Consider the following 144,179-nt stretch of genomic DNA (forward strand, 5'->3'; position numbering starts at 1 on the left):
GTGAGGCAGATTTCTCAGACACAGCCGTCAAGAGAGGGCAGCTTAGTTGCTCAATGAAACACGAAAAGTCATAAATAGAAGCAACGCATGTCCGTTTAAATCAGTTGTTGCTCTTATCCCATACGAGTAACAACGTCTCCCGGCGATGCTATAAGCGCTATCGATTTTCGGTAACGTTGATATTTGCACACACTCGCACCTAAGTGACTAAACCATATACGGTTAGTTTATAAATAGAGGTGATGCGTACCCGTTTGAATCAGTTTTTGTTCTTATGTCGAACGGGTAAGATTATGGTTGCAGCGTCTGGGCACTACAATAAGCGGTAGACGCTATGCATTTTCGGCAGCGGTGGCCGTGTGCGGATTTTTCGGGTACCAGCACGGTGTCACAGAATGATTTTGAAAGTGGGTGGGCGGGGTGGTTTGGATTTAATTCAATACGGTGTGTGCTGTTTAAGAGTGTTGCGTTTGAAAAAAATATATTTATTTTTATGCATGCGTGTGCGTTGTAACTTGTTAATCCATGTTTACGGCGCTTTGTAGCTGCGTAGGGTAAAGAGCCTATTGGTTTTCATGTTTCATATTTCGGTTATATGTTTTTTATCAGTAAGGCATCTGACAACGTGCTTCTGTAGTTATTGCACTGTTCAGCAGCGTAGTATTTTATATAGGAGAGTACACTCAGGTTTTTTTTTACGCGGATTTTGAAATTTACGCGGTTTTCATTTACACGGCCTGTATCCCCTGCGTGAAAAATCTGAGTGTAATTGCATCGGAAACAATCACATTTCCAGCAGAACTTTTTGTTTTATAATTTCAAACACTTTTGTTTCGTACTGCACACAACGGAAAATTTCTTTTTCGATTCAAATTCAAGCCATGTCTTAAGCGTTACTGGACTTAAAATTGTTTTCCCAGTTTATCCAGTCAGAATATCTGTCCTACCCTATGTATTTAAAACACAGTTCTAATTTCGTTTTAAAGTATACAACAAATAGAACGGTTGGGTATACTAATTTAAATTTTAAAATAAATCTGTTTTAAATTATGAAACAAACCGCTGTACTGAAGATATAATTATGTCAGTCCTATTACCACATAAAACACCTATATAACATAAAACGCTGCAGAATTGGTTTAATAATACAATGTTTACACTACAGAGTTATAACACGTTTTAATAATTGGCAACAAGAAAAATGTCACCAAGATAGCATAAAAACCCGTTTTAACTGGTAGTGCGAACGTTGTATAACAATGTAATTTATCAAATAATTTCATTTGTTCAACCACTAATCGATCAAGAAATACTTAACCTTAAGATTGTTTACTTAAGTTCATTAGTACATTATTGAAAATTTAAATGGAAAATGAGATTTCATATTTCATGGAGAATCTGTATATTTCCGTTGGCGGGCGTGGGCTTCCTTATCACAGCTCTCAATATGGAACTTTTCTTTTGAATATATTTTCTGGACAGACCAGCCTATTTTTACTATATGGATCAGCCAAATAATGCCAATCACCTAGTGAGCTACATTTTTAATGTCACCGTGGTCGTGTCCTGTACACAACCCTTTAATTTTTTCGCGGGTTTTTATTTCTCTATTTAGTGTGTAAGTCTATGTGGTGAATCGAAAACTGTGCGCATTACCTAAGTCAAGCAACTGATGCGGTATAAAACTGAGGCATCCCCTCGCAAGCAAACTTGTTATCTATTTGTATATCCGGTTTCTCGAACAAAGAGATTGATTCCTTTTTTTAAGCATGAGCAGTTCTTTGTATCTGTTCGTTAAATAACTCTTGCGCGCAAACTTGTGATCTTTTCATCTGTCCGGTTTACTTAAACATTCCTTCTTTCGAGCTTTCTTTAAATTTGTATTAAAATCGACATGAATGCAAAATTTGACAAAGGGTTTGGTGGGTCCTTGAGTATTGATCCTTCTTTTGTATTGGAAATATTTTTTATGTAAACTTGCGATTCGCCCGATTGCTACTTTCAAAAGTATTTTCATACCTTATGCAAAATGGTACTTATACTACACTTTTTATGTCAAATGTTCAACTACTATATAATGTTTTATGATAAACGATATTAGTCCAGAAGGCTTTATGTCAAACGGAGTAGTCTTGTTAAAAAATTGGGACAATTTTTAGTGTTGCTACTGATTATTTTTCATATCGATACATTTTATAAGTTTTCCTTCTTTTAAGCATGAGTTTGTTTTAACACACTTATGGAGTTAAGCAATGTTTATTTAGAGATCTTTACGACAGTGACTAGGATCAAAGATTCTTATTTTATGCGTTTAATTGGTAGTATTCATATAACGACTATAAACGAAAACATTCCTGGTTGACGGACCTGGTAACAATGAAAATGCCATCTTTTGTTTCGCAACTCGCGCTAGTGCACTGAGTGCACACCACTCTGAAAATCTAGCGAAATCGTTTTAGGACACTAGCGGCTGCTCGCTCGGTGAGCCATTTACGCGACCTTTGGAAGGTTAAACCACAGGTACAGAAAGCTTGTCAAGCCAGACATTTTATACAGATCTCTACGTCATTTACAGTTTGTTCGTGACATCTCGGAGGGAACGGTTGGTGTTCCGCTTGGAACCGTTACCCACCCTTTTTGTCGTGGTTGTGGCTTCCGGCTTTCGACTTCCCTGAAATCCAGATCTTTTGGCTATGAATAAACATTCCTGAAACACTTACAAAATGAGGGGTGCTCAGCTTTTCTAAATAAAAGAAAATCAAGTTTTATTCAATCAAATTTTGATCGTAAGACTCTTTATGATACACAAATACTTCATGTAGTTGTCTCAAACGTTTTCTATTCTTTTTCATTATTTTACACATAACGTCACTCAAAAGAACGCTTACCCGTAGAAATATTCAGTCATAGACAAAATCTTTCCGAATAGTAGATTGATAATTAGTGAAAACAATAACCGCATTTGTATTATATATACACATTACCATGCACTTAGTATAACTGATATAAATTTTTAGACAAGAGAACAATTATTCTCAACTTTAACTCAATAGAAGTAATGATAATTCAATTATTTATCTGTTGGTGCTCTGTATTTAAATATCACGAAAAGTGCCTTCCCAAGTGTATTGTGATCATAACAAGCATTTGATGAATATAATTTCAATGAAAATATTGTTACGAACATAGCTGAAAAAAATTTACGGTAAAATAATTATTCTGAGTTTTGGTACTTTCTGGCAAAAAGTTTTCTGGGTTTTGGTTGGCTCTGGGCAAAATTTTTCTGTGATTTGGTACTTTCTGAAAATTAGTTTTCAGGGATTTGGTACTTTCTGGAAAATGTTTCTGGGGGAGCTTTGGCATTTTGTGTTCTGGGGAATGGTTTTCGATGAAATCTTATAGAATCTTATAATTCTATTCTTTAACCGACAAAGACTGTTTTCAACTTGCTTTAAATGTGAAGTTGTCTGTTGAGAGAATGTTTTATGTTCAAAATTAATTTATTTCACTATTTTGCAGGTAGAACACAACATTGGACCGCTGCGTACGATTTAAACGTCAAGGTAAGCATGTTATTTATTGCCATCTTTGCAAAATGGAAAATTGAGTATAATTTCGAAGTTATTCCACTTTAACATTGAAATAACAGTCAATTCCATGATGAAAACAAATATATATTTAGAACATTGATGTACCGCTCCAGGCTGAATGTTCACATGTTGTTAGTTCTAATCTGAGTTAACTCAAAAAAATTGGAAGATGTTATGAATCATTGGACATAAATGCTCATCAAATTTTTTTCTTTGCTTTTTTTTCTTGACAGCTTTCTTCGTCGAAAGTGCTCCAACAAACTTATGGCACCCAAAAGTAAGTGCATTATTTTCAATTTGGAATAGTTTTTTCAGAAGCAATTTAAGCTGTAGCATGCATTAATGACGTACATTCGGGTCTCGGTCATTTAGCATAACGGACATTTGACATAGTATTACTTGGCATAATAGTCATTTGGATTTGAATTAAACGGAATTCGAAAGAACAGTTCATGAAATGAAGAAGGACAATAAGGATGATATTAATTATTGAAACGCTGCATAGAAATCTCTCTTCTAGTGCGCTGCACCAACAAATTTTTAAAATTTACGCTATACTACAACGTAAGTCATGGACAAACAATCCATAATTGCGAAAATGAATAAACGCAAAAATTTCCGAAATTAAACTCAAAAAACTGCTCATTTAAAATAAGTTGTAAAATATAGGTATTCACTCGAAATATAATCAATACCAGGTAATGGAAAACAACACATTATTATTGCTTAGTGCAACTTTAACCTTATGGGTCATCATGGGTCGCTGATAAACTATACATTCGTCTGTTATGCCAAATGACCTTCAGTGAGAATCCTTAGCAAAATCATGCCAAATGTCCGGTATGCCAAATATCTGTTATGCCAAATAACCGTTTTCCAAAAGTTAAAAATAATTATGCCAAATGTTCGTTCTACCAAATAAACTGCAGAATGATTACTGCAGTAAGTCGGGGGAACAATTGAAAATAAGTCGTCATCATTGCATCCACCAGCTAAGCATTGTTCATATGATGAATTTAGATTATTTCAGTTATCCCTGTCTTAGGAAACAATGCTGATAGAAATCATACTGAATCACTTTCTAAAATATGTCTCTTGCTGCTTTAGAGAGAATTCAGTTCTGATTTATTTTTTTTCTTTTATCAGGATGAGCGAATAGCTCTGGACCGCCGATGCAGCAATGTACTCTTCGGATAAGGTTAGTATTAGTGATTATATTTTAAAATGTAGTGCTACTACAATATCTAATATTCGGACGTCCTGTTCTAGTCAGTCGCCAAACGCTTGTTTCTTTTGTTTAGTTTGGCGATCTCCGTTATGGACAAAATTATAATGCTAACAAACCTATCCTGATGTGCGCAAAATTCCGGTGCTCATCATCAATTTTGTAGCAACATTTTGATAAAAGTTAAACTTTTCTTTAGACTAATGATGATTCCATAATTTCAGATGTTATCGAAAACGGCACACGACCTTCAAGAATTAAGCTGGAAATAAATATTCAACCCGCGGTTCATTTCAACCGGTTTCAAACAGGACAGCTTCCGGTGAGTTAGTTGTTACTAGATTACCATAACACAGACGTCCTGACTAGAGCCGCTTATCTGCACAACCAAGATAGGTGGTCTCGAGATGGACTAAAGAAAAATGTAGACCCTTGACATTCCTGTTGGATGAACTTGATTGTTTTACTGGTTATTTCATCTTGGATGCATTCGTCACAGTTTCCTCATTATTACCACACTAAGATATAATAATATTTAAATTTCATTATTTACAGTTACAAGCTGTCCGCCTGCTTTATCTGCTGGATTATACCACATCTGAAAGGTAATTTTTTATTATTTATGTACCTATGTGCAACCTTTTTTTTGATGATTAAATTATTATAACCTTACCTACATTACTTGAGAATTCATGAAACATATTTACTACTGATTTCAGTTGTTAATTAAACTTTTTTGAATTCTGATTATTGCTCTTATTCATGCGTTTATATTTTTTCAGTTTCCAGTCAAACATTCATGAAAATGGTAGTCAGCATCAGTTGATGTTAGGTGAGTAATGTTTTTCCTCGAATGAATTTCAGAATTAAAATGATGATACGTTTATAATCCTTACCTACATTAGTTGATGTATAATGAAACGAATTTTAATGCTGAATTTACATGTTTTGCAACGGAAATATTCATGGTATAATTATTGTTTTTCCTTTAATTCTTATTACAGCTAACGGTCTACAATTTCCTGTTCAATATTGCGTTCATTATCAGTACTTTCGAGTGAATTTGGCCTAGATGAACTATGACGCACAAGGTCAGATTCAGATAATTCAATTATTTATCTGTCAGATCTTTTAACTTTTTTAATGATGATACGTTTATAATCCTTACCTACATTAGTTGATGTATAATGAAACGAATTTTAATGCTGAATTTACATGTTTTGCAACAAAACTATAATCGGAAATATTCATGGTATAATTATTGTTTTTCCTTTAATTCTTATTACAGCTAACGGTCTACAATTTCCTGTTCAATATTGCGTTCATTATCAGTACTTTCGAGTGAATTTGGCCTAGATGAACTATGACGCACAAGGTCAGATTCAGATAATTCAATTATTTATCTGTCAGATCTTTTAACACTTGAATTTAATTTTTTTTGAATAAATATAACGTACATCATACTGATTTTATTATTTTTAATTATATACCGAAAGCTCCGTGGAAAGAATTGCTTATCAACCTTATGCACCCATCAAATCACATAATTAGATATACTTATTCCTTGACGAGTACTACACCATCATACGGGTAATTGGCGGTGAATTACTCGGGCAATTTCTTCGGGATGTTTCATTAAGTATCAGGTCGTGTCGCTGATCATCACATGGATGATGGGCATGTTCTTCATGTCGTTCGAAGATTTGTGCCTTGTCGTACAATGTATTTTCATCATTTTTCTGTTGGGACAAGATTGGGGAACAGGAGTAATTCGGGATAGGGATAGTAATAGCAAAAACAAAGATGAAAGCTTCCATCACAGAGGCATGAAAAGTATTCCCTATTAACGCAGAAGGGAAATATCAACACCCCCGAGAGGTCATTAAAATGTACAATCCAAAATAAACCACCTCATCCCTAGAGGGATATTGTAGTTTACAAACAGTTTAAACCTACATTAGTAATACATTTCATTGACCGCCATGCTGATTTATTTTAGAAGAAACATTAAACGGTTGTCGATACTCCAAAAACACAGCGGTATTTTTACGATTGACGGCTTTGTGCGCAAATGGTAGGTTCTTACACTAATTACAATTCAGGATAGAAAATATTTTAGCTTTTATCGAATTACTCGCCAGGTTGAAGTCAAAAACCGTCGCCACGCTGTTAAAAATACGTCCGGTAACAGCATTCTGGCGACTATAGTTGGTTCTCCTCAACGATAATCACAGAAGGGGGTTATTGTAGGAATGTAGGGCAAGCCACCCTGACAGACAGAAGTCAGGGCACGAGAGCAGTCCCTCCGGATGCCTAAAGTGTTGAGCGGTATTAACTGACAACGGTTTTCGTAGCCTCGATTCCGTCAACGCCGTTCTAGTAGTGATTTGAAACAGTATACCTACGTCCCGAAAATTTTTCGCTATTCGGTAGATGAACCCAAGCTGTCTTGATGCCTTATCTACGATGTATACCTCATATGTGATTAGAGTGTTAGTGTCGAATCCATGATGACTCCAAAACCCTTGAAGTGGCTTTTCCGCATGAACGTAACGATTGGGCATTTACTCGGGTTTGGAACCATTCTGTTTATATCACACTGATTGTATGTCGTTTCCCGGAATACCATTTCCCGGAATGCATTATTTCACGGAATGTCATTTCCCGGAATACTATTTTCCGGAATGTACCATTTCCCGGAACGTACTTTTTCTCGGCAATTTGTTATACTATTGAAATCTGAAGTACTTTAAGAACATTTGCATTTAGAACTATGTTGCTACTCAAATATTTGTTTGGTTCCCTTCACAGCTTGTCTTTGCTCGCTGATCATGTTAATGAATTTGAAAAACTAATTCTCACGCATATGTAATTTTAATTGAAATCATTATCAATCAATCGAAGGTCCAGAAAATAGCTTATCCTAAAAAGAAGGCGATATCAAAGAAGGTCGTAATTTAATTTAAAATTAATAGCATTTCAATAATATGCTACGAACATTTTAAAGAAGGCAAATCGATATCATTGTAGTTATTGTATTTGAATCAATGAAGTTCTCAAATTATTTCCATTGATTTATTATTGTTCCAAAGAAAGCTAATTCACATAAAAAATTTTAATACGAAGTGAAATTTAAAATAACTGAAGGCGTTTGCAATGCACTGTTACTGTGAACAAATATTAGTGAGAATAAAAATCAATGAAAGTCCAAGAGTATTTTCAGTGAAGCTTCATAAGGATTAAAATAACATTCTACACAAAATCCCAAAGAAAAATGCATATTTATAAGAAGGTGGCATCTCAGACAAATACATTTACAATCTATAAAATTTCAAAGGTTCCAGGAATATTTATGACTAAATTTTAGGGAATGTTTTTATTTTTTCATTACCTTTTACCTAATCTTCGTGAAAATCAATCAACGTATTCAGGGCATTTTTAGAGTACTGTGATTGGTTATCATAAAAATGTTGCCAACGGTGTGGAAAACATTGACTTTTCAATTTCAAAGATGGCCGCATTTCGAGGCGTTCTTAGGCAATCCATGAGACGTTTCTGATCAGCTGATTATTTCTTGTTTACTTATTCTGATGTTACTCCGAGGGGTGCGACGTCCGACAATATCGTTGATTCGATCCAACATCAAACGAATCGGACTAACAAAGTTGTTTGTCGAACGAGTTTTTCTGTTCGCAGGAGTAGACTTGTTGACAGAACCCACCGCTGAATTGTCAAACAAACGTCTAATGGATTGCCTAATTGATCGTTACGAATTTACACTATCTCCTATAATGTTTGACCTAGTGTCAAAAACTAAAGTTTTTTCGATTCCTTAGCACGATAGCAAATGACTTAGGGGAGCCCGGGGCTAGTTGGCGGAACCCCCTTTTCTCCGTTTCTATTAGACATAACGCGCTGTCACTCGTTGAGTATCTCAAGTAATGTGAAACGCGTTATCCAACGTGTTTTTGTTGCGAAACATTATGTTTTGTAGAAGCTTTGCGCGATATTGTGTTTTTGACCATACTTTGTAAATTTTCTTAATTTTAAACATTTTGTGTTATTTAAGGTGGTTTTCTATCTATTCCCCGAACGATTATACTTTTCGATAGTGCGTGAAAAGAGCTTTCAGCATCCGTATAGATGTTATACAAATTCATACCCAAAAGTAATTTTTTAAATCCTTTTTTATAAAATATGCGGTTGGGGTAAGTTGTCGGTAATGCACACGGGGCAAGTTGGCGGTACTATTTATAGTGCAAAAATAGTCATCATATATTTTTATTTCTGGAATTCACTCCAAAGTAAGAGAAACTTTTTCTTGTGTCCCTTGTCAACGCAGGGGACAATTATTTCAGCCAATCGCCTGAAGAATTTCGAAAATTTGCTTTTGAATATGGAGTACGCGTCGAAGTCAAAATGGCGCGGTATTGAGATTGAAATATAATGAAAAGTGTCGAATACTATACAGTTTTATTGAAAAGATAATCGGCACATTTCCTATGGACCACTTATGTAATTGTATTTCCATTGGATTGCTTATTTTCTGGCACTCCGCCAACTTACTTCACACATACCGCCAACTTACCCCGAGGCTGGGGTAAGTTGGCAGCTTTTCCGCGTCACATATTTTTGTCTCTAGAAATGAAGACAACGTATCAAACATTTTAATAAAATTCAGAGATGTTTCCAACAGTCTACCCTTTCATGCAACGTGTTCTATTTTACAAGATCTACCAAAATCAAAACGGTAAAAAAAAACTGAAAACACCGCCAATTAGGCCCGGTCTCCCCTACGTAGGATTTTTTCGCTATTTTAATTTTACGCGAAACGCTGAAAATATCATTAAAATCAGCACCTCATCATTTATAGAATATCTACCCGTCTTTCAATTTCATTGCTTTCGTTTCTCTTAGTCTTAAATTTGCTGAAAATGGCCAAGAAAATCGATACAGACATCATTTATTAACTAAAATCCTTCGTACGACGCTGGAGAAAATAATTTAGAATATGCTGTGAATATTTCAAAGCTCGTTGTTTGAACTGGATTTGAAAAAAAAACGCGTTTGAAGTTTTTAGTACGCTTGGAGTTTAGTTAAAAACGATAGGACAGAATTAATAATATATACAATTAGGTATTCTGTTCGCCTTCCATTTTCTATTATATCATTTTATTTCAATAACGAAATTTCCAAATCTTAAAAATTCTACAGTAATGTATTATGCTTTTCACCGAAGATTACCACGCAAAGGAATAGATTCGAAATAGTAAAAGAATTGAAAATATCCCATTTTAACTGAATCCGCAAAATTTGGAACAAATATGAGGCAACATATAGGGCCTGTTAGTCAGGAATTAGACGGTCATGAATTTATGAAATTTATTCACCCCTTCACTACCTGCGGTGGGAAAATTGGAAAGTATTTGTTTCTATTTTGGTACCCATTTAATTCATTGATATCCCATCCATTTGGATGCTTTTTATTCCCCATTCAATTTTTTTAAATCCTTCCAAGTTTCTTTCTGGTTCAAAATCAAAAGTCGTTCGGAAGCTGTTCCTATAATGATCAATTTAAATAAATGTTCCTAACATCGCGGAATCGAAAAGATTAAATCTTTAGAATGACAATTTTGCAATCTTATCGCTATCTTGTTTTTTTACCACAATAACCACTCAAGATAAAAAAAATTGAAAATATTTTCAAACAACTTTTCGGGCCCTATTCTGCGCGGCGCGTGACGTGAGACGACTAATATCACCTCATTCTACGTGACTTTTCTCACCCAATTCTGAAGAGTGACTTCGAGTGATGTGAGACGCGCATTTAACTGCAATGGAGAATCTCACCTCACCCGAGTCGACTCTCAGAATCGGGCGAAAAAAGTCACGTAAAGTGAGGTGAGTTTAGTCACCTCACGTCACACGCCGCGCAAAAAAAGGTCGTTCATGTTCTGAAGTAGGTAAAATCTCCTACAACACAATTAGCTGCATTGCAGGTCTTCTAAAAATAAGTTTGGTCGGTGAGGTACGAGTTTTTTTTTTATTTTCCGGGAAATGGTATCCCGCGAAATGGGTTTTCCGGGAAATAATACATTCCGGGAAATAGTTTTCCGGGAAATGGTACATTCCGGGAAACGATATTCCGGGATATGGTACATTCCGGGAAATAGTTTTCCGGGAAGTGGTATTCCGGGGAATGGTATACCGGGAAATGAGGTACAACCATATCACACCATCCAGTTCATTTTGAAGAAACTCGGCATCGGTTTTATCCCGTATTTGTCGAAAACTGTTTGTCGTCGGCAAAAGAAAGACGACCTTAATTTCATTATGCACCTACCTTGTGATGTCCTGTCCTGATAAAAAAAAATCACATCGACATAGTGAGAGAGAGAAAACTGCAGCAAACTGCCAGTTAGGTACGTCGAGATATGGAGATATCGAAGTAGAGAAAATATCAAAACCTAGAGAAAATATCAAAATCTCGACCAATCTGAAGGGAAAAGAGACTTACGAAATAATCGAAAAGGTGTGCTTTGGTTGAACAGCACTGGAAATTTCGAATTTTATTTGCCAAAGAAAATTGGAAAATAGTGCAACAGTTGTTTTATAAATTTTATTGATTTAGTTGTTCAATTACATTGTTTAGCCACCTGCGCTTCGAAAGATTAGTTAACCTTCGTAGTACTACAATTTGTTTAGTTTGCTTGAATTCTGCTATTACTTACTATTTACTATCGCATCATTTGATTTAGTCAAACATGTCACCAAAGTAAAGGACTAGGAAAAAGTCTCAATAGAAAATGGAGTTGAGTTGCATTTTTCTCCCTATACAGATAGGGCAATTTATTGATTATCCTTTTTACGTGATTCGTACAATTCAGTTTGGGCAGGCTTGGCTAGAAAATTCGCTCTCACGCTCTGACTCTTTATCTAAACTTGAGGAAATAAAACGAAGATATCATTCTTGCTATACCTATTTTGAAGCGAGTATGAGAGTATGTAGCAGAATTACTAGCATTCTCTTTGTACTTTATAGTTGTAAAAAACTGAACCATTGAAAGTTTATTAAAACTAAACCGCAGCGGGCTTTTCAGCTTGGTCTTATTGGCTATGTACTACTACAAAGTATGTATGTAACTTCTGGTCTACAATCAAATCTATTGGTTTGATCAAATAAACACTTGGGAAGTTTGCAAAATACAAACTAGGAATTTGTTGAAACTTGCATTTATCTACAAATAATAATACTACAATCGTGCTAAATTGTGAAAACTATTATTTAGTGTCATTTAAGTCACCCTCGTTCAACAGTTCTTCGATTTTTTTTTGTTAAAGCATTGCGTTCTGAAAATTCTCATTCATTAAGCGCTCTCGATGTGACATTCTTTCCTTCCTATTATAACATATTTGTTATGCTCTGTTGAATATGGATTTAAGTTTGTTACAATTAGTCCTACAGTTCCGGGTCAGTATTTAAGGTTTCTTTAATTAATTTCACAGCTGTTCTACTACTAGCAGGTTGTGTTGTTTGGTTATCCTAAATGAGTGAGTTCAACATTACTCAATCAATCAGATTGATTCCTATTGTTACTCTCAATCTAATTTCATAGTCGGGTCGTTCTATTGTAGCAGCTAAAGGAAGAAAAGAAAACCAATGAAACAAGAAAAAAGAACAAGAAAATTTTTGGTTTACTAACTAGTTTAACTGTTTTTTGCTGGTTTTTTGGACTCAAAGTGGTACTGGTTTTTTCTGTTCTTTTGACGTACAGATATCTAAGAAAATTAGAGGACAGAGTTGCATAGCAGGGTTGTGTTGCATGCTGCGGATTGGCGTTCAAATCCCTCATATACCACTTATTTGGAGTTTCTTAGAAAAGATGCTGAGTTCCTATACATCGACAGAAATTGGGAAATCATTGTTGTTAATAAAGAATGAGGAATAGTTTTTGAAATACTAACTAGGTATCTACCACACAAGAACACAACTATAGGAAGGCTAGCCTATATTGATAGATATATGTAATTATCCGTTTGAGATGGGTTTGTCAGAGAAAACAGTCACTACGATAGTTACAAACGATGCTAGTTTAATCATGCAATGTAATGTTATAACGATGGCGTAAACGAATGTTCAGTCAAAATTCGGCAGGTTGAAATGTTATGCCAACACATGTTCAACAATATTATATGTCTCAAAACTTTTTAACATTTAATCCGATCGGAAGCTGAGCTAGACGAGGCACTGACATACACGCAACAACATTTACGATAATGGAAACAAACACATTTTATGTGGAATATAATCCAAGTAAAAACAGCCGGCAAATGAGGCGGTATTCTGGTTTAAACCAGCCGGAATTCCGACTGGTTTTTGGGATTTGTTTATTACATTATTATAATTTCAAGCAATTTTGTTTAATTAAAAAAAACTACAGGAACAAGAATCAATAATCTTTTGGTAGGAAAACTAATTTGTTTTATTGAGTTCAATCCATAACATTTTTCGGCGTGTATGGTAAATACGGTATGCGCTATAAAAAATGCGAAAATCTTCGTTTATAAGCAAAAGTGAATCTTTTATAAGTGTTAATAATATCAACAATGTTAGGGGCCGTTCATATACCACGAGGACAAAAAGATGAGTAGGTAATGTTAGAGACAACCGAAGTGAAGTAGAATACACTAAGGCTGTTAATGCGAATGCTGCAATTTTTGCTTTCTTCTCCATTAAAGCACTGAAAACTGACATACAAGTAAAGTTTTCAACTTGTGTAAGAAATTAAACTGTCGCTTTGAAATGACAACAGCAAGTAGCAACTTGCCACTGGTCGGCGCTTCGATCGGCCAGCAATCGCTATACGGAACTTGTATGCAAACTTGGATACAATGGTGACTCACGCATGCAAACCTATATGCGATGGTGATATTCAACGTATTTTCATTTAAATGTTTACACAGGTTTTTCGGGAAAGTTTGTTCTAGCTTATATGTCTGTTCTATGTGATTAAAGTCAGCTATTTCGATATTTGTTATGATGTGTTGTGCCCCGTTGTTGTGGTGCGTTTTGCCCTGCCCATTTTTCAAAGAGCAATTTATGACTTTCAAAAATAGAATTTTTTCCATGTTCCTGAATATTTTGCAAAGCGATTGTGATTTCAGAGTCAAATGTTGGCTAAATGATATCATTAATTAAATTCTCCCAATTGATGGTCTATAGCTAAGTTATGATTATATTTTCTTACGGGTGTATTTTACCCCATCTACCCCTACGTACGCTTGCATTACATTCACATAAATCACTTGCGAAGCGTTTGTGCAAATGGAATCTTGGTCATGCCTTGAAAATTTCAAACGTGCACCCGAGACACAATATTCAAATGTTGGGTTTGTTCCAAAGCTTCAAGTGGGTAATTACCAACTCGATTATTTTCAAGTGAACCGTCTACCGTTACTACCCACATTACCTACCGGCCCTGATAATTGAATATTTCATTACACATATCTATAGTGGGATCAAAATGAATTCATCTGACTGAATATTTTTAGAAATAGGCCACTTTAAAGTATGGCATGTACAAATAAAGTAAATTAAGGGCCAAATCGGATAAAAAGTTTTTGGATTTACTGTAAATTGAACTCACTCTACAGTTGAGAGCCAGCAGACGGGTATTTGCGCGTGGAATGTCAGCATTAGAGAGTTAAGGCGAATGCCCAATGCATTATATGTTCAAACCTTCAGCAAGCAGGTTTCTTTACGTGGAGTTTTCGCAATAACCCTGAAATTGCGACGTATGATAATAATCAACAACGAATGTAGTGCCAGGACATTACTTTTAATGGAGCATTTCACTAGTGGAACTGCGAAATAAGTAAAATCATTTAGCTGAACATAAAATAAACCGGTCTTAATGTGGATGTGCAAATCCCGTCATACATGCAGCAGTTATACAATTGAACCGTGTTTATAGCAGCATATACATAGATGATATGCAAAAGTTGTTCCAGTTTTCCCCGAGTATCAAATCAACGGCAGAAACATTATATCAGTATCCAATTAGCCAACATCCTTCACACAACAACCAATGCTAATCGTCATCGTCAATCGCACTACCGCTTGCCAAAGAAAATTAAACAAATGATGAATTTATCTGAGTCCGCCACGCATAATTTAAAGAGCAAGAGAGCGGGGTCTCTCGCACCCAACCACCCCTTCGCACGCGAATACTTGCAATCCGTTTATTGAGCTCCGAAAAAAGAGCGTTCTGCTTTTTCTGAGATGTGTGCTGATCATTGCATGCATGAAACTGGCACGCCTGTGCATCATTGGATGGAATGATGCCTGGCGGCAGTCATTCAATATATTTCAACCGAAGAATTTGAGCTGACACAAAGCGTAACAGCTACTACGAGTTTAGAAAGTAAACTGACGAATTTTCTCCTTTGTGCCGTTTTCATACCTGGCGAAGTTCATTGGGTAACAAAGAGGTCCTAGCAACGCTCGCTGCTTGGTTGAAATGTACGGACCAATCAGCGCAGACAATTACCACCTTTACGAAATACATTATTTTCGTTATTTATAATAGACGTACATTTTACGGAATCAAACACAATATACGTGCACATATTTCCGATCAGATAGTGCAAAAATAAAGCTATTTCGATCAGTACAACGGAAGTTATTCGTATTTGAAAACTGGAAAAATATCTCAGCAGAAATTTTTGAAAAGGGGCCCCCATATTGAAACGTTAGAAGTATTCTACTTCAAAACAGATGCATTGCGGCTCCCAAAAATTCGTTTTGGGTGTGGTTGTGTGCAATGTCACGGGAGTTCAAAGAGACTGGATACTGGCTGCCCACGATTGAGTAACTTTAAATTCTAGAATACAGTTTGGCCATGATTTGGAGCACACGGATTGTTCGACCACGATGACGATGAAGATGTATGAATGGAGATTGTTGTTTTTATTTTATGAACTTTCATATGTCGTATAGAATCATTATATTGAGTTGTTCAAAACGCTGATTCCAATCATGATGTATATCGTGTGGCGAAGGAAATGATCAGAAGCTGCATGACGTTCTTGGAAATGTACTCTGACAAATTACAGATTATCGGAGGAAAGTTATTTACGAAGTACGATCCAACTGATTTATTTAATTTCCCCGCTAGATAGCAAGACTCGGATTTTTATTATCGTCTGGTGTCTAATTTTTAGTTCACTATCCATCAAATATGTTGGGTGATAGCTGCGGTTGTGTGTATGATCTCGCTTTGCAGGCTGGGTACGATCATCGTCGCTAGTGCACACATAATACACACAATTCCGCTCCTTCTAACCCATGTTTGGCTTAAATATTTCATGCATCTGTAGTGCAGAACTATTAAAACCGTAAGTGCTTTTTTAGCATTAAGTTTTGGACAAAAAATTGAAATATGTTGTTCTGAGAGAAAAGATTCGAACACCTGCTACGAATTGGTTTCGTACAGAATTTTTCGTACATATGATGAATCATCCGTAGTTCCATGGAGGTGTTTTTATTGCAGGTTTTTCACAAAAACCACTAAACAATTTTCGTAGATTTATTACAAATCGGTTTTATAAGTCAAACGAATTGTTCGATGAAATATACGAATATCTTTCTAATATTTATGAGCATCTTTCGTAGATTTTTCCCCGTAAAAATCCATTTAAGAAAGAAAGCAAAAATCCCAATGCTAATTTACACGCATTCTATCGATTGTAGGGCAAGTAATGAATGAAACCCTCCCTCATAGTGTAAAAATAGGCTCTTTACCCAAGTTGGTTTCGTACATTTCACGAACTTAAAAAAATGACGACATGAAGAACGAAAATTTTCGTAATTTTACATATTCAGTATACATTACATGAAATTTATCGTCGATGACGAAACCGTTTTTCGAGATTGAAATGAAGTGTTTCGTTATTTTACTAAATGTTTGTATATCATACGCATATTTATGGAAAGCGCGTATTTATTTTTAGTACGTTGAACAATTTCGTTAGTCGCACGATTTCATTTCTGTTCATCGAATAAAAGTTTTTGTAGTTTTTCAAGTTATTTTTTTAAACGATCTGGTAAAATCGATTTTTGTTAAAATGTGCATCACTACGAAAGATGTCTAACAATTCTTGCTATTAAATATATTGCAAAGAAATAAATGAAATTGTCCTAAAAGGTACAAATTGCTCCTGGTCTCGCAGAAAATAATGTAAAATCCGGAGATAGCCTCTTAACATCGGAATCTCCTGGTTAAATCTGAAGAGGTGTCAAACATACTGATGTCAGTTTAAAACGCCGGTTATATTTCTAACACATATTGAAAAATTGACTTGATGGCCGGTAATCAGTATAATTACATAGGGATTATCAGTCCATGCGCCGATATGACAGTCCGGTTCCATGCCAAACATTACCCACCCATCTTTTTCGAAACGAATCCCACTATTTTGCTTATATTAAAATGAAGCTAACAGCCCAATAATTCAACATATATTATGAAGTAATAATAATAGTGTTAAAATATATATACAATCAAAGTTTCGCATTTTTATGGCCACACTGTCTATCATGCTCGAAATAGATCGTAGTTCAATTTGTTATGCTCAATCGGTAGTTTGACCTAAAGAGACTAGAATATCAAAGAGACGCCATCTTAGTTTAGTGAAAACAATTCAACTAGCAACCAGGCTACAGGTCACAGGCAACACTGCAAATGTGCAAGCCTCACCAAAACTGTTTGTTATTCCGTTTGTTTTTTCTAACCAATCTAAAAATCCGATGCGACTTCTGGTCTGCTGAGTTCCTCGACCAGCTAAAACATAGTTATATCCGCAGGAATCGTATTTTTCAGCAGCAAAACCATATTAGGCCAAAGTTTTTTATTTGCATCATTTGGTATTCGTTACCCTCATGCTGAATTTCGGACTCCCATAAAACCAAGCCCTTTTCTCTTTAGCGTTTCCAAACGCGATGGTATTGTAACAAATTTGGTTTGAGGATATAATTTTTATCTTTAAAATCTTTAGTAATTTTAATGAATTGCATAACAATACTTCTTTAAAAACAATGCCACATAATGCTAAACATTTACGATTGACACTTGTTCGTTGACTTTTGTTCGTTTGGAATGACATTGACAGTAAAATTGGAATTCCAAACGGAACATGGCGTCTCTTTGTTATTCTAGTCTCTTTAGTTTGACCATAATAAAACTTTTGAGTTGCTGGCTCATTGAGACATATAATTATGATATTATTAGATCGTGGCAAACACTCGAGTAGCAATATTTTAGAATGTCAAGTCTTCCGTGCAAGACATATGATCACCATAACACTCTCTAATTCGTTTTCTTAAAGTTGCTTTACTTCGAGACTGTTATGCCTAGGTATCATTTTGTTTCCGACACCGTTTAGTTTATCCCCATTACAGATGGCAAACATACAGCAATTACTATGCGAAACAAACAACTTGTAACTAAAGGCTTAGCCAAGTGACTTACACTAGTAGTGTTCAGCATTACCCGGCTAATGAATAGTAGGTCTTAGCGAGGGGTACTACCATTGCGCTGTTTGTGAACTAAAGTTATAAATTTGAGATGATAAAAGTTATCTGTGTACTATTAAAACAAGATGTAAGTAAAAGATAGTAAACAACAAAAAGAGGCAGCACACTTTACGACACCGAAGGTAACCGCTAATAGTATTCGTATGCATCTTTCCGCAAAAGTTGCATGTAGATGTCACTACCATACCTTTCTAGAAGTCTTCGTTTCAGTTCTGGCGGATAGGTAACGTAGATGTAGTGTTCACTCTGACCCAATTCGCTGAATTCGCCGGCACCAATCGAGGTGGTTGCGATGCCCGTTCCATCGGTCACCACGGCGTTCGAACCGCCCGTGCTATATCCATAGCCGCTCTCATCACCGTACGGTACTTGTGTAGCATGAATCTGGGGCGTGTGTTGCAGATCTGTTCCACTCGAAACGCCCGTAGATACCAAATTCATATTCGATACCTGTCCAAGACTGTTAAGGCTGGTCGCCGAGTGACCGCCATCCTGGAGATGATAAATGCTTGACGACTGTGGTTGCAGATAGTGCCGCCCGTGGGTTGGACTGGGATGAGCAGTGATCTGATTACTTCCCATGGGACTTTGGTCTTCACTGCTAGTTTTGGGTCGAGTTATCAGCGAGACATACGCAGTTCACAACAAAAAGTTAAGAAATGCAATAAACGAAAAAGGAGAGGTATGAGAAGTAGAGCGTTCAAATACTGTTGAAATAGTTCAAAAGATCACAGTTCTGTTAAAGATAGGTTTGATTTACACAAGCAATTGCAAAAACATTACTTACTCAAATAGTATCCAGATAATGTAGTAGCACAGGCATACTCCCAAGGACAACACCATCACCAGTACAAAAACAAGCCCCCATGGGAAAGGTCTTTGGTCGAGGGGACCATCCTCCCAATATCGTTCGCAAGTCAAGTACCAGCAGACAGCTCGGTTCATCTCTTCCTCCATACTTTTAAAGTCGTCCAGAGACAATTGCACCAGCAATCCAACAATGCAATCTCTCACTAGAGTCTCGCAACGGGTCTTCAGCTGGTCCAACTCCTCTGCTTTGCAGTTGGCCTTCATTCGTTGCATTTCGGATAATCTCTGTTGCTTTCGATCGACAGGCGGTAGCGAAGAGTCAACCAGATTTTGCTCACACTGTGTGGTCGTATTGCTATCGTTATCGTTCTCATCTTCCTCGTCGTCTTCATCCTCATCTTCATCGTCTTCTTCGTCAATGTCTTCATCGATATCCTCGACCTCGCCTGAAAGAAAAAGTAAATGTACAAGCGTCCATAGAATAATATTTGAATCCCAGAATACCTGGACTGTTGGAATGCTTGCTCACTCGGTGCTTTCGATGTTCAGAAACGTCGCAGTTCGACAGCCGCTCCTTTGTACTCAGTGCAGACGTCTGTGTTTTTCGATCACTCAAAAAATCATTTTTAATTGTTTGTAAAATCTTTGGAAGAAACGATTTCCTAAAAAAAACAAAATATTGTAAAGTATTCATATTTGATTCTACAGCTGAAGTTCTTACTTCACTGGCACCTTCGCCAAATCTCTTGGTCCCGATGTGGTCAGCGCTGTTCGGTAGGCTGTCGATTCACTCCACACTTCGATATCGGTCGACATCATGTTGGGATCTACACCGAACGAAAGCGTAGCATCCTTCGCTATCAGCACTTCGCAGCGCATCATGTCACAGTAATCCGCCAGACAGACCGCGTCCTCTGCCAGGTTAATTTTGCTCTTGTGGCGATTCTCAAAGTGCATATCGAGATGCTTTTCTTCGAAGAAACTTTTACCACAGAACCCGCAGGTCCACTGGCTTGGACGGTTCTGCTGTTTGGCAGTCTGCTGTGGGCTGAAGATGTCGCGCAATGGATGAAATGGGCATTCCAATGGGAGCTGTACCTGGTACTTCTCCAATATCGGTAACCATTTGGATTGGACTATTTTGCGCACCACACGCGAACTGTCTCGAGAGCATGATATCTTGAAAACGCTTGGACCCGGCCATGGTATGATAGATAGAAAGCAGATTACTATCACCTGGGGAGTGGAAAAATGGATTTGTTAATTGCATAGTCAGCGAAGATAAAAATTGATCAATTAAAAGCGTGGATTCTCCTCATAGTTCTATTCGCTCACAGAACTTCGACGACTTGGCACACAGCAGCTTATCAGGGGACCAACGTAATCAAAAGGAAAAAAACTGCATTTTATACTCGGGGCTGAATTGAGTAGAGATACATAAATAATAACCTGGATCAAAATGTTAATCCTTCTGCCCATCGCGAAGCTGATTAAAACAATAAGCTTCTGAGCATGTAAGTCATATACAAGAAACAAGGTTGATTAATGCTCAGCAGTGTTCACACATTCTAGTTAACCCTTTCACGCCCAACTTTTTTCTAGTACATGTAGGGTTTTATTTATTTTTATTTTATTTTTACTTGAAAACGGTGAGATCAAAAAACACGAAGTCTTTTTTTCATAAAGATAAGTGCTTCACTTACAGTGCTAGAAGCTGCCCAGTTTTTACCTTCCAATTCTCAATACAATTCTCCAAAAACATTTAGTCTAATTGCATGTAGGGGAACTGGGGGTAAGACGGACATGTTAAGGTTATACTCAAATAAAACATAGTAAAAGCATGTTTTTGTCAACATGAAATACTCTATATTGTAGCTCCATATGTTGGCTTTCGAGTGCCCAAAGGGATTATGTTACAAAAATCAACAAGTATCTTTTTTGAAAGAAATAGAAAACAAAGAAATATCTGCACTTTTTCCAGACTGCGGGTGAAACGGACATATGGTGGGGGTAAGACGGACATATCGCCGGAAGGATGATCACAACACAAAATATTAAAATTTACTGTTTCTAACGGATGTTTTGGATAGTTTGTGGTTCTTCTTAATATATATGTTCAATTCGAGGTGAAAAATAACGTTTTGGGGTTCAATTTAAAGTTGAAGCAAATGATGTATTTTCTAATATCGTTTTTTCGGTTTTCATAAAGAGGCTATACAATACAATCCAATGATCAGTCAAATCATTTATACAAAACTGGAAAGTTACATATTAAATACGCAATTGGTAACATCAGTTCCTCGATTACACATAGCCAGAGTATGGGACTTGCACAAAGTCGTCTACCTTTTCCAGGTCCTAGGAATTCCGTATTCTTTCTCGGTCACATTAACGTACATCTTGCAGTCTACTACATGTGAGACTTCAGCTAACTGGATGGTTCTCCACGTTTGACTGCTAGAATTTCGTTTCTACACGCGAGAAAGTCATATAAGAATGAATCAATAGAATTAATCAAGACTGACCGTCTTGCCCCATCAGTACACATATTTTTTAAACGCTCGCACTTATTTACTCGTATAAGAACTTACCTGATATTTTCAACGAAGATGTCATTTAAGTGTTACATTATCGAAATACAAGAAAAAACCCGCGAAAAAAATGATTTTTTCCTCGATAAACCTTAAAATCAGAGATGTAAAAATTACATCCGCACGAAGACGCACTACTGATTATCAATGTTCACTTAAATTTTTCGCATTTAACAATATTCAAGGCCTACTGAGTGCTTCACAATTCAAGAATTTCCATAAAGAGAGAGTACTCATATAATGCAATTGAACTTTATATGCTATATGCCTAAAATAACCATGTGTCCGTCTTACCCAACCTGTCCGTCTTACCCACAGTTCCCCTAAAACGTAGCCAAAGGCAGTCTAAATTGACATTGCGTTGCAGAAGACAAAGAGTTAAGTAGCCGGGAAACTCTAAGCTTGTTCATTGACCCTACTCCACGCTTTTCTAAAACTTTCTTACTTCAAATCCTTGCTCTTCCTTGAATACTATGGCTCTTAATATTTGAAAAATACTTCACCTTCAGTCCCTTGCTAATTATATTATAATATCAAAAAATAAATCGAAGTTTTATCAGTTTTCAAAAATATTGCAACATAATGAAGATATATGAAAAATTCATTTTCCGTCGTCAACGTAAACTGTCCCTGGCAGCACTGCTCCATCGGAATCCTATCAGACTAGTTGCAATAACTTCAGATCTTGAGCTGATCCTTGTTACTGTTAATGCTCAAATGAAAGGCAATAGTCACATTTATTAGCTTTAATTGTTTTTGCGAACAAATCTTGCCTCAATCAAAAGTTATAGCTGTTTAAAACATTGTTGTCTACAAACAACATGGGCATGAATGGGTTAACTATTTTAAGGACACACGTTCTTCTGCACAGAAATAGAACAAAAACGACAGTACAATGTAGACTTAACTTACAGATAAACAAACATAATCCTGTGAGAAAGTATCTCCTGTTTACAGATTTATGCGAGTATCCAGACTACGTGATCTTTCGATAATTTGAATATGTATAATGTATGCCTTATTTGTGATTAAATTAATATTACGAGAAAAAATTTCTGCACACATTCTAGTTATATTCGTTCATTGCGACTAATATTTATTCTATGAGAATATCAGATATATATATATATATATATATATATATATATATATATATATATATATATATATATATATATATATATATATATATATATATATATATATATATATATATATATATATATATATATATATATATATATATATATATATATATATATATATATATATATATATATATATATATATATATTAGACCTCTCCACATTTTGAAAAAGTTTTGAAATATACATGGGTCAGCTCAAATTTTTGTTCTAGGTGTGAATTTAAGAACTTTCGCCAAAAATGGCTTAATTTGGACATGATTTAGAGGTGTCTCCAATCAAAAATCGTGTTTTTGCTATGTTTCCATGGGAAGATCACTTACACTCTGATTTGATAGGCCCTACATGTCCACATATCATCAAAGGTTGTTCCTTACACCTATCTTAACATGTTTTAACAGGTGAACATATCTCTAATCGCAATAGAAAATTTGTTAACTGGATTTTTATATAGAAAAGAATACCAAAACCAAGAAAAAATACTACTAATTTTCCTTGGTTTTGATATACTTTTCTATATGAAAATCCAGTTAACAAATTTTCTATTGCGATTAGAGCTATGTTCACCTGTTGAAACATGTTAAGATATGCGTAAGGAACAACCTTTGATGATATGTGAACATGTAGGGTCTATCAAATCAGAGTGTAAGTGATCTTCCCATGGAAACATAGCAAAACCACGATTTTTGATTGGAGACACCTCTAAATCATGTGCAAATTAAGCCATTTTTGGCGAAAGTTCTTAAATTCACACCTAGAACAAAAATTTGAGCTGACCCATGTATATTTCAAAACTTTTTCAAAATGTGGAGAGGTCTAATATATATATATATATATATATATATATATATATATATATATATATATATATATATATATATATATATATATATATATATATATATATATATATATATATATATATATATATATATATATATATATATATATATATATATATATATATATATATATATATATATATATATATATATATATATATATATATATATATATATATATATATATATATATATATATATATATATATATATATATATATCTGATATTCTCATAGAATAAATATTAGTCGCAATGAACGAATATAACTAGAATGTGTGCAGAAATTTTTTCTCGTAATATTAATTTAATCACAAATAAGGCATACATTATACATATTCAAATTATCGAAAGATCACGTAGTCTGGATACTCGTGTAATGGGTCGTTGGATATACGATAGAGCTATTACCTTCCATCTTCAGAGCTAAAAGTATTTATATCTATTCTTGTAATAAATACAGTTAAGACCCGTTTTTATCAGCCCTTGGCGAATTTTAAGCTGATAACACAGGGACATTGATAAAATCGGGACATATATTTTTCTGACCTTTTAATAAACTGAAACTCTTAAAATATTCTTCTTTGGTCCTTAGACATAGCTTCGCAATCTTTTCTGATTATTTACTTTAAGTTCCGCTTAAGGGTGTCCGACAGTGCAAAATTTAAAAAAAATATATGTTTATTTTTGCATTGCGGATCTCTAAGATAAGAAATGTATATGCCCAAGAAAAGATTTACTCGAATTAAACTTGGTTCGTCTGCTAGAGCCCATCAAACTACCAACTATCAATTTTTATATGAAGCTGCTAAAATCGGGTAAAAAAGCTGATAAAATCGGGGGTGGATAAAATTGGGGGTTGATTGAGTGCTGATAAAATCGTGTCTCCACTGTATATGTATAGAAATATAGATGCAGACAAATTCTTTCCATAAAATACTACAGGTAGTTGGGATATATTGTAAACATACATACACATACACTACAGAAGCAATTGACATCAAAGTTCCTTGTATAAAAGTTTTATGGCCAACAGCTCAACACTGCTATTTCTCAAAAGCTTGCATATATTTAAAAGGCCAATGAAAATATTTATTCGGTTCAAGCGCATCCAAATTCTCATTCCTGACGTATAGTTTGTCAAGCTACTACAATTGAGGGGTTGATAAGATCCAATGATTTTTCGTGATTTTTTTTTTTGAATAACAATGAATTCTCATATAAATTACTTTAGGAGTATCGAATTGTATATATTTAAAAGTGTTTGTAAAACAAAATGTGAAAATAATGAAAATTGACGGAGCTACTCTGTCCATAAAAGCATAAGAGTCCCATATGTTTTTTTGTCGAAAATGAGTTATCTGTTGGATTGTATTCTGTATCACTACTGAATCACAATGCACAAATAAGATTACCAGGTTTGTTTCGAAAATATCGAAAAAATACCAAACCATGGTTGTCCCATTGGCTCTCAAACGTGAAACTTTTTCGCTCGATGCGCCAACTGGATTTCATTTTTGGTACTAGTCAAATGATGATGAAAACATTTTCTTGCATTGATGGTATAGGATGGTTGTTCTATTTTAATTGTTTTAAAATAAATATCACATAGTTTCACAAAAAGCTTGATTACAGGTGATAAGAAAACACTCGTTCTTTCGTTTGACACCAAAACATTAAGTTGAACTCAATATTTTATTACGAATTATTGAGATCCGGAATTATTTTTGTATTGTTGAGGTTAGGTTGGTTGTTTTAGATATGGAAAATGTTTATCTAGAAATTGGACTTATCAGTGGATAACCTCGACTACCAACAACTACACTCTTTAATCCAGTGGTTTTTGCCCACCATCGTGTTTTCTATCGAAATTACAATCTCTGAATTTCATTTTAGTATAAATTGAAACCGGAAGAACAAATGTGAGTGAAGTAACAAGAAATTTACCACCTGGATATTTTTCAGAGGTAGGAAACATATTTTCTTCATCAATATTACTTTTCATTAGAAGAAATAACATTTAATTATAATATTGATTAAATTTAAAAAAAAATCAGAATTTACTTTCCAATGTGTTTTGACAGATGAAAATAAAAACATCATCATTGCACTTCCATGCTCTCTGGCGGTCGACATCTAGCGTTAGATCACGAATACATAAGGCTCAATGGGAATATAAATCTTCAACAGCGTTTTTCTCGGCTTGCTGCTTTTCAATATGGGACTCTTATGCTTTTATGGGCAGTACTGCCTTCGTAACAAAACTGTCATTTTCGCTTTTCTCATATAGAAAGGTTATGCAATCACTCTGAACATGCTGTACTTAATCCCGGCCCGGAGGTCCGAGAGTCTTTTACCTTTCGAATCAGTTCGTCGAGATCGGAAAATGTCTGTGTGTATGTATGTGTTTATATTTGTATGTGGAAAAAATGTCACCTCTGTTTCTCAGAGATGGTTGGACCGATTTGCACAAACCTAGTCTCAAATGAAAGGTACAACCTTCCCATCGGTTGCCATTGCATTTTTTATTGATTGGACTACGGGTTGAAGAGTGCGCCCTCACAGCAAATTGCTATAAAACTGGTATCACCATGATATCAAAATGATGCAAAACCTATTAAAATGAATGCAAAATAATACTTGGATTTACCAGTCTAGATCACCAAAGTCGGTTTGGCCACATTGGCCACCTACGACGGTTCTTGATTTCCTATAAACAGGAACTGAAGGAAAGGAAAATTTCAAAATCGAATTTTTATTTTTGATGCCAAATGTCTTTAAAATACATAAAACGTCGAGATTTGATATAAACTAAAAAAAATTGACGAAGATTGATTCTTTTGAACTTTGACAAATGTTTGCCTTTCTCATATAGAAAGGTTATGCACTCACTTTGAACATGACCAACTTAATCCCGCTAATATAAGTGTTCTGTATTTAACCAGAGGTGTGGCTAGGGGTATGCGGTGAGGTTCCGCCCCATCAAAGCTCTCCAACTGGTCCCCTTCAAACGACCACCTCATTCATCCTCTTTAGACCCACCTCTCTCTCATCCCAATCACCTTCACCCAGTAGGTATACCAAGATAGGCTGGGAGTGGCTCGGTAGCGGGTTATTCATCCCCTTCACACGCACACCCCCGCAAGATAAAATAAGTTAGCCGAAAGATGCCATTGAGTTAATGCTGATTAAGCTAATTAAATATTATATATTTTTGTTTCATGCTGGGGAGGATCCAGAATAAAATATTGGGTTTGAATCGATTTTGAAATGAACACCAACAAACCAGTGAAAAAAATTGGTTTGAAATGATTTTGAGTTTGAAACTACAATTGTAAAATTGAAACGAATTTAAAATTTCTTAACAAGTTGAAAATTTTCGGCGGGGTCCAGATCTCCCGGACCCTCCTCCTGGGTTCGCCTCTGGTTTAAAGTGTTTCTGCGATGACACATAGCATCTCAAGTTCGTGGCTGTCGATCCATTGTATGTATGTGAATATTCAATATACATTTCCACCATTATATTGAACGTAACCAGTTTTTTTTCCAACTCAGGAAACGTAAAAATAAAATTTAAATTTAAAATAAAGAAATATGTTGACAGTCTGGATTTGACACTATCAGAAGCATTTGGCATATCGAATTTCACGACAAATGATGCCATGTCAGAAAAAATTAATAGATGTTTCCCGCAGGGTTATTTTCATTTGACATAAACACCATCCAATGCATATGGTTTTTTTTCATTTTGGGTGTTGTCTTGATAGGCCAGATGCAAACAACCGCAGTTTTCCTATGTATGGTTGCCAAGTTTACATAAGATTTATTTTAAAAAACAAAAAAAAATCGTTTTTACGTTCCAACGATTTTTTTTTTGAAATGATGTTATATTATGTATATTGGACCCAAAATTTATCGAATGGAACGAGAAACTATATGTAGCTTAATGACCCAATTGCTAGGTGGATTAAAACATGTTTTTGTATAGCGTTTGAGCTAAGCACGATATCTTTACAACCAAACATTGAAAATTATTAGCTCTCAAACGTGAAAATTATCCACTCGACGCGTCAACTAGTTTTCATTATTGGTACCTGTAAAATGATGACGAAAGTTTTTTTTTCTTGAATTGATGATATAGGATGGTTGTTCTACTTTAATTATTTTAGGATAAACATTACATAGTTCCACAAAAAGTTTAATTACAAGTGATAATAAAATCGTTCTTTTGTTTGACACAAAACATTCAGTTGAACTCAATATTTTATTGCGGATTATTGAGATCCGGAGTTATTTTTGTATTACAATATATAATTACAATACAAATTACAATATAAAACGGAAGAGCGAATTCTTAATGATGTAACAAGAAATTTACCATCTAGATATTTCTAGATATTTTCTTCATCAATATTACTTTTCATTAGAAGAAGTAACATTTAATTATAATATTGATTGCGTTTATATAAAATTCAAAATTTACTTTCAGATGCGTTTTGACAGATGAAAATAAAAACATCATCATTGCACTCTCGTGCCATTTTGCGGTCTACATCCAACTTTAGAAGGCGAATATCTTTTCACTCACTTTTCTAAATATACACAGTTCGAAAGAAACCTGTAAATTTTCATTGAATTAGCTGTAACAAAAGGCATCCATCAAATATAATGAAATATTACCAGTGACATGAAATTACATAACTATAGCGAGAACATAGCAACTGGAAATATCGAGACTCGAGCCGTCAACCATTTGTTGACAGCGCACGCCCCTTTACTATCTAGGCTATACCGACACTAGACTGGTTCAATTTGTGACTTTTAGCTCCACCAGGCTCTACTGATTCCTTTTGTGGCCCTTAGTGATTGTAAAAATTTTGGTACCGATCGCTTGTGTCTAAGGACCCTCCAAAAATTTAAAAGTTTATATGGAAATTAGTATGGAAAACCGGTTAACATTGAAAATAAATTCTTAAAAAATCACCTCATCAATCAATTCATATAATGATGGAGCAATTCAAACAGGGATGCTATGATTAATAATAAAATCAACTTGTTTTCAAGTCATACTGCTTCTTTAGTTAATAACTTTTCTCAGCGAACGTTCACAAACTTACAATGTTCCACGAATGTGCTCAGTAGAAGAATACCATTAGTATTTTATATTGTTCTCATGAATTGATTGGTGAGGTGATTCTTTAAGAATTTATTTTCTATGTTTACCGATTTTCCATACTAATTTTTGGAGGGTTCGTAGGCATAACCGATCGGTATTAAAATTTGCACAATTACTAAGGGCCATAAAAGGAATCAGTGGAGCCTGGTGGAGCTAAAAGTCAAAAATTGAACCAGTCTAACCGACACACAGTTGCTACGTCGAAAAATGGCATACACAAACTTCGTATCCCCGTAATTTTAAAGATTCAAATATGTAAAATTGTATGAACAGCCAGAAAATTACGATGCGATGTTGCTTACGTCAACTGTAATATTATTATTTTTTTGTACCATATGTTATACATCTTGAGAGTGGAAAATAGGAACAAAATAGAAGGAGATTCGTTATCGGTAATTTGAAGAACATTTGATATTTTGATATTTAGACTTAAAATCATATTTTTTCATTAAATACCCTAATATCCCAATTTTTCACAGTTTACCTGTAATGAAAATATGTACTACCATTTGATGCTTGAGCGTTTTTACATGTGAACAATACATTTATTATTCACTCTTGGTATGTGCTATTTAGTGAATTTAGTGTGGAGATTTTACCAAGGTCGCTGGTTTTAGAATCCATTTGAGCACAGGCGGCTCCAACCGGATAGCAAAGGGTGGCGGGGCCCATGTAATGTTTTATTGGACAAAAATATTTACGGTTTTTAAAAAAGTGCTCAGCTCATTTGAAGTTGATTGATTTCATTAATATACAAGGGATTGTTTGAACGGGTTGAAACAATGCATAAGATGCTGAACATGTTTAAAATATGGTTTGTTTTTTGTTTCAATGATTTTATTGGAGGGAATCGTCTTATAGTACGTTACTGAAAAAAGTCTCATTTGATCAATCTTACCCTGGTGATCAAAGATACCCCGTTTCACGGTATTCATTTCTCCTCGGCGATATGCCAATTTGAATATTTGCTATGTTATCAATAAGAAATTTCAATATCTCAATTACCTCAAACCCAATTACCTCAAACCCTGAAACCAGGGGTGACGCCACAAACTTTTATGTTGGCACATAGCGAACAATGAAAACCAATCAGAACCTTGCATATGAAACATTCACAATTATCAGGTTTTCCTTTCGTTGTAAATACTTTGATATTTAGTACAATATCATTGTAATTATTTTCGGTCCCTTATTCAAGACATTCCGTTCAAAACGGTGGAAATTATACAGTAAAAGTAAAAAATATAATACCATATTGCTGATCTATATTTTGCAATGGACCCTCATATTGAAAAAAATGATCAGAGGTCAAATATGGCCACATCGAAGAGTAAAACTCTGGAGTAAAATTATTTTAAAACGTACGAGTTTTCAACTACAATCTACAAAGGCCTGTATAGAAAGTTTTACAGCACACATAACTGAACAAACAATTTTCTATCTGCTCAAATGATAACAGTTTCTCAAAGACGAAGCAATCATTACATTTACCGCATGTGAGTTAGTTATTCATTCAAAGTTGCAGTCATGTCACAATATACCCCGTACAAACTGCGTGGCGCTTCTGAGCACCCAGTCTACAAATACTTCTGAGTGTCCAGTGTGAATTGATGATCTGAGACAAATAACAACAGCTTTACTGTCGCGATGTGTGTTTACTTATACTGCGTAATTCTACTGCTGAGTGTGTCATTTGACTGACTGTCATTTGAATAAATCTTTGACGCTGGACTTTTTAAAACAGATTCCTGAACTGTGTAATCCAAATGAATATGAAAGCTTCATCAACTTTTGTGGTTCCGTTTTCCAGCTGATGCTACGCTCAGGGTCCATAATATTCATAGGATAGTCGTACTCAAGGATATATACGCTATATTTCGGTTCCGAAGTCGCTGAAAACAGAAGGTCAGAGCTCCGCAATTCAGAAATATATGTGCTTCGCTCCTTTTAAAGCGTGCTATCGATAATGCTTCTTTTTGCTGTTATTCCTCTACTACGTGTTCTTAAAAAATAATAATAAATTACGAAAATGCTCGAGAATTGAAAAGTAGTAGGGGAGACTGAGGAGACTTGATCCCCGGGGAGACTTGATCCCATCATTGTAACTCAAAGCCGGATCAGAATACATTAATCGACTATACTATAAAGTTGCGTAGTTTTATCTAAACATAAATTTCATAAACACAGAAAAAAGAAATTGAACTTTTGTGTAACCGAATTTTTACCGATTTAAAAAAAAGTCTCAGAAGAACTGAAGAAGATTTATTTTTCAAATTTTCAAACTTTTATAAAATTGATAAAATCACCCACTACATACTCTACTTTCGCATACAGAATTACAGGAGAATGTCAATTATATGAATACGTTATGATTGAGCTGATTCTTTTGTTCAACTATATTTTTACTAAAGTTTGCTGAAATAGATGCTATGGGTTCACTTGATCCCTTCAAATTCGTGGAGATTTGATCCCCTTCGCCATACTTCATACACACCACTGAAAATAACCAAATTCACACCAGAACAATTAAAGCCATTGTTGTCATAAAAAATGTCAAAAATGAACGCTTCATCGTAAAGAAACATAACTGTAATTGTTTAGTACAGTATACGTAGCAACCATTCATCCCGCATTTGACGTTCCTCAACCATAATAAAGACAGCTTTCAAATAATTGCACGGAGATTTGGGGAATTCGTGAATAAATCAGGTGAGAGATGCGTAATATGTAGTAACAAAAATAAAATAAAATAATCATAACAATTTAATCAATACTACAATCCTTTTATAAAATTGAATGGGGAAATGTGCCCGTTTTTGCCCTATTAAGAAGGGTACCACATTATTACTACAATAATTTTATTATTTCAGCTTCTTTGATTTGTTATTAAGGTCCATTTTTTTATTTCGATTATAGAGGTTTTAACGTTAAGGGCATTCGCCTCTTATTAAGAGCCAATATAATAACAAAATTATCTTGAGAATGGTGAAAATCTTCTGTTTGAGCGCAGCAAAATCTCTAATCGAGTACCCCCATTATCGCAATACCATTTGAGTCAATGCGTTGAGCAAAGATGGCAGACGCTGCTCTAACCAAAGGCTTCAGATGGGTAGGATAATAGTAGAAACAGGGCAAAAATAGGCTTATTACCCTACATGCTCTTTTAAACACGTTTTCATAAAGGAATCAAGTGTCCCCAAATTAGGGATCGAGTCTCCACTAATCTAAGAATTTTCCATTTTTTTTGTTGTTTTCCAGAAATGCTCATAGCTCATGTCCAGTATAATATTTCCATGTAATTTTTTTATGATTATTAGTCATCCCTAGAAACAATATAAAACTACATAGTTTTTTATCATTCCACGGAGTTGGACTGAAAAATAAAAAAGGGGATCAAGTCTCCTTAGTCTCCCCTACATGTAATGATTTATTTTTTCTAGACAACATGAGTTAATGAACTACTAATAAAATAATGTATTTTTACTATATTATGCTATATTTCACCCTAAGGAGGAAAATTTGGTAAAAACCAAGTGAGAAATTTTGGTTTTTACCAAATTTTCCTCCTTAGGGTGAAATATAGCATAGTGCTTTCGCATAGGCCTGCTAAGCCAAGACAAGTTTCGGCTTCACTTGTGTCTCATCGGCATAAACAGAACTTCTGCTCGAACGGGACATCACGTTTGATCAGTCGTTTGATTGAAACACATAGTGTGTTTTAGTTTTAAGGGATTTGCGTCAAGCCGGCGCTAATCTATTCCGACAATACGTTAGTGTCGGTTTCTGATGAGGCGAAGCCGAAACGCAACATAGTATGATTTACTATATTGCCTTTCTCAATAGAAAGGTATTGCAATTGCTCTGAAAACCGACTTTTTAACGGAGGCCCGAGTGACATATACCATTCGTCGAGTTCGGCAAATGTCTGTGCGTGTGTATGTATGTGTGTATGTGCGTCTGTGTGTGTATGTGACCAAAAATGTCACTCATTTTTCTCAGAGATGGCTGAACCGATTTTGACAAACTTAGTCTCAAATGAAAGGTGTAATATACCCCTAGGCTGCTATTGAATTTATAATGGATCCGACTTCCGGTTCCGGAATTACAGGGTGGTGAGCACGATCACGCAGAAAATGTCGATTTTAATAAATTCTGCAATTAATGTAAAAAGGTGAAAAATTTTCCAAGATATGACCACAACTGCTTCGATTTGTAGTATTAGGTCACTAACATCCATTCAAAGTCTCTTTGGACACATCGTTTCATCGGTTCCGGAAGCCCCGGCGGAAGTATCTAAATTCAGAATAACAATCACATCGGTTTCTCGGAGATGGCTACACCGATTCAACCAAACTTGGTCTCAAATGAAAGGTATTGCGCCCCCGTAAATGGCTATTAAATTTCATCCCGATCCGACTTCCGGTTCTGGAGTTGCGGGTTGTGGCGTGCGATCACATAGCAAATTGCGATTCAAACCGATACTCCGATGAAAGCAAAAAAGGTAAAAATTTAGCTAAAATGTCTCTCAAACAACTTAAATTTGTAGTTCTAGGTCACCGACGGCCAACCAAACTTTCGTTGACTACATTGACCACCATAAACGATTCCGGAAGTGCCCGGGAAAAAATGCCATCTTTCAAAATTAACGAACTCACATCAGTTTCCCGGAAATGGTTGGGTCGATTTTCACAAATTAGGCCCAAATGATAGCTATAATATCCCCACAGATGTCTATAAAATTTTGTACGGATCGCTTATATTGTTCCGGAAATATAGACTAAACCGTCCAGTCACATATGAAATTCCCATGTAAGCCGGATCTAAAAATTTTTTTTTCAACGGGGGGACCCCATGTAATTTCAGAAATCGAATTCGTATTTTTGATGCCAAACATCTTTAAAACGCGGAAGTATCCAAATTCAGAATAACAGTCACATCGGTTTCTCGGAGATGACTAGACCGATGCAACCAAACTTAGTCTCAAATGAAAGGTGTTGCGCCCCCGTAAATGGCTATTAAATTTCATCCCGATCCGACTTCCGGTTCTGGTTCTGTGGCGTGCGATCACATTGCAAATTGCTATTCAAACCGATACTCCGATGAAAGCAAAAAAGGTAAAAATTTCGCTAAAATGTCTCTCAAACTACTTGAATTTGCAGTTCTAGATCACCGACGGCCAACTAAACTTTCGTTGGCTACATTGACCACCATAGACGGTTCCGGAAGTGCCCGAGAAAAGCGGCCATCTTTCAAAATTAACGAACTCACATCAATTTCCCGGAAATGGTTGGGCCGATTTTCGCAAACTTAGTCCCAAATGATAGCGGATCGCTTATATTGTTCCGGAAATATACACTGAACCGTCCGGTCACATATGAAATTCCCATATAATCCGGAACTCAAAATTTTTTTCAAAGGGGGGACCCCATGAAATTTCAGAAATCGAATTCGTATTTTTGATGCCAAACAGCTTTAAAATGCATGAAACGTCGAGATTTTATGTTATCTCGATTTTTTTTTTTTATAAAAATCGACTTTTTGGGATTTAACCGATTTCGCTCCTTTTTTCAATTGAATATTACCGTGGCTGGTTTTTCTTTTGCAAAATTTTAGAACTCGAATGATGATTTCTTTTCTTGTATATAGTTGTCAAGTCATGTATAATAAAATTGTAATGTATACATTTGAAAGCTTTTAATAAATATAAGCAACTAAAAAATTCTCGTGTTCATGATTGAGAAAGGCACAATTGCACCGCTAGGTGGATTAAAACAGGTTTTTTTTAATTACCCCATAAAACGTAATGTAGATTTTACTAAGGTCGTTGGTTTTAGAATTTCTGGTCTTTGCATTTGAATCTTAGATAAAATTCCCAATTCCTGGATTCCTAGTGTTGTAAATTTGAAATTCAGTTTCCTGAACAGTGCAATCCCAATAGAACGGTCTGAATAACTGATATTAAAGCTTAACAATTAGTTATTGATTGATCTCTATACTCCCGGGTAAAATTCAGTAAACATGAAAATACTTTAACTTAAACAGCTGATGCTACGCTTAGGGAGGTTCCTGGATGTACATAGAACAGTTATACCAAGGGACATATCCGCTGTGATTTGGTTCCGAAGTCGGTGTAATCAGAAGGTTTGAACTCCGTAACTCAGAAATGTTTATGTGCAGGTTATACTGGCCATAAAAGCAAAAGAGTCCCATTTGGATTTTTGTCAAAAATGACATATCTGTTGGATTGTATTCTGTATCATCACTGAATCACGATGCACAAATAAGATTAGGTACTAGATTTGTTTAGAAAATTTCGAAAAAAATACCAAAGCATTGCCATCCATAAGGCTTAATGAAAATGTAAAACTTGAGCAGCGTTTTTCTCGATTTGCTGTTTTTCAATATGGGACTCTTATGCTTTTATGGGCAGTATAGACTTCGCTTCTTTCATAGTATGCGCCATGCACCTTTTTTCTGGTATTCCTGTTCTACGCGTTAAAAGAAAGAAAAATTGTCTATTTGGGGGTAAACTTCATCAATAAAATACACAATCAAAACTGATTGTCAAATATTCATTTTTTCCATTCTCGAGTTTTTATTTTTACACATTTTTCAACTCCATTGCAATACACATTGCAGCAATTTTTGCATGCTCTTTCCATCGCAGGCAGTGGCTTCCTGGGAGGTGAAACTGCAACGGAATATGCACTAGAAATCATCATAATGCCCCAATATAGTATAAAGTATATAAACTGCCTGATGATTCCCATAGTTTCTCCACGATCGACACAAAACAGTTCACCAACCCGAGTTGCAATTGCAAACTGATTGGCATAGGTTCGGAGTTCACACAGATAGCTTCCCATTTTTATAGCAGGACTGCTCAACGGTAATGCATTGATAACACACGCCTCACTGGTAGTTTTATGGGCATGAATATTGAGTAATTATGATGTGACTATTAACCATTCACACGAAACAATTAGTTTGCGCGGGTCGACAATTAACTAACAAGAAGCTGTTTGTACCTTAACTAGGATGATAATGAAGTGCGATTTTATGACAATGCAACACATAGTGATTGCATGTTTTAGTCCTAATTGTTTAAATATTTTGTAACGCTGAACTGATTTCCTCGTTATTGCAGCAGTAGTAAATCAATTTTGTTGAGCACCCGTTCGTGGACTTTGATTCTTCACGACTAAATTTACCAAGTCAGGAAAGGTAACATAAACATGCAGTAAGGTTGGCCCAACATTTCGTGCCGTACTGCCAACACGTCAAATGGGTCGTATTTTTTTACTCCGTCCAGTCGAAGACGCGCATAAAAAACACAGAAAAATGTCAGCACATGCACGATGAGAGCTTTTAAATATACGTATAGGTAGCAGAGTAGAACGGGGCGAGGTAGCCAACGGATTGCACAGCATTTATTCATATAAGGTTAGCCTGCCATGCATATCAAATGTTGAGTGTCATGGCTACCGTAATTTGTGAATAACGTATCAGTAGCGTTGAACTACTTCTTGCCGGGGACACGTATATCTTCGGGTACTCATTACAACAAAAACACTCATACATTCGACCTCGGTACTACATCATTCCCAATTGTACGGTCCATGTGATGATGGTTATGAAATGCTTGATAAGCAGTGTCCTCTAACTTCTTCGAGCAGAAACATTTTGTGAGTTTCTTCGTTTGTCATTCATATTTGGGCAGTCAGTAAAGAATCTTGCAGAGTAGAACACCGCACAGTGGCGGGTCTTCGAACACAAGTCGTACAACTCCCCAAAAGGTTGCTTACTTTGGCTGAAAATCTTAAGTTGAACTAATTTTTGGGGTACTGATTTCATTTTTGATTTTAAAGGCCAGAAAAAAATTCAATATTCCATACAGTGTTATCGAACCTATCCATAATTATAATCACCTTTAATGAAAGATTTTGTTTACTGATCACTTATAACAATAATGTCAAAAAAATTGGAGAAAACTACTTCAAACTCATTGTATAACGCATTTGTTTACTATAGATTTTCAAATTATGTTTCTCTAAACACCATGCGCCTCCATAACAGTAAATAAATTAAAAATCTTTTAAACGCCGTCGCGCAGTGAGGCGTAGAACGACATCTGGATATTCGAAAAGTAGAGATAATTTTCCATAGAATGTATAATATTTGTCTGTTCCGAGCTGTTTCGCCGGAATGGTACAGAAAAGTGTATTTTATCAGATTATTTAAACAAAAATGTCGTTGTATGAAGCAAACTTGACGAATATACGATTGCAAAGGGAAGAAAAATTTAGAAATTGATTTTTGAACAAGAAAATTATTAAAATGTCCTGACATAGCTACGATCAAACTGTTGTTGTATTTTTATCCAATTGTTAAAAAATTTGAATTTTTTGTCGTGACTAACGTTTCAATAAATTTTGGGAAGGAATAGAAGGTAGGTAGGACATTCTTTACGAAAATAAAGCATTGTCACTAGATATTCATTTTACTACCGCAACATGTTCATTTTACCCACACGCTATAAACATGTCTCGTTTTTGGACATGTTGTGAAATCAAGAATAATAGTTGAAAAAATATGTTAATGACGAAGTATTTTCATCAATTATGTACAAAACATGTCTAACAATGAAGCATACAAAGTGATTGTAGTATCTCAATCACTAATTACTTAGAAAATAATGATTTTGCTTAACATGTTCATTTTACCACCAGTTCCCATATAACTTACATAAGTAATGAAAAATTGATTTTCTGAAATCAATTATTATCTGTGCCTGTACAATTCGACCCGTGCATGCAAGCATTTATTTTTTTTTAGTTTTTTCAAGAGTTTTCCTTTTTTTCTTTTTTCTTTTCATAAATTGTCTTGATCGCGATAAAAAAATTCTGCATTATTACAACTGTTAGAAAAAGCTCAGTGTTTCAATTTCACTATGTTGTAATAAACTGCGATAAATTTTGAGAACTCCCGCATTGTCTTACTCTGATACACACACACTTCACTATTACATATACGTATTTCTTATAGCCATCGACAGTATTTGCATCAATTTTTGACAAAAGTGTAGTTTTATTATATTTTGTGTATTTAAATGTTGTAGGTCATCTAATTACTACTAATATAGTTGGCTGCCGTACCCTACGTCTTGGAGATGTAAATAATCTATAATCTATTTGGACGCATTAGTTAGTGCAGTGATTTGAACATTAGCTTGAATGGTAGGATGAATAAAACGTGAGTATTTTAAATTTTCTAGGCAAGATTTTTTATTGTATTACTTTTAAGGATAGAAGCAAAGATGTTGAATCCTATTTAAGCACAATCCAGTGACAGTTGGCCGAGCTTTCAACAAAATTGTGTGATATTCTTAGTAATGAGATGAATGAGAGCTCTTCTACCCTATATCTTTTCATACAAGAGCAAGTCGAAATGTGCCATCTAGACTGGCTCGCCCCGTTCTACTCTACCTAAGTGGAAACACTTCTGAAATATGATATGCTAAGATGGGGGTGTTCTGTTTCATTAGTGGTTTGTTCAATTGAGGCACCATTTGTAACTTTTCCTATGAATGGAGAGGTGTAACACATTTTTAGACATTGATACTGCTACAAAGTGAATAAATAAATGATTGAATAATACAAAATATGTTGAGACCTTGAAATACCCAAAAATATGAAATATCCATGCCGGGAGAGCGCTTCTTTAATTCGCAAAAACGAGTTTCTGGTCAGAGTTCAATAACAATCCACTAAAATAGCTTGCATAAAAACGCTTATATTGTCGATCACCAACTAACAATCTTTGGAACGCAATAATACATATGTTTTTTAGTCGAGGAATTCTTGAAATTGACTACTTTTAGATTACCAGATTACATGATTGTGAGCCGCTATTTTCCAGTCTTCTAGAACAACCAGTGAGTGCGACCTCTTTCAGGCTGGGACGGGACTTGCCGTTAGATGTTTTCTTTTTCTTTTTTTTCTGTTCATCTTACATAGCCTCTATTTTTGCCTCACATAGTTTAAATTGACTGGCTACATTTGACAGTACCCCCGGGCTGCATTTGACGTTCGATTTTTTACTATTTGTATGTCTCGTCTCAGCTTCCAGGTACTCTGCTGAGCATAACGATTGGTTTCTCCCTCGGCTTTTGCGCTATATGTCCAGCTCACTGCTTTATTTGTCTTTCAAGAATTGAATGCAGAATTTGTCGTTGTTACTATGTTACTATGTTAAAGTATACGTTATTTTAACCTTTTAGGGATGATGAAAATACTCTTTCAGGGTGTTGATATCCAAAAGTAACAATTAAGGTTTTATAGCACGCTACAAGTGTAATCTAAATTTCGTGAGTGGCTACAAAACTACAATAAAACCTCAATTGTTACTATAGATGTGCCTCATTTTCCGGGGTGACTTTTCTTTAACTACGCGTTTTGTGCCGTACTATGTCAATTCTTAAACCCTCCTCTTCACCAATCCTTAGTCTTCAGGGAAATGATGACTAAATATAATACGGCAAGGTTCAAATCTCTGTAATATCATGGGGAACGTGTCATTCGAGCTATTGTGAACTAATGCCTGATCCCTGAATGGATTATTTGCCTTACATAAAATATTTTCAAAGGATTGGTAGCTTTGACAGCTCAAGAAAACGTAGTCGTCATGACCCTGCATGGTCAAATGATGCCAACTTTAAACGCATAGATATCTGAAAATTGGTTTGTTTTGTTCATCCCCATGTAAGGGACACCTTCTACGAATAGCAACACTCTGCGTTAGCTTTCGACAGAACAGCCATCATGATTTGATTGTATTATACACGCCACGCTTCGACGGTTATTAAGAGAATGGGAGCCATGGCCCATTAGCCTGGCCCAAAATACCTTAAATCTCGAAATCAAAACCTTGCACCGAAATATGATAGTTTGGATGGCTAATAAGCTTCCCTGAAAATTTCAGCTCATTTGGTACACTGGAAGTGGTTCCGCAAATGGCTCAAAGTTTGTATGGGAAAAATTGACCAAATGTATGGAGAAACGCATCAGTTTCACATTTTCAGATCTAGGTGGTGCTGTAATCGATTAATGTTTTTCGTGAGAATGTAGTATTTCCGAACATGAGATATGACGCAATATATAAGTTAACTATAGGTCACTTGCCTACTCCCTAGCGCCACCTGGTGGAATAATTCTGCATTACCCTGTTCTTCATCGGAAAGCCCTTGATATTCTGATCGAGTTTGCCGAAGATACTAACCTTCCAAATGGTCTGCATTTCGCGTTATTAAAAGTTGAAATTCATGGAGTTATCTACTTCATGCAAATGGTGCGTTCATTATAAGGCGCATTTTTCACTTTTGACAGAGCCACCCCAACTACAACTCATGACACCCTCAACTTTGCGCGCTTATAACTTTGTCAGTTTTAGTTGGATTGACTTGCAGTCTTCACGAGTCGATTTGTTGTTACAAGAAAATTCTTAATTTTCCTCACGAAAAACATTAATCGATTACAGCACCACCTAGATCTGAAAATGTGAAACTGATGCGTTTCTCCATACATTTGGTCAATTTTTCCCATACAAACTTTGAGCCATTTGCGGAACCACTTCCAGTGTACCAAATTAGCTGAAATTTTCAGGGAAACTTATTAGCCACCCAAACTATCATATTCAGGTGCAAGGTTTAAAATTCCGCACTTTGCATTTTTTTCATACAACTTTGGGCCACTCTAATGGCCCATTATGCCTGCAAAGTACAACGTAGTATGAAACGTACTCCCAGAAGGAAGCACTATTTTTATATTCTATTTCAGGAAACATCTAATTTGGTAGCAGTTTTACTAGCTTTTTATTGCGACAAATATTATAACTATTTTTGTATAAACAGCACTTGTTTCCTCCTAGTTTTGATTGCGAAAAAGTTATAATCACACCAATAAGGCCATTACAAATCTTTTTTAAAAATTATGTCACCCCCCCCCCCCTCAAAATTGCTAGAAAAAATCAGGGGGCAAATATTTTTTGTTAATAACCTCAATTAAAAAAATTGTCACTTATTATAAAAAAAACAATAGCTTTCATAGAGTTTTGCTTTTCGTCATTGAAAACTATTCTAGTAGTTTTGAAAATTGCCATCCCATGATTTTTTTTTATTTGGACCAAGAAAGGTCAATATGGTAGATAGGACATCCGAATAAAATCGTCGATTCAGTCTAACATCAAACGAAACGTTTACTGTTCGCGGAAGGAAGGAGCCGCTCGTGAATTCTCAAACAAACATCTCATGGCAAGGCTAACACACCGACTTCTGAATCGCAACAGTCGATAGAGATCGACAGTTGCACTCTAAAATAATTTCTATAAGGAAACAATCTGAATTCACATAAGACTCCTGGCGATTTATTTGTGGTTTAATATTCAATATGCATGATATTTACCGAAAGGCTTTTGAAATTTAAAGATTTAATATGGGATCGCAGTGTTCATACCGTATTTCCCCACCCATATGTGCGATGCGTATGAACTTCACCAGATCAAAGTCTGCTACTAAACCTTCCATTTAAGACTAAGCTTGTGAAAATCGATTTAGCCGTTTTCCAAGGAACCGAAGAGACTTTAATTCTGAAATATTCCACAAACTAGGAACTTGCAAAATTGTCGAGAAGGATGCTGGAATCAAAAGGACTTTGTCTGACCATCAGCGATCAAGAAGGCTCTAGCAAAGCTAAATATAGATCTTACAAACAAAGGTATCATCAGTACCGGGAATCCATTATCCATGTTAATGTTTGTAGCCTTGGAGTGACAGGAAAGATGAAAAGTGTGCGAGGATATACCCACAGCGACCATCAAGCGATCTGGTACAGCATTGGTAACCGGACACGGTTTGAATAACGAGTGAAAGTGGAAAAGAGCTGTCTTTCACAAGGACGTGTCCGTCGAAGAATTTAAATTTGGGGACATCCTCTTCAACCTAAATGCGAACGAGTTAATGGTAGTACTAACAAGGGCGTGTAATGCGACCATACCGAGAAATGGGAGACCGAGAAACGCTCGTCGGCTGTAATACGACGATTACCGATTTACGTATAAGTTATTCCTACCTTGGAGAAGAAATTAGAGTGCTCGTAGTGACACCGAAAGAAAAGCTGCACGAGCCCCTTTTAACAGAGCAGTCGAGCTGAACAAGAAAGCTTGAATTGATGAGCTTTGCCACAAAGCCAACGCGAATTCTCGAGGAGACGCCTACAAAGTTATGCCAAAAAAAAAGGTAAAAGGCCCAGCTGCACCACCTGAAAGGTGTCCGAAGCTAGAGGTCACCATCGAAAGGTTTTCCCCGCAACTTGAACCAATCTTCGCCGTACAGTGAGGAGGATGATCACGAAGAAGAAGCTCGAGTTACCGACAAGCAGCTGATCGAGATGGCGAAAGCCATGAGTGGAAGGACCCAGTACCAGCCTCTCATATATCGCTGAAAAAAGCGATATATGAGAACCCGGATATGTTCAGAATGATCCGATAACTGGAAGCAACAGAAGCTGATGCTGCTTCCGATGCCAGGAAAACTTGGAGATCTTCCAGCGTATAGGTCGTATTGGTACTGTTAGAGAGTAATCCTGAACAAGCTAAGTACACGGACCGTGAGAACGGCTTGTCATTGAATTCAACTTCATTATAGGCAGGTCTACAGTGAATTCCACCCGAACGGTTGTGGGAGCTGTGATGACAACAGAGAAAAGGATATCGCTATTGCGTGGTGGTTACCTTAGACGTGAAGAATGCTTCAATAGTACTAGCTAGGAAGCAATCGCCCATTCGTTCTACAGCATAAGTAACTCAGCAGGATATTACAGAGCTACTTTCAGTACCGAACACTGATCTATGAAACAGACAAGGGAGAATGACAACTACGACTGATGGTCCTCGGCCCAACGCTGTGGAACGCAGTGTACGATGGAGTATTGAAGCTGAACCTTCTCAGAGATGTAACGATTTTCGGTTTCGCGGATAATGTGGTGTTCCAAGTAATCGGAGAATTACTAGAAGAGCTGGAGGCACTCGCCACGGAGACGATTGCCCATCATAAAACAGAGTTGGTGTTTGTGAATGTCTGAACTGTTGTCTAGAAAGGAATCGCGTATTACCTGTAGGACAGTTGAAACCTGTAAGAGGCAGAGTCAAAAATTGCTTGGATTAACTGCATATGTTGTCACTTACGATGAGTGCAAGTGCACAGTGTGATTCCGTAGATGTCCGGTATGGAATGCACTGTATAATTAGAGCTCTTAAGTAACCCACCAGGTGTTTACTAGCAGCCGAAATACAGCAACAGGCGAAAATCGCCGTCGGAGAACATATCATCGACTCGAACTTTTAAAGTCACGACGATTGTGCTAAGGGGAAGACTATGCGAGTAATCACAGCTTTGGTTGAGGCGCCAGTGTACCGGGCACCACGAACCACCTGGAATCGCCGGACCGAAGCCCGTGAGCAGACTAATTACACCGTCAGGAACTAGATCGAGTGAAGCGCCAGCGGTTGGTCGTAAAGTTTTCAGCGAACCGGAAGCAGCGAACCAGAAGGCAAAATATGAACTGATGATTCCTATACGTTTCATAAATCCATACGATTGCACAACAAGATGGGGGAAAATGTAAGTATTTTGAAGATGTACACGGAACAGAGCCAAATGACTATCATGTACCAAACAAACAAATCTACAAGTTTTCAAACACAAGCAATAAACCAAACCTGCCGTTTCCACTAGAGTTCAAAAAATTATAGTATGTACAAAATGTACGTTCGCCAGTTCCCCGGTCCATATGTAAAATGCTACAATACTGTTTCTGTACATTGTTATCAATCAGGGTCATCTTTCACCAATTTTCATGCTTTTTGTGTAAAGTCGGTCCAAGTGCCACTACAACGGTACGAAAACTATCCAAGCAACCAAAAGTTCGGATAATACCTAAAAGTACTCCTTAATGTTCATATTAAGTTCTTAGTGATCATTCAAGCTTTTATTGGGAATTTAGAAACATTAAACCGCTATTGGAAATCATACTGTTCGGAAAATTATTTAACACGAAAAACTTAACCATCCCTTTCTTATATGAACTTTTGATTGATTCAATAAAGTTTACTTGAATTGCTTTAGTAAAACAACCCCGCTATCCGAAATCACCCTGCGGAAACGTCCACGAGAACGATCGCAGGAAAATGTAAAATGAAAAAAAACTTTTTTTGTTTTAATAAAAATAAATATTTATTTTTTGTTTGCCACCCCCTTCAGAAAAAAAATTGTACTTGGACATAATTTTTAAAAAAGATTTGTAATGGCCTAAATAGGGGTATCAACTGTGTTGATTAAGATGATACACCACTGTACCCTGTGCTTTAGGGTCTTAAAAATGATATACCAAGAAATGGAAGACGACAAAAATATTAAATGTTCAAATTTTCAATTTTGCCACACCGCCTCTTAGGTATTTCAAGCGCACTGAAAACTTTTTTGATTAGCAGGAAATGTAATAAAGGATTTTTGATCGTTCTGAAATTTTGACAATATATTTAAAATTGCTTTTTCCAGTAACGCACGCACGATTTTATATTTTTTTTATTGAAATTGATATCACGACTAACTTGGGATTTCGGTTAAAAATTAACTGTCGGGATTCACTTTGAAGGAGTATTCCGGATAAACTGTTATTTGCCCAGCACAGTTCACAACAGTTAACGAAAGAGTTACATATCAACAGCTGTGGTTGGCGAGTCATGGTTTGTTGGGGATTGTGAAGTGTATTTTGATGAATAATAAGTAAATCGCATTGTTTACTTTTATACTATAGCAATATTATTTATTGAGTAATAAGTTGAGGAATAGTATAAATTTTCTTCCACCCGTTCTACCTTTTTGATCAAATCACATTCAGTTCGCAAAAAGCAACAATCCTACACTGAAAAAAACCAAACGCGTTGATACTATGTGGAAAACTATTGAATTAATTCAATCCTCATACACATGAAATGGACACAGTTGTCATTTCAATGTCTAATTGGTCGGTGTTAAGTCAGACCGGACGAAGTGACAAAATATTGATTTCGAGAAAAAACGAGTTTAAAGTTTGAATCGCGGCATCCTTTACATTATGATTGGAAATTAATTTTTGCCAAAATTCTTGTTTATTGTTACATATTTTAAATCTGGCAACAGTCGATTGTAGCTGACGATTTTCTTTATCCAGTGCTATCATTATCTCATTTTTTTGTGTTTTGCGACTTAGTCCGGTCTGACTTAACACCGACCAATTAAGTGTGAAAAATATGATTTTCAAATGGAACTCATGCGAACATTGTGTGTAAAGCACATCAACATCATAAAACATACCAATAACTAAAATTCCCAAAAGAATTACACGTGAATATGAATTTTAAATTCAGTTGGTAAACGAATCGATGAAATCAATTATTTTTCATATAGAAACGCATTACATGTTTTTCAAGCGAAAGTCATGTGGAGACTTCATACTATACTACTAAATAACATTGCAACAACATCATGGCATGACAATATTCAATGACAAAGCGTGTCGTAATCATATGGAATTTGCTTGAATATAATTTGAAATACAACTTCAAATGTGTTTTAATGGATTTCCGTGTTAAATGGTAAGAAAAATTATTTGTTTCACTTTATAACATAGGGTTACCAACCGTCCTTATTTTAAAGGACATGTCCTTATTTTCGAGGTTTTTGGAAAGCGTCCTTATATTAATTCAAATGTCCTTATCTTTAGTTTCAAACCTATATACAGGGTGGTTCAACATGATGTTTTTTAACAGGGCATGTCATGTTATTGTAGTTTAGTATTGTTTGCCACCACAGTATGCTCACCATTTTCAAATTATTTAACTATATATCGAAAATCAGCAGAAACCGACTAATTAGCCAGATATCACTTGAAATACTCGAATCCGACATCAAAAATTGGACCAGTCGAATGGATTTGGCCGGTCAGCAATTAAAAGAAATTGTTTTCAAACAATGGCAAAAAATGTTCTTTCGATTGACAAATAAACATTTCGCGATTTACTCCATTTTTTTCAAATTTTTGCGAGATCAAAAAAACGTCATGATGAATCACCCTGTATTAAATTATTCAGATCAACTTTATTCCAAGAGAATCAATTTCATTTGTCAATTTCAAATACTTCCAGCGATTGTTTTTGTTAATGAATACTCTCTGCGAGTCATTCCAACCAAAAGTTCTTTTACTGAGAAGTAACCAGAATTTGTTGAATAGCTCTATATGAGGTTTGGCCAAAATGGTTATCTTCGTTTAATATTGGCACTACACCGTTCCAATTTGTATCGATCAAGATTCAATGTCTCAGTTCAACTGCTGGAAAATAAGCCAGAATCCCGACTTTTTCAGAATTCTGGCTCAAGTGATAAATGATTCAAGCTCCAATTCCGAATAGATTTGGTAGGGATGTCCTTAATTTGCTCTCAGTCCATTTGGTAACCCTATATAACATGAAAACGTACATGGAAGTGATGTTTAATTTTATATCGTTTTATCGTGTGAATTTTTATCAGTGTACTATTCAAGAAGCAGTTAATTGTTTAAACTTTATAATGTACATTCGGGTAAATAGCGAATCGTAAAAGTAACAATTCATATTGGCAGGTTCGCACATTGTGTAGACTCGTTTCTAGTTTGTTATACCATAATATATTTTTTGTTCAGTTAAACATCAGTTGAAAATGAGAAAGTTTGAGATTTTTCCCAAATTACAGATTTCTACTGGTCAATTTTTCTTAGCCAAACTGCATAAGAGTCTGAATTAGTTTCATTTGTTCTTCTTTTCGACGGCGAGACCGTTAAATCGCGTTACGCTTTCGTAGGTCTAGTTTTCAATAAATATACCTCTAGCCTCACGTGTCAGTAAAGTGTCGGAATTGGGAACATAGAAACACCATTTAAATATTACTTGCCTTTCGATAGCTAACAAGCCCTGCACGCAATTTCCGGTGAGCAGTTTCCGCTTGAAATGCGGTCAAGTGTAGGTACTATTCGTGTGTTAGCTGAAGACGGGGGAAATAGATGGCATTTGCATAATAATTCAACCGTTATCCAACTTGCAGTGCGAAGAAATTGTTCTTAATTTTTTTACTATTGGTATTGTTAGGTAGAAAGAGAAAAAGTAATAATTTGGGTAAAGTTATCTTTGATTTTATGGTTGCAACTTTTTCAGAGAAGAAGACAAGGGTATCATTACTGAAAGCGAAGTTGATAAACTTTTATCGGAAGCAGAATGAATAATATTCCTACAAAATTGGAAAGGTAAAGCTCAGAAAATTTATTGGTTTCATTTATGCAAATTATGGGGCATGTACCTTTTCACTGGGAAATGACTGAACATCATGTTTCTCCTCATTGATATGTATTGCGACAGATTTTTACCAGGAATAATTCTTTTTATCGCGTACTTTGTAATTTCTAGAAAATTGTATTTGAACGGGGAAGGTCTATTACACGGTGCTATAAAGAAACAAACATTAAAGGGGGGCGGGGGGCTAAGGGCTTCAGCTTGAAAAAAAAATCTTTTCGTGATTTTTTTTTGAAAATTGGGTGATGCATATTGATCAAAACTTTTGTACATTGTAATGTATCATTTCAATAACATTCTGTAATTTTTCCATGCAAAAATTTCGACAAGCGACTCGATGGCGAAGCTTTTTGTAGAATGTCGCTGCAAAAAACGATTTGCGGTGTTTTTTGCCATTCACACACTACTTGACCGATTTATTTCAAACTTTGCATACCAATTCTATGTAAAAAATACCTAGCCCCTATATGGGACCATTCATAAATTACGTAACGCTTTTAGGGGGGGAGGGGGTTCGACAAGTTGTTACATATTGTGACATAGGGGGGAGGGGGAGTAAGCTAGATCGTTACGTAACATGTTTTCCCCAGGAAAATTTTTTTTTTCGAGGAATTCGTTACGTAATAGGGGGGGGGGGATAAAGAAATTTGTGACAATTTGTTACATGGGGGGAGGGGGGAGTCCATTTTGGGCAATTTTTGCGTTACGTAATTTATGAATGGTCCCTATTGAGCTGTCTCAATAACGACAATCACTCGTCAATAGTGATATGTCGTAGTAGATAGTACACTTAGATTAAGGAAGGGACATATGAGTATCGATTTCTTCGGACGTTATCCCGATTGAAAATGGTTCGAGGATGTATAATGAGCAATCAAATCATTCTAAACCAAGCTCAGAGTAAGAAATAAATAAAATAGTGATAATTAAATGCCGAAGTGAATGAAACTTGTATTCAAAAATATTACTACATGAAGTGCTAATTATTACTGAATAATTATTTAAATAAAGTATTTTTTGGGATAAAATAATATTTTTTCTTAGTGAACGTGTAAATGCAGGAACATTTTTTTCACTAAACTGGCATAATAAACGAACGAAATGCACCAAAGCTTCGAAATTTTGAGAAACATCGTAAATTAGGCTTTAAAATAAACTTCGAGAATTTGGTGCAGTACGTTTCATTAAAAAAAAAGTTATTCTAAGAAAATAGGGTGAACGGATAAATAAGGGACACATTTTTCACTTAAATTGCCACGAACAAAATGCACCAGGGTTTCCAAACATCGAGAAAAATCGTTGATTAGGTTTTAAAATAAACGCTGAAAATCTGGAGCAGTTTGTGTGAACAGAAAAAAGATATCTAAAAAATTGCAGGGTGAACGTATAAATGTGGGACACCACTTTTTTTAACGAACGAACGAAATACACCAGAGCTTCCAAATTTCGAGAAACATCGTTGATTAGGTTTTAAAACAAACGCTGAAAATTTGGTGCAGTCTGTTCGTAAGAAAAAAAGTTATCCTGAAAAAATGGGGTATAACGCGTTTTATTATTTCATCTTTAAAACAAAAATCATTATAATGGTAAAACCATGATTAAAGTAACAAATAAAAGTGAAAAGAAATAACATGTTAGTATTCTGAAAAGATTGAGGCTCCTAATTTATGGAATGATTTTTTGAAAGCACAGATGTTTTCAAAACGTTCATCACTTTTGCGCGAAATGAGCGTACGGGGCTACTTGGACCCTCTATTCCATCAACCACCGTTCAGCGGCTTGCGGCTTTGCACACGATTGAACACGCCACAACAAAGAAAATACATTATGCGCCAATCGACAGCTGTGACTAACCAGATTAAGTTTTTGTAACTCATTTTTTTGAGTCTTAAGGAGTTTCTCCAATAAACATGTCATAGGAAAGCATAATTCCATTGTAAAAACTACAGGGTTGCACGAACTGTACACGTAGGACTACACTATTTAATGTAAAATATTTGTTTTCTTAGTACATTTATAGTAATATAAAAACCAAATATATTTCTTACGTATAGTTTAAGCACAACCAATCAACATCGAATGTTACATATTGAACCAAAGCTTCTTGATTATCAGGTCATTTAATTTGTAGTAGGTGATCGAATCCGATTAAACTTATTTGAGAAGATCTGAAGAAAGAAGACAGGAAACTGGCCGAACTAATATTTGGAACTAAAGCACAAAATCAGCATTTAAAAATTGTAAAAACTTTTCAATTGTGTGTGGTAAAAAACCCGGACCGGTGAAAAAAATCAAATTTTAGACAATATAATCACATTTCATATATAGACCAAGTTTTTTAGTTATATTTTGCCATTATTGTAACTTTTCATCGATCCGCGTAAATTTGTTGCTAAGAAAGTTTTCGTCTTTGCGCAACGAAAGCACAGATTGCTATCATGCAGGTTACACACGCAACCGCTAACAAACAGGGATGCTACATTGAAATCTGTGTTTCGGTCAAAAATATCTTTTTACCATCTGTGATAACTGAAACAGGAAAAAATCTGTGATGAATTTCCAAAAAATCTGTGAAAAAGAATCTGTGATCAAAAAATGGGGTAAATCTGTGTCATTACAGAAAATCTGTGAATATGGTAACCCTGCTAACAAATTAGATATACACTCAGGTGTATTCACGCGGTTTTTTTGCGCGGTGTTTTTTTGAAATTTACTCGGATTTTGAAATTTACGCGGTTTTCATTTACGCGGATTTTGAAATTGACATGATTTTCATTTACGCGGTTTTTGAAATTTACGCGGATTTTTTAATTTACGCGGTATCCATTAACGAAGTTCCCGTTAACGCGGATGCTTAAATTTACACGGTCTCATTTACGCGGATTTTGAAATTTACGCGGTTTTCATTTACGCGGATTTTGAAATTTACGCGGTTTTCATATACCCGGATTTTGAAATTTACGCGGTTTTCATTTATGCGACCTGTATACCCCGCGTAAAAAAACCTACCTGCACATTCGCATCAAATCTCGACAAACATGTCAAATGGTCCTAAGTGAAAATGAGAGCCTCTCTTTGTTTACTTTCTCTTTCGATTATTACGGCGTCAGCATAAAACTTTTCAATATTGTTTCAGGATATATCGAAAAACACTGATTTCGACTAGCATATTACGCTAAGAGTCAATGAACAAACGTATAAACGTACGAGTTATTAGCGAAAGAGAAAGTAAACAAAGAGAAACTGTCATTTTCACTTAGGACCATTTGACATGTTTGGCTAGAAATATTGAACCCAAGCGCACAAAGCAAAATGAGTCCACGCTGATGATGATGGGTAGAGCGAAAGAGATAACTAGTACCACGACACTATGTTAACCGTGCTTGCAAATGAAGCTCGTATGTACAAGCGATTTTGTTTACGAATGATTGTGTTCGAGATCACACATAAAAGTGTGAAGGAAACGAGCACAACACAAAAGAAAGCATAGTGTTTGAACGGACAAGCTCAGTCGCGTGTTGGACGAAACTGGATAGTGTAACGGACTTCTAACTCAGCTACACTGGCTGTGAAAACACAGAGCGCAGTGATCTGCTCCGTCTGCCGTTCAACAGGTAACTGAGCTTGTCCGGCAAAATCCGTTCTTTAAATAGTCGATGATGACGTCATTCATAGAAGCGTAGCGCGCTTGGTATACAAATCTGTCGTGCCAGACTTAGGAAGCGCTATCTTCTGTGTGTAAAAGCGTGATATTTTAACTAGGTTGTACATTAATTGTACATTTTAATGCCATATCAAAAATATTTGTTTTTATCTATCGGAATCTATTCTTAGAAGTATTTCGGGGTGATATGTGCACAAAATTTAAAAATTTATCGTTAGAAGATTAGGACAAACGAAAGATAATTCCTTTTTAAACTCCATATAATTCGAGGTATAATTGAGTAAAAAATGGCGAGACGTTACTTTCTTTACATTTTTTTTTACAAATACTTTTTTGGACTTTGGCACATTTTGGCCTTTCTTATATAAGCCATGTCAAGTAATCATCGAATTTTTCACAAAATCACCGATATTCATGAGGTATATTTTATTGTATAGGGCTTATGATGAATAGCTGTTGGTATGAATATTTCATTGAAACTCCTACTTTTCTTTAAGATATTACCCCTTTATTGCACGATAAAAGTGTAAATTTTATATCTCAAAAACTACTGAAGATAATTGAATGAATTTTTGTACATTTTTTTTTCTTGTGTTTTTCACGTTAAAATTTTTCGAAAGGTATGTCAAATTACGCGGAAATCTTTCACCTTCAATAATCTGTATTGATCATTTTTCATTTTCGTTCCTATCGCTCACTTTGATGCAGCCCGCGAGAACGTACATAAAGGCAACGCCGCACAACGCAACGTCAGAATGCATATCGCGTTGGAAGAGTACATCGCATGACTAAAAAAACCACATCTCTCGACTGGTGCAAAAGAACAAACCTTTCTATACTAATTAGAAAAGGTGAATGTTTTTCGTATAATTTGAAAAACTTTAGTACCGTTACTCAAACAATTATAAAGTAGGTAGATATAGTTTTATGGGATAGTGTAAATATCATTTCATAAGTGCACAAAAATTCATTTAATTATCTTTAATAGTTTTTGAGATATAAAATTTACAATTTTAACATGCAATAAAGTTTAAGGGTTAATATCTTAAAGGAAGGAAGGAGTTTCAACGAAATATTCATACCAAAAGGATCACTTGACATGGCCTCACTCTTTATAGAATATCGCCAACTTAATTCCGGTCTTTTTTGACTAATATAGATTTTCTGTATTTTAACAGGGGTATATAGTAAGGGGCTGCCCCTCCCTCGCCCACATTACACACTACCCTTTCCCAAACCCCCCTCCACACATTTAGTCCCCTCAAACAAGCCCCCCCCCTAAAGCCCACCAAAAGGTGCCCCTCAATAGGTGACCACTTCCCAAGTAACAATTGAAGTTTTATAGCACGCTACAAGCGCAATACAAGTTTTAAGAGTGCCTATAAAACTATCATAAATTCAGAATTGTAATCAGGGCTATTCATCCCCTACAAACACACATCCCCGCATGATAAAATAAGGTAGCCGAAAGACGACACAGAGCTAACGCTAATTAAGCTAATTAATTCGATATTTAGTCGTCAATAAGTGTGGACGTGTTTTGCATTCGCTCCCGGTATCGCGCGCTAAAGTTTGTTTAATTTTAATTTCACCAAGCGCCTCGTGCTAAAGTTTGTTTTGTTTCAATTTGACCGCGCGCCGCGTGCTAAAGTTTGTTTTGTTTTAAGTGACCGATTTTAAAAAAAGTGCGAACGATAATAAAATGAACTGCGAAATTTGTGCCTTGGACGCCTCTGCGGATTCGATTCTGTGGACGTGTGTTGGATGCCCAAGGAAGTATCATGCAGCTTGCATTGGCGTTACCGTGCAGCGGGGATCACTAAGGAGAAAGGACAGGAGATTGGTTGATGTCAACTCGTACATACTGCCATGCTGCGACTCGTGTCAGGAACTACTACATGGGAAAATTGCTTTCAACGGACTCGCCGAGCAGCAAAAACTTCTGGAAAAACAAATACGGGAGAATACTGAAGTGATTCATCAACTAACATTTCAGCAAAACAAGCCGGACCTAGTACATGAGGCACTCGAAGGCCTAGAAATACTTCTCACTACTGTGAAACAAGAATTGATTGCAATCAACAAAAATAGTAGTCTAGCCGGCAGTGTTATTGCAATAAAAAACCACGTTACCTCTCTGCTTGACACAGCAATTAAGTCAACATCAGATAGTGTATACGAATCGTTAAAAACAGTTACTTCGGAATTATCCGCTGATTTGCGTGACATGAACGCGGAAATAAGTCAGCTTAGTCAGCTGTCTTTAGACACAGCCAACAGTAATCCTCCAAATTCCACCCTAGGATACGAGATTCTCGACGAGTTGAAGTCGGTCTCAGTTGTCCTCAATGAAAACAAAAGCACCAGGCAACTACGGTCGTCACATGAATCAACGTTGCTGCCAGAAATTCTCAACGAGGTTAAATCGATGTCAGCATATGTATATGCGAATAATAAGACCGCGCAATTGCTATCGCCGAATGACTCACGCCCCAGTTTGGAAATTGAACTAAATAACGCTATTAACTCAGGATGGCGTTTCTTGGGCACGAAAAAAGTATGGAAAGCTGACTGGAGTGAGTACGATGCGCGAGAAATAAATCGATTGAATCAACAAAAACAGGCGGATAAGGCTAGAAGGCGTAAAAAGAAACAAATATTTAGAAACCGGAATACTAATATTAAAAACAACAACAACAACAATATTTTTCCACCTGATCGGAGACCCCCTGCAACAATAAACGATCGTTATTATGGCCCGCCGGCCAATTTTTCCAATCGCAACTTCTTTAGTCGTGCCAGTAGCTCCAGTCATAACCAAAACCGTCATCCCAATCATAGCTGCAACACGAATCTTCTACCACCGGATAGAGTGCTTCTTGCAGCAGCCAAGGATCGTTTTTCCGGCCTATCTACAAATTATATTCCATCGATTCAATTTACACGAGGTGAGATTTTGAATCCCTACCCAGCACGTGATACATCAAGATCATCGCATCAATTAAATGCAGTAAACACGGAATGTTCGCCATCATCATCACAGTGTGAGGCATGCCGCTTTCAACATTCGTGTTTTCGGTAGTTTCGACACTTTCCTTAGAAGAAGAAAAAGACGAGTTTGCTGTTGAGCACAGTGTTTTCCAAGAATTAGATAATGATGGTAGACTTTCCAATACAAAAAAGACTGCGACAGAATTATTAATGTATTGTCAAAATTTTAATAGGATGAAAAGTCCAGCCAAAATGGCAGAAATTCATAAACGTATATTAGGTTCGTCATTTTTGGTTATATTAGGAACTGAAACTAGCTGGGACGATAGCGTAAAAAGTGAAGAAATTTTCGGCAGTGGCTTTAATGTATTCAGAGACGATCGAAATCTTCACGAATCTCAAAAGAAGTCTGGCGGGGGAGTTCTTGTGGGTATTTCGGCTCAATTTAATTCAGAAATTCTAGTCACAGTGAAGTTTAAAGAATTTGAACATGTGTGGGTTAAATCAAACATTGCCGGCGAAATGCATATTTTTGCCTCTGTATATTTCCCACCAGAGCATGCTAATATAACATCGTACGAAGCTTTTTTCCAAATTGCTGAACAAATTTTATCTGAACTCCCAGCCGAGGTTAAAGTTCACATTTACGGAGACTTTAACCAACGCAACGCAGATTTTATTCCGGACTCTGAAAACGAACATATTTTAATCCCAGTCGTGGGAGAAAACGAAACATTGCAGTATATTTTCGACAAAACTGCTAGCATAGGACTAAATCAAATAAATCACGTAAAAAATCCACAGAATTGCTATCTCGATCTTTTATTTACAAACATTCAGGAAGACTTCTGTGTATCTGAATCTCTAACTCCTTTGTGGAAAAATGAAGCATTTCATACTGCTATTGAATTTTCCTTATTCATCCATGAAATTCAAAAATCCAGCGATTGTGACTTTGAGGAAGTCTTTGAATACCATAAAGCCAATTATGACAATATCAGGCGGAAGCTAAGTAGTGTCGACTGGCAAAATAGCCTTAGAAATGAAGGAAATATTGTAACCGCAGTGGACGTATTTTACAAAATTATTTTCAAGATAATTTATGAAGAGGTGCCTATTAAGAAAAAAAGACGACACGGCAACTCGAAGCATCCCGTTTGGTATAATAGACAAATTAGAAGTTTGAAAAATAGGAAGCAAAAAGCCCATAAGCTATATAAGAAAAACCAAAATAATGAGAACTTGGAAAAATATTTCGACATTTGCGATAAACTAAATATGGCCATAGATTCTGCACTTGCGGATTATAACTCAAAAACGGAACAGCAGATCAAATCTTGTCCAAAGAATTTTTTCAACTACGTCAAAACTAAATTAAAATCAGACAATTTCCCATCAACAATGCACTTGGATGACAACGTACGTGATAGCTCGGAAGAAATCTGCAACCTATTTGCAACATTCTTCCAAGAAATATTTACGACTTTTTCTGAACAAGATCGTGATCGCGATTACTTCGCTTTTCTTCCCGATTTTCCTTTGGATATTAGTGTCAATCATGTCATAGTCGAAGACATTTTCAATTCTCTAAAACATTTAGATGTATCAAAAGGTTCTGGCCCTGATGGAATCCCACCATTATTTATGAAAAACCTAGCAACCGAGTTAACTGCCCCATTGTTCTGGCTGTTTAATATGTCTTTGCAATCTGGACAGTTCCCTAAAATATGGAAAAAATCTTTTTTAGTGCCTATATATAAATCTGGCAAAAAATCTGACGTACGTAATTATCGTGGGATAGCCATAATCTCCTGTATTCCGAAACTTTTCGAATCAATCATTAACGAAAAAATATTTCTTCAAATAAAAAACAGAATTTCCAACCTCCAGCATGGCTTCTTCAAAGGTCGTTCGACCTCAACAAACTTACTAGAATTTATTAATTATACACTGATTGCAATGGATAATGGAAACTACGTGGAGGCACTTTATACAGACTTTAGTAAAGCATTTGATCGCATTGACATCCCAATGTTACTTTATAAATTGACAAAGATCGGCATTGAGCCTGGGCTACTTACATGGTTAGAATCATACCTCTCCGAACGTCAGCAAATAATTAAATTTAAAGGAAAGCAATCTAATCCAATTAAAGTCACCTCAGGAGTTCCACAAGGCTCTCATTTAGGCCCTCTATTGTTTATTTTATACGTGAACGATATCTCCTTCATTCTCAAAAAACTGAAAATACTAATTTATGCAGACGATATGAAACTTTATTTGGAGATAAGAAATGCCGAGGATATTAATACATTTCAAAACGAAATACAAATTTTCCACATGTGGTGTCAAAAAAGCCTCTTACAACTGAACGTGAAAAAGTGTAATTCAATAACCTTTAGTCGAAAACGACAAACACCGAATGTTGAGATTACCTTAGGAAATCAGACTGTAGTAAAGTGTGAAAGAATTAGGGATTTAGGTGTTATATTAGATTCAAAGTTAAATTTTATTGATCATTATAACACAATTATACACAAAGCTAACAACATGCTCAGTTTTATAAAACGCTTTAGCTATCATTTTGAAGATCCTTATACAATAAAAATATTATATATTGCATATGTTAGGTCGATATTGGAATATTGCAGTATTATTTGGTGCCCATTTTCAAGCAGACATGAAGAACGAATAGAATCGGTACAAAAACAGTTTTTATTATTTGCCCTTCGTAAATTAGGATGGACAGCATTCCCTCTGCCATTTTATGAAGCACGCTGCTTGCTTATCAATATTCAAACATTAAAGGAGCGTCGCGAATTTGCAATGCTCTCATTCATTAATAATATCGTTTCGCATCGTATCGATTCAGCTGAAATTTTATCCAAATTGAACTTTTATGCACCTTCACGACAGCTACGAAATCGAAGTATATTTTCAATAACTCCTTTTCGCACAAACTATGCAAAATATAGCCCCATAAATCGAATGATGTCTATTTATAATCACTATTGCGACTCAATTGATTTTACAATGTCTAAACTGAAACTAAAGCAATATTTTATACACAAAAGAAATTCTAACGCGTAAGAGGATGATTCTGTAAAAGCCGAAATTGCTTCATTTATACTAAATTCACGAAATATACACATTAGTAATTAAGGAAATCTGTAGTCTACATAGATTGACGAAATAAATAAATAAATAAATAAATAAATTATATTTTTGTTATAAGCAGGAGGGGATCCAGAATAAAATTTCCTAGCGGGTCTGAAATTTTGTTTTTGAAATGAACACATTACGTAATACGCAATAACCGCATTTAATATAAATCAGTGAAAAATTTGGTTTGAAATGATTTTGAGTTTGAAACCACTTTACAATTTACAATTTCTTAACAAATTGAAAATTTTCGGCGGGGTCACGTATCCAACGCTGGTTTCAAGTGTTTCAGCGTCGACACATAGTATCTCAAGTTCGTGGCTGTCAACCCATTGTATGTACGTGTAAATTGTACTTAATATTTAATGGACATTTCCACTATTATATTTAACATGACTATCCATGGAATCGTAGTTTGGGGATCATCCATAAATGACGTAGAATTTTTTGAGTGAGTTTTAACAACCCCCCCCCCCCTCTCCCATCGTAGCATTTCGTCACAAAACTCAAAATGCCCCCTGGTAATTACGTAGCTTGACGGCAACCGCCGAATGTCATATGCCATTCTACTCAGTTCGTCGAGATCGGAAAATGTCTGTGTGTATGTGGAAAAAATGTCACCTCTGTTTCTCAGAGATGGCTGGACCGATTTGCACAAACTTAGTCTCAAATGAAAGGTACAACCTTGATTTGATTTTTTTGTTGATTGGACTTCTGTTTCCGGAATTACGGGTTGAAGAGTGCGACCATACAGCAAATTCCCATATTAACTAAAAATGAAAAATTCTCAAAGGGGGAGTAAGGGAAAATTTCAACATTTGTATTTTGGATGCCAAATGACTTTAAAATGCATGAAACGTTGAGATTTGATGTAATCTCGAAAAAAAATTTTTTGGCGAAAATTGATTTTTTGACTTTGGCACATTTTTACCATTCTCATACAGAAAGGTTATGCAATCGCTGTAAAGAAACGGGTAAGGTTGTCGTGACATCAGGTCAACCCCTATTGCCCTTTAAAAAAGCTACGTAGCATGACATAACGCCCTACCCCCTGTCGTCCCACATTATCACAAAATACAAAACTACCCCCTCCCCCATATAATGCTACGTCATTTATGGATGGTCCCTTAGACAAAGGCTATTTTTGTCAGAGTAAAAACTACAAAAGTTACCAGTTCGACTTCGTCTCATCAGAAACCGACACTACCTTATTGTTGGAATCGATTGATGACGGTTTGACGCTAAATCCCTAAAAATGGAAACACACTTTGTGTTTCAATCCAACGTCTGGTCAAACGTGATATCCTGTACGAGCAGAACTTCTGTTTATGCCGATGAGACAGAGTGAAGCCGAAGCTTGTTTTGGCTTAGCAGGCCAATGCGGAAGCACTATGCTTTGCTTAATTTTGGTGTTTACCCAATTTTTTCTCCTTAGGGAATATAACCTTTTTTGAGGAACACCCCAAACAGTTAAAACTTCATATAAAGGAGGTGCATAAGCTTCTCGTTTTAAGCAATTTGTCCGATACGTTTCGTGTTTGAATAGCGGCTTAAGGAGCTTTCAAGTTCTATTGAAGCTTAAGCAGCCTGGATGTTTGCTAAACGATATAAATGAACTTTAAGGTACCTTTTTTAAATATTTTCCGAACTTTTGGTTGCTTGGGGCCCTAAAGGTTATATATTTGTACTTCCCGTGGAATGGAAAGTATGAAAGAAAGAACTTGCATGTCTTCAGCAAATTTGTCTAAAATCATCATTCGTAACCGAACGTGTACCGAGAAACAAGTGCTTTTTGTTCTCTCCGGTGTGGTTTAGTTTTATCGTTTTTGATTTTGATTTAAATTAAATAGTGCGGTCGAGCGTGTTGCTCCCGCAACAAAATGGAACAAACAGAAGGATCACCCTCCGAAGACGAATATTATGGGGAAGAAGAACGTATATCTGATACTGAGACAGATAATGTTATGGTCGATCCACTTCCCCCACTTTCCCCCAATGTCTCACAGCCCCCCCGAGTCAAGGTTTACCAGGATGGATCCGCTGGTCCTTGGGTGGTATACTTTCGGCCCAAAAATAAACCGTTAAACAGCATAACTGTTGCACGGGAGCTGACAAAACGTTACTCGGCCGTAACCGAGATTAAAAAGGTTCAGTCAGATAAACTGCGCGTAGTCGTTACTGACTTCAAACAGGCCAATGATATCGTTAGCAATAGCCTCTTTACGCTGGAGTATCGCGTCTACATCCCTTCTCGTGATGTGCAGATCGACGGTGTGGTAAGTGATACGGGTCTAACTGTCGATGATCTGATGAATGATGGGGCTGGCCGCTTTAAGGACCCTAACCTTCAATCAGTTAAGATTTTGGAGTGCAAGTAATTGCACTCAAAGTCCATCGAAGATGGGAACTACTATCCATCAGACTCGTTTCGCGTAACCTTCGCCGGATCTGCACTTCCGAGCTACGTTGAAGTGGGAGGAGCTCGTCTACCTGTACGCCTGTTTGTACCGCGGGTCATGAATTGTTCCAATTGCAAGCAGCTAGGTCACACGGCCACCTACTGTAGCAACAAGCAACGGTGCGGTAAATGTGGGGAACGCCATGCGGATGATACTTGCAGTAGCCCCGCTGAGAAGTGTGTTTACTGTGGGGAGAATCCGCATGCACTTTTGACATGCCCAACGTACAAACTTCGCGCGGATAAACTGAAGCGATCCGCCAAAGATCGCTCCAGACGCTCTTACGCAGAAATGCTTAAAAGAGCTGTTCCACTTATCTCCGAAAACCCATTCGCTCTCTTGCCAACTGACGATATCGCCTCTAACGACCCTTGCGAGGGGCATTCTTTGGCTCCGCTTGGAAACTCTAGGAAAAGACCTAATCAAAACTCACCTGAACTTCCTCGTAAGGGTCCTAGGTTGTCCCAAACAAGGGTACAAAATAAAAATAATTCATCAACTGGAAGTGCTGGTACAAATCCGAAGATAATACCTCCTGGTTTTGGGAAATTGAGATACAACCAGGAGTTCCCAGCACTCCCCGGGGCACCAAAAATCCCAAGTGCTCCAATTTTACAGTCAGAAACTCAACCTAAAACGGGATTCCTTAAATTTTCTGACATTGTGGGCTGGATATTCACAGCTTTCAACATTACCGATCCTATGAAAAGCTTGCTGCTTGCTATTCTACCAACAGTAAGAACATTTTTAAAACAGTTGACTGAACAATGGCCCCTCCTTACAGCGATCGTATCCTTCGATGGCTAACTTATTAGACGGAATCAGGGATCTGATCACTGTTTTACAGTGGAACTGCAGAAGTATTATCCCCAAAATTGATTCATTAAAACACTTGCTAAATTACAATCAGTGTGATGCATTTTCCCTATTTGAAACATGGCTAACTTCTAATATAAACCTCAACTTCCACGATTTTAACATTATCCGCTTGGATCGAGAAGACTCATATGAAGGGGTACTTTTAGGGATCAAAAAGTGCTACTCCTTCAATCGAATCAACCTCCCTTCGACGCCAGGCATTGAAGTTGTCGCTTGTCAAACAACAATCAAAGGCAAAGATCTTTGCATTGCTTCTATTTACATTCCTCCTAGGACCATGATGGGATATCGAAGATTCTCCAACGTGATTGAACACCTTCCCTCGCCCCGCCTGCTTCTTGGAGACTTTAACTCTCACGGTACGGGGTGGGGCTGTCTATACGACGATAATCGATCTTCTACAATTCAAGACCTTTGTGACAACTTCAATATGACAATTCTGAACACAGGGGAAATGACACGGATTCCTAGACCACCTGCGCAAGCAAGTGCACTGGACATATCTTTATGCTCGACATCACTACGGTTAGATTGCAAGTGGAAGGTAATATCTGATCCCCACGGTAGTGACCACTTACCAATTGTAATTGCAATCACCACTGGTTCAAGACCATCGGCACTAATCAATGTTCCCTATGACCTCACACGAAACATTGATTGGAAGAGCTACGCTGCTGAGATATGCAAAACTATCGATTCAACACAGGTACTTCCCCCGGAGGAAGAATATAAGTTTTTGTCCAACTCGATTCTCGATACCGCGATTCAAACTCAGACTAAACGAGTACCCGACGTGAACACCCAAAAACGTTCTCCCAACCCGTGGTGGGACAAAGAGTGCTCAGACGTGTACGCGGAGAAAGCTGCCGCGTATAAAACCTTCCGGAACGACGGGTTAGTTGCTAGTTACCGAGTGTACGCGATATTAGAAAAGCGAATGAAAAATTTAATGAAAGCTAAGAAACGCAGTTACTGGCGCCGGTTTGTCGACGGGTTAACAAGAGAAACATCGATGAGCACTCTTTGGGGCGTATGCGAAACCGAAACAGTACTAACGAGAGCGTGCAATATTCAAACCGTTGGATATTCGATTTCGCCAAGAAGGTTTGTCCGGATTCCGCTCCGGCACAGAAAATCTACCGCGCCGCGTCGCCTTACAATACCGCGAACGAAACACCGTTTACGATGGTGGAGTTCTCACTTGCTCTCGTATCATGTAACAATAAAGCCCCGGGGCCAGATTGAATAAAATTCAACTTGTTGAAGAATCTGCCAGACTCTGCCAAAAGACGCTTGTTGAATTTATTTAATAGGTTTCTTGAGGGTAACATTGTCCCACATGACTGGAAACAGGTGAGGGTCATCGCCATCCAAAAACCAGGAAAACCAGCCTCCGACCACAATTCGTATCGTCCGATTGCAATGCTGCCCTGTATCCGGAAGTTATTCGAAAAAATGATCTTGTTTCGCCTCGATAATTGGGTCGAAACAAATGGCTTACTGTCAGATACACAATTTGGCTTCCGCAAAGGCAAAGGGACGAACGATTGCCTTGCGTTGCTTTCTACAGAAATCCAAATGGCCTATGCTAACAAAGAGCAGATGGCATCAGTATTCTTGGATATTAAGGGGGCTTTCGATTCAGTTTCTATCAACATTCTTTATGAGAAGTTGCACCAGCATGGTCTTTCGCCAATTTTAAACCTGTTGTCTGAAAAACAAATGCATTTCTCGCATGGCGATTTATCGACATCACGATTTAGCTACATGGGCCTTCCCCAGGACTCATGTCTAAGCCCTCTCCTCTACAATTTTTACGTGAATGACATTGACGAATGTCTTGTCAATTCCTGCACGCTAAGGCAGCTTGCAGATGACGGTGTGGTCTCTATTACACGCCCTAAAGCCGTTGACTTGCAAGGACCACTGCAAGATACCTTGGACAATTTGTCTGCTTGGGCTCTCCAGCTGGGTATCGAGTTCTCCACGGAGAAAACTGAGCTAGTCGTATTTTCTAGAAAGCGTGAACCAGTGCAACTACAGCTTCAATTAATGGATCAAACTATTGCTCAGGCTTCAACATTCAAATATCTCGGGGTATGGTTCGACTCTAAAGGTACCTGGGGATGTCACATTAGGTATCTGAAACAGAAGTGCCAACAAAGGATCAACTTTTTCCGTACAATAACTGGAACATGGTGGGGTGCCCATCCAGGAGACCTAATCAGGCTGTACTAAACAACGATATTGTCAGTGTTGGAGTACGGATGTTTCTGCTTTCGCTCCGCTGCGAACATACACTTCATCAAACTGGAGCGAATCCAGTATCGTTGCTTGCGTATTGCCTTGGGTTGCATGCACTGAACCCATTGGTGATTGCAAATTGCGAAAGGCTTGTCGAGCTTAATTCTCAGACCCGATTCATGTCCTTGTACTTCGATTACATGGTACAGAACATCAATTCATCTACGTATAACGTCAACCGTGCTCATCTCTTAGATACTTCTGATCCAACTGTATTTTTCGATACATCCATGAAGGAAGAGATTTGTGGAATTCCGGATCATATTCGCCCACAAGTGGTCCCAAATATTTTCTATAACAAATACCATCAAATCGACTGCGCCAAAATGTTCTACACTGACGGATCAATTCTCGACGGGTCCACAGGCTTCGGTATCTTCAACGAAAATCTTGCTGCCTCATTCAAACTCAATGATCCTGCTTCAATTTATGTAGCAGAATTAGCTGCCATTCAGTATACTCTCGGGATCATTGACACCCTGCCCTCAGACCATTACTTCATCGTTTCGGATAGTCTCAGCTCCATTGAGGTCATCCGTGCGGCGAAGCCTGGAAAGCATTCACCGTATTTCCTGGGAAAATACGGGAATATCTGAGTGCTTTATCTGAAAAATCTCACCAGATTACCTTGGTTTGGGTCCCGTCACATTGTTCTATTGCGGGCAATGAGAAGGCGGACTCTTTAGCCAAGGTGGGCGCATTAGAAGGCGACACTTACGAAAGACCAATTTGCTTCAATGAATTTTTCAGTATCTCTCGTCAGAGGGCGCTCGATAGTTGGCAAACCTCATGGAGCAATGGGCATCTGGGACGGTGGCTACATTCCATTATCCCGAAGGCATCAACGAATGCTTGGTTTAAGGGGTTGGATGTGAACCGGGACTTTATTCGTACGATGTAAAGGATCATGTCCAACCATTACTCGTTTGACGCGCATCTCCGTCGTATAGGGCTTGCTGAAAGTAATCATTGTGTTTGTGAGAACGGCTATCACGACATCGAGCATGTTGTTTGGCTGTGCGCAGAGTACTGTGTTGCCAGGTCCCAACTAATAGATTCCCTTCGGGCCCGAGGTAGATCACCCTATGTGCCAGTCCGGGACGTCCTAGCAAGCCGTGACCACCCCTATATTTTTCTTATCTATATCTTTTTGAAAACTATTGATGTCCAAGTTTAATACATTTTCCCCTCTCTCATTCACAGTAGAATCTCACCAACCTATCCCTATATCTACAATATGGCATTGCTCTACGAGTCTTCGGTGCATACCCTTCTTGATAACCGTCTATCCAGAACATCATGACATACCTCACATGCAGATGATATAGAGTGCCAATAATTATCCGAAATATCGACCCTTCCCTCGCCCCTGCGATTACAGGCTGGAAACTACAACACAACAACAAAGTGTGCATATCCGCCACAATGACCAATCAGCAAACGACGATGTCAATTACACAATATGTATCCCACTTCCTACCTTTTTTTCCTTTACTTACATAAGAGGGGAGCAAGCCGCCCCTAAATACGGCTTTCCCTTCCCCACTAACATGTGAAATGTAATAAAAAAAATGAATTATCGGCCTCGTTAAGCTACAGCATTTGGGCCTAAATAAACGTATTTAAGATAAATTTGTCTATAATGTATTATCTCAAACCCTTAAAAAGTTTAATTTTAGATCTTGCTGAAATTAGAACCACGCTAGCTGATATTTAAACGAAAAAAAGAGCCTTGCAAACTACCAAAACTTTGTTAAACATATCATATTATTAGTTATATAGTTTTAGCAAAAAGTTTAAATCTAGCAGAAGTGCAGAAAACTGGGTATGTTCCATTGACACTTCTGCTATAGAAAGTGCAAAACCAGTGTACTCCACTACACCGGTGCACATGAATCGAAAATCCCAAGAGTAAGAGAGCGCGGCTGTATTGAACTAAACCAACCCATCGTCATCGCACACTTGAAATTCGTTCATTCAGCTTAGAAAGAGTGTTACGGCGCACAGTGGCGGATTTTCAAACAAAAGTCGGACAAAATCTAAAATGTTACCTAATTTGGCTGAAAATCACAAGTTAATTTTGAGGTGCTGAGTTCATTTTTGATGTCAAAAGTCATAAAATATTAAATGCATTTTTCAATACATTGTCATCGAACATAAGAAAGGACTATGGTCCCATTTTTATGGTAGATTTTCCATTACTGTTCACCAATATTATACAAAATGAAGAACACTACCTTAAATCCGTTGTATAACGTGTTAGTTTACTGTAGATTGTCTAATTATCTTGCACAAAACATCATGCGCCTCCATATCAGTAACAAAACTTCAAAATTTTCTTAAATCCGTGTGCGTACCTATGCGCAGAACGAGGACATGATATTTAACAAGTAAAGGTAATTTCACATAGAATGTATACTATGTGAACGTTCCTAAATGTTTCGCCTGATTGTACAGAATGCATTAGTTAAAAAAAATATTTTTGATCTGACCACCTCAAATATAATTAAACGAAAAAGTCGTAGTTCCAAACAAATTTAGCACATATGTTATAATCGCTAACCAAGTTCTTTCGTTTCCCTACACAATAAAACTAGTTGTGCTAAAATCGGACCATAATCAAAAGAGCAATTTGAAAAATGCATTTGAAGTGAACAGAGCAATTGTGGTTTCAGAAATTTAAATCATGCAAAAGTTCGGATTTTGCTACGTTTAAACTGATATTAAAAATCGTGGTTTGGGGATCATCCATAAATGACGTAGAATTTTTTGAGTGTTTTTATCCAATGATGATAAAATTTTGAACACACATCATTCAATACATGTGAAATTTAGGAAAAATATAAATGATCAATATTTCAAACATAAATTTGTGAGGTTTTGTTCGGCTTCCAGCCACTGTGCGGCGTGCGATCATTTTTTGTGTATCCTCTGTGTATGCGTCATGGGAATGAAATATTATCAGTGCCTGGCTGCGGTCGTTGAAAATATTGTTACCGAAGAATTCGACATGATATGAAACGCAGCAGCTGCTACGATGTCAGAATGCAAACTGACGATTTTTATGGGCCTCTTTATAAGTATGTCGCAGTTACTGTTATTACAAAGGGGCAGTCCTAGCAACGCTCTCTCGTTTGGCCGAATAATGCGGATCAATCATGACGCAGATAATTACTGCTTGCACAAAATCCATTATTTCTGTTATTTTTTAGTAATTGTTCATTCGAGGGAGTTAGTTACATAATTGTTGAGCATGTTTCCAATCAGATAGCGCAAACATCTATTTTGTTTATTCACTGCAACGGTAGATATTCATGATAAAAAATCGGGTAAAATTACTGCCAAAAATTTTGAAACGGGATCGCCGTATTGAAATGTTGAAATGCACATACTTGAAGTTAAGTGTAGGCGGGTATTCGAGGTCACTAATTATTAATCCGTTTTAAGATTTGCAAAATTATAAATGGTGGATTTAAAGTGAAGGGCAAAAGTTAAATATGACGGAGTCGAAACGGCAGACTACGATAAAGAAAGAAGCTACGATTCGTCAAAATGTAGATCTAGGGGTTTTCGAAATCGTTTATTAATAATTAAAAAAGAAAAAAATAGGGTAATGCACCATGTTTCTATTATCACACTGCGCATTTGAAGTCCTGGGTTTGAGCAACATCTACCATCTTTGTTCAACGCAATGACGCAAATGCGAACATTTTACTATTTTCAGACAGATAACTTTTATAATTATATTGGCTCCTAAATACGAAGCTAAGATGTCGAGACCTATTTATATGCATTCCATCGATCGTCAGCCGAGTAATTTATGAAATAGTGCAACATGTCCATAATAGGGCAAAAACTTGATGGCGCAAAGAACGGTGTTACAGAAGTGGCCCACTTTTGTTCACAAGCGCCGTATTTTGCATATGCATCCCACGTCAACACAATGTAAATAATGGGCCAAAATCACTGCATTTCGAAAGATGTATTCGGAACCTAGCATATTGCATATTTACCTAATTTGATTCGATGAGGATGTGCGTCATCGCTCGTGGAAAGTAAGCGCGCCTTTTAAAAGTTGTAATGAAATGCATGGTTTGACATAGATGTTACTAGCACTCCAAAAATTTCGAGTGATCCACTTCTGTCTACAGCACTCTACCCATAACGTATGCCGAATAAAATTTGGACAATATTCAAAAGGCAATTTTTTTGTAGAAAACCATTTATTAAATGTTCTTTCTGTATGAAAACATTTGTCAGCTTATTAACTTAATGTAGAAAAAAAAAATTAAGCCCATTCGAGAAGCTTTATGATAGTTTACAGGAACTTTTTGCAAAGGAGTCAAAAAATTGATGTTGGCATATTCTTAATTTCTTTCTTAATTTTAATTATCACGTTTATTTGTTTTAGGTCGAAAATTATTGGCATATACTCTCTGCTTCAAATTATTCCAGAAATCCTCATTTGGGCGAAATTTTGGTACATTTCGAGGTTTATCAGCCTTTGGTACAAAAAGTATGTCTTAATCCTCCAATGCGCCAAAACTTTTTTTTGGCATAATAGCTAGGTGCCAGATTGGGCGTTCGCTGCCATTTCGTTCACATGGTATCTCCTAGCGGGTCTAAATTAACACTGGATGTTTAAAATAAGTGTGCCTAGAGTATGACGTTTAGTATGATGCCTTGCAACCGGTTGCATTTTTGTTTTAATGCTGGAAGCGTTGTCCAAATTTCATTCCGCATACGTTATTTTAAAAAACAACATGAATTGAAACAATTTTGAAGACAAAGTAGGAAGTTTCCTATTTATTATAAATTTAATGTAGCTCGTGCAGCAGCTTCGGTCAATGCGTGTTTTGAATGTTATCGATATTCACCGTTCGATACTGGTATTTTCATGATCAGGATAAATATTACTCCTCCACGGTCCTTATTTTTTTAAAAATTATGCACTTTTAGCTTCGAATGTGCCCAAAGCAAAGCACTGTTATACACACTAGTGTGATAACACAACATAGTCCAAATTGGTAATAAACCTGTACTTTTAAACGAGAGGGCGGGTTTGGTGAAGCGGGATGATGACATGAAATCGATTTTCCTCTCTCATCTGCAAACACTCTACCCTTCCCGATGATTTCCCGAGCTATACCTGGCGGTAGTAATGTGCAGCCACAAAAGTCAAGCACTAAATTATACATGAAAAGAGAGGGCTGTTTTAAAACTTTAAGCTCGGGATAGTAGAAAAAATGATTTATAACTATAACCTTTTTTTCAACAGACACATATAGGTAGTTGTCGATTAAACTTTTTGTACCTACAGTCAGATTTAGCACAGTAATAATCTCAAAACAAACAAGTTTAGTGGTGGATCAAAGCATTGCTACTGATAGTTTTTTGTGTGAATTTGCTTGGTACGAATGAAAAAGTGAATCTGTTTTTGGCATGAGTCCAGCTCTACAGGGTTAGCGCCTTGGTTTCAAGGCTCAGCAAAAATCAACAAATTGAAAAGTTTTTTAATCAAATTCTGTATACTGGACTGCAGGATTCAACAGCTTAACTTCAGTAATCTGTTACTCTAGAAACTACCTGTAAGAGTGAATGATTAACGAGAGAATAATGCTGGGATCTGAACTTCAATTTTGTAGAACGTCGTACAGAAAACTAACCATGCTTTGTAAAAATAATTGTCGGTGGGGAAAAATGCGAAGTAGGGATTTTTTTTTACTTCGTAATGGGGTCGATAGCGCTAATGAACAGAATGATAATCATGTCACTTTTCAGCTATTCTTCATTCTTAACTATAATAGGTTCAGAAACACCCATGCCCTGTTTTGAATATAATAGATGCATCAGCAGTAGCCTTTACCTCGATATTAATTGATTTAGTCCACATTCATAATCCTCTTTCATAAATGCTCGAGTAAGAAGAAAATGTAATCCACTTTTCTTTATGTTCTATACACTTTCGGTATCCTCCAAGATATTTTAGCTGCGATGTTAGTTTGAGAAATCAACTCCCTTTCGGAACACGGTGACTGCGGAAATGTAAAATCCAATAGGAAAAAATAGGATTCACTGTGAACGATACGCCTGGATGCTTGCAACCAGTATATGACACCTTGTGGAGTATCGGCATAAAAGTTACTGATGATGGAATCCGACAGATACAGACGAAAGATAACTTAATGTAGCGAAAGGAAGCATGTTTGGCACACATACACACGCGATGTTATCCTTTATGCACCGATCATTGTGGCCAACGTGAAGAATAAAAAATGATACGTTTGAATGTTCGGTTGAAACTTTTCAATTGGTGATATATTTATCTTCCATGATATCCAGCTTTTACGTGCTATAATGGCGGTCTAAATTATTTAGTTCGTAGGGTAAACAGGTCTAATACGCCCCCCTTAAGCAAAAATAGCTATATTTCACCATTGGACACTATGATCTCCGCACCAATTACTCTAATTTATTGTTATATTAGTTAGGGCATTTTCAGGAGCGTTTTATTTTATATAGGACTTGCAAAGTAGAACTGGAACTGAAACATTCACATCCCCAGCAGAGCGTTTTGTTTTATTATTTCAAACAGTTTTGTTTCAAAGCTTAAAACTGTTGTACGACGCCGTTCTATTTGTTGCTGATTTTAAAACACGTTTAGAACTGTGTTTTAAATACATGCAAAGTTTTCAGCACAGACACTTAGAACCGATAGACTGGGGAAAAATAAATTTGAATGCAGTAACGCTGAAGGCATGGCTAGACATGAATTTTAAACTGAATAGAACTGCTGCTGGGGACAGAAAGTTCCAGTTTTAAAATTTTCAGTTTTATATTATAGAACTGTCAAAATTATAAATCTAAAACTGAAACACTCCTGAACATGCTCTTAGGAATTAGCACCCCATTCATTTTTGTATTAGAACATCCTGATACAAGCATTATTAAACATTTTTCAAAGATACCTAAATTCTAGTTTTTTCCTTCACCCAGGGCAAAATGCCCGCGGTTACAGTGTAATATGCCCCACAACAAGAGGATGGTATGCCCCACAGCAATTGGTGAGTATAAAGGGCGAACACGAAATTAGTGCGACACCAAAAATGTCATGCCAATTTTCTTATAATGTTTAAAATCAAACCAAAATTTTAGGGTAGTTTTATACATATGTTTACTTCAAAAATCAAAAGAAAACGCATTTTCGCTTGATGCCCTCCATCAAAGTCTTTACAGTGTCATCCGGTACCAGTTTCTCAGTTTTTTTTCCATTTTCTTAACATGTCCTTCTCGTCTTTGACTGTCTTCTTGCTCTTCCGAAGTTCCCGCTTCATCACTGGAGACGGTTGAATGGTGAATGTTCAACATTTTTCCCAACTGCCGGTGCGACAGGTGAGGAAATTCCAGGTGTTTGGAAAGAATTTGTTCTCTCGACTCGCATCGGTTCACCTTCATTTTTGTTGAATCGAAAAACACGACTTCGAGTTTGACAGCATGTAAACTATACACATCAATGAGAATGTGTGCAAAATTTGGTTGATTTTACCCAATGGTAAAAAAGTTATGCCCTGTTGAATGTGTCGCAATAATTTCGTGTTCGCCCTTTACCCCACAACGATGGGTGGGGCGTTTCAGCCGGTGATAAGCTGTTGTGAATGCATGAACTACGAACTACACGCACACATAGTTTTAACCAAGCTAAAAACTAAGATAGTACCTGTAATATTATAGTAAGCTACTTGAAATAGTTCTTCCAAATCCGACTGTTTCTAATTGGTTGTAATGCTAATGGAAAAAGTGGGAGCTTACATCAAAATAGCTCTTTTGAAACTTTTGTGAATATTGTTTTGCAACATATTAAAAATACCAAACTATGTACGTTGATTTCATGAAACGATACTGTTATCAGTCACTTCTACTTTTTAGATAATTCAGGAATCCTGGGAATTGAAGAGGGGCATTTTGCCCTGTTGGGGCGTATTATACCCTTTTACTCTAATGCGTATAATATCCCGTTTTTGACAATATAGTTATTTAACTTGTTGTTTACGCTATTATGGAACGTAAAACAGCTGGATATCAGCTTCGTTTTTGAATGAATTCAAGCTCAAGCTTCGGGGTGCAAGCAGTTTTTAAATTTTCGCACGAACTTATTTTCATTATCACTTGCTTGACAACTAAAGTCAACATCTGCTCTATTTTCTTCTCGTTATAAATATAATTTCATCTTGCTGTTGCAAGATACACTTCATATATCCTCAATATGTCTTTTTATAGTTGAACTGAGAGGTTAGAGCAGAATAGGTAATTACTAATATATCAATTCAGAAAAGGCAGAAATCTCGTCCCAATTCTTTGTTTTTGGCTTATATACTATGTCGAGGTTTCAGAATAGATTAAAACATATTTTGTCGCAGCTGTAAGTCGCTCTTATACAAGATGTTTTGGGATTCTTCGCTGTTTTGCAACTCTTTGGTTCGTTATATCACAGAGAACAGGCGTCTATCTTCAGCATTCAACTTGTGTAAAGTCTCTAACGGTTTCGAAGGTAGTTGGGATATCCAAACCAGGTGCGCTGCTGTAGTCATGTTTTTTTGTGGCTGAGCTCGACAGAATTGACAGCGGTTATTCCTCTACCCAGTCAAACTAGTCCGGAACCGGTTCGGACTTCCAGCATGAATTCCAGCTCAAATGCATCAACCGATAGAGTCGGAATCGGTTGGTTTTCTGTGAGCAAGATTCCATGTCGTTGATTCCATACTGAATCCATTCAGGATTTCTAACCGGTTCCGGAATGGATTTGATGGATAGTTGGGATAGGTTGGTGTGGCGGCGCTAGTGTTTATCGTATATTAATTCAAATGTTTACACACGTTTTTTAAATATTTTTGTTCGATCATGGATGTCTGTTCTCCGTGGTTATATGTCCAAAAAAAGCATAAAGGGTATCCCACTTCAAATGTCATCACGAAAAAAAACACTATAATAACCTATTGGGTATTTTCTCTTAAATATTCGAATAGAAGTAGTTCAGGGTGTGTTGTTTACACTGTATTTTTATCGCCGTCAGTTTTTCGAAAACTGGAAAAAATGGCGTCACTCGAAAATGCATTTATCTTTGCTAATTAAAAAAATGCGTAACAAGCGGTTTGTTCTTAGCTCAACTCTCTCATTAGGACTTCGTCCAAATAACTCGAAATCATGCAGTCAACGGCGAGTCGTGTGATTCAACGTTACAACTAAACTCTGAGCATCAAACGGCAGGATAAATGCGGTCAGAATAAATGTTCTGCTAGTGATCAGGAACACAAGCGTGTAGTGAAAGCGTTTAAGTGGAATCCCAATGCTTCTGTCAGAGATGTGGACAAAAGTTTAAACCGGCCAAGTCTGTCGTTCACAGAGCAAAGAACCGGGGGGACTGCATACGTACAAAGTGCAGAAGGCTTCAAATCGTAATGAACGGCAAAAGGCGGTGGGAAAGTCATGGGCCGGAAAATGTACGCCCAGTTGCTGACGAAGCTACATTTTCTCATCATGGATGCTGAGACTTTTGTGAAGACGGACTTCCTCTAGCTTCCGTGGCTACTATCCTTCACCGCTCAGAACAAGTTTTATGTTCCGGAGGAGATGAGGAAGCATAAACTTGAAAAGTTTGCAAATAAATACATGATTTGGCGTCTGCTTCCTTTGTTAAAGTTACACGAGGGCCCTACGATCACTGACGAACCGACGTGCCACACGGAACAAAAAATGCGTCAGATGTTGTCCTAATTGTTTAAATTAAAAATATTAATCTGTATAAAATAGCGGCATCTGTATAATATTCACGTCTTCGTCCATAAAACAACAGTACGCAAAATTCCAAGTGTGTCGACATTGTACCAGGTATGCTAAAATGAAAAAAAATTATCTTTTATCAGGCACGTAGCCAGAGGGGGGGCTAGGGGGCTAAAGCCCCTCCCGAAATTTTTCAAAAATAAATTTAATAAATAAATAAAAAATTTCTTGCTCATTTGGTTTGAACAAATCATTGAGAAAAACTTGAAGAAGGCTATTTCTAACCACCAAAGGCAATGATCACGAAATTCAGTGTGCTTTATGTTTTTGCTCGAGCCAGTGCGAAGCGAACGACAATGAACGACTATAATTGTTGCTGTAGTAATCTGTCGAGATCAGTGAGTAGCAAAAGCAAAAAGTGGTGCTCCAGCCAAATACGGTGATTATAAAATTATTGTTGATTCGCATAGGACCGACCATCCATAATGTGGAACATTTCCTGAAGGTGTAAATGGAGGTTAGACTTTCGGAAGCCGCCTTTATCGGGTTTTACCATGGCAGGCATTTAGCGCTCAACAAATTAGCCCAAACGAAACCATTCATTTCGAACAACTTGTGTGTGACAATGCTATAATTAAGATCCTCCTATATACGGACGATGAGAAAATCAATGTTGCGCTACAAGATCGGATACCGCTTACTCGCAGAATAATGTCACATTTGGGAGAAATGGAATCCATTAGGAAGGGCAATTATTGAGGGCGAGAAGCAAGGAAGAAATTAGATATTCGCGAACAAAAATACAGCAACTACAATAATGACACGGAAATGTACAATAGCGAGATAGAAATGAACAACTCCTCTCCAAGACATAGTTGGTGAAGAAAAAAATATTTCCTGGCCTCGTAAACAGGTTTCCACATGCAATGGCTAAGCTCTTGCACGAGATCTGCCGGACAAGCATTTAAAGTCATTTTTAATGTTTACATACGGAAATATATAAAAGACCCACGACCCCGTTTGTTAATTTTAAATGATAAGTTTTTGAATTGCACACAATTCTGAATTTTTGTATTAGGTCAGTGCACACTGTGCACTCTGTACTCTGTATTTTGCTACACATAAAGTATTTCAATTTGTCTAAGAACGATTCAGCTGAGCAGACAGTTTTTGTTTCACGCCATTTTAACGCAATACCATTAATTTCATTCTCACGAGGAATTCGTTCCGTACTAATACACTGTTAATCCGTAAATCCGTGATATCTGCAACAAACTTGTAAAAGAAAATTCTTTTAAAAGTGGACGGATCAAAAAGTGCTAAAACAACAGGCAATCACGAAGAGCGACTAAAATGTTGGGACTGATTGAATCTATAAGCCAATAAGTTGGGATAAGTGTTTCGATTTCATGTCTTCAGTATGTGACAGCCTTTCGTTCTGTTTTTGCTCGTCATGGAATAAAATGAGAGAAAAAATGTAAGATAAATAAGAGAGAAAGGCAAAAATATGCCAAAGTCCAAAAAAGTCAATTTTCGTCAAAATTCTTTTTTCGAGATTTCATCAAATTTCAACGTTTCATGCATTTTAAAGTCATTTGACATCAAAAATGCAAATGAGATTTTGAAATTTTCCCCTGAGATTGTTTCATTTCAGTTTATATGGGAATTTGCTGTGTGGTCGCACTCTTCAACCTGTAACTCCGGAACCGGAAGTCCAACCAATAAAAAAATTTAATAGTAGCCGATGGGAAGTTTGTGCAAATCGGTTCAGCCATCTCTGATAAACAGAGGTCACATTTTTTTCCACATACACACGTACATTTTCCGATTTCAACGAACTGAGTCCCTCTGGGCCGGGATTAGGTTGACGATTTTTAGAGTGATTGCATAACCTTTCTATATGAGAAAGGCAAAACATGTGTTTTTCTCAGGATTGTTATGATTACAACATGATCTGTATTATTTAAATTGAGAATTTCATAAAGTTGAGTTAACGCAAACTTCGGATGAAGTCACAGAACCAGTAATAGTAGCAAGACGCCTGATCATGAAAATAGGAGTTGAACCTATTTTCCGCATCTACAAATCGCTTGCCTTATCAGAAGATTTGAAGCATATTTCGACAGTCACTTTGTTTGGACATTCTTTGCAGCGGTAAACTTGGATTTCACACTGATATATTCCTACCCTTGGAGACAACCTTGACGTTGGTTTCGTTCGCTTGATTAGCAAATGCGTGTAAAGTTTCGTGAGACGGGTTTTTAGATATTTTTCTACTCATTCCAACTTAGAGTCTTCTACACCTTGTAAAGGTGTAGTCTAGAATGCATAGCATTTTCAAATACTTTGAACTCTTGAATATTCATTTTTGTAACTAGAGAAATTTCTAATTTGTAAATTAATAATAATCAAATTTAATTCGTCGATGGACTATAGCCATTCTTGTAACAGAAAACATATTTTTAGGGTTTTGTAGTGTCTATTGTCTTAGTTTCGGAATTGTTTTCACTAAGAACTTTTTACAATTACGTTCAGTTTCCCTTGACTATCTCAACTCATCAGAATTAATACATTTATGCAATAATTTTTAAGCCCCTCCCGAAACAAAATCCTGGCTACGGGCCTGTCTTTTATGCATGTTAAAGATCGTTTTTCCAGCTTTTTATTTCGTTTCGTATGCACTATTTCACAAAATTCCGCTGAAAGAACAAAAAGTAACAGAATATATGCATTTTTAATGAATTCTGAATACTATTTTGATAATATATACGCGAACGGAGGTCTTAGTGGAATGTATGTAATATTTCAAAGGTTTTCTTCCATTCAATTCCACTATGTTTAATATGAAACATAGTGGAATTAAATGGAAGAAAACCTTTGAAATAGAGGTGGGCGTAGCGTAGTTGGTAAATCGATTGTCTTGTACGCAGTGCGCCTGGGTTCGGGTCCCGACCCCGCACATAGGGTTAGAAATTTTTTATAAGAGATTTTTCTAACCCGAAGAGGCTTGAAACCTCTATAATCGAAATAAAAAAAACCTTTGAAATATTACTATTTTGATGCATATTACCACTACATATGCAGCGGAGTGTTTCAGTTCTAGATTCATAATTTTGACAGTTCCATAAAATAAAACTGAAAATTTTAAAACTAGAACTTGCCTACCCCCAGTAGCAGTTTTAGCGGGTATTCTAGTTAGTTTAAAATTCATGTCTTGCCATGTCTTCTGCGTTACTGGATTCAAATTTATTTTTCCCCAGTCTAAGGGTGCTTACAGAGTAGCGGCGAGAAGCTGAGCTGGGGCTGGGATTAACATTAGAATGCGAGATGCGAGAAACTTGCTTGCTGCAAACCTATTTTATAAAGGAGTGTCAAACTAGAACTGGAACTGAAACAATAACAAACCCAGCAGAGCACTTTGTTTTGTTATTTCGAACATTTTTGTTTTAAAGATTAAAACTGTTAGAGAGTATTTACCACGGACACTTAAACCCGATATACTGGAGAATAATAAAGCTGAAGCTATGGAGAGACATGAATTTTAAACTAACTAGAACACCCGCAAAAACTGTTGCTGGGGAGAAGGCATGTTCTAGTTTCAAAATTTTCAGTTTTATATTATAGAACTGTCCAAATTATCAATCTAGAACTGAAACACTCCTGAATATGCCCTAATCGTGTTTTAAAAGGAGCAACAAATAGAAGGGCGTCGTATAACAGTTTTTAATTTTAAAACAAGACTGTTCGAAATTATAAAACAAAACGGTCTGCTAGGGATGTGATTGTTTCAGTTCCAGTTCTGTTGAAACTCCTATATACAATAAAACACTGCTGAACATATGCTCTAAATAATGCTTAACCCTCCGGTAGTCGCGCATATGGCTCAAAGAACGAGCAGCCGCTGGTGCTCTAAAACGATTTTGCTATCTTCCCGAACAGAAAGTAATATCGAAATTGATGGTAGAAACGTTGAATTTTTAACAGTTTTATTTGTTAACAACAACTTTTCTTGTAACATCAATGTACTTATGATGCAGTCCTTCATGCCTCCAAAATCTACAACGGAAAAACAATGTAAATTGATGTTTTTGATTTCAGAATGTATGGGAAAAGATCAGTTTTTTCATTGTTACATTCCTTAACGACCCCCCTTTTTCATAGTAAAAATCAGGTTTACAATGAAATTGGATCTTGAAACAACAAATGTTATTATATTTCCATTGTAAATATTCCAAAATAACATTGTTTTTCGTTTTAATGTAACAATAAAAAATGCTGTAAAAATGTTGTGCATTTCTATTCGGATTTTCAGAGCAGCGTGCCCTCAGTGCACTAGCGCGACTTCCGTAAGCTTAACGTATCATTCAAAAAACTTTCAGTGGTTTACGTTGGTAGCAACTGGGTAGCACCGGTGCTACCTCGAGGGCCCGATAGCACCGTCACGGCCATTTGTCAGTTTTTGTTATGTCAGGTCTCCACCAATCACAGTGCACCAACAAACGCCGATTGCTCTGACACTTGAAGACCGACGAATGTGATTACGGTACACGAAGCATAGTCTTCAAAGGGCGTTTAATTTGTGAAACATTCGTGATATTCGTTAAAATTAAATGAATCTTGTGATAAAATTCTAGCAGTTGAACGGTTGTATTGAGGGTTTGGTGTAATTAGACGGGTATCGAATAGTAACTTGGAATAACGCACAACTATGAGGTCTTTTGCAGTGTGGAGCACGGTACTGCTTCAGGTCGCATTAGTTTTCTTGGTACATGAAGTTTCTGCTGGCAGAGATTTCTACAAAATTTTAGGTCTGCGAAAATCGGCCAACAAAAACGAAATCAAGAAAGCATACAGGTGAGCTGGAGTGTTTGATATTTTTAATATGTACATATAGGGTTTATTGATGCAAATCGGCTGTATCAGAGTATAAAAGTGCTAATCGTACAATTTTTCGTATTCGAATCATTGGGATTGGTTCAAATATTTCACTCTATATAAATTTAATGCCTTTATTAATTATAACGGTGTGAATTTTATTTTCAAAAACTGAGAATATTACAACCTAATGAAACTTTTCCTCAGAATTCATATTTGACGAAGTATATAGGTAAAATATTGACATTTTTTTCTTTCTGAAGAAAACTTGCCAAAGAGCTTCACCCGGACAAGAATCAAGATGATCCAGATGCATCGCAAAAATTCCAAGATTTGGGTGCGGCGTACGAAGTGCTTGCCGACGAAGAAAAACGCAAATTGTACGATCGATGTGGTGAAGAATGTGTCAAGAAGGAAGGTATGATGGATAATAGCGATCCATTTGCACATTTCTTCGGTGATTTTGGATTCGGTTTTGGTGCTCAGGAACAGCGAGAAACTCCAAGGGGAGCTAACATAGTTATGGATCTGTTCGTAACGCTGGAGGAACTGTTCAATGGAAACTTTGTTGAAATTACACGAAATAAGCCCGTGATGAAACCGGCACATGGAACGCGAAAATGTAACTGTCGACAAGAGATGGTAACGCGTAATCTAGGCCCCGGACGTTTTCAAATGATGCAGCAAACTGTTTGTGATGAGTGTCCCAATGTAAAATTGGTGAACGAGGAACGGACGATCGAGATCGAAATTGAAGAAGGAATGGAGGATGGTCAGGAGACTAGATTCTCTGGTGAGGGAGAGCCACACATTGACGGCGAACCGGGTGATTTAATTTTGAAGATTCGAACAGTCCCACATCAGAGGTTTGAGCGACGAGGAGATGACCTATACACTAATGTAACAATTAGTTTGCAGGTTTGTATCTACTGCATCTACTAAGCAAGTGGTGTATAGAAATATGTTCATTTCTAGGATGCTCTGGTCGGGTTTACTCTAGATATAGATCATTTGGATGGTCATAAAGTGACTATCACTCGTGAAAAGATCACGTGGCCTGGAGCAAGAATCCGAAAAAATGGTGAAGGAATGCCAAATTACGAAAATAACAACCTCCGGGGAACTTTGTACATAACGTTCGATGTGGAGTTCCCTAAAACCCAGCTGAGTGATGCTGAAAAAGAAGGTAGAGTTCATATAATTATAAAGCTTAATTTGTCAATGGTTAATAATTTTCGCTTTCCAGACATCAAAAAACTGCTAAATCAGCCATCCGTGAATCGAGTATACAACGGACTTCGATTCTCTTAACTGCGCGGTCTGGACCGTTTGCAATCCACAAGACTTTAGGAACACATTTTCGTAATGTAGAATAATTCGACGAGATGATGGTTAGCAAAACTTGTTCGCTACTATAGTTTGACGCTTGCGGAAACACGAGCAACAATTACAGATTGAGGCTTCTGCCTCAGAGAATAATCTAGCTAAAAAATAGCAACGTTCAGCTTAACTTATTCGTGCAAGCATTTAGGTTTTGAATGAATTCCGATAGTGAACGTGTATTTGTGTTGTATGGGTTGAATGTAAATATGTGCTATAGATTAAACCAATTGGATTGAAAATACATCAATAATGAATTAAAATCGTGCTCATTTTTTGTGTTTTTAATTTTGTATTTGATATACATACCTATATCTTTTAGTTTACATTACACATTTTACATTTTGGCGATTAATCCTTTGTGCCAAACACCGTCGCTTTTTTAATGAAGAGCAACTCCAGCGGAATAGCCCCAGACATTTGCATTTATCGTGTTAGTTCCTCTAACAAGTTTTATTAGTTGAATGCCCAATACAAAATCCAAACTGCCCAGGTAAGTAAAAAAGGATTCTCATTGATATGTGACATTCTAATTAGGGTGATTTAAAAAAAAATAGCTAAACGTCTAGTCTACACATACACAGCCAATACATGAAAATTGCAGACATTCGCCTTCAATTTTTCTTGTCACTATTAATGTTTGTGGTACATATGGTATGTGAAACAATCATTAAAGCGGCCAGGCCAACCGTGCAGCGTACCAAATGAAGATAATTCAAAATTATACGGCAATCAAATGATTTATTTAATGAATGATTTAATAAACGAATTGTTTTGAATCTTGAACAAGGAAGAAACGTGGACAACCGTACCGATCGTTTCAATATAATGGGGGTTTGATAAATCGTTGGGAGTGACTTGGCTATGAGGGTTAATGTCAGTCCTTTGGTCCTAAGGCCCTGGGATGGGGAAGAGGTTATTAAACCTGCCTAACTATAGAGCCAAGGTTATAGCGCCTTTACTCGCTCTCTGGAATAATGATAGAGAAAATTGGCGAAATCGGTTGATTATTAATAAACATAAAAACGAAAAAAAACCCTCAAACAGCCCCGAGAACAAAAAAAAATATCCCACAAAAACGCTTCCATAAAAACAGGATTTCAATGACTTTCCTGTTTAGTGCGTGTGTGTGAGCGCAGCCAAGTGATATTCATACAAATTACAAAGCAGCATTGATATTTTGTGTTCGCGTGTGTTGTTTCACAAATTTCACGAACGCTCGCGATTAACAAAACGATTAATGAGAAGCTGACTGGATTGGATCAAATTAGCTCACAACTGAAGTCTTTTTACTATATCCAAACCCCTTAGTTTCACTTCATTAAAACACCAATACTACCTTCAATAGCCATTTAATTGGGAATTTCCAAGACAATATCAAGACACTTTTCCATGATCCATGAACTCTCCCTTCTTTTGTGTAGCCGGGAATTATTTATTTCTTCGACCATCTCTAATTTGCATGTCAAAAAGTAGTCGGATCATATAGTCCCTCGATTGTGTAGGCTATGTCTAAAAGTATTGAATTAACGTCTTAGGTCCGATTTCTTCACCCTCGCTTAACGCTTAAGCCAGGTTTAAACGGTGAACCTGGTTTAAAAGTTAAGCGAGGGTGAAGAAATCGGCCCTTAGGGTTATATCTACGATCAGTTTGACTGGGATGTATCACAGAGAACAGGTTTAACGATCTATTCAAATGTAGATCCTCTGAGGGGGTGGGCGTAGCGTAGTTGATAAATCGATTGCCAACTACGCTACGGGGATCAAATCTCCTCAGTCTTTCCTAGTCATAACATCTACAGTCGTGATTCGCTGGTTAGACACTTTAACTGGACCGCTTTTCAGTTGGACCTCCGCTAGTTGGACAATTGTCCAACTAAAAAGCGTCTGAATGTTAAAATCTTATGTCAAATTTACTTTGACAATCAATCTGACAATTATTAGAGATGTGAATAGATGCAAATACACTACTAACGTTTCCTTTGGAGGGTTTTTGACATCTGTCAGTCGGTCCAACTAACGAATCAAATTCGTTAGTTGGACAGAGGTAAGGCCCAACCAGCGAATCACGACTGTATAACTCTTTTTATCGGCCACCTAGCTTTACTATATGTTCTAGTAAAATGTTCCAGCACCTGCAATATTTCGAAATTGAAGAAAAATTGTGTGAGTTTTGCCAAATTATTAAGCTTTATATTTTTTTTATTAAGGGTATGATTTTTGAGAGACAAAAAAGTACGCATTCTAAAAACAGTTTTCATGTTGGTGAAATTTATAGTAACTAGTATTTAGTATGGCCTCCGTTAGCATTAATGATACCTGCAAACGTCGGGGCATACTTTCTACGAGGTTTTGTAAGTACTGACAACAATTTTGATCCAAGCTTCTTCAAGGGCTGAAAACAATTTTGCTTTATTTGTGACATCTTCCTTGTCAACTTGTTGATGCATATTATGCGTACTTTATTTTATCGCGTTCTCGGATATACAACTTTCAGCATTACTCGGGCGAGCTCATTCTCTGGTCGAACGTCGGAGCGGAAACGATAGCAGTAGCCGATAGGCATATTAAATTATGCAATGCACTGCGCGCTGCTCTGCACACCTCAACTGGAGAGTACGGCACTCAGTGTTAGTTCTAGTTGAGCGCATACCGTTGCGATGACTCTAGTACCGCGTTGCTTTTTACCGACGGTTCTCAAATTTGGAAAGCCGATTGTTTTGAGCTTCAGGGAACACCTTGAAACTCGGTGTATTTGCACCCGTACACTCTCTTGCTCATTTCAGCGCGTGTCGGAAAGATTTGATTTATTTAGGTACTCGTTGCGCATATAAGATTAAAATCGTCGCTAATTGATTCGTGCGTATTGAAAATGTTGAGTCCTAGTTAGCCCGACGCCATATCGTAACCCTACCCATTTGAAGTAGTCTTTTAAAACGGTTTGTATTGAGGGATTCCATGAGAAACCGGCCGACCGCAAAATATGACCATCGTCGATTCGAACGAAACTTTGCAGGTGTGTTCGCTGTATGAATCTCCATGATATTCTCTGGCAATTGGATCCACTCAAAAAAATTATCACTTACCTATCATATGCAAAAACATATAAATATTTTCCATAACACTTTTCACATAAATGTTATATGTTTCACACATAAAAGTTTTTATTCAATCTAGTTAAAATCACTGTCGACTGCATGTATATATTAAGTGAAATTCAGATACTTTCCATCGGAGTATCATATACGTTCTAGATGAAATCCGTTTCATTTTTATATGATTTTCGTGCGATTTTCAGCTGCATTTAAAATAGCATTCAGATGCTTTTCTTATCAGTTTAAGTAGACTGGAAGATGTAAAATAAATATGCAGACATTGTATTGAATTGAAATTTATTATCTATTCATTTGAATAATTTACAATAACATACCTATTACCTATTATTAGAGCCGCAGCATATTGTTTCCACATCTTTTCCAAATGTGTTGAAGAAACCAGTGAACTCTTTCGCAATTTCCATTAATTCCATGCTTACAGTTTTTTTTCATTTCCGGATCCTGAAATGCGATTTCGTTTTAATGTCATTATTATTAAATAATTCATATACATAGTTATAGCTTGAATTACATTTAAATACCTTCAGTAATTCCGAAGCAATCTGAAAATCTCCGACCGTAATTCGAACTCCTTGTGCTAGTATATATTATAATGCGCCATATTGAATGTTTACTTTTTTCACATCGTACATTCACGTAATAGTCACGTGCTTTATATATAACACTTGAAATATGTGACAATCACATAGAATGTATGTATTGTATACTTGAAAGTCATGGGTATCTTATTTGAAAGTCATCGTTGTAGATGTGAATGTTAATTGCTGCACATGAAACTAATATTATTAGTAGTTTTTAATATTTACATGCTTTCTCATATGAAATGTAAGTGATTTTTTGGCTCAGTGGAATATTTTGATACAAGAGTAATTTTTCAAAAGGGCGTAAACGTTTCTACGTGTATGAATTTCAAATTTTTTTTGTTCGATTACTGTATTTTATACAGCAAAACTATTTGAGAACAAATTACAGGGAATGAATACTTCTGTCCGAAAAAAATATACACTGAAAAAAATGTGTCATTTTTCAAAAAAACAAAAATTTATGATAAAAATTTAAATTGCGAAAAAACCCATTTTCTTAAATTTTTTATTTTCCTTTTTTATTAACGACTTATAGTGAGTCAATCTTTTTCCTTTTTTATATTGTAACGACATATAATTAGTAAGGGACTGGAAGGTGAAGTAAAAAATAAATTTTAAATTTTTTATATTTTGTTACCAAAAACCTAAAGAGAAAAGAAACATTTTGATTGTGATTGCATGATGGAGAAAAAATCGGTAAAATTTTTTTTCTAACAATGACTTCGTACATGTTTTTAAATTTCATACTAATTGACATACAAAATTGTAATTTTATTACAGAATATAATTCTAAGCACCATTTAAAATCAAAATGCATTTAACAAAAATCTTCCAAAATGCGATAGTTTTCGAGATATTTGAAATTTTGCTACTTCAAAAACAATTAATTCGTGTAATTATGCTCTTTTTAAAAGTTATTCGCGTTAACCCATCAAAAAATGTCAAAAATTTAATGTTTATCGTTTTAAAGACGTAAAAGCAACCTTTTTAGTGTATTTGGATCATGGAGAAGCTTTCAATAAAAAAGTTTTCCTAACAACAACTTTTGACATTTTTTTATAATTCTTACTATTTGCAGTCAAAAATACAATTTTCTTTTTGAATATGATTCCAAACGCCATTTTAAATCGAAATGCTCTTAACAAAAATTTTCTAAAATGTAGTAGTTCTCGAGATATTTTAACTTTTGTTTTAACAACACAATTATTTTGTTTTATTACGACCTTTTCATTAATTAGTCGCGTTTCTCCATCAACAATAATAGGTTTTTCAAAAGGCCCGTAAACTTTTGTGCAACTTTCTCTTTGACATCAAGGCGATATTGTAAACCATTTGAAAGTTACATGAAAGCAACCAAAATATATTTCAACCATAGGGTCTGTTGATTAAACTATATAGCTGAATCATATGTTGGTTGTTATCCGGACAGAAAACGAAAACTGCACTGAGAACCCCAAATAGTGTGCGTGCTGTAGTTCACCGAACAAGATATCGCGGATGAGTCTTGATAATGATCCAGTTCATATTGTCACGTTATTCAGAGTAAAAAAACCGTTAGTAACGAAAAAATAGTAGATCACGATAAGGTGAAGAGAATTTACGAATACCACGATAAAACTGTTGATATCATGAACATTAGTTACATTACTCTTTGAAAGTAAGCTATAAAATAAAATATCATGATAACATGAACAGAAATTACGAAAATCGTGATTAAGATCCTGAAATCATGAACAAAAATCACACAACTAATGACAAAAATATCTAAAATCTAGACAAATACTATGTTCACACTACCATTTAAAACATGTTTTAACGCTATCTTGATGACATATTTCTTGTTGCTAATTATTATAAAACGTTTCAACCCTAGTTTGAACATAGTATAAGATCCTGAAGTCATGAACATGAACTATTCTATTCATGACTAAAATATCACGATAACGTGAACGGAAGTTACGAAAATCGCGACTAAGTTCCTGAAATCTTCAACACAAATCACACAACTCGTGTCACAAATATTTAAAATCTTGACAAAGATCCTGAAATCATGAACATGAATCACTCTACTCATGACTAAAATATCACGATAACATGAATAAAAATTACGAACATCGCGACTAAGATCTTGAAATTATGAACTTGAATCCCGCTAACTTCATGAGAATTCACAAGAATCGCGAATAAGCTCTTGAAATCATGAACAACGTTTAACTGTCGACTGTGTATTCCCAAATCATGAACAAGAATCACAACAAACCCTAAACATGTCCAGGGAACAACAACAGTAACCTAACTAAACATTCTAATGTAACGCCATGTGTATATTCGGGGCGAACTGGTTTTTAGGAAACATAAATACCCGGATAGAATTTTACAATAGCATTTACCCTACAAACAATCATAAAACAATAAATATTATAATTATTACTGTTTCAACATTGTTCGATACCAAGTTCTCACAGTAGATTTACAATAAAATTTCATGTAACAATAAATTTCACTGTTCAGCAAAAAGCTGATACAGTGCATTCACATTAAATTTTACTGTTTTCGAGAAAAAAATGCATGGAGAAAAATTGATTTTTTTAATGTTAAGATACATAACCACCCCCCTTTTTCACTGTAAAAGTCTATTTTACATTGAAATTTACTGTAAAAACGTTAAAGTTTATTGTTTTTGTATTGTAGCATAACACTAAAACTTACTGTAAATTATTGTAAAATTACTGTACTGTCACAGTGAAAATCATGGTTTTGTTACTGTACATTTCTATTCGGGTAGTTTCATGAATACGAGGTTTATTATTAATAATTTCAGAAACTTGGTCACGGTTTTCGTAAATCGTTCAGTTCACGAAATCATGACCTTTGTTCGTGAATTTATGTCAGCTACTGATGAGACGAATTCGAAACACAAGCATTCGACTTATCAAATATTCACGGTTCGTCAATTGTTTTGAATTTTCCTAAGTACACATCTTATGCTTATGTTGATGCTTATGTTGTTTTGAATTTTCCTAAGTAGACAGTATTCTTTATACAGATTTTTTAAGTAGCATGCAGTTCCACCAAGTCATAGATTTCAGTCATTAAAAACCAGCTTACAAGCAGTCTATGATCTCATTTGGTTGACTTCAAACCATTTATATAAAAATACGTTTATTGGTAATTTTTGATAAAAAACATTTTGCTGCTGGAGCATTCTTGTACTGAGATCATCTGGATTACAAGCGAATGTCACAGCCATTTCCACATATCCTTTTATGTTTTTTGAACCATTATGCTACATTTTATTTTTCGGGTTGCTTGCAGTACTGGCAAGGATAAATTAGGGTTACCAACCGTCCTTATTTTAAAGGACATGTCCTTAATTTAGATGATTTGGGAAAGCGTCCTTAATTTTACTTCAAATGTCCTTAGTTTTAATCTCAATTCATGTTATATTTGAAATCAATTAGATTAAATTCTCTCAAGCGAATGAAACATTTTACACTCCATTTTAGTTGTTCACTTCCTTATAGTCTTTTGATTTGTTATGTTCAGATTAATGATTCAAAAACATTGATTAATTTTATTGCTTGAAGAAAAGTTACAAACTTAACTTTTCATGTTTCTCATCTTGTTGAGTGCTGACAGAAAAAAAACGATTTGTCCTCTATTTCGAACCATCGAATTTTAAACAGCTATCACTTTCTAGCACAGTCGGAAAATTTCTTAGTTACTTCATGGACTTTAATCAATAAGTTCTATACTTAAGGAAAAACTTTGATTTTTGGAAATGAAAATGCAAAAAATAGGATTTCTCGTACTAATATCCAAACAAATTTCACATTTAACACGGGATGCCACGGTCTAATATTCTGCATAGTTTCTTAGGACCCCAGAAGAATAATAAAGCGCTGTTCTAAAAAAAAATATTGGAAATCTTTTCTTAACACCACTCAACCAAACACTTCATCATCTTTGACTAAAATATGAGTAAAATTTGTTAGTCTCGGTCAAAATTCAAGATGTCCTTATTTCGCTTTCAGACCATTTGGTAACCCTAGATAAATAGTAAATATAGATACACAGCACAGTACCGAGAGGAGAGCTTTGGAATTGAGACAGTGCTATGCACTTGACGCTCATTGGCACAACAATTTACAATAGCCAAATTTGTATCAAAACAAATCTCTGCACTTTTTACAAGCTCATTTTCGATAGAATGATTGTGCTAGTAGAGGCGGTTGAAGCAGGGGAGGGGGTGGTAAACAACACACGTCTTACCACATGAGCACCTTAGCACCTTTACTCACTACACGATTGTGCCTTGACAGGGGGTGGTTTGGGTTGTGTTTTATCATATTTTCCGGTAGCCGAGTAAGAGAGATTCGTTGCCATAGCAATCTCAACGTTTACCTGTTTGATGCTGAGAGTTTTTCTCTCAGAAAAGCGCAGACTCCAGAGATGCTGAAGCTCATCTCATTTAGGATGTTTTGATGTTGGTCGGTACGATAGAGAGTCAAAGGGATGTTAGGGACCTAATGTGCTAGGACAACTTTTACTTTCCGTGCGTGACAAAGTGCATCCTTTCAGTGCTTTGACCAAGACTCAGAGGTTTCAGTTAGTTGGAGCCCGGAGATCAGCGTGAGAAGATGTGTTTTACCGACACGATATGAGTATCTGTTTCCCGTATTAGTGGAGGTTGGTTGGCTTTTAAATAAGCGCTGAGTAAACTGTCTGCAATTTTTCAAGTGGAAAAGATTTTAGGGCTGTTGAATTTATTCTATTCAGGGAATAAATGTGACTAAACTTAACACAAGCAAAGTAGGCGAATGAATATGGAATTTGTTGTTGAGTGAAGTGAACAAAATCCTTTCCCTGAAGGGATGTGAAAATCTCTTGCTGTAGTGCAAAACAAAATAAAAAAAAAACACTTCGCATTGAAGAATAAATATGCAGACCTAATTGCTGAGACGCCTTCAGGGCGGTGAGACGGTGCTGAAATATTCGACCAGAAATAAATACCTAGTTCGCAAAAGAATCTCTCCAAAGACGTGACAATATTGAATTATAGTTGAGCCTACATTCATTTCGCTTATTGTGTGCTTCATTCAATTACGGTAGCAAGAGGTGGGAAATCGAAAGGTAACGTTGAAAGCAGCAAGGACATTGCCTCGGTGGAAACGCCTGATAAACTCTCACAGGAAAACTCACATGACTAGAACAAGGTAAGTGGAAGATGATAGCCTAGTAGAGGGTATGTACGGGTGTCAAAGTCCATCTCGTGTGACTGACACAGTATTGATACAGTGACTTATTGGAAGTGGATGAGCCTCTGATTCAATGGTATAAATATTGATTAAAACAAAGAGAGCTTTGATATGCAACTGATACGAAAGAGATGTAAATGTGTTATTTTGATTCCCATAAAATGAGTGTCTGGGATGGGTCGAATTCCATGAAGATGGTAGCAAATACTACTCAGACGCTACTTTTGACCCTCATTTGCTCAACTTTTGTTGCTGTACGGGAGACGTTTCGCCTGGTGAAATCAGAGAATCTAATAGCATAGCGTACATTCCGAGTAACGCGAATCCTTGTCGTGCTGTTCTTTTTGGTATTTCAGGTCAACCAACTGGAAAAACATCATAATTTATTTACAGTTGTAGAATTAACTTCATGATGCGTGTGTTGGAATTTGTTCGCGAATTGAGGATTATTGGTTTATGTACTGAAATAGAAGTACAATTCGACAACTGTCTGTTGGTATCGTGATAAGTTTTGTAGGAACGTGTCCAATGGAAAATAGACAGAGAAAAAATGACCGGAGCGGTCACCCTTTTATGACACGCTGAGAAAAAGATATGTCCTCAAGTAGGAATCGAACCTGCGATCTCCCAGTCTCTAGTTGGGTGCGTGATAAGGTTTACAGTGCGTAAAAAGTTTATCCATCCCCATAACAAAACCAGTATTTGTTCGATATTCTCGACAAAATCATAGGTATTATTTTTTTTTGCATTTTTCTTTTTGTGAGACCCTGTACTATTGGAAGTAGTAGGATGTGATGAAAAGGCGTAACAAAAGTTTATCCACCCTAATGTAACTAGTTCCATTTCCGCATACACAAACAAGTTGCTGTCATTCTATTCAATCTTGTACTTAACTCAACTCAAGCTAACTGTCAAAGTTCCGAACAAACCGTTACTCATCAATCACAGATGTTGGTAGTAAACAAAAGAGAAAAGTTTTCTCTTTCGTTAACTGCTGTGAACTGTGTTCAGCAAGTAACGATTTGTCCGGAATTTCTTTTCAAAGAGAGTTTTACAGTTGGCTTTTAAGCCGTAATTATATGTTTGTCGAGATAACAGCTATATATCATCACTGGAATTATGAGCACAAAAGAATTACTCAGATTTCTGTGCAAAATTTCAAATGATAGAGAATTTAATTGAATATTCAAAAATACATACCAAATCCTAAAAAAAATTCTATAAAAACTCTCGAGATGCTTCTGTTTCACACGTATTCTAAGCTATCCAAAGGCTCAAAAGTAGTGATTGGCTTATAAAAACAAATCATTTGGGTTGGCCAAATATTAGAAATCCAGAAATTGGTTCAACTGTTTTCCCAACGAAGCAAAATCATGTTTTATGAGTAACTAACATAGCTTTAAGGTAAGAGAGATAATGAGCTTAATATGCACTTGATACCGACACTAACGGGTGTTCAATAAAAAATGAGAATTTTCTCAGTCATGATTTTTTTTCAACATATTCAATACTTTTTAATTAAAAACATAACGTTTATTCTTCAAAAAACGTCAATGTATATTGGAGAAAGGGTCCTGGTCATCCGTACAACGCAACTTAGTCGCGATGCTCTCACAAGAGCGCTCGACGGCACTGACGTCCATCTTCCGAATACAACTCCGGATCTTGGTGGTCAACATCAACATCGTATCCTTGCCTCGCCAATTATTTTTGTACACTAGGGCACTGAGGGAGCCGAAAAAATCCTCAATGGGACGGCACTGGGGCAAGTTGGTTGGGTTCCTTTCTGTCGGTACGTACGATATCTTTTTCTACTCAAGTTACTCCAGCGTCTTCTTGGCGTAATGGGAAGACGCCTTGTACGACTAGAAGACTTACTTCCCATCCGCATGATGCTCCTTTGAGAACGCAGAAGAATTTTCTCGAGACACTCCTCCTGGTACATTTGTTGATTGATGGCCAGACCGCTCGGCTTGAACCACGGCTTTGAAATCCGTCTGTCCGATATGGCGATGAACAGCATAACTTTTTTTTTCAAATTTATTAAGCATATTTACTATTTTACTTCGGCGGGTGTGGCCAACTTGTAGCTGGAATTGTAGCTGTCATTTCCTGGAATGTGAGTCTTCGAGAGTGGAAAGTACCTTCGTCGTCCAGCACGAACGACGTCACGCGGTAATTCTTCGTTATCCACCGGCACAGCGATTTCACGATCGCTATCCGCGCACCGTGCACTCAGGCCCGGTCGGCGTGGCAAGCAGAAAGCTAGCAAAAGTTGAGCAAAGCGAAATTGATGCTGGCAGAGTTTCTGCAAGCATTTTGCGCGATTTGTGCGAGAATTCTGGCAACGAAATTCGCTCAAATGCAACAACCGTTTCTGACAGAAGCGGTTAAACCAACCGATGCTGCTCACCTTTATCCAGAATCGAGCCAGAAATGTACGGCCAAGATCTCTGCACGCTTCCTGCTATATCTTTGTCAGATGTTTTGCTCGATTCGTGCTAAATTCTACCAGGTAGGACTTGCCAGGATCTTTGCACAGTTTATATCCGAGTTATGCCAGGGTTTAGCTCGGTTCCTGTCAAAATTTGCCAGAAAACGCGAGCGAAACCGAGTTCGCCCTAGCTCAACTAACCCGACAGGATACGCGCAGAAATCTGACAGGGCTGCCAAACCAAGACTTACAGAAATCTAGCAGAGCGGTCTCTGCCAGAAAATTTGCTCACTGGGGGGGACCGAGACTTCTCCGACAGATGATGTCCTCCATCTTGAGAGTTCGGTGAATCAAGGTATGGGAGTGGTGATATTTTCGGCCGGCGTCACGCAAACTCGTTCCGTCCTTGTTGTCGAATTGGTCATTGCACAGTGACGTCATGTACTAAATGTGACAGGTGGTGGTCCTGTTGATTACATCTTGAACTTAGAGATTATTCATATTCTCAAAAAGATATATTGGGAAGCACTTGAAATATATTGGGAATCATGTTTTTGGAAGTATAAATGTTCTATAGAACGTCATACAATTAAATTGTCCTATTCCCTACTGTAGGAAAATGTGTATGCAAGATCAAATAAGTGAACTAATTATTTGTTTATCAATTACTTCTAGTGTTCTCTGAATCGGTAAGTAGTTTTGCGGTAAAATTTCTTGGGAATTAATTATTAGCACTAAGCTTATTTTAATGGATTCCACATTTGTTAAGTCCAAACTGTAAACAAAAGGGCCAGCACCTGTCAAATTTGTGAGGTTAAGGCATTTCATACAATGGTCAATAGCTTTTTCAACGCTTGCTTCTTCTTCGTCATTATCTTCGCCGGACGGCCGCTACCGGCATGTTTTCGTCTCGAAAGTGGTCTACAGTAAACTTTTTTCCACGATGATCATGCGTTTCGTAAAAACGTACAACACGCTCGCGGAGTGCTTACTGTTCCAACGCCATCTTCGATTGAACTGACAGCACCCGAGCGAAAAGAAACGCCACCCATTGCTAGGGAGTCCAGAGAGCAATTCTCTTGGAGAGAAAAAAATTTACGCTCTTTACTTTAATTACAGAAAGGTCTTGAAATCATTCTCGTTTTTTATTGAACATTCGTTAATTAGTAAAATTGGCAAATATTTGGCAAATCTGCAAATTAAATGTAAAAATATGTAGAGTTATTTGGACACCAAATTTTTTGAACTAGAAAACGTGCGTAATGATTAACTGCATGCCTTAAATATTCATTTCCAGATTGCCTGCTTGCTTATTTTTTACGCCTGACATCATACACACCATTTTCTTGTATTTTAATTCAGTAAAATATTTTACTGAAACTTTTCCGGCATAGCATCATTTGCCAAGAGTTCAGCTTTGCCATTTTTTTACGCTGATTTTCAGTAAAGTTTCATTATTTTGCCGAAAATCAGCAAATCTATAGAATTTGATTGGTGAAACAATTAGTGAAAGAATGGCAATCAATTTAATTTATTATACATATCTTCGGCTGACTGCCGTTCAGACGTTAAAAAATAAAATATTAATGCTATACATTGATTATACCTAACTTAAAATTCTTTTTAGACACATTAAAATCAAAAACACCAATTGTTTCGTTAAACTTTACACAACACATGTCGATTGGGTTACTCTGTCCATATGCAGTTCTATGCCGGGGTATCCAAAGAAGAGGCGGGTTCCGGAATCGGCGCTGCGGAGCATAAAAGTTTACTTTCTGGAGTAGATCAGGGCAATCGATGTTTCCAGTGATAACGTCAAATACTAAAAGCCTCTGTAGTAAAACCCGTCGCTGTTCAAGAGTCTGCATGTTCAACAGCTTGCATCGGTCGGAGTATGCAGGCAAACGTTCTGGGTCGCGCCATTGCAGATTTCTAAGAGCAAATCGTATGAAACGTTGTTGCACTCGCTCGATTCGATCACGTTGGGTTGCGTTGTGTGGCGCCCAAACTTGGACAGCATATTCCAGGGTACTGCGTATCAGAGAGCAGTACAATGTTTTGAGTACATACGGGTCACTGAAATCTGAAGCGTTTCTTTGCAAGAAACCTAGAGTCGCAAAAGCTTTGGCAGCTACTGTGGAAATATGGTCGCTGAATTTCAGTTTGCAGTCAACTAAAACGCCTAGGTCTTTAATTGACAACACCCTTTCTAGGCTATAGCCATCTACTTTATAGTCGAAACGAAAAATTAAGCGGCATCGACTAAAGCTTATCACTTTGCACTTGTTTATGTTCAAATCCATTCCGTTGAGTTTACACCAATCTTGAACTAAGTCGATGTCAGCTTGAAGAACTACGTAGTCTAGAGGAGATTTTATTTTTCGGAAAATCTTCAGGTCGTCGGCATATAACAGCTTTTCAGACTGGATTCGCTCGCTGAGGTCGTTTATGAATAAGATGAAAATAAGAGGCCCGAGATGACTGCCTTGCGGGAACCCACACGCAGAAAAAATTAGCATATTTAAACCAAAAATATGTGTCATTGAATCCAATCATTTACTGTTTATCACTTTAACAAACAAACTTATTGGTTTCAAAATATTTTTTTATTAGAGCAACAACAAATTTTTGCTTTCAATAAATACATTTTTAGTATCAATAATTTTCTTTTAATTTCAATGAAATAATTATTGAAAAACGGAACGATAATTTTGTTTTATTGAAACAATAAATAAATTTTATTGAATTCAATAAATAATTTTATTGTCTCCCGACCAATAATTTAATTTATGCATAATTTTATTGAACCTACAAATCTTTTTTCTGCGTGCAGACGGTAATTCGAAAACAGTCGAGGCAAGGTTTGCAAATTTCACATAAGCTGATCTATTGTCTAGGTAGGACTTCAGCCAATTAGTTAGCCAGAAGGGAAAGCCAAGCCTTTTCAGCTTATCGATGGCAATATTATGTGGAACTTTATCGAAAGCTTTTGAAAAGTCAAAATACACCGCGTCTACTTGGTGTCGTTCTTCGACAGCAGGGAACAAGACACTGGTGTAAACCAATAGGTTTGAAAGAGTTGAGCGTTTCTTGACAAAGCCATGCTGGAAATCAGAGATGACAGGTTTAGTGGCAGCATACATTTTTGCCTTTCTCAATAGAAAGGTATTGCAATTGCTCTGAAAACCGACTTTTTAACGGAGGCCCGGAGGGCCGAGTGACATATACCATTCGATTCAGTTCGTCGAGTTCGGCAAATGTCTGTGTGTGTATGTATGTGTGTGTGTATGTATGTGTGTGTGTATGTGCGTCTGTGTGTGTACGCGAACACAATCTCACTCACTTTTCTCAGAGATGGATGAACCGATTTTTACAAACTTAGTCCCAAATGAAAGGTGCAACGTTCCCATAGGCTGCTATTGAATTTCTAATGGATCCGACTTCCGGTTCCGGAATTACAGGGTGATGAGTACGATCACGCAGAAAATGTCGATTTTAAGAAATTCTGCAATGAATGTATAATGGTGAAAATTTTTCCAAAATGTGACCACAACTGCTTCGATTTGTAGTACTAGGTCATTAACAGCCATTCAAAGTCTCTTTGGTCACATTGGCCACCATCATCGGTTCCGGAAGTCCCGGCGGAAGTATCCAAATTCAAACTAACAATCACATCGGTTTCTCGGAGATGGCTAGACCGAATCAACCAAACTTAGTTTCAAATGAAAGCTGTTGCGTCCCCGTAAATGGCTATTAAATTTTATCCCCAACCGACTTCCGGTTCCGGAGTTACGGGTTGTGGCGTGCGATCACATAGCAAATTGTGATTCAAACCGATACTCCGATGGAAGCAAAAAAGGTAAAAATTTCGCTAAAATGTCTCTCAAATAACTTAACTTTGCAGTTCTAGGTCACCGACGGCCAAACAAACTTTCGTTGACTACATTGACCACCATAGACGGTTCCGGAAGTGCCCGGGAAAAGCGGCCATCTTTCATAACTAGCAAACTCATATCAGTTTCTCGGAAATGGTTGGGCCGATTTTCACAAACTTAGTCCCAAATGATAGCTATATTATCCCCACAGATGTCTGTAAAATTTCGCACCTGAAATTCCCATATAAGCCGCTTGTATGGTTCCGGAAATATAGACTGAACGGTCCGGTCACACATGAAATTCCCATATAAGCCGGAACTCAAAATTTTTTTCAAAGGGGGGACCCCATGAAATTTCAGAAATCGAATTCGTATTTTTGATGCCAAACATCTTTAAAATGCATGAAACGTCGAGATTTTATGTTATCACGAATTTTTTTTTTTTAGAAATCGACTTTTTGGGACTTGCCGATTTTGCACCTTTTTGCCTTTCTCAATAGAAAGGTATTGCAATTGCTCTGAAAACCGACTTTTTAACGGAGGCCCGGAGGGCCGAGTGACATATACCATTCGATTCAGTTCGTCGAGTTCGGCAAATGTCTGTGTGTGTATGTATGTGTGTGTATGTATGTGTGTGTATGTATGTGTGTGTATGTGCGTCTGTGTGTGTGTACGCGAACACAATCTCACTCACTTTTCTCAGAGATGGATGAACCGATTTTTACAAACGTAGTCCCAAATGAAAGGTGCAACGTTCCCATAGGCTGCTATTGAATTTCTAATGGATCCGACTTCCGGTTCCGGAATTACAGGGTGATGAGTACGATCACGCAAAAAATGTCGATTTTAAGAAATTCTGCAATGAATGTATAATGGTGAAAATTTTCCCAAAATGTGACCACAACTGCTTCGATTTGTAGTACTAGGTCATTAACAGCCATTCAAAGTCTCTTTGGTCACATTGGCCACCATCATCGGTTCCGGAAGTCCCGGCGGAAGTATCCAAATTCAGACTAACAGTCACATCGGTTTCTCGGAGGTGGCTAGACCGAGTCAACCAAACTTAGTCTCAAATGAAAGATGTTGCGTCCCCGTAAATGGCTATTAAATTTTATCCCCAACCGACTTCCGGTTCCGGAGTTACGGGTTGTGGCGTGCGATCACATAGCAAATTGTGATTCAAACCGATACCCCGATGGAAGCAAAAAAGGTAAAAATTTCGCTAAAATGTCTCTCAAATAACTTAACTTTGCAGTTCTAGGTCACCGACGGCCAAACAAACTTTCGTTGACTACATTGACCACCATAGACGGTTCCGGAAGTGCCCGGGAAAAGCGGCCATCTTTCATAACTAGCAAACTCATATCAGTTTCTCGGAAATGGTTGGGCCGATTTTCACAAACTTAGTCCCAAATGATAGCTATATTATCCCCACAGATGTCTGCAAAATTTCGCACGGACCGCTTGTATGGTTCCGGAAATATAGACTGAACGGTCCGGTCACACATGAAATTCCCATATAAGCCGGAACTCAAAATTTTTTTCAAAGGGGGGACCCCATGAAATTTCAGAAATCGAATTCGTATTTTTGATGCCAAACATCTTTAAAATGCATGAAACGTCGAGATTTTATGTTATCACGAAATTTTTTTTTTTTTAGAAATCGACTTTTTGGGACTTTGCCGATTTTGCACCTTTTTGCCTTTCTCAATAGAAAGGTATTGCAATTGCTCTGAAAACCGACTTTTTAACGGAGGCTCGGAGGGCCGAGTGACATATACCATTCGATTCAGTTCGTCGAGTTCGGCAAACGTCTGTGTGTGTATGTATGTGTGTGTATGTTTTTTTTTTTTTTTTTTTTACAATGGAGAAGACCTTTATGTCCTAGCCCAGTACACGTGCTAACGGTAGGGTCCAATCTACCACACGGGGTGCACTGGGGGCGTGTCGGACTCAAATGGTGACCAGCCATTAATACCGACTAAACTCCATTGGGCTCCGCCATCATTCCTCCCAGGAACTACCTCTCGGTATTACTTCTGGGGGGATGGCTGTACTGAATGTACTCATTCACTCTCACTCGCGCGATCATACATCCTGTATGAGGCTTACTTGGGTGCTCTCTCAATCACACTTTGATTCACTCTCAAACACTCCCACATGAGGCTGTATGTATGTGTGTGTATGTATGTGTGTGTGTATGTGCGTCTGTGTGTGTGTACGCGAACACAATCTCACTCACTTTTCTCAGAGATGGATGAACCGATTTTTACAAACTTAGTCCCAAATGAAAGGTGCAACGTTCCCATAGGCTGCTATTGAATTTCTAATGGATCCGACTTCCGGTTCCGGAATTACAGGGTGATGAGTACGATCACGCAGAAAATGTCGATTTTAAGAAATTCTGCAATGAATGTATAATGGTGAAAATTTTTCCAAAATGTGACCACAACTGCTTCGATTTGTAGTACTAGGTCATTAACAGCCATTCAAAGTCTCTTTGGTCACATTGGCCACCATCATCGGTTCCGGAAGCCCCGGCGGAAGTATCCAAATTCAAACTAACAATCACATGGGTTTCTCGGAGATGGCTAGACCGAATCAACCAAACTTAGTTTCAAATGAAAGATGTTGCGTCCCCGTAAATGGCTATTAAATTTTATCCCCAACCGACTTCAGGTTCCGGAGTTACGGGTTGTGGCGTGCGATCACATAGCAAATTGTGATTCAAACCGATACTCCGATGGAAGCAAAAAAGGTAAAAATTTCGCTAAAATGTCTCTCAAATAATTTAACTTTGCAGTTCTAGGTCACCGACGGCCAAACAAACTTTCGTTGACTACATTGACCACCATAGACGGTTCCGGAAGTGCCCGGGAAAAGCGGCCATCTTTCAAAATTTACGAACTCACATCAGTTTCCCGAAATGGTTGGGCCGATTTTCACAAACTTAGTCCCAAATGATAGCTATAACATCCCCATAGATGTATATAAAATTTCGCACGGATCGCTTATATAGGTCCGGAAATATAGACTAAATCGTTCGGTCACATATGAAATTCCCATATAAGTCGGAACTCTAATTTTTTTCAAAAAATTTCAGAAATCGAATTCGTATTTTTGATGCCAAACATCTTTAAAATGCATGAAACGTCGAGAGTTTATGTTATCTCGAAAACATTTTATTTATGAAAATCGACTTTTTGGGACTTTGCCGATTTCGCACCTTTTTTGCCTTTCTCAATAGAAAGGTATTGCAATTGCTCTGAAAACCGACTTTTTAACGGAGGCCCGGAGGGCCGAGTGACATATACCATTCGATTCAGTTCGTCGAGTTCGGCAAATGTCTGTGTGTGTGTATGTATGTGTGTGTATGTATGTGTGTGTATGTATGTGTGTGTATGTGCGTCTGTGTGTGTGTACGCGAACACAATCTCACTCACTTTTCTCAGAGATGGATGAACCGATTTTTACAAACTTAGTCCCAAATGAAAGGTGCAACGTTCCCATAGGCTGCTATTGAATTTCTAATGGATCCGACTTCCAGTTCCGGAATTACAGGGTGATGAGTACGATCACGCAGAAAATGTCGATTTTAAGAAATTCTGCAATGAATGTATAATGGTGAAAATTTTTCCAAAATGTGACCACAACTGCTTCGATTTGTAGTACTAGGTCATTAACAGCCATTCAAAGTCTCTTTGGTCACATTGGCCACCATCATCGGTTCCGGAAGCCCCGGCGGAAGTATCCAAATTCAGACTAACAGTCACATCGGTTTCTCGGAGGTGGCTAGACCGAGTCAACCAAACTTAGTCTCAAATGAAAGATGTTGCGTCCCCGTAAATGGCTATTAAATTTTATCCCCAACCGACTTCCGGTTCCGGAGTTACGGGTTGTGGCGTGCGATCACATAGCAAATTGTGATTCAAACCGATACCCCGATGGAAGCAAAAAAGGTAAAAATTTCGCTAAAATGTCTCTCAAATAACTTAACTTTGCAGTTCTAGGTCACCGACGGCCAAACAAACTTTCGTTGACTACATTGACCACCATAGACGGTTCCGGAAGTGCCCGGGAAAAGCGGCCATCTTTCATAACTAGCAAACTCATATCAGTTTCTCGGAAATGGTTGGGCCGATTTTCACAAACTTAGTCCCAAATGATAGCTACATTATCCCCACAGATGTCTGTAAAAATTTCGCACGGACCGCTTGTATGGTTCCGGAAATATAGACTGAACGGTCCGGTCACACATGAAATTCCCATATAAGCCGGAACTCAAAATTTTTTTCAAAGGGGGGACCCCATGAAATTTCAGAAATCGAATTCGTATTTTTGATGCCAAACATCTTTAAAATGCATGAAACGTCGAGATTTTATATTATCACGAAATTTTTTTTTTTAGATATCGACTTTTTGGGACTTTGCCGATTTTGCACCTTTTTGCCTTTCTCAATAGAAAGGTATTGCAATTGCTCTGAAAACCGACTTTTTAACGGAGGCCCGGAGGGCCGAGTGACATATACCATTCGATTCAGTTCGTCGAGTTCGGCAAATGTCTGTGTGTGTATGTATGTGTGTGTATGTATGTGTGTGTATGTATGTGTGTGTATGTGCGTCTGTGTGTGTGTACGCGAACACAATCTCACTCACTTTTCTCAGAGATGGATGAACCGATTTTTACAAACTTAGTCCCAAATGAAAGGTGCAACGTTCCCATAGGCTGCTATTGAATTTCTAATGGATCCGACTTCCGGTTCCGGAATTACAGGGTGATGAGTACGATCACGCAGAAAATGTCGATTTTAAGAAATTCTGCAATGAATGTATAATGGTGAAAATTTTTCCAAAATGTGACCACAACTGCTTCGATTTGTAGTACTAGGTCATTAACAGCCATTCAAAGTCTCTTTGGTCACATTGGCCACCATCATCGGTTCCGGAAGCCCCGGCGGAAGTATCCAAATTCAGACTAACAGTCACATCGGTTTCTCGGAGGTGGCTAGACCGAGTCAACCAAACTTAGTCTCAAATGAAAGATGTTGCGTCCCCGTAAATGGCTATTAAATTTTATCCCCAACCGACTTCCGGTTCCGGAGTTACGGGTTGTGGCGTGCGATCACATAGCAAATTGTGATTCAAACCGATACCCCGATGGAAGCAAAAAAGGTAAAAATTTCGCTAAAATGTCTCTCAAATAACTTTGCAGTTCTAGGTCACCGACGGCCAAACAAACTTTCGTTGACTACATTGACCACCATAGACGGTTCCGGAAGTGCCCGGGAAAAGCGGCCATCTTTCAAAATTTACGAACTCACATCAGTTTCCCGAAATGGTTGGGCCGATTTTCACAAACTTAGTCCCAAATGATAGCTATAACATCCCCATAGATGTATATAAAATTTCGCACGGATCGCTAATATGGGTCCGGAAATATAGACTTTTCGTTCGGTCACATATGAAATTCCCATATAAGTCGGAACTCTAATTTTTTTCAAAAAATTTCAGGAATCGAATTCGTATTTTTGATGCCAAACATCTTTAAAATGCATGAAACATCGAGAGTTTATGTTATCTCGAAAAAATTTATTTATGAAAATCGACTTTTTGGGACTTTGCCGATTTCGCACCTTTTTGCCTTTCTCAATAGAAAGGTATTGCAATTGCTCTGAAAACCGACTTTTTAACGGAGGCCCGGAGGGCCGAGTGACATATACCATTCGATTCAGTTCGTCGAGTTCGGCAAATGTCTGTGTGTATGTATGTGTGTATGTGTGTGTATGTGTGTGTGTATGTGACCAAAAATGTCACTCATTTTTCTCAGAGATGACTGAACCGATTTTGACAAACTTAGTCTCAAATGAAAGGTGCAACGTTCCCATAGGCTGCTATTGAATTTCTAATGGATCCGACTTCCGGTTCCGGAATTACAGGGTGATAAGTCCGAACACGCAGAAAATGTCGATTTTAATAAATTCTGCAATGAATGTATAAAGGTGAAAATTTTTCCAAAATATGACCACAACTGCTTCGATTTGTAGTATTAGGTCACTAACATCCATTCAAAGTCTATTTGGCCACATTGGCCACCATCCTCGGTTCCGGAAGCCCCGGCGGAAGTATCTAAATTCAGAATAACAGTCACATCGGTTTCTCGGAGATGGCTAGACCGATTCGACTAAACTTGGCCTCAAATGAAAGGTATTGCGTCCCCGTAAATGGCTATTTAATTTCATCCCGATCCGACTTCCGGTTCCGGAGTTACAGGTTGTGGCGTGCGATCACATAGCAAATTGTGATTCAAACCGATACTCCGATGAAAGCAAAAAAGGTAAAAATTTCGCTAAAATGTCTCTCAAACAACTTAAATTTGCTGTTCTAGGTCACCGACGGCCAACCAAACTTTCGTTGACTACATTGACCACCATAGACGGTTCCGGAAGTGCCCGGGAAAAGCGGCCATCTTTCAAAATTTACGAACTCACATCAGTTTCCCTGAAATGGTTGGGCCGATTTTCACAAACTTAGTTCCAAATGATAGCTATAATATCCCCACAGATGTCTATAAAATTTCGTACGGATCGCTTATATGGGTCCGGAAATATAGACTAAATCGTCCGGTCACATATGAAATTCCCATATAAGCCAGAACTCAAATTTTTTTTTCAAAGGGGGGACCCCATGAAATTTCAGAAATCGAATTCGTATTTTTGATGCCAAACATCTTTAAAATGCATGAAACGTCGAGATTTTGTGTTATCTTGAAAAAAATTTTTTTTTGTGAAAATCGACTTTTTGGGACTTTGCCGATTTCGCACCTTTTTTCAGTTCAATATTACCGTGGCTGTTTTTTTTCAAAATTTTAGAACTCGAACTCTTTTAATGAATATAAACAACGCACACATTCTCGTGATTCATGATTGAGAAAGGCACAATTGCACCGCTAGGTGGATTAAAATAGGTTTTTCATATACAAGTTTCTCCAAAACTTTCGCTACGCAGCAGAGAATAGAAATAGGTCTGAAGTTTTCCACACGCTGTGCGCTTCCCGTTTTGTGAATGGGGGTTATCGCTGCAGTTTTCCATGCGCGAGGAAACCGGCCTTCGGTAAGAGACCGATTGAAAATAATGGAGAGGGGAGCCACAAGAGAATCTGCACATCCTTTGATTAGTTTCGGAGGTAAACGATCGGGGCCGGCGCCTTTAGCGGAATCAACATTACTCAGTGCTGTACGTATATCGTGCTCAAGTAGAGGTGAGTTCGGGGAGACTTGATCCTATCATTGTAACTCAAAGGCGGATCAGAATACATTAATCGAACATACTAGAAAGTTGCGCAGCTTTATCTAAACATAAGTTTCTTTAACACAAAAAAATAAATTGGACATGTGTTACCGAATTTTTACCGATTCAAAGAAAAAAATCTCAGAAGAACTGAAGATTTATTTTCTAAATTTTCAAATTTTTATACAATTGATAAAATCACCCACTACATACTATACTTTTGCATACAGAATTACAAGAGAATGTCAATTATATGAATACGTTATGATTGAGCTGATTTTTTTGTTCAACTATACTTGTACTAAAGTTTGCTGAAATAGGTGCTATGTGTTCACTTGATCCCTTCAAATTTGTGGAAATTTGATCCCCTTCGCCATGCTTCATTCACACCACTGAAAATAACCAAATTCACACCAGAACAATTGAAGTCATTGTTGCCATAAATAACAAAAAATACTGTCAAAAATGAACGCTTCATCGTACAGAAACTTAACTGTAATTGTTTACTACAGTATACGTAGCAACCATGCATCCCAGATTTGACGTTCCTCAACCATAATAACGACAACTTTCAAATAATTGCACAGAGATTTGGGGAATTCGTAAAAAAAATCTTGTGAGAGATGCGTAATATGTAGTAACAAAAATAGTAATATGAAATCACAACAATTCAATCAATACCACAATACATTTATAACATTGAATGGGGTTAGGTACCTATTTTTGTCCTATTAGGGAGGGTACCACATTATTTCATTATTAATTTTATTATTTCAGCTTCTTTGCTTTGTAATTAGGAGCCATTTTTTATTTCGATTATAGAGGTTTTAGCCTTAAGGTCATTCGCCTCTTATTAAGAGCCAATATAATAACAAAATTGTCTTAAGAATGGTGAAAATCTTCTGTTTGAGCGCAGCAAAAACTCTAATCGAGTACCCCAATTATCGCAACACCATTTGAGCCAATGCGTTGAGCAAAGATGGCAGACGCTGCTCTAACCAAAGGCTTCAGATGGGTAGGATGATAATAGAAAAAGGGTAAAAATAGGCTTATTACCCTACATGCTCTTTTAAACACGTTTTCTAAAAATAATCAAGTGTCCCCAAATTAGGGATCGAGTCTCCACTAATCAAAGAATTTTCCAGTTTTTTGTTGTTTTCCAAAAATGCTCATAGCTCATGTCCAGTATAATATTTCCATGTGATTTTTTTTGTGATTATCAGTCAACCCCAGAAACAATATAAAACTACAAAAAATACCTAATTTTTGTATCATTCCACGGAGTAGGATTGAAAAATAAAAAAGGGGATCAAGTCTCCTCAGTCTCCCCTATGAATCCGGGGCAGTTGTCTCAGAGTTGCAGAAGACCTCACGGAAGAAATCAGCAAAAAAGATTTGCTGAATCAAGCGGCTGTCGAGCTGTGACACCTTTGTACGTGACATTCACGGGCGCTCTGTCAGGCTGTTCTTTAATAAAGGTCCAAAAAGACGAAGGATCGCTCTGAAGGTTATGCTGTATGCGGTTTATATATTCCTGGAAGGTATTCGCCAAGGCTGTCTCGTACCGATGTTCCACTTGATGAAGTAGCTTTGTTGTAGTGCGATTTGTTGCGAAAATACCGCTTTCGTTTCTTACGGAGAATGTTTCGAAGATGGCGAATCTCACCAGTCCACCATGAATGTTTTTTGTGCAGCTTTCTAGGTGTTCGTTTTAGCGGGACCGATCGACGTAGAATATCAAAGATATTGTGATAAAAAAACACTCACAGCGTGGTCGAGTTCACAGTCAGCTAATAGTGTATTCCAGTTGATAGCTTCAATCGATTCAGAAATCTCATCAAGGTTACAGCGATTGAAATCAAAGTTGCGATCGTTAGTTGGCGAAAAGGTATCGTTTCCGGGATCGACATAGGCATCAACACATAGGACGAAGGGCTTATGATGAGTATCTATTTTGAGTAGCTCAGTTGGTGTCTCTAGAAACTTGACATTGCTGTTATTATTGACAAAAGCAAGGTCAAGAATGCGTCCATTTATGTTTTGAAGGTCGCAGTTTTGGTGCATACCACCAGCCAGCATGGACTCGCACATAGTGAGTTCCTGTTCTGACGAGACGTTCATTGGGATAAGATTGGGATTACGCTGTGCACGCTGACAAAGTCGACATAAAAATGACTTTTACTGTGAGCCGTGTTTATAAACACTCACTCTTAGAAAAAATGAAAATTACATTTGACGTAAACAAAAGTAGCGATGTATTTTTCTGTCTGATAATAAAACTTTACATGATATGATATGTAAAATTAAATATTCTGATTCTTTTGATGTAAAATTCAGACTGAACGACCTAGGAAAAGCCGAACAACTCACATTCTTACATGTAAATAAATGCAAATTTATGTGAATTGGGACGCTTCTTTTATGTGCATCTGGCAAGACGTAAAGCTACAAGATTTTTTTTTGCTGTGCTGTCATTAAGCTGTGAAGCAATGTTCACAAACACGGTTCACAGCAAAAGTCAATTTATGGTGACTTACTGGTCGACTTTATATGCGGGCACAGGCTAATTTTGCTGGGTTTGAGTAAAGCAAGCTGACAGTTCGTCAAATTTTGACAGTTTTTAATTGCTGAAATTTCAATTTTTTTGTTGGAGGTATTGCTGATAGTTCAGCTTGGCAAAATTCAGCAAAATTTTGCTGATATTCAACAATTAAAATTTAGTGTGTGATCAGGCCCAAAGAACATTATTTTAGCTTTGTTCAACGCAATTTCGCTTTATCAGATATCGGTTGCCAATGAAAATTGATCTCGAGCCAATGTTTGTCTTTTTCATCAAATTCTTCTGGTAACACTACTGATATTTAAATACTACTTCAGTCTTTAAACCTCATTGAAGCATCTAATTCAGAATTATTTGCAATGTCAAGTGCATTTAAGGTTCATTATCTAACTGTTGTAAGAACTTAGAAGCCGACAAGCCTAATTTTACTTGTTGTAAAAATAGGTGAGTGAATTCTTGGATTTCTAATATTTGGCCAACCCTTATACTTTATACTATTTGAGCTTGTGTATGCTATTGCAAAAGAATCATGTATTTTCGAATACTCAAAAAATCCAACATTACTTGGAATTTTATCCAGAAATCTGGGTGAGTTTTTGCGCTTTTAAAATTCCAGTGATGATACAGTTGCTATGTAAAACGTTTACACTGAATAAAATGACAACTTGTTTATATAAGCTAAAATATAACTATAGGTTGATTACAGTGGATAAAATTTTATGCACCTATTCATTACTTATCACTATTTCCAACAGTACAGAACCAAAGGAAAATGCAAATATATTTGTAATGAATTTGATGACCTAGTAAATACACAATTATTTACCGCACAATAGATCTTAATACTGGTCGCAGTGATTCGTCTTCAACAAAAAAAAACATTAAAACATGCTAATAAAAATGTACTTTATTATTTTGTCAAGAATATTCAACAATTTCTGATTTTGTGACGGAGGTGGATAATTTTTTTTTAAATACTGTAGCTCATATGATCGGTGTTAAGTAAGATCGGACTAAGTAACATTGTATTGATTTGTAAGTTTCAATCGCAGCACTTTTTGCGTTATATATCGTTACGAAATTTGGCCACAATTCTTACTAATTATAACCAGTGTTTCAAAAATTACTCCAATCAGCATGCGTTGAAAAAAACCATAGTTTGACAAATCATTAAAATCCATGATTTCATCAATCATGGTTTGGCTCCTGAGGAGTGAAAACCGCCAAGGAGTGAAAACAGGTTACTACACGCAAACGAACAACTACCCAAAGTTGAGTACTTTTGGCTCAATATAGGGATATCGTGCAGGAAGGTAAAATTAGGTCAACCGTGTTGAAGGTAGTTTCCATTTAACTATGGTAAAAATCACAACTCATTGATAAGCTTTTTATATACTGAACCTTGAGTTAAATTTACTTAAATTTAAGTTGAATTTACCTAATTTTGAGTATACCCCAAACAACTCAAAAGTACCTTACTGCACGGAAGACCTCGACTGAGTCGAAGCAGAAACATTTTTACACCGGATTTGAGATATGTTTCCTCGTGATTGTTGTTATAATAATATATTTGTTAAAGAAAATTAAATTGAAAACAAATAACTTGCGTCAATATATACATACTGCTGGGATAATTGAGAAATTAAACGTACAAATCTTGAAGACCTGTTAGCAAAGTTTGAAATTAAATTCGGTCTATACGCGGCGACAGAACAAGAATCACAAACCGGAGTGGACAAGAGGAGCCAAAACCAGGAGTAAAAACCTAACTTGGTTTTTTTTATTCACTCCCAGAAACGTGCATAACAATGATTGGTTTCCACCGCTCCATTTGAAATAGGCTCCTTGGTGTGAAATGTGTGGATTATTTGAAACACTGTTTACTATAAGCTTTTCGGCTTCAATGTGCACTTGATGCTAGGATTGTTGTGTGGTTTTTGTTGTCATAAGATAGCACAATACGTTCAATCGAGAAATCGGCACTCATAACCGTGTCTCGTTATATCTCAGTAAACAAACAGAACTTCAAAATTCTAAAAACACCAGAGGTTTTAAAATTCAATAACTTGGCATATCTAATACGGTGTACCCCATTATGGCATTTGTCATAAGATGCAGGTGTTACAATAGCTGGAATAATAACAGTGAGCGAAACGAACACTTCTGCTGGATTGATGGTATGGAACATAATCAGCACGCTATGTCTAACATGGTGAAATTGTATGGTGTAAACATTGGTCATAGTGGTTTGGAACACGACTTTTTGCTTCTACTGTGCAGACAAAGCGATACACGGATTGATTTACACTGCTGGTCAATAAAATAGGTGTGAGATAAAAATACATGAAATTTTGAGTTTTCTGTCAGAATATTTTTATATTCAAATATTTTATAGTTAGGCACAGTCGTAAATATGAAAAAGAACACTTTTATTTGTAAATTAAATGTTATGCTTTATCGTAACTCTTTCTTTTCCATGAAATCCAACAAAGTACCTGGTCAATGAAATAGGTGTATTGTAATCCATTGCATTAAAATTTTTCAAATCCAATGATTTTAAGACTTCAACGTTTTTAACAACTAGTAACCTGTGTAAGCTCCCTTATTCAACCAAATTTTATCCATTTGTCCTGGCATTGAGTTATTCAAACGCTGATAAGTTTCCGTTGGTATAGGGTAGCATTCCTTTTACGCTGCTTCCCACAAACGATCCTTATTTGTGAAATTTCGATCGAATAACTTCTTTTTAAGTACATTCCGTAAATTTTCTACGGGATTGATGACAGGAGATTGGCATGGTCCGAAATTATAGTCACTATATTATCCCGAAATCATTCCTTTACATACTTCGATGTGTGTTTTTGGTCAATATCTTGCTGAAACTGTCATGTAAAGGCACGTTATCTTTGTCATAGGACTGCATGACATCATATAGGATGCCCATCTTTTAGCCTTGCTTTCGAATCTTGCCATTATAGTGGCGTTGCGAAGAATAGGACCTGCGCAATTCCACGAAAAGCAAGCCCCAAACCTCACTGTTCTCGCCTCCGTGCTTTACCATATTTTGCGTGTGTCGCAGATCAAACTATTTGCACTTTGGACGTTCAACGTTTCGTTGTGCATCGGAGGATAACAGGTTTACCTTTGATTCGTCCCTCCGAAGGATATTTATGATTCCTTCTGAACCAGGCCCATTAACGCTGTTGAAAAGCAAATTGCATTTTTCTTCAAAGGCTTTGGCTTCGAAATAGTGGAACCTTCTTAGCAATTCTTTCTGGAAGATTGGAATTTTACGACCTACAGCGAACTGTTCTCGGACCTACCACTTTCCCAATTTATGCTGAATTGGTTTTGGATGACGCGAATGGATCAGATTTCGCTAAAATTGCAATACGATGGTCAGCTGCTATTGATGTTTTCTTGGGTTTTTTGCGTGTTTCCTTTTTTCAATGGTTTTAAGGCATTTGTAACGAAGTTTTCGGAACGCCGCAGTGTATTCGCGATTTATTTATACGTCTTATCTTCTTGAACAAAATTTCTTAGCAAAACTCGTTCCACTTGAGTACAGTGAGATGCTCGACCCATTCTATAACAAATCTTTGACTTATTCAACATTTAAATACATTTATTAACACGCAGAATTCAAACTTTACCAAATAAAACGTATAATGGAATCATGTAAAATATTAACACGTTAATATATTTCACACACCTATTATATTGACCACACGAAAAAGCCTGTGATAGTCTTGTTTTGCATCTTGACAAAGATTGCAAATATAATCAGCGCCAACAACCCACTAGTAACTTGACAGATCCCAAGGCTTCTGTGTACGGTAGGTGTGATTGAGACTGCTGCAACTTGGTATGCGTAATTGAGAGAAAAACAAAATAATCTATCACACACCTATTTTATTGGCCAGCAGTGTATTAGCTGGTGGCAATGGAGAAGATTTTAGCTTTTGTTGTAAGCAAAATGAGAAGGTAGCAGATGTTGTTCGAAATTCTCGTTTAAAATTATTACATCAAAAATATTTTCAATTTATATAAGTTTATCTCATATTGCATTCAAGAGAACCGTTTCGAATCGTAGATTTTATGCAGGTTTAAATAATAAACAATGTGATATGGATAACGTAGGATCCGCTATTGATATGCTGTGAGAATATGTAGGACCCGACAACAATATAGGCACATAAAGGAATGGGAAGACGCAAATTAAACAACTGCGAGTGCAGTGGGCAGTACTGCTGCTGTTGGATGAACTGAACTTGCTATAAAAATACAACAATACAAAAGGGTATCCATTTCAATCACCTGTTAATTAAGGTCAGTCTACCTTCTCATTCTCGCACAGAGTAGAAACTAAAAATCGTTCCGCTATAGATACATGGCAAAAACGACTGCAGACGAATTGTGTTGCTATTGATTTTCGGAAATGTCCTATAGGACCAGCTAGTCGGAAAGTGAAATAATTATTAAATGTGCAGATTGTGCTCAATCCGGGAGAAGTTACCGCCCTACAAATGCACCATATCAAACATTAAGAAACATTCGCGGAACAACGTGCAGCACACCAACGAAAGCTGCCACGTTAACAACATCATCCCCGTATACATAGGCAAGGGCTCCAGAGAGATGTGCTTACACGAATTATCTCCACACGCCTCTGACATCGTGATTAACAAATTTATGTCAAGATACGGAGAAGTGGCTTCCATAAGAGCGGTAACTTCGCTTTTTCCCGGGTATCCCTAACTTTGTTCTTGAGGTGAGAATGCTTTCGTACAAACCAACTTTTTCATACGTAACGATGGGACGTTTCATCAGACAATACTGGTTATGCAACCATGATAGATTCCTATGCGCGAATTCTACGTAGAGACACTGCACCACGGAAAACTTTGTGCAAAAGCAGCAAAGAAAAGCACACCCACTATAACTGTAAACAGCACACTGTTATCTTATGCCAAACTACAAACGGCTACAAAACCAATATCTACGGATCTGACAGGGACAAATATTCACTCAACAACAATCACGTCTAGTTTCTCCAAGCCAACAACCGGCACCACCAGCAAAAAAGCGAACGTAGAAGAGGACGGATGCGTTTATCCGTGCACTCGCATTTCCGTTTGACGCTCTATTGCTTTCTTCGAAAATTTTTTAAATTGGCTTCTCGATATTTTGTAGTTTATTCCTTCGATTCAAGCAATAAAACTCGTTTTTTAAACTTGTATACAAAGTAGACAACTCCCTTAAGAACGTTTGTTTTAACAAATGTCAACTATCAAATAAAGTTTTCATTTTTATAGGCTTTCATCATATAACAATTTATTAAGTCGAATGATTACAAAGAAATTATCATTGATATTTTTTTATCTTTTATGAATACCGGACTTGTTCGCCAATCTTTCGGGTAAGATCGCGGGCCCCCAAATACGATCCGGGCCCCAGGGCAATTGCCCTGGCTGCCTCCCCCTCTCATCGGGCCTGTGTAGACTTCGCAAATACCCCACCCTCTCCCCCTAGTAGATTTGTGCTAGACGCCTCCCCCGTCCCCCATTAGTCTACGTGGTTTTTGAACAACCCCGGACAAGAGGTAACTGAACTCCTTCTAGAGGCAGCTAAAAAAGAGCACTTTTTGTAAAGTTATAAATATAACTTCACAAAAAGCGCACTTTTAGCTAGATTAATTTGTTTTCAATTTTATGGCTTTGATATTTTGGGTCCACTGATGCACATATTGGATTTTCTCACCATTTACAATTTGATTTTCGATCAATCTATGGGAATCGTCATTGAATGACGGCGAACATAATGATACACGCAAGGTTTCGAGTTAATCGCAGGAAATTCAAACAATTTAGTTGTAAAATTAAAAATTTGGTTATTGTGCTGTCAGTTTGATAAATTAATTGCTGAATTTTGAGAGAACCGTCAAATGTTTTTTCAGACAGAACCTCTTCACCAACGGGACATCCTAAGGTAGAAGTCGTTTAGTGCGTGCACAAGTAGTGTTTCCAATTTTGGACTTAGTGTCAGCCCGGTGCATTGGTCAAGTGCCGTGGTTCTGAAGAGACGAAGTCGAAACGCAAAAACCTGGACTAATTATAGTTAGGTTTTGTGCCCTTCATGCATAAAGACGGTTTTAAACAAATTTTCTTCTTAGGGAGTAGTATAGAATGAACACATAAAAATATTTAGCGTTTCGCTGGTTAATGAGTAGATCTTTTATTTGAGGATGTTTTGGATGATCGCCCAGATTTTTCATGCGGGAATTTCGGTGAACTTGAAGTCGCCATCTAGAATGTCAAAATGACGTCAAACATCGAAATTAATCTCCTACTCGTCCACACCATTCCGAAAATACTCATATTGATTGAGTTGTAGAGAATTTCGCTAAGCCGGATCTCAAAATGGCGTCAAATATCCATTTCGGCACCTACTCGTCAAGACCATTCCGACAATACCCATATTGCATGGGTTATAGAGAATTTCCGCTAAACCGGAAGCCGCCATCTTAGATTTCAAAATAGCGTGAAACATAAATTTTCTAGAACCTACTCGTAAAGACCAGTCCGAAAATACCCATATTGATTGGGTTATAGCGAATTTCGCTAAACCGCAAGTCGCCATCTTGGATTTCAAAATGGTGTCCAAAATAAATTTCTGGCACCTACTCGTCAGGACGATTCCGAAAATACTTCCAAAAATATTCTAAGTATTTTGCTGAGGGTTTTTAGGTGGATTTTCGAATTGACGCGGTTTTTCGAAATACCGCGGTTTTTTTACGTGGATTTTACAATACACGCGGTTTTTTACGAAGTTCTTTATGCGCTACGGATCCCCCGCGTAAGAAAAGCCTGGGTGTACTATATCGATTTATCGAGATCTTTATATGTGCGTTTTTTTCCTTTTTCGTATGCAGGTATTTTCAAACGCGACCAACGTAGATAGATTATTTGTTCTCGCTATATTCGTAATGTTCGCTATACGCTTTATTTTAAATATATTTCTTATATCTTGTTATATGCATAACATGAATTATATCCATGTTGTATTATTATATAATATTATTTTTATTATTTTCATTTGGTTCATAATATTGATTTATTCTAGTTGTTCATTACATCGTAATATTTCTTTATTTTCTATATATTTGTAATTCGTATAAGTTTGATGCATTTCATCCATTGTAATTTTCCACTTCTTTTAGTAGTAACATTTTATTTCAGCTGCACATGTATTCTAATTCAGTATTATATTGATTATATATACTATATTTGTGCCATTTAGCTTACTTTTGGCTTACTTATTACTTATTAAATCAATTATTTTTGACCTGCATTATATTTTGTATTTATTGTTAAAATATTCGTTAAGAGCTATTATGTACATTATACACATCGTCTTAACAACATTTCCGCTCAAATAAACAAGCCGATTATCAGTGACCGAAAGTAGTGTTCGTAGGGCCTGCTTTGATTATATTTGAGTGTGGAATTCGGATGTAAATTTCAGGCATTGAAGTCTAACTGGGTCATTATTTGAACAATATGCATTACATTCGTTATAGACATATACATGATATTAATTTATTTGATTATTTGGGCAAGGAGGGTTCATCTGGGCATCATACGAACTGTGTCATGGATTAGGGTACGTGGATCGCCTGTCTCTAGTCAAAAGATTATAATGTCTGCAACTGCTTCCTAATTCTTCGGAATTACGTTGTTATTGTAGATATTTCTATCTGTCACGGCACAGTTAGTTTGATGCGCTCTTTTCGCACAAACCACCAGGCAGTGCCTTGACGAGTGTATTGCAAATGCCGCTATTCAATCGATTGGATTTTATTGTTGGAAGATTTGTGACGTAGGATTACGTCTTTGTTTTCGATATGGGGGTGCAATTTGCAAATTCAACAAAAATGGTATGTAACGAAAAGTGGTCCAATTTTAAACGCTTATAATTCAGCCATCTTACGGTAAATTTTAGTTTTTTTGCGCGTATCGCTCAGAAATACTTCTAAGAATAGATTCCAATAGATAAACCCAAAGATTTTTTATATCATGGCATTAAAATTTTAAATAAAGTTCAACATAGTTAAAATACCACGCATTTGCACACAGAAGGCTGCGCTTCCCTAGTCTGGCACGACAGATTTATGTACCTAACGCGCAACGCTTCTATGAATGACGTCACCATCGACTATTTAAAGAGCAGATTTGGTCGGGCAAGCTCAGTTAACTTTTGGACAGCAGGCAGAGCAGTGCACTGCTCTGCATGCTCCCACAGCCACCCAGTAAAGCTCAGCCGGAATTGAACCGGAATTCTCGCTGGTTCCAGTTCGTATTCCGGCTCCAGTGACACAATCGATTGTAGTTAGAATCGGTTGTGTCACTGGAGCCCGTGTACGAACTGGAACCAGCCAGAATTCCAGTTCAATTCCGGCTGAGCTTTACTGGGCAGTGTAGCAGAGGCCTACGTCGTGGTACTAGTTGTCTCTTTCGCACCACCCATCATCACCAGCGTTGACTCATTTTGTTTGGTGCGTATCTTCCATTCGTGTACGGACACGATGTACTCGCACAGCTTTTTGATTCAAGCACGATACACCGTTCGCTTGGGTTTATTGTTTGAGGCGAATGTGTAGGTATATCCAAGTGTTGCGTGTATGATAGAAATCTGAGCTTTCGTTGCGCGAAGCGAAAGCTTTCGGTTTTTCTTTGCGTTGTCGTCTCCATGACAGGCTAAGGAGACGAAAACTTTCTTAGCAACAAATTCACGCGAATGGATAGAATAAAGTGCAACGAAGGTTTATTATTTATGTTTCATCAATTTATTGATTCCACGAGATTCATTTCCACTCAACCTATCCCACTTTGATTCTACTAATACATAGGTACTACAAAGCCTCAAAAAACCGCTGCAAATCATCTAAGTCCTTCCATAAAACTTTTTTCGATTCTTGTATATGTTTTGCTTCGATATATGATTAAGACCACTGCATTCGCTACATTTATGTGTACTTTAGGAAAATTACAATAACGGCAAAATAAAACTATAAAGCGTGTCCTATACAAGAACTGTGACTGTATTGTCTAAAACATGATTTTTAAGCATCGGTCTGGTTGTTTACCGCACACAATAGAAAACTTTTTAAAATTTTAAAGCAGTTCCAGATATTAGTTCGGTTTTCCATCGCAGTTTTCTGTCTGCTTTCTTTAATCGCTCATTGTAAATAAAATGACCTGATGAGCAAGACGGTTTGATTCATGAAGTGAACTGTGGAAAGAAATGTTTCATTAATTATTAATCTAAATGTAATAAGAAATTAAATATTTCACGTATTGCAGTCCTACGTCTGCAATTCGTACAACCCCATAGGGCTGTCCCTTGTAGTTTTTTATTACAGAGGTTTTAACCTTAGGGTCATTCGCCTCTTTTCGGGATAGAGAAATCTCTTTTGGAAAAATCTCTAATCCTATGTGCAGGGTTGGGAATTGAACCCAGGTGAGCTGTGTACAAGGCAATCGATTTACCAACTACGCTATGCCCGTCCCCTTTGGAAGGAGATTCTTTGTCCCTGTGGAGTGCGCATAAGAACTTCTGCTTATGGATCCAACCCTTTTTGACCCTTCATGCAACGATAAATTGAAAGTCGGTTGCTAGCAACATTTGACTCTACTGTTAAAAGTAACTGCAGCCCTTGCACTGATGGTGGGTTCACATCATCATCATCATCATAACGCTAAGATCATGCAATTTTCATGTCGCAACAAGCATTTCGTTTTATTTGATGAAAAAATTTGTTTCAGCTGATTCATTAAACATTTACAGGACTCGCATGAGGTAAATAACACTGTAACCCCAGGTCTCATTATTAGTATTTAGTTCAATGTATCAGAATCACACCTTCATTAATATACACACAATTCCCAAACATCGCTTACACTTCTTTATTTTATAAGAAATAGAAAGATGGCAAACAGATTCAATCCAGCATGGCGGAACCATCTACCGTAAAAATGCTCATATTGCTATACACATTTTTGGACAAACTTTATAGCTCATTCGGCACGAATCTTCTAACCAGAAAATCCATTTTCTGCTCTGACTCCATACTGTCTGTCTGCACAAGTTTTCCAACTGCACTAGCTTTATATCTGTGTCACAAGAGCACATTGTGCTTTTACACAAACTTGGCGGCATCTCCTACCTCGAAGGCACAACGGTAACTGTTTATTTGCGAAGCCAACTCAATTAAAGTTATGTCTCACTTAGTTATAAAAGCTATGCTGAATTCATCATATAGCAGCCTAGTATCAGAACGAGCATTGACGACAAAGTGTGAGTTGTTATTTTGGAGACATGAAAATGTCATTTTCAATCTCCTTGAAAAATCTATAGGAAATTGAGGTCGAGAATGATAGCTCCGATGAATTCATAGTTGAACTTGCATCGTCTGTGAACAACAATAGAGTATAGATGCACTGTCAAGATGTTATTCAAAATCAAGACATGAAGCGTGTGTTGTCAGTTTTGTGTCAATGAATGCAACACTTCGCCATAGTTTTTACTGATGCTGCTGACGATGGAGCTGCATCTCGTATTTTATAACAACAGATAGGTAATTCGATTTGTATTGCTTGCATGTATCTTCATGTATCCATTGCCGGTCGTCCAACTTTGGCACTTTGTCTGGTGCAGTTCGATTGATTCCCAAAGCTATATATAGCCTAATGTAGCTATTGCTATCACAATTATGGCTATGACATAATTTCTTAGGGTTACCGGCCGGTGCCTTTCATGGATATTAAACTCGTGACACTGTCCGCAACACCATTAAGTATTAGCTCATTCTAAAAAAATAAAAATAATAATATGCAGTGATTTTCCGACTTTCATACTTGCTCAGAGTTTTCGATTGATCAAACTAAATGGTGTTGTGTGTACGACTTTGCTGTAATTTCAATCTAAGTCCCATTTTGTACTTACATATTCCGATTGTAACTCTAGGCTGCAGCTATCGCAATCGAGTTACTCGAAATGGATAGTGAAGATGATCACCAATCTGCAGTATCATCTAAACTTATCCCTCAAGGAAAGCAACTCTTCTGCTATCAGACTATCTACGGCTAATAAATTCCATCATTTTAAATTAATCCGACCCAACGGTCTCATCCAAACAGTAAGCGCGTTATTTCAATTCACACTGTGTCCTATAGATGTGGTTATATCTACATTCGGTTGAAATCAAAAATCCTTTTTGCGACTGATATTCTCATATATCTAGTATCCACACCATGTTCAATTTTCTTTCTACATCGCCTGGAGGATCAACGAGAGAGTTTTTATTTTCTGTGGCGCATCCACCTACTTCCCGATTCTCAGTCGATTTCCTCTCATAATTACATAGCATTGCGGAACCGATGTGGTCTTTGCCAAAATAGCTTCGTCACCTATGTATCTATAAGTAAAAGCGGGTGTAGTGGCTTTGATAAGTAAAATTAACTTTCCGTGTAACGCATATATTTTTATTCCAAAAGGGAGAGAACCACACTATTTCGTTGAACCATTGGTCTGCAAACGATGGGATGCGTGTATATTGGCAACAATATATCTGTTCTGTTACTAACAAAAGTGGCGCGACAGTTGTGATTGAAATCGTGTTTGTGTACCTGCGCTTCCAATGACCATTCATGGGTTGACTGTTTACAGTCGAATTTGATTAATTTGTAAATGACGTGAAAATCCAAGATGTGTATTGATGGACCCAAAACACAAATATGTACCTAATAAATCTTATCAATTTTGCAAAATGTGCCAATTCTGTCTTTGCTCCCGGATATCCTTTTGTAATCCAACGTTTTCTGCGCACGGTATGAAATTCTGCTTATCTCTGTATGTTAGCCATTTAGGTCCCAGCTGGATCGAGAGCCTCTCGATTAGTCTCCGGTTATATTTGATGGATGCTTTTTGTTACATCTGATTCAATGCAAATTTACAGGCTTCTTTTAAACCGTGTTCGCCATTAAAAACGCTGTGAAGCTTGAAAGCGCCGCCGTTTCTTTCAGTTGATATCGACCGTGTGGAATTTTGGGGAAATATGCTAACATTTACACAACACATTCATTTTCTTCAATATTGCTGGAGTGCTATAGAAAGCGAACGCTTAAATCTGTGTTGACCAGCAAATCACTCTGGAAGCTAGCCAAATGTCTGCTGATTTATTTTTTTGTGCGCTCAAAATAGTACCAAATTGAAAAGTGGATTACATTTCGGATGGATAGGATAGGAAGGAAAATAAATCATTTTCCGAGGAAAAACAGTTGCAAGTCATTGAGTAGAAATAACAAGTTGCGCTAAATAAACGTGTCATCTGCATTAGATTGGAAATATTTTCAATAGAGGAAACCGGCCGACCACAAAATATGATTATCGCCGATTCGAAAAAAACTTTGCAGTTATGTTAAAAACTACTTTTGATCAGTCGCTTTCAGCCTCTCTTGAAATATTGAGCCTGTACACATTTATTATGGCTACTATTGATTATGAGAAGAATTGGGGTAAAACGAGTACATGAGTTACGTGCGGTCATTCTAATTATCTTCGATCGATTTTCCGGATTTTTTGCATAAGAACTGCTTTTGATTAGCCCCGTTCATCCTCTTTCTGAAATGTAGTCATGTTTAGCTTTATACTTGAGATGCTGGAGGAATTTGGGAAAAACGAGTGCACACGTTTAGTGCAGTCATTCTAACTATAGAGCCACGATTAACTTGAAACTTAAGTTGTGCGAAGAATTGGGGTAAAATGGGTATACACGTTTCGTGAAATTATTATAAAGTTCCTAGTTTCACCCTATTATGGAGGGTGTCTTACTAATTCATTAATTATTCGGCTTACAATCAATGGCATGCGTACAAATTGGGATCAAGAACTTTGTTTCGTTGTTAAGAACCAAGATAATAACACAGATAGCCTGAAAACACATCCGCAGGGTTTTCTTGATATGTCATCTGCCTACAGTACTGGCTCGTGATCTACCCTACGCAACACAGTGGGACCAATCCAAAAAGGTGGAACAAAACCTATTTGAGGCCTTAGATGTCAGCCAGCATTTCTTCGTAGCATATGTTCACAATGTTATTCTACAACCTTTTAAATAGAATACTTTTTGGTTGGACTAAAGTAGAATACCCGAGCAAAAAAAAATTCAAAAAATATTTTTACATGATCGATGTCTTCGACAAAGTTGTAGAATATTATGTTTTAAATAACTTCTTCTAATATACCATAGACATCAGACCTAATTTTTGAGGTAAAATTGTTTTTTTATAATTATGACCTAAAATCAGTTTTTCGACTTTTCCATGCTGAAAACCTTAATTAATTTAATATGTTCTACAAACTTGCAGGTATCACTAAAATACAACTTTTTGTTTAAGGAACCAATAACGTAAAATCAATATTTTGGCTTCTAAAACTATTTTTCATATCAAATTGATCTATTTTCACCAAAGATTTCTCTGAGCGGCGTAAAGTGTCTCTAATAAACAACAACAACAACAATCAAAGATTTCTGTTTTTTGTGCACTTTTGTGCAGCCAAACTTTGGCTATTCCGATACTCTATTATTCCTACAATAAATTTAATATTACATAGAAACAGGATATAGTTGGACGCATTGTTTGGGTGACTATTCATGTACGACGGATTATAACGTAAAATGTGTTTATATTATTTTTAATTTATATACATTATCAGCTATTAACAAAATGTTATATTTTACACGCATCTACCAGCATGTATAACACATTGAGTTGATAAATTACGGTTACAATATGGAAAAGAGAAAAAAAATTGATTTCGGCTCAAAATAAATGTACAGTGGTCTTCAGCAAAGTTGTCAAATATTGTATTTGGAACAATTTTGTTCTGAATACCATATACATACTGTAGATTTATTTTTTGAGTTGAAATCGTTGTCCTCTGTCAGTTTAACCTCATTTTTTTTACTTTTCCATATTGTAACCGTAATTGATACATGCTGGTAGGTGCGTGTAAAATATAATATTTTGGTAATAGCTAATAATGTATATAAATTAAAAATAATATAATGTCGACGGTGAATCATTTGAAACAAAAAATATAAAAGCTTAGTCAGCATTATTTCAATGTTGTCTTCCTGCTAACATATTTTGGAATGCGGGGGTGGGTATGTGAAGAGGGTGAATATCCCACAGCCGAACTACCCCAGCATATTTTGGTATGCCTGTGATATATTGGTTGTATGAAGATGGTAGTGTAGAGAGGGGTATTAGGGATTGATGGAGGTGATGGTCTAAGGGGTTGTAATGAGCGGTGATCTGGGCGGGATTATAAGATGGTGATGACTGGGTGATCAATGGGTAACCCCTCTCCGTACATCCCTAACTACACCCGCCTTAAAATCCAGAAACCCTTCTTCAGTCGAAAAAAAATTCGCCGGGATTAGGTTGACGATTTTGAGAGTGATTTCTAGAAGAGATAGGCGAAAATGGTCAATTTGAAATCATAAAAATATGATCTGACGATTAAACTACATAGTTGAATTATATTTTGGTTGTTTTTGTATAGCTTTCAAATGGTTTACAATATCGCATTGATGTCAATTGGAAAGTTATAGGAAATGTTATGGGCCTTACGAGAAACTAATTGTTGTTGATGGAGAAACGCGAATAATTTCTGAAAAGGTCGTAATAAAACAAAAGAATTGTGTTGTTAAAATAAAATATAAAACTTCTCGAGAACTACTACATTTCAGAATTTTTTTGCTATGAGCATTTTGATTTAAAATGGCGTTTAGAATCATATTCAAAAATAAAATTGTACTTTTCACTGCAAATAGTATGAATTATGAAAATTTGTCAAAAGTTGTTGTTAGGAAAACTTTTTTATTAAATGCTTCTTCGTGATCCAAATACACTGAAAAAGCTTAATTTATGTCTATAAAACGATAAACATTAGACTTTTGACAAGTTATGATGGGGTAACGCGAATTACTTTAAAAAAGGACATAATTACATGAATTAATTGTTTTTGTTGGAGCAAAATAACAAATATCTCGAAAACTGTCGCATTTTGGAAGACATTTGTTAAATAGATTTTGATTTAAAATAATACTTAGAATTATATTCTGCTATAAAATTACAGTTTTGTATGTCAATTAGTATGAATTTTAAAAACAAAGTTATTGTTAGAAAAACTTTTTTGCTGATAATTTCTCCATCATGAAACCACATTCAAAATGTTTCCTTTCTTTTTATATTTTGTTGGCAAAATATAAAAAAATAGAAAAAATGGGTTTTTTGCAATTTAAGTTTTTATCATAAATTTTTGTTTTTGTGAAATATGACAAATTTTTTTTCGGTGCATATTTTTTTCGTGCATTTTTCATTACCTGTCACTGAACGCAGAAATCATGTAAAATTTATCTGAAAATATACATAGTTATTTTCCATGCAGCTTTTCACATAATTCTTAAGTGCATATCACATAGAGATTCCTGATATGCTTACGATTATATCCATTGGAGCAATCACATACATTTTATGTGAAGTAATAATAGCTATTGATTGGTTTTTGTTAATAGATTTTAACTGAAATATCAATAGAAGTTTATTAATATCGAAAATATATTTCAAGTGATTTAATAATAAAATTAAAATGAATTTCTTTCTAGTTCAGTTTCGCTTATTTTTTTTAGTTAAAATCGAATGTGGCTAATGTTCTAAATCGTTTATTTAACATAGCTGGTTGTACTCTTACATACTAATAATTCATGTATTATCCTCTTAAGCAAAATCGTTCTCTGAGATGGCAGCGCGCTTGTTTTCAGACACACGCCAGCATGAGAAGCTTCCAATACATCTGGTGCTAAGGCTCGAATAATAGTTGACTTCTATGAAAATAAAACCGGAAGAGCGGAATAAGTCACACTGTTAAAGATTTTATTATTATATATAAAACTTACATTGCGTTTCCTCCAAGCATCAACGTATTCAAAATAGCCGTACAGTTCTATTCTATGCTATCCGAAAACTACGTAAGGGATTCCTCGAGAAATCTAGATCGGCCAGTAGTTGTTAATTCAAATTCGCCATCTTGAAAACAGTGACAAGTTTTTTCGAATGTGTACATCACATAACATTCATCTGTAAACACAGATAGTTGTTCACATACAATGTATTGTATTGAGCAGTGAATATTATTGGTGTGTCATAATCATTATTATGTGTTTTTCACATGACTTTCAACGGATACACATAATATGTATGCGATTGTCATAAATGACGACCCATGTGATAATTTTAATATAAGTTACGAGATTTCTTGGCTCAGTGTGTAACTCGTTCTCAGATAGACTGTATAAAATAGTGTAATCGAACAAAAAAATTAAAATTTTTGCACGTTGAAACGTTAACGTCCTTTTAAAAAAATACGCTTGGGTCAAAATAATCTTATTGACTGTGGAAAATGTTTAGTCTTCCGTGCCGGTTGAACCTGTAAAGTTTTATCTGAATCTAAGATGGTCGGTCACGATTTTGAGGATTTTCGAACGGACCTTCGTGGAATTCCTCCACGGAAACTACGGAATCCGTAGATTATCTAAGAAAATTTTCGGTCTGATCTGCTCAAAGTGCCGACTCAAAACACCCCAGTGAGCAAATTTTCTGGCAGAGACCGCTCTGCTAGATATCTGTAAGTCTTGGTTTGGCAGCCCTGTCAGATTTCTGCGCGTATCCTGTCGGGTTAGTTGAGCTAGGGCGAACTCGGTTTCGCTCGCGTTTTCTGGCAAATTTTGACAGGAACCGAGCAAAACCCTGGCCTAACTGGGACGTAAACTGTGCAAAGATCCTGGCAATTCCTACCTGGTAGAATTTAGCACGAATAGACCTTTCTCGTCCGACCTAACCCCCTTTTTTCTTATTTTTATTCAAAAGACTACACATTTTTAAGAATATTTCCGCTGAAATGAGACTTTTTAGAGCTATCGATATTTTTTAATGATTTTTTTTTAAATTTGAAAAATGCAAGAATGTTGAGTATTTTTTTCACCTTTGCAAGAATGGTGGGACTCAAAATATGTGTTTGGGCAGCACTGTTTTGTATATTTTTGCTTGGCTTCCTGGCAACGCGGCAAATGAAGTGGTGAGTCGCGGTACAAAGTTCATTGGTTATGTAAACAAACTAAAGTGAACCTCTCGGTGGAGAGTGTTGCATGGTAATGTTTAACCTCACTTTTTTGACAGTTCAAAGAGATTGTTTACATGATCTTGGATTTTTTGTTGATTCGATCATAGTATGAGAAACTTGGTTTGGTTCGCTGCCAAATGTTAACACTTCCCCAACAAGGTCGCTCAGCTGTATTTTTTAATTGATGTCGGCATCATACATTGTTCCGTTAAATTTAACATTTTCACTTTTCTTGTACATGATTCATTGAAGAAGCAAGGAATTTCTAGCCAAACATTTGAAAAAGGCCTACTGCCAAATGCAAACAAATCGAATTTTGATGTTCTCTATTAAAATCCTGGGACAGAACCTGTGGATAGATGTTTTCTTTTTCTTTTTTCTGTTCATTTTATCTCTTGTCTTGCATAGCCACTCTTTCTTCCTCACATATTTTAAATGGACTCACTACATTTGACAGTCCCCCTGACTGCATTTGACGGTTCCCTTTGGCTGCATTTGACAGCTCCCCCTGGCTACAATTGACATTAGGTTTTTTCGTATCCACACGTTCCGTCCCAGTTAAAAACTATCTATCTGACCATGTACATAAACATAACGCAACAATGGATTATGAAGAATTTTGATAATGATTTTATAACAAATTATAAAAGAGCCCGGCTGATATAAAAGTCCTAACTAGCAACACACTTATTATAAAATGATTATAAAGGATTATTGTAACTGATTCCAAAAGGATTATAAAGGCAGTGAAATACGTACTCAATGAATTAAGGGGTGTGTCTGATGTAAACAATATGCGCAATCAAACTAAATAAAACAGTATTCAATTTTTAAATAGAATTATAATGTATTCGACCAAAACTTCTGTTGCCTTTTTCTCATTTTCAAATGTTTGGGTAGAATAGACCTTTCTCGTCAAAAAATTTTATATGATAGGATGCTTCCTTTTTTATACCCAATTCGTTACTGCCGATTGCCGCGATGATTTGGTACCTCTAACTATTGAAACAATCAAAAATAGTGCAAGCTGCTCATTTAACCCCATATTCTGAATACCTATCTTGCCTTGTTTCCCCGTATTTTTACACCATTTGGATGAATTTACTGTGGGGAATACTAAAAGGATGCCAGATCTGCATATATATTAGTAAATCTGCAGATTTTGCATTTTCACTGCAGATGCTTTGCAGATTACAAATATTTAGCAGAACAAAGCCTATGCCAGCCAATTTATACACAAGCCTTTAACATTTTTGATCATTTAAAATATATACATACTACATTTCTATGTCAAATTTATTGAAAATTTTTGTAGCAATCTGCAGACTTTTATATTTTCACTGCAGGCTATTGTTTAAATAGACCTGGCATCACTGATGCTGAAATGATTCATTCATATACCTGTCAAAAACATAGAGCATTGCATGAAAATGTATAACCTCACTTTTCTGACAGTTCAGTGTGCTTGTTTACCTAAGACTTGTTTACATGGACTTTTAAAATTTACATTACTTGAATATTTTCGATGCTCTTTGGAAGACTATCAACTCAAGAGGGATGAGGATTGGAACAATGGGAACCTGGTGCCACATTATGCAACCAATTCGAATCGTCCTTTTCACACAAGCTTGAATACAATAAACCTTTCGTTTCGAGATGCGTAATGTCACCCCTGGTTCATACGTTGACCAATCGGCGCTGGATGCAAAACCCGGTGGCATATGCTGAATCGTAAGATCAAGCATTGGGCTATAAAACGATTGCTTTCTGGATGATGGATAAGGATTTGTACACATTTGTTTGTTTGCTCGTGGGTTAAGTCCTAACAAGATGATCCGATTGATTACTCATTTTTAGGTGGTGAAGTTTACCTGAACTTTATAGGTAACGAATTCGGTCGATGATAAGTTGTTGAAATGATCGTTCAATGCCCATACCGAAAAACATTTCCATTGGTCAGAATGCCTACCACCGTATGATAGCAGCAAACATGAGGACAACATCGCTTTCGAATGGAATAATTATTTATTATTCGTGTTCAAGTTCCATTACAGCAAAAGTTTCATCGATTGACGATTATCGCATTGTCGTTGATTTAGCCGGCATATGCAAAACAGTACTCGGCACTGACGATAAGGAGTAAGAAGGATTTGATAGGAGTGATAAGAATGCAGAGCATTATACATTCTGGAAGAATATCAGGGAGGAGAAATTATATGTAAATTTATATTATATCCCGAGTTGCCATCATTTTTGCACCGTAATAAAGCTTTCTGCAACTACTGTCTTGTTCAAATTGGCAGGAAATAACTAGGCAGCGAATGATAAATTGCATACTCAATTTATTTACTTTTTTGGAAGGATAAGTAATTAGTATGTTGTGAATATATATGTGTCGCCGGTGCCGTGTGTTATGGTGGTACCGGACGGAACCGTTGGTCAGCAGACCGTCCTTGTCGTACTGGTCATAGATGCGACGATTTTTCTCATCTGATAGCACTTGACATGTTTCGGAGATCTGTATTAACGCTCTCTACTTAGTGCAGGATACGCGAAACCGCTGCTAGCATTCGAAAGAAAATTCCTAGCTGCTGCTGCTCTATCAGTCTCTCTCTCTCTCTCTCTCTCTCTCTCTCTCTCTCTCTCTTTCTCTCTCTCGACTGAGGACTACAATTTCGGTCGACTAAATTATGTTTTGAAAATTGTACTTCCTGGAATTTCACCTACCGAGATCAATTCATTGTGAGGAATTTCGCTGCGTTCCAATATTGCTTGCCTCTGTAGGTAATGATGTGTGTGGATTCACTTCGGCAGCCAGGTCTTATGTTTTGGGTAATTTTGCTATCTTATTCTGCTGAATAAATCATCTGGCTAAAGCCTCTACGTTATACTATGGTCACTTTGAAAATGCCCTGCTATTTAATCTTGTAGCTCTTGGCAAGTCAGTTCTGGCACTGTTTTCGACTAATCCTGGCACTATACCGCTGACGTCGCACTTATTACGGTGATCAAACTTGGCGAGAGCGGCAGTGGTTTCGTCAGAGTTGTTCACTCTACAAGCAGGAAGTGCAAGGACTCTGCTACTTATTCCTGAGCCCCTCGTTGAAACCTTCGTCCTGTCGGAGTGTTAGCTTCGTCCGATACCGGAGCGTATTGCTGATCCGAAGCAGTCTGCTACTGGCGCTGCTTCCTTCGAATCGGAATCGCTGAATATTCCCGTTAGCCGAATGTTCAACGTGGCCGAAGGCAAACCGATTGCAGCAACACCACCAACCGTAGTTGAAATTTTGGCCTTTAATCCAAGTCCCTGTCACTGACATAGCGACAGACGAGTGCGGCGCAGGTTGGACCATCGGTTGACTCGGTGCCGGACAGGGCGAAACATTGTCTAACTTGCGCGACTAACATTGTGAACAAATCAAACCAAACGAAATTGATCGCAACAACGATAAAATAATCTAAATTCTACCCAAACATTTAAAAATGAGAAAAAGGCAAAAGAAGTTTTGGTCGAATTCATTATAATTCTATTTAAAAATTGAATACTGTTTTATTTAGTTTGATTGCGCATATTGTTTACATCAGACACACCCCTTAATTCATTGAGTACGTATTTCACTGCCTTTATAATCCTTTTGGAATCAGTTACAATAATCCTTTATAATCATTTTATAATAAGTGTATTGCTAGTTAGGACTTTTATATCAGCCGGGCTCTTTTATAATTTGTTATAAAATCATTATCAAAATTCTTCATAATCCATTGTTGCGTTATGTTTATGTACATGGCCAGATAGATAGTTTTTAACTGGGACGGAACGTGTGGATACAAAAAAACCTAATGTCAATTGTAGCCAGGGGGAGCTGGCAAATGCAGCCAAAGGGAACCGTCAAATGCAGTCAGGGGGGACTGTCGAATGTAGCCAGTCCATTTAAAATATGTGAGGAAGAAAGAGTGGCTATGCAAGACAAGAGATAAAATGAACAGAAAAAAGAAAAAGAAAACATCTATCCACAGGTTCTGTCCCAGAATTTTAATATAGAACATCAAAATTCGATTTGTTTGCATTTGGCAGTAGGCCTTTTTCAAATATTTGGCTAGAAATTCCTTGCTTCTTCAATGAATCATGTACAAGAAAAGTAAAAATGTTAAATTTAACGGAACAATGCATGATGCCGACATTAATTAAAAAATACAGCTGAGCGACCTTGTTGGGAAAGTGTTAACATTTGGCAGCGAACCAAACCAAGTTTCTCATACTATGATCGAATCAACAAAAATTCCAAGATCATGTAAACAATCTCTTTGAACTGTCAAAAAAGTGAGGTTAAACATTACCATGCAACCTTCTCCACCGAGAGGTTCACTTTAGTTTGTTTACATAACCAATGAACTTTGTACCGCGACTGACCACTTCATTTGCCGCGTTGCCAGGAAGCCAAGCAAAAATATACAAAACAGTGCTGCCCAAACACATATTTTGAGTCCCACCATTCTTGCAAAGGTGAAAAAAATACTCAACATTCTTGCATTTTTCAAATTTAAAAAAATTATTAAAAAATCACGATAGCTCTAAAAAGTCTCATTTCAGCGGAAATATTTTTAAAAATGTGTAGTCTTTTGAATAAAAATAAGAAAAAAGGGGGTTAGGTCGGACGAGAAAGGTCTATTTAGATTATTTTATCGTTGTTGCGATTAATTTCGTTTGTTTTGTTTTGTTCACAATGTTAGTCGCAGAGCATTTTGGTGATCTATGGCAATTGATGACCTTTACACCCCATACTAGGTTCGCTCCTGTTGCAGCTGTTTCGCCCTGTCCGGCACCGAGTCAACCGATGGTCTAACCTGCGCCGCACTCGTCTGTCGCTATGTCAATGGCAGGGACTTGGATTAAAGGCCAAAATTTCAGCTACGGTTGGTGGTGTTGCTGCAATCGGTTTGCCTTCGGCCACGTTGGACATTCGGCTAACGGGAATATTCAGCGATTCCGATTCGAAGGAAGCAGCGCCAGTAGCAGACTGCTTCGGTTCAGCAATACGCTCCGGTATCGGACGAAGCTAACACTCCGACAGGACAAAGGTTTCAACGAGGGGCTCAGGCATAAGTAGCAGAGTCCTTGCACTTCCTGCTTGTCGAGTGAACAATTCCGACGAAACCACTGCCGCTCTCGCCAAGTTTGATCACCGTAATAAGTGCGACATCAGCGGTATAGTGCCAGGATTAGTCGAGAACAGTGCCAGAGCTGACGTCCCAAGAGCTACAAGATTAAATAGCAATGCGTTTTTAAAGTGACCATAGTATAACGTAGAGGCTTTAGCCAGATGATTTATTCAGCAGAATAAGATAGCAAAATTACCCAAAACATAAGACCTGGCTGCCGAAGTGAATCCACACACATCATCACCTACAGGGGCAAGCAATATTGGAACGCAGCGAAATTCCTCACAATGAATTGATCTCGGTAGGTGAAATTCCAGGAAGTACAATTTTCATAGCACAATAGGGATCTTTAGGGGTGTGCGGGTTAAGGCATATTCTGATGCAGATTAGTACCGTGAGTTAATATCTCAGTCCTTTTTCAATTTTTTGGCCCGAAACTATTGAAAAAAACATTTTTTAGATTGTTTCCTTTTAGGACAATAACACATCCAAACCCATGCGACTTGCACGACCCTATAGGTTGCCTTATCAGATCTACCATAGTTTGCAGATGAAACTTGGGATGGCAGGTTGCTAGCGGATTGACAAAGTACCAGATCATGCTGTGTGGGGTGCTGTCCCGGTTAACAATGAGGCGAACGAGATATTTGCAGATACGTCATTTAGTAGGACAACTGTCAGTTTGCTGGTTGAGTTTGATTTGGTTTTTTTAAATTTAAAAATCATAAAAGAATAATTAAGGTTTAAGAATGATATGAGTGTACTCGTAAGGACACCCGCTACCAATACATATGAAAAACTGGCACAATTTTTCCAAATTAAAGATCCCTATTTAGTCGACCGAAATTGTAGTCCTCAGTCGAGAGAGAGACTGATAGAGTAACAGCAGCTAGGAATTTTCTTTCGAAAGCTAGCAGCGGTTTCGCGTATCCTGCGCTAAGTAGAGAGCGTTAAGACAGATCTCCGAAACATGTCAAGTGCTATCAGATGAGAAAAAACGTCGCATCTATGACCAGTACGACAAGGACGGTCTGCTGACCAACGGTTCCGCCCGGTACCACCATAACACACGGCACCGGCGACACATATATATTCACAACATACTAATTACTTATCCTTCCGAAAAAGTAAATAAACTGACTATGCAATTTATCATTCGCTGCCTAGTTATTTCCTGCCAATTTGAACACGACAGCAGTTGCAGAAAGCTTTATTGCGGTGCGAAAATGACGGCAACTCAGGATATAATATAAATTTACATAGAATTTCTCCTCCCTGATATTCTTCCAGAATGTATAATGCTCTGCATTCTTATCACTCCTATCAAATCCTTCTTACTCCTTATCGTCAGTGCCGAGCACTGTTTTGCATTTGCTGGCTAAATCAACGACAATGCGATAATCGTCAAACGACGAAATAATAAATAATTGTTCCATTCGAAAGCGATAACCTTGTTGTCCTCATGTTTGCAGCTATCATACGCTGGTAGGCATTCTGACCAATGGAAACGTTTTTCGGTATGGGCATTGAACGATCATTTCAACAACTTATCATCGACCGAATTCGTTACCTATAAAGTTCAGGTAAACTTCACCACCTAAAAATGAGTAATAAATCGGATCATCTTGTTAGGACTTAACCCACGAGCAAACAAACAAATGTGTACAAATCCTTATCCATCATCCAGAAAGCAATCGTTTTATAGCCCAATGCTTGATCTTACGATTCAGCATATGCCACCGGGTTTTGCATCCAGCGCCGATTGGTCAACGTATGAACCAGGGGTGACATTACGCATCTCGAAACGAAAGGTTTATTGTATTCAAGCTTGTGTGAAAAGGACGATTCGAATTGGTTGCATAATGTGGCACCAGGTTCCCATTGTTCCAATCCTCATCCCTCTTGAGTTGATAGTCTTCCAAAGAGCATCGAAAGTATTCAAGTAATGTAAATTTTAAAAGTCCATGTAAACAAGTCTTAGGTAAACAAGCACACTGAACTGTCAGAAAAGTGAGGTTATACATTTTCATGCAATGCTCTATGTTTTTGTCAGGTATATGAATGAATCATTTCAGCATCAGTGATGCCAGGTCTATTTAAACAATAGCCTGCAGTGAAAATATAAAAGTCTGCAGATTGCTTCAAAAATCTTCAATAAATTTGACATAGAAATGTAGTATGTATATATTTTAAATGATCAAAAATGTTGAAGGCTTGTGTATAAATTGGCTGGCATAGGCTTTGTTCTGCTAAATATTTGTAATCTGCAAAACATCTGCAGTGAAAATGCAAAATCTGCAGATTTACTAATATATATGCAGATCTGGCATCCTTTTAGTATTCCCCACAGGAAATTCATCCAAATGGTGTAAAAATACGGGGAAACAAGGCAAGATAGGTATTCAGAATATGGGGTTAAATGAGCAGCTTGCACTATTTTTGATTTTTTCAATAGTTAGAGGTACCAAATCATCGCGGCAATCGGCAGTAACGAATTGGGAATAAAAAAGGAAGCATCCTATCATATAAAATTTTTTGACGAGAAAGGTCTATTCTCGCAAAAATCGCGCAAAATGCTCGCAGAAACTCTGCCAGCATCAATTTCGCTTTGCCCAACTTTTGCTAACTTTCTGCTTGCTCCGCTGACCGGGACAGCCAGTTGTACAATTATTTATGAATAATAACAATAACGCGGTCAGCGTGACAAGCAGAAAGTTAGCAAAAGTTGAGCAAAGCGAAATTGATGCTGGCAGAGTTTCTGCGAGCATTTTGCGCGATTTTTGCGAGAATTCTGGCAACGAATTCGCTCAAATGCAACAACCGTTTTTGACAGAAGCGGTTAAACCAACCGATGCTGCTCACTTTTATCCAGAATCCAGTCAGAAATGTACGGCCAAGATCTCTGCACGCTTCCTGCCACATCTTTGTCAGATGTTTTGCTCAATTCGTGCTAAATTCTACCAGGTAGGAATTTCCAGGATCTTTGCACAGTTTACGTCCCAGTTATGCCAGGGTTTTGCTCGGTTCCTGCCAAAATTTGCCAGAAAACGCGAGCGAAACATTTTTTTTATTGTTCAATATTCCAACATGTTAATGGATTAAACTTTTTGTACATTGATAAAACACTGAAACAAAACAATTTTAGCAGTATTAAAGGTTTTCAGAATCTTTTATTCTAGTTGGACACAAATTATACGAATTTTGGTTACTCAAATTGTACAGTACATTAAAATACTTTGTATAATACTAATTAACATCTATTTAACAATGTGTATCTTTCCAGAATTAGATTAAACAAACATTTTAATGAAAAACATTGACATCAATAACTTAATGTGGGTGAACATGCAGGTTATCAAAGTCACCCCGGAACACGAAAACGGACTTCAACTTGAAATCATTTTTGAAAAAATAGCTGTAAGCGGACAATTTTAGGTAATTCTATCCAATTTTGTTCTCCATACATCAGTACATGGTTTAAAAATATTATACTTGAAAAAAATGTGTTGCGTCTAAAAATATGCAATGATTACTTCGAAAAGTGATCAATTTATTTATTTATTAACAGATTAAGGCCGAAGTGACCTGTGCCGTATACAAAAGATTCCTCCATTCCACTCGGTCCATAGCCGCGCGTCGCCAGCCACGCAGTCTGCGAAGGGTCCGCAAATCGTCTTCCACCTGGTCGATCCATCGTGCTCGCTGCGCGCCACGTCTTCTTGTACCGGTCGGATTGCAATTGAGAACCGTTTTCACCGGACTATTGTCCGACATTCTGGCTACGTGCCCGGCCCACCGTAGTCGTCCGATTTTCGCGGTATGACAGATGGGCGGCTCCCCCAACAGCTGATGCAGCTCATGGTTCATTCGCCGTCTTCATGTGCCGTCTTCCATCTGCACTCCACCGTAGATGGTACGCAGCACTTTCCGTTCGAAGACACCAAGTGCGCGTTGGTCCTCCACGAGCATGGTCCAGGTCTCGTGCCCGTAGAGAACTATCGGTCTAATCAGCGTTTTGTAGATGGTCAACTTCGTACGACGGCGAATTCTGTTCGACCGAAGTGTCTTGCGGAGGCCAAAGTAAGCACGATTTCCTGCCACGATGCGTCTACGAATCTCTCTGCTGGTATCATTGTCGGCGGTCACCAGTGAGCCCAAGTACACGAACTCTTCAACCACCTTGATTTCGTCGCCACCGATGCAAACTCGAAGCGGGCGGTTCTCATTCTCTTCTCGTGAACCTCTTCCTTTCATGTACTTTGTCTTCGACGTGTTGATGGCAAGTCCGACGCGCTTGGCTTCTCTTTTCAGTCTGATGTAGGCTTCCTCCATCTTCTCAAAGTTTCGTGCAATAATATCAACGTCATCGGCGAAGCCAAGTAGCTGAACGGACTTTGTGAAAATCGTACCACTCGTGTCGATCCCTGCTCTTCTTATTACACCTTCCAGCGCGATGTTGAATAACAGACACGAGAGACCATCACCTTGCCGTAACCCTCTGCGTGATTCGAAGGGACTCGAGAGCGTCCCTGAGACACGTACTACGCACATCACCCGATCCATCGTCGCCTTCACTAATCGCGTCAGTTTATCCGGGAATCCGTACTCGTGCATAATCTGCCATAGCTGATCTCGATAGTGTCGTATGCGGCTTTGAAGTCGATGAACAAATGATGTGTGGGCACATTGTACTCGCTGATCAATGTCACCCCGGTTTACGGTAACGGAAGAATTGGTTGGTGACTGACTGACTACAACGGTGGTTGCGGACAACCTTATAACAGGCGGCTCGTCGAAGATAGCGAAGTGTGGTTGATTGCTGGGAGGAAAGAAGTATTCAGGGAACGAATTCATATTCATGCCTAAATACTATTCCAAGCACAAAACTCGGAAATTCCCTTACAACCTTCCAACGCATGTCCTGGACTACGTTGCTGTTAGCGCGATTGCATCGAAACGTGGTATATGACCAATCAGCGTCGAGGAGAATACAGCGGAGGTGAATGAAGTATAAGGTGAAGTTGTACAATCTTTTTATTAAAAATACCTCGCCCAGTGCATTCGAGTTTTGTAGATCGAATCTTATATAAAACTTTGTTTATTTTCTGAATCTATAATTAGGTTTGATGAAGGATTTCATTTGAAAAAGTTATAACAAATTTATAGAATGAAGGTCAAATTGTTGTTACGTCGCGTGTGATGATGGTATATAACCCCTTATGTAATTGAGGTTATACATTCTGAATTTATAAATATCACGCTAGTATAATTTCCTGTTTATGAAACAACTTGAAATCCTTTTAATAAACCATTCGAAGTAAGCTCTAACACTATATCTGATAAATCATTTAAGCATCTGATAAAAGTTGATTTACTTGACGTTACAACGCAAAGTGTATCCTGTTGTAACTTTGGTTCCGCACATCCAATAAAAGAAGTTGGAGGCCTTTTGGAAAAGTATTTTTGAATACAAAAAGAATCCGGAATATAAAATTGAACAAAATTGTAATTTTTGATAAACTGAATAAATAGGCATTTTTCGTGACGTTACAACACAGAAACAATCAAAACTTCTATTAGTTAAAAAACCGATTTAATCCACCTAGCAGTGAGATGAGACATTTCTTACACATATCACTGTTGGATCATTCATTAGTTTGCAGAACTCATGCGAAGTAGTAAATCAAAATTATCAAATACACGAATCAAATTATATTAGCTTAATTAATGAAAATTTAGACTATATTTAGAAATAAGTATAAGATTAATAGAATGAATTGACTCAAACTAACAAATTGAATGAAATAAATAAATGGAATGACTGAACCTGAAATGAATAAAATTAAAGATATGAACAAAATGAATTAAATGAATAAAATGAATCAAATTAATCAAATGAATCAAGTGAAGCAAATGAATCAAAAGAATTAAATGAATCAATTTAATTTAAGGGTTCAAATGAATAAAATGAATGGAATGAACTAAGAAACTAAAATGAATAAAGAATAAATTAAATGAATAAATGAAACAAACGAACCAAATAAATAAAATGAAGTGAATTGACAAAATGAATAAAAAAGAAGAAAATGCATTGATTGAAATGATAAATTAATCGATGTTGTAAGGTTATAAATTAATAGAAAAAATAAATTGTGTCAGAAGCATTATTTGGATGAAATGATAAAACTGAAAAAATAGGTTAATAAAATGTTCTTCATTTTAAACAAATGTATGAAATGAATGAAAACAGGGAATAAAATAAGTGAAATGAATGATATGACTAAAATGCACGAAATGAATAAACTGATCAGAGTGAATCCAAATGATAAAACGAATAAAGTATATTAAGTGAACGCTGATTAACAAAATTAATAAAAAGATGCTGAATGAAACAATTAATTAAAATGCAATGATCATTTAAAGTTAAAGTTAAAAAACATTTTTGAATAAAATAAGAAAATAGATAATCCAGATTGTACGAATTTGAGAACCATTACATCAGAAAGTTATGAAATGATTTTGAAAATTGTATCTTCCGAGGAAAGGCTAATTAATATACAATGGGATTTCTAGGGCTTCTATCCTTTTTTTAGTCTTTTCGTTTTTACGCTTCTTTACTTGACGGCGTCGTTTTAATATTATTTAGTGTTTCAACATTATTGATAGACCTTAATTAGTTATCAGGAACCTGGAACGTTCAATTTGCTTTGGAAATCAAAGTTTAATTTTTGGTCATATATTCCCGAAAAATATTGTGCAGAATAGAATTTGCTGGTCCAGTAATTTAACGCGCAGTTGAATATAGTAAAGTGAGACAAGGTCACATGACACATTCTTTCGTGACGTTTACAACGATTTGACGAATCATCATTCGACAAATATGTCATAACTTTATCAAATTAACGCCTACATCAAAACTTATTACAGATTCGGAAAGTAGACAAAATCTGACGAAAGCCCTTTGAACAGAGAGCAAAAGATGGAGAATGCGATTTGTAAAAGAGACAAGTAGATATTTCAAAGTTTTCATTTGAATTAAAATAAATAGTGTGAAGTGTCTAGGCTATGTCGATAGCATAAAAGGCGTGCATTCAGTTGATTATAATGCAGTCTCTTTCCAGTCATCCTTATAGCTTGCATATTGTTTCGTTCGGAATTCTCGTTCAGGAAATATGGATAAATAAGCCCTGTACAATCCAATACTGTGAAAAAGAAATGGTTCAAACTGTCAGGATGGCAAAAATGTAGTCAGATCAACTATCTGTCCAATGCATAAACTCTGATTGCAATCCTCGCTAATTTACTTGTACAATATGGAAAACTCGAACGAAACGTGTGCTGAATTATCCAATGCCTCACTACTAATTGTGACTTCCATTGAAACTTCAATTGAACTGTACTCAGTATAGAGCAGATATGGACGAGGATAAGTTAAAAGACACCTTCTACTTGCATCCCCCATTGAGAGTGGGGACTTTAGGAGACTTCTTTTCCCGGATCTAATTCGTGGATATTTTTGGGCTTTGATCCGTTATTTTTCATGAAAGCTCATACCAATATAAAGTATGTGCATTTTCAATAATATCATCACGAAAAGGTGTTCTCAGTTTTCACATGACATATTTGAGCATATGTTTTATTCAAAATTCAATAGAGATACGAAGAGTTGAAATATCGCACGTGGAATGTCCCACCTCCCAGTTAAGCCACATATTTTTCTGAGATAGCCATGAATTTCCTTTATTATAGTGTTTATACAAGCTTTGAATGAAACAGAAATAAATTTGAGTTGATGTAGTTTTCGATGGTCACCTGTCTACCCATAGTGCAACGTTTCGAAATACCAATTCCACCTTGAAAATAGTCATAGTTTTCCCATAAGGCAAATATTTTGCAAATTTTCTCGGATTACAAATATTTTATTTGACATGTAGGATGTATTATTAAACTTGTTTCCGCGAGTCTCTTGTACACTAAAATGCAAGGAAAATAATAGGGTAACAGACAAAAAATAGTTTTGTTTTCTCAAACCTTCACAATTACATCGCACACATGAAATTAGCTTGAATATTAATAAAGATTAGCACAGAATCTTATCACACAACTTAGAAATGGATAGAGAAATAGCAAGATAGATGTAAGTCGTGACAGTTGTTACCAACATGAAGAAAGAGAGAGAGTGAAAGAGAGTGAGATAGATATGGGGAGGGCATGTGAGGCCATGCCAGACCTTATTTTTATAGGTATATTATGCGATATATTGATTCCTTACATCCTTATTATAAATAATGTAAGTAGTAATTTTTGCGCCATAACCAATATAATCTAAATTTTGCAAAGAGCTAAATTTTTGCTAGAGTTTTGGGATTCAAAAATACAGTTTCTGTTCACGCCGAAGTGAACATCGTACCAGATAATTATTTTGACCCCCCAAATCGACACCCGCAGATAGTGTGCAAAATCGCTTATTTTCACCCCGGTGGCACAGATTAAATTATCCTTCAATTTCGATCAGCTGGCGCACACGCAAACCGAAGGCAAGCTCTCATCATTGTTACCCAGCTGATTGCTGCCAATTGCCACTGGAGATGAACAATGCTTTTTGCCAGCCGACGGTTTCCATGCAAATTCGTCGCCGTAGCAGCACCGAGAGCAGATAATCGCACACGGCTGGGTCATCTTTCTCTTCAGCCGTCTCATGTCCTGTGGGAGCAGCAGGGCAGTACGGCAGTACAAAGTTTATCGCCGATCAATACAGTCCAGCACAATTGACTGTGCGTCGTGCATACGTCGCGCTCACCGCTTCCCCACAGACCGGGACTTAGATAAATTCGGAGCAGTGAAATTTGAATATAACTATTAGTGTAAATAATGTAAATAAATGTTATGTTATAAGCGACTTTCAGTGTTGTGTGGACTGAAATTGTCCGAAGGAGGCGGAAAAGAACGCCCTTTTGCTGGCCTGTGCGGGGCCAGCCAAGTTTGTTTTCGTTTCTGGTGCTGTTCGTCCGCCCTGTGTTTCACTGCTTTTCTCGGGCTTGAGTATCGGCCAGATCCCGGCGTAAACAGTTTCTTTCGGTGATGCCACGAGTATAATTGTATGAGAAGTCTTATCTCACTACTAGGTGAATTACTTGATGATCTGTATAGTTATATACCATCCAATATTTACTTCACGATTGAACGCAACGCCTAATCCAAGGGATAAATACATGAACTCTAGAAGAAAAATCACTATGAACGCATTATTTTGTTTTTGTAGTGAACTTACATATTGATTTTTGAGAAATAGTTCAATTATTATATAGGTAATTCACAAAATGTTTTCAAAATCGAATTCCTTGAATCACGTAGATGTGTTTTCATACCCTGATGTTCGAAATCGGTTTAGTTTTGCCCCTAAAACACCAGTAAGGGACCGTTCATAAACCACGTAGACCGAAATTTGAGAATTTTTAACCCCCCCTCCCCCCTAGTAGACCTTAGTAGACTTTTACGAAACCCCCCCCCCCTCCACCAAAAGTCTACGTAGACTTTTAATTTTTTTTTATTCGCGGGAAATGTGTAATTACCAAGAAGCACATTATAATGTTCAATTAAAAATTAGCGTTCAGATTTATTTCAAGCTTTTTAAATATTAAAGAAAGGTGTTTCACATTGGTTTTTTGTCTATGATTGATCAAATCAATTAGTACCAATTCAAGGTGCTTTCCAACGTTTGTGTACTTCTTTCGTTCAACGTTCGGAATACTTCTCTTCAAGTTTAGTCACTCAAATATATGTAAAAAGATATATTGCTATAACTAGCTTAAATTTTGGCCGAAGTGTGCGAACAATGCAGAATTGCTAAACACTTTTTGAGCCCTACTGGTGCATTCAAAATTGTTAAATTATAAGAAACATTTACGAAATAATACTGTCGATGTGTACGAAACATGCACACAAATTTCACTATTCGTGAACAACTTTCAGTATATAGACGTAAAATTTAACGGGTGTTTAAAGATTTTGAAATCAGTGTAAATGATTGCAAGAGAAACTGATTAACACGAGTAAACACTTTGTTGTAGAAGTTTAACTACACTACTGCTTTAACCACCGAAATCAATAAATAAAAAAAATAAAATTAATCCACTTATTGTTAAAAATCGGGTGTTTTGCTGTTACAATTCTTAACTTTGACCATTTTTTACGTTTTTATGGTTCATGCATTTAATGGTCCATGCATGTCTGCTAACTAGTGGTGTCTCAGATGATTTCACAGTCAAAATCTTCCGTCGAGAGGAATTTTGGGCGATCGTCTTTGGAACTGTCATTTTGTATTATTCCTAGATCAAAACTATATCGAAATATACGCAAGAAACAAAATCGTGGGTTCTGGGTTGAGTGGTCGCTTAACGAGTAGTTACCTCAATAGTGTACTAGCTTTGAAGTGTCTGCATAAATACTGAATAGACCAATATTTTGAATACAACTCTCTTTAAATCCCATTTATAATTAGTAATACGAGAATAACAAAAAATAAAAGTCTACGTAGACTTTTTCAAAGACCCCTCCTCCCCCCTCGTAGACAAACGTAGACTTTTGCCAGACCCCCCCGTCCCCCTTATGAGTCTACGTGGTTTATGAACGGCCCCTAAAGCAATACTCTATATGAAACGGTCTCCTTTTTAATTAGTGAAAATTGGTGAGCGAGGAATACAAATACAAAATGTTTAATATCTCCGTCGCTCGTGCACGGATTTTGACAATATATAGCTTGATAGAAAGGTATTTTTACAAGGTTTATAATTATGTGCAGTTGTTGTTGGACAACGTTGCTTTGTTTGAAAGTTATTTACTAAAAACCTGCAATGTTTTGACAAAATGACCTATATCTCAGAAAGTAAACAACATATCGAAAAACAAAAATAATAGTGTCAAATGGCAACGTTAGGCCTTTCATTTGAAACTAGTTTCATTAAGATCGGTTCAGCCATTGCTGAGATAATTACATGACATTTTGTACATACATACATACACACATACACACACACACACACATACAGACATTGTCTCAATTTGTCGAGCTGAGTCGATTGGTATATGAAACTCGGCCCTCCGGGCCTCGGAAAAAGTTTTCAAAGTTTGAGCGAATCCTATACATTTCTTTTGTAAGAAATGTAAAAAGTTGAATAGTCAAATATGAATGAAAATCTTTCTAGTTTTATTATTCTACACTCAATAACGAACAAATTCCTGTAAACAAATTATAATTTCAATAATAGTTTCATGAAATAGAGCCTTTTTTTAGAAGTCAATAATTCAGAAACAGTTTTTCCGTGAAATTCAACGTACTTCTCTATATATTTTCCAACTATTTGTAGAAATGTCAAAAAATTGATTACATAATTTTTCAATGGCTTAAACACTACCGAAACGAGAAAAATATTTTGTTATCCCAAAATAAGACAAAACAAAAACATCCTGCTGGTGTACAAGCCCGCGGAATGTGTCATAAGAGTTTCGGCCCTCCGGGCCTCTGTTAAACGGTAGATTTTCAAGGTGGTTGCATAACTTTTCTATAGAAATGCAAAAAGATTTATAAGGGAAATTCACGTGTTATCGGATTCTTTTACTCCACTCCGGAACCTTCTTTCAAATGAAATATGGTAGCAATCAATTGGAATACTATTCCCTTCATTTGAGACAAATATTGTGAGAATCGAGTTAGCAATATATGAGAAACAGTTGTGAATCTAATTCCGGAACTTGGCCATTTACCCGAATTCCCGTAATCCTCAACTGTTCTCAGCGCGGTCAAAGAGTCTTTGATTTGCAATTAGTGATTTGAACCAAAAATTTTCAGGATTTTGGAACACATTTTTAGTTTTGTATTATTTAGATATCATCATTATACCGGTTTTTATGGGAATTTCGCATGTGACCGCATACTTCAATCTGTTACATATGAAGCAGAACGATTCCAATGGAATTTAAAGGCAGTCAATAGGGATGCTGTAGCTTTCATTTAACCCTATATTTGAGAAAATCGAGTCAGATATTTCTGAGAAGCAGATATGAGTTCAATTCAGGAACTTAGCTACCATCCCGAAGCTTCCGGTTTCGCCGAAGGTGTTCAAAGTGGTCAATGTAGATTTGGTCACATACATACATAAATACATACACACAGACAGCCGAACTCGACGAACTAAGTCGAATGGTATAAGAGACTCAGCCCTCCGGTCGTTGGTTGAATTTTTCCAGTTTTCAACTGCAACCAGCAATTTCACCCATCTTTTTGAACATTCCTTTCCTGTATACCTCAACCAAAAAACAAATGTTTCCCAAGAATTATGTTTCACTGTTTTTTCGTGTTTTGCGTACATTAATGACTCACTATACATCGGCTTGATTAAGATTAGATTTTTATATTTCCCATTTCTTGCTTTTGTTCCAGAGCCATGCCGAAGGGAATCGACTATCGAACACTAATAGCACGGGGTAGTCCTTCGCGAAAGGCGCACGCCTTCAAAATCCCTTCACGCAGAGCACGTGTAAAGCTAGCTCTGATACTACTGAGCATACTCTTGGTGTTTTTGTACAGCATCAGCCTACCGTTGTGGATTAACGGGAGCGGTACCGGCAATCCATACTGGGAGGAAGCATTCATTACCAAAGATGATGAGCAGCATTTCAACTACAACAGTTCGTACTTTGTTAACACGGTAGGCTGTAAAATGCCCAGTTTACCGATTATGGATGAGCACATACAAAAATACGTTCAAAAGGTCGAGCCATTGAACTGCACTCCAGCATTGATTCAGAGCGATAGTAACACGATCTGGTTCCAGCTGACGGAAGAAGATATTGATCGATACTACGATTTGACGAATGCCAGTTTGATTCAGTGCTGTTATAGACCATTCGAACGGAGATCCAACAACGGTGTACGTATCATCGGACAGGAAATTTGCTTCGACTATGGTGAACGAATAGAGATCGATAGTGAATTTATTGCGATTATCTGTACTCATCCGAGCAAAAATAAGTTCATTTTCTATAGAGACTACTTTGCATTCGTTCCTTTAAAGTTGAACGTCGAGGATCGCTGCGAAAAAACTCAGAACGATTTGAAAACTAAATTTCAACCAAACGGTGATAAACTAGGAGTTATGATACTTGGCATCGACAGTGTTTCAAGACTGAACTTCCATAGGCAGATGCACAAAACTGCCGAGTTCGTGATTGATCGACTGAAAGGTAAATGAAAAATAAACAAACTATGATCGCAGCAGTTTTCATGAGGTTTTTTTTTCTATTCCAGCTGTTGAAATGTTTGGATATAACAAGGTCGGCGACAACACGTACCCAAATCTTGTTCCAGTGTTGACCGGCTTGGACGTAGATGAGTTAACGGCTGCATGTCTTCCCAACTCGAGCAGCACTTTCGATTTGTGTCCTTTTATATGGCAAAAGTTTGCTGGAGCTGGTTATCGTACGATCTACTCTGAAGATAGCAGCACACTAGAAACGTTCAATTATCTTAAGAAGGGCTTCCATGACCAACCCACTGATTACTATCTGAGAAGTTTCTTCAGCGAAGCGGATTCTTCGATCGGATACAATAAAAAGGCAAACGCCAAGCTTTGTCTAGGTGGAAGAAATCCCACTCAAATACTGGTGGAATACGCTAAAAAGATTGTGACCACTATGACTAATCGACTCAGTTTCTCACTGTTGTGGGCTTGTACTATGACACATGACTTGCTGAACTATCCTTCTTTGGTAGATGACGACTACAGAGATCTGCTCGAGCACATGGTGAAAGAAAAATTTCTGGACAAAAATGTCGTTATTCTACTTAGTGATCATGGAATACGATGGGGGAATTATCGCAACACATATCAAGGTATGATGGAAGAGCGACAACCTTTCCTATACATAATTCTTCCTGAGTGGTTCCAACAAAAGTATCCCGCCGCCTTTCGCAATCTACGGAAGAACCGACAGCAATTGACGTCACCCTTTGACTTATACGAAACATTAAAAGACTTGGTCGACTTAGCTTCCATAACCCATTTAACAATCAAGAAACGGTCCACCGAACTGCTTGACACAAAACCCATTCCACGGGGGATCAGTCTTTTCCTACCCATGTCTCCCATGCGAACTTGTGAAGATGCTGGGATCGCTGCACATTGGTGCACATGCCACAATCACAAACCGATCGCAACCAACGACTATCGAGTGGTAACTGCGACACGCTTCACTGTCGAAAGTCTGAACCAAATGCTGAAGAAGTATCCTCAGTGCAGCGTTCTTCATTTGTATACGATCGAGGACGCAACTCTGGGTGTTTCAACGGAGGAAATATTATCTAAGAAACCGACCAATCAATTCAGCGACATCAGTGTCCGTTTTGTAACGAAACCAGGCGGAGCAGAGTTCGAAGCAACGATCAGAATTGATTATAAAAATCAGAGTTCGTTGACTGGCAGTGTTAGTCGGACAAACCTGTACGGGAAACAGAGCTACTGCGTGGACGATTATCGAATGAAGCTGTATTGCTTTTGTACGAGATAGATTAGCAATGTTGTTGGAATATGTTTAACTATTCTATAGATTAAAGGGTCGATAAATGTGATTTATTTTGTGATTAGATCGTAGGATAAATACATAAGGACTATAAATTAAGGAATTTGTTTTAAAACAGCTAACTTCTTTTCAAATCGTCGAGGAAAAAGGCAGTTCTTTAAGAATGATCGAATATTTAAAGTAAAATACGATACCCAATTGAACGACAAAGATGCGTTTATGATTTTATCACGCAAAACCAATAAAAAATTTTTTTATAAACACCAGACATTTTGAATGATAATAGATATCACGTCTGCAAGCAAAGGAATGTTTAAATCGTAAATGTTTCTTATAAGTTTTATGTCATTATCCGTTTTTATTTATTATTACGTCTTCGGTATATACCTTACAGATTACACTTAATGCTATTGCTAGTATCAATGTTAAAATTTTCCAATTGCTAACTTATAGCTAGATATAACTAGATTTAGTGGTATGGAAGTCATAAACTAAAGCAGTTTCGTTGAATTTGTTACAACATCTGTCTACAGGATTGTTCTGGTCATATGCTGTACGGCACGAGCGGACCCAGAAAAAAATTCGGAGGGGGTCCGAAATATCGATTTTGAAATGTTCATTGTACATTACGTAATATAAGGGGCTCTATTCTCACAGTCACGTCACCTAGTGACTAGAGGGAAATTTTGTTCTAGTCACTAGGTGACGTGACTGTGAGAATAGGGCCCATGTAATACTCTCATTTAATTTTTAATTAATCAGTTTTGCTGGTCGAATCTGGTTTGGAATGATTTTGAATTTAAAACGAATTTAAAATTTTAAAATTTCTTAAGTTAAAACATTTCGGGGAGGGTCCGGACCCCCACGACCCTCCCCCTGGATCCGCCACTGCTGTACGGTACCTAGGAATCCACAGAAGCGGATGATTCCTTATATCACGAGGGGGAACAAACAAATGAATCCATGAGAGATTGTCGGGACAGTTAATATTGTTCGACAAGATATCTTTTGATAACTCCAGTGTTGACAAATCTAGCAACATGTATCTATTATTATACGGCGAAAGACGGATAGGGTCGTTCCAAGGCAATTTTCTGAGAGCAAATCGTACAAACTTCTCTGAACGCGTTCTAGTCAGCTACTTTGAACGGCGGCTTTGTATGGCGCCCATACTTGTATAGCATACTCCAAGGTGCTCCGGACCAGTGCGCAGTATAAAGATTTCAGTGGGTAGAAATCCACAAAATCGACTGTGTTCCGTTTCCGAAACCCCAATGTTGCAAAAGCTTTCGCCGGTATTGCAGTGATGTGGTCAGTGAAACGAAGTTTTCTGTTGAATAACACTCCTAAGTCGCGGATAGAATCCACCCTCTCGATGACACAGGCTTGAAGGGTATAATCGCAACGCCTTTTATTACAACGTCCGAAACTTATCACATTTACATTTATCGACGTTGATCTGGATACCGTTCAGCGAGCACCATTCCTGTATATTGGCTATATCTTCTTGGAGCACAGCAGAGTAGAGTGCTGAGGCAATTGAACGGAGCATTTTCAGATCATCAGCATAGAATAGTTCTCCAGACTTGATGCGGGTGCAGAGATCGTTGATGAGTAGGAGAAATATCAGTGGACCTAGATGACTTCCTTGAGGCACACCGGTTGGCGTTACGAATGCGCTTGAGCGTGTGGTGCCAATTCTAACGAAGGCGAATCGTTGTAAGAGGTAAGAATGCAGCCAGCTGGTTACCCAGTCAGGAAAATCTAGTCGCTCCAGTATAATCTGCTTTTCTGCTGACACGGTTTTTAAGAAGAAGAATCTTATATATGGCATCATAGAACGACGCAACTGCCTTATCTAAGGCATTTCCAACCAGCATCTCACGCCAATTGAGTGCACTAATGGCCATTGAGATTCCATAATTGTATCAAAAGCTTCACCATCATTAGAATGGACATGAAAACTTAAAACGAAGGGTGTATGGTGAGGGTCCGTATAGATTCGGAGGCTCAATCAGTTCGAACACGTATGTGTCATTAATAAAAGCTAAATCGAGGGTCCGTCCATTCATGTTACTAAAATAGCAGATTTGGTACAAGACACCAGCGACCAACGTTTCTGTGATGGCCATCTCTTGTTCCGATGTTGCATTTTCAGGAAGGTAGCACTTATAATCGTCATAAAAAATCCACCAAAGATTAGGAAGATTATGATCGCCTACAACAAGTACATTGTCGCGCCTACTATATTTGTCCAGGATGCTTTGGACTGCTGAGGAGTGAATGTTGTACAAATCAGGATCACTGTTCGGCTTTAGATAAATGCAGCAAATATATAACGACCTGGCATTGAAACGTGTACGACAACTTATTCCAAACATTCACATCCTGGCATTTTTAGTACAGTCCCAGTTAGATGTATCTTTATCGCTATAAGAACACCACCTCCGCGGCTTAGATGACTAGTAGAAGAGTTGCGATCGCATCGGTAGATTGCGTAGTTCGTCGATAGCTCAGCGTTTAATATAACATTACGTAGCCAGGTTTCGGTGAGAACGATAATATCATAGTCGCAGGAAGTGAGGGCAAGCAAGAAGGCTTGCGTTTTAGTTCTCATTCCGTTCTGGTAGTAGACGGACAGGAAATCATGTGCTGTATGCGACGGTGTGCTGTGAATCAAATGGTTTTCAGGGAGCGGATTATCATTTAAAGAAACATACTTGCCCGACGAGGGATTTTGGAAGACCCTATCACGACCTCCGAACGCAGGGCCGGGACGACTGAGCTGGTCGCTGGCTGGTACCGCGACTGCGTCGGAGCGCTCGGGGGCTTCCATAGTACTATATAACGGGCGTCCCGGTGATGGCAGCGTCCTGTACAGTCGTGATTCGCTGGTTGGACACTTTTTAACTGGACCGCTTTTTAGTTGGACCTCCGCTAGTTGGACCCTTGTCCAACTAAAAGGCATCTGAATGTCAAAATCTTATGTCAAATTTACTTTGACAATCATTCTAACAATAGGGATCTTTAATTTGGAAAAATTGTGCCAGTTTTTCATATGTATTGGTAGCGGGTGTCCTTACGAGTACACTCATATCATTCTTAAACCTTAATTATTCTTTTATGATTTTTAAATTTAAAAAAACCAAATCAAACTCAACCAGCAAACTGACAGTTGTCCTACTAAATGACGTATCTGCAA

At 37.1% G+C, this 144,179-nt stretch overlaps 3 protein-coding genes across 7 annotated transcripts; 2 read left to right on the top strand and 1 right to left on the bottom strand.

The window, feature by feature from the left end:
• Nucleotides 1–11,406: 11,406 nt before the first annotated feature.
• LOC131681475 (uncharacterized) lies at nt 11,407–68,996 on the bottom strand. Of its 5 annotated transcripts, XR_009303934.1 has the most exons (7): nt 68,711–68,996; nt 19,941–20,455; nt 19,724–19,881; nt 19,197–19,665; nt 18,597–19,010; nt 12,519–12,709; nt 11,407–12,453 (listed from the first exon to the last, which is right to left on the bottom strand). XR_009303934.1 is itself a non-coding variant. In XM_058962284.1 (6 exons), exons 1-6 carry the CDS (start codon nt 68,735–68,737, stop codon nt 12,676–12,678), a joined length of 1,617 nt encoding a protein of 538 aa, XP_058818267.1. In that variant the 5' UTR covers nt 68,738–68,996; the 3' UTR covers nt 11,407–12,675. The 5 variants fall into 5 exon arrangements, 4 of the variants coding, with proteins under 4 accessions (XP_058818267.1, XP_058818270.1, XP_058818268.1 ...); XM_058962284.1 differs by having other exon boundaries at nt 11,407–12,709; XM_058962287.1 differs by lacking the exon at nt 12,519–12,709 and having other exon boundaries at nt 18,597–19,007; nt 68,711–68,995.
• Nucleotides 68,997–77,116: 8,120 nt separating this feature from the next.
• LOC131681476 (dnaJ homolog shv-like) lies at nt 77,117–79,139 on the top strand. Its single transcript, XM_058962288.1, has 4 exons — nt 77,117–77,475; nt 77,760–78,414; nt 78,472–78,682; nt 78,743–79,139. The coding sequence occupies exons 1-4, from the start codon at nt 77,330–77,332 to the stop codon at nt 78,805–78,807; spliced, it is 1,077 nt and encodes a 358-aa protein (XP_058818271.1). The 5' UTR covers nt 77,117–77,329; the 3' UTR covers nt 78,808–79,139.
• An 8,033-nt stretch (nt 79,140–87,172) lies between these two features.
• LOC131681480 (uncharacterized) lies at nt 87,173–141,238 on the top strand. The gene is made up of 3 exons (XM_058962291.1): nt 87,173–87,792; nt 138,840–139,642; nt 139,707–141,238. Exons 1-3 carry the CDS (start codon nt 87,779–87,781, stop codon nt 140,963–140,965), a joined length of 2,076 nt encoding a protein of 691 aa, XP_058818274.1. The 5' UTR covers nt 87,173–87,778; the 3' UTR covers nt 140,966–141,238.
• The last annotated feature ends 2,941 nt before the right edge of the window (nt 141,239–144,179 follow it).

The sequence above is a fragment of the Topomyia yanbarensis genome, chromosome 2 (genome assembly GCF_030247195.1).
Source record: "Topomyia yanbarensis strain Yona2022 chromosome 2, ASM3024719v1, whole genome shotgun sequence".
NCBI classification, from domain to species: Eukaryota; Metazoa; Arthropoda; class Insecta; order Diptera; family Culicidae; genus Topomyia; species Topomyia yanbarensis.

Coding starts and splice junctions, on each gene's coding strand:
- LOC131681480 (XM_058962291.1), top strand. Junction 139,643..139,706: donor CGTGATTGATCGACTGAAAG/GTAAATGAAAAA, acceptor TTTCTATTCCAG/CTGTTGAAATGTTTGGATAT.
- LOC131681475 (XM_058962284.1), bottom strand. CDS start 68,737: ATGTGGACTAAATCAATTAATATCGAG. Junction 19,882..19,940: donor TTGGCGAAGGTGCCAGTGAA/GTAAGAACTTCA, acceptor TGTTTTTTTTAG/GAAATCGTTTCTTCCAAAGA. Junction 19,011..19,196: donor ATTATCTGGATACTATTTGA/GTAAGTAATGTT, acceptor ACCCAAAACTAG/CAGTGAAGACCAAAGTCCCA.
- LOC131681476 (XM_058962288.1), top strand. CDS start 77,330: ATGAGGTCTTTTGCAGTGTGGAGCACGGTACTGCTTCAGGTCGCATTA. Junction 77,476..77,759: donor GAAATCAAGAAAGCATACAG/GTGAGCTGGAGT, acceptor TTCTTTCTGAAG/AAAACTTGCCAAAGAGCTTC. Junction 78,683..78,742: donor GAGTGATGCTGAAAAAGAAG/GTAGAGTTCATA, acceptor TTCGCTTTCCAG/ACATCAAAAAACTGCTAAAT.